This window comes from Drosophila mauritiana, chromosome X (assembly GCF_004382145.1).
Source record: "Drosophila mauritiana strain mau12 chromosome X, ASM438214v1, whole genome shotgun sequence".
Classification (NCBI taxonomy): Eukaryota; Metazoa; Arthropoda; class Insecta; order Diptera; family Drosophilidae; genus Drosophila; species Drosophila mauritiana.
In genome coordinates, this window is record NC_046672.1 from 19618204 (window position 1) to 19728527 (window position 110324).

The 110324-nt window shown below is 45.2% G+C and overlaps 7 protein-coding genes, 1 long non-coding RNA gene and 1 pseudogene across 14 annotated transcripts; 3 read left to right on the forward strand and 6 right to left on the reverse strand.

The window, feature by feature from the left end:
* The first annotated feature begins 12378 nt into the window (after window positions 1–12378).
* LOC117147218 (E3 ubiquitin ligase complex SCF subunit sconC-like) lies at window positions 12379–13012 on the forward strand. Its single transcript, XM_033314032.1, is given in 3 exon segments — window positions 12379–12616; window positions 12693–12835; window positions 12887–13012. Coding segments are annotated over 3 exon segments (507 nt in total).
* Window positions 13013–18400: 5388 nt separating this feature from the next.
* On the reverse strand, window positions 18401–19182 carry LOC117147309 (annotated as a pseudogene).
* A 6379-nt stretch (window positions 19183–25561) lies between these two features.
* On the reverse strand, window positions 25562–45928 carry LOC117148011 (abnormal cell migration protein 10). The gene is made up of 4 exons (XM_033315171.1): window positions 45488–45928; window positions 31040–32114; window positions 28675–30914; window positions 25562–28596 (listed from the first exon to the last, which is right to left on the reverse strand). Exons 1-3 carry the CDS (start codon window positions 45635–45637, stop codon window positions 28693–28695), a joined length of 3447 nt encoding a protein of 1148 aa, XP_033171062.1. The 5' UTR covers window positions 45638–45928; the 3' UTR covers window positions 25562–28596; window positions 28675–28692.
* A 916-nt stretch (window positions 45929–46844) lies between these two features.
* Window positions 46845–54039, forward strand: LOC117148010 (nuclear pore complex protein Nup205). Of its 2 annotated transcripts, XM_033315170.1 has the most exons (11): window positions 46845–46970; window positions 47055–47200; window positions 47276–47599; window positions 47668–47769; window positions 47883–48445; window positions 48510–49010; window positions 49080–50643; window positions 50719–52103; window positions 52181–53233; window positions 53304–53461; window positions 53560–54039. In XM_033315170.1, the coding sequence occupies exons 1-11, from the start codon at window positions 46964–46966 to the stop codon at window positions 53973–53975; spliced, it is 6219 nt and encodes a 2072-aa protein (XP_033171061.1). In that variant the 5' UTR covers window positions 46845–46963; the 3' UTR covers window positions 53976–54039. The 2 variants fall into 2 exon arrangements, with proteins under 2 accessions (XP_033171061.1, XP_033171060.1); XM_033315169.1 differs by having other exon boundaries at window positions 46845–47200.
* A 366-nt stretch (window positions 54040–54405) lies between these two features.
* Window positions 54406–60161, reverse strand: LOC117147498 (thyroid adenoma-associated protein homolog). Of its 3 annotated transcripts, XM_033314400.1 has the most exons (7): window positions 59980–60161; window positions 59718–59895; window positions 59361–59642; window positions 58459–59291; window positions 56147–58395; window positions 55918–56082; window positions 54406–55855 (listed from the first exon to the last, which is right to left on the reverse strand). In XM_033314400.1, the coding sequence occupies exons 1-7, from the start codon at window positions 60086–60088 to the stop codon at window positions 54452–54454; spliced, it is 5220 nt and encodes a 1739-aa protein (XP_033170291.1). In that variant the 5' UTR covers window positions 60089–60161; the 3' UTR covers window positions 54406–54451. The 3 variants fall into 3 exon arrangements, with proteins under 3 accessions (XP_033170291.1, XP_033170292.1, XP_033170293.1); XM_033314401.1 differs by lacking the exons at window positions 54406–55855; window positions 55918–56082; window positions 56147–58395 and having other exon boundaries at window positions 59204–59295; XM_033314402.1 differs by lacking the exons at window positions 54406–55855; window positions 55918–56082; window positions 56147–58395; window positions 58459–59291 and having other exon boundaries at window positions 59423–59642; window positions 59713–59895.
* Window positions 60162–60796: 635 nt separating this feature from the next.
* LOC117148653 (AF4/FMR2 family member 4) lies at window positions 60797–100982 on the forward strand. Of its 4 annotated transcripts, none has more exons than XM_033316161.1 (9): window positions 60797–60833; window positions 61443–61813; window positions 63020–66209; window positions 66429–67061; window positions 94815–95684; window positions 96035–98367; window positions 98429–98588; window positions 98657–98825; window positions 98886–100982. In XM_033316161.1, the coding sequence occupies exons 3-9, from the start codon at window positions 63029–63031 to the stop codon at window positions 99103–99105; spliced, it is 7566 nt and encodes a 2521-aa protein (XP_033172052.1). In that variant the 5' UTR covers window positions 60797–60833; window positions 61443–61813; window positions 63020–63028; the 3' UTR covers window positions 99106–100982. The 4 variants fall into 4 exon arrangements, with proteins under 4 accessions (XP_033172052.1, XP_033172051.1, XP_033172054.1 ...); XM_033316160.1 differs by having other exon boundaries at window positions 60814–60885; XM_033316163.1 differs by lacking the exons at window positions 60797–60833; window positions 61443–61813; window positions 63020–66209; window positions 66429–67061 and adding exons at window positions 81738–81813; window positions 93228–94162.
* On the reverse strand, window positions 76816–80953 carry LOC117148656. The gene is made up of 3 exons (XR_004459912.1): window positions 79031–80953; window positions 78012–78709; window positions 76816–77960 (listed from the first exon to the last, which is right to left on the reverse strand). It is a non-coding gene; the product is annotated as an uncharacterized LOC117148656 (long non-coding RNA).
* LOC117148655 (amnesiac neuropeptides) lies at window positions 81064–81897 on the reverse strand. The gene is given in 5 exon segments (XM_033316164.1): window positions 81064–81371; window positions 81374–81520; window positions 81522–81668; window positions 81671–81817; window positions 81820–81897. Coding segments are annotated over 5 exon segments (555 nt in total). The 3' UTR covers window positions 81064–81335.
* Window positions 100983–103672: 2690 nt separating the features above from the next.
* LOC117147405 lies at window positions 103673–104287 on the reverse strand. Its single transcript, XM_033314278.1, has 3 exons — window positions 103936–104287; window positions 103836–103863; window positions 103673–103780 (listed from the first exon to the last, which is right to left on the reverse strand). The coding sequence occupies exons 1-2, from the start codon at window positions 104189–104191 to the stop codon at window positions 103850–103852; spliced, it is 270 nt and encodes an 89-aa protein (XP_033170169.1). The 5' UTR covers window positions 104192–104287; the 3' UTR covers window positions 103673–103780; window positions 103836–103849.
* Between the last annotated feature and the right edge of the window lie 6037 nt (window positions 104288–110324).

Below are 110324 nucleotides of genomic sequence, written 5' to 3' on the forward strand. Positions count from 1 at the left end.
GAAAGGGGTAAATGGAAAGTGGCAGTTGGGCGGAGGAAGAAGTCCTTGTTGATCCTGAAGGAATATCGAAGACCAGGTACAGCAATGGTCACTCAAAATACAATCGAAAATAATCACAATGAATAAAATGCTATTTCCTACGGCGCGGAAATCGCAAAGGTTTGAAATTTACTCATAAAAGTGCCTAAAAATATGCAATACAAATGAGACAGTTTCAATATGACTTCAATATATTGTAAATTATTAATTTGATCACATTTTGAAGAAAGAACTTCTATGAAGAAAGAACTTGATTTATGTGTAAAAATATCAATCGATTTCGGATATTGTTGTTACCACGTTATAAATGGTTTCAATTGGAACATAACCTCAAAAAACTACTACTACTACTTTATTTTTTCTTTTGGAATGCTTAGTGCCAGGTTTGGTTTTACCATTTACTTGTTAATTGCGCTGTTATGTTACTATTACTGCATTGTATGGATTCATCGCTTCTAAATAAAAAAAAAAAAAAAATCCTACCGCCGAATACTACTGCTTTAAAAAATGGTGCTAAAAACTAAAAACTTGATCCGATTTAATCGAAAACTATTTCGCTTAAAGTCCGATGAAGGCATCAGGCGGCGCCAGTGGAAACCATCGAGGAATGTTGGCCTCTGTTGGTTGCCAAATCAGGCTCCTTTCCTTTTCCAGGACGAGTGGTGCACTGGACTTTGGATTGATAGAGATAGAACTCAGCTTGACCTCTATACGCCGGAGTGAGCTTCATTCATCAGCAGACCGGCAATATTCGGATGGTCAAAATGGAAATTTACCCTTAATCCTTGCTCGCGTCTGCTTTTTGCCCACTGCCGCCACCTCAGTTATCCACTTCCTACCCCGAACTGAAGCCAACTCCTTTGGACGCTTTCAGTGTCATTAGTTTTGAATAAGCCATAAATTAAAGATTAAAATATATGTCCGTGCGTACATACAAGCATATTCCAATGGATGTGTGTCCGTATATACGAGTATACTGTCCGTATAGTAGAGACCCACTCTTCTCACATGCCCCACCCCCCTTTTTTGGTAATGGCCATGGCCAGCCGAGCGGGGGAGGGGTTGCTAACTGAATGGAGGAGAAGTTAAAGTGAAAGGGAAACATAAGTCCAACAATGGCCCGAAGGCAACCCAACGACATTAGGAGGAGGAGGAGGAGGAGGAGGAGGAGGAGGAGGAGGAGGAGGAGGAGGAGGAGGAGGAGTGGGATGGGTAGTGTTTAGAGTTCAGCACAATGACGAAGGCGCTTTAAGCAGTACCGCCCACCCCACCCCCTCCACACACGTGGACCAACCCCAAAAAGCATTACAAATTTGCATATGTGTGCTCGTGTCCATGTGTGCGTGTGCCAAAAACTGCTGGCGTAGGTAAATTAGTTGCTCTATGAATGTGCTAATGTGTGTGTGCGTGCGAAGGTGGTGTTGGTGTGCACCGTTATCGAACACTTTCGTATGCCCCCGAAAATCTCCTAATACACTGGCAAATACAAGAATAATTATATATAAATATATCTAAAATAGAAACTATGCGAGTTTATTTAGGTCTAGGAATATATTATCAATTATCAATACTGGTTTTTATAGTTTATAGTTTTATTTTGTAGAGATACGTAATTTTCATTATTCAATCACTGCTCTTGGTGTTTTAAAGTGATTTTAGGACAGTGAAACCAGATACCCACATGTAAAGTTAAGTGATTTGGAAATATTTAAAACTTTTTTTGTCATCTTTATCTTATTAAATGAAGGAACTTTTCTCTCAGTGACTTCATCTGCAGTAGGAATGTTGCTTTAAAACTGTAAGTTTATGCGTGTGCCTGTGTGTGCTGAGTGGTTTGAGTGGGTGTGTGTGCCGAGGAGGGGTGAGGGGGAGGGAGCAGCTTGGGCAGTTGTTGGCCAAGCTCACAAGCACACACACACACACACTTACACTTGCGTAAGCAGCCTCACCTACACATAGGCAAGTTTAAATGTTCATCTGACGCATGCCCAACAAAGTATGCAACACAATTGGGCTAACTATGTTGCCTCCTGATTTATGAGGGGCGGAGGTGCCAGGGGGGGGGGGCAAAAAAGGGGTGGGGAAAAGGGTTGGATTTTGGGGAAATCATGTTGTTCTTTTCGGCTATGTGTGCATGCTGTGTATGTGTGTGTGTGGGTGACAAACAATGGCCGAGAGGAACATGAAGCAACCCTTACAACTCACAACTCACAACTTACAACTTACAACTTCTCCTGCCCCGAAAAAGGCGAAAACTACAAATGAATGCCCACCGAATGCCTCACAGTTGGAGCCAGTGTTGTCTAAGCCAAATATTTCGCTTTCCAGTTTTGATTATCAAAATAACTTAATTTATGTGGCCCAGCTATGCGTGTGTGCGTGTGTGTGTGTTTGTGTTTGCGAGTGTGAGTGAGCTTCTACTAAGTGGCAGCTCAAATGACGCAAATGTAGCATTGCTGCTGGTCCTTTTTGGGAAAAGGATGAAGGCATTAGGCAAACTTTTGGCCCAAAAATGTTCCGAGTTTGATTGTCATGGCCTCGTCCTGTTCCTCCTGGTCCCATGATTGCTCCTCGTTCGGCAATAACTGTTAAAATAAAATGCCCAACTTTTCCATTCACTAAACACTTGTCGCCGCCGATCGCTGGGAGTAGTTCCGAGCTTTACGATAGTTGGTGTCCCATTCCGCAAAATAGAATTACGTGCACAATTAGGAGGCAGGCGAATTATTTGTAATTGCTCCAAAGGGTTACGTTTGGTATCTCGAAGTTGGGCACTCGGCAATGGAACATATGTGTTAATAGATGCTTATCATGCTTATGAACATCTTTAGTGACGAATGCATCCTACAATGTTTTTCAATCTAATATGGAAATCTCACTGGTTGACCGCTTAATATGTAAATCAATTTGTATTAATATTTGATCAATGCGACAACTGCTATTCAATATTTTATACTTTGAATTAAGACTTTCGACATTATGTGCAAAATGGGATGGGATCATAGACACTGCAGCACGATTAATAATGCTCATTATCATTTAAGCGAGAAACTCGCAGTGGAAAGAGTTTATTACGAAGGGCAACGGTTATTGACTTGTTTTCTTGAGGCTTCCAGTCCATCAAGTGCCCGCTTTTCGGATCCTTTCCTTGGGCTAAGTACTTGAGCGCAAAGATTGAGAGTGAAAGGCCCACCAGGTCCAATTAAACATAATTGCCGACCTCCCACCTCTAGCCACCTTCCACCACCTCCCGCCGCCCAACTGCACCCCATTCCTCATCTCCGCCAAGAATACCGAGTAAAAAAAAGAGAGAAAAGTTTCCAAAGAATGGCACAAAGGCAAGAAAAAAGCGAATGAAATGATTGGACCCCCAGTGAAGGTCCAGTAAATAGAGTCTTGGATCCTTGGAACTCGGACACCCCTCTGCATCCCGGATCCCGGATTCCGGGAGTGTGGCAGTCGTGTGCTGGGAAGGGTGGAAGGGTTGGTCCAGCCGAACTGGGTAAATGAAAATTGGCATTTATATAAATTCGGAATGCAAAGTGAGACGCAAAAAAAGGGAAATTATAAGAGCGAAAGTTGGGAAAAAGGGTGGCAGGTCTGGAGGCGGTGGTGGTGGTGGTGCTGCTGGTGGTGGTGGTGGTGGGATAAACGCAGATTGAGAGGCCATTAAGATAATCAATCTCATTAATGGAAAGCCATTCCTTATGCATCAGCTCACAAATCCATCCTTGGGATTATAGAAGAACTAAATATTCGCAAGATCTCTCTGTTTTTTAAGGTTCGTCGGGCAAAACTGACCGGACCTCAATGTCTTCGTACTGTCACTTTATTTTCCTTCCCATTGCCCCTCCTCCTCCCCCCCCCAGCGCATTTTTTACTTTACTTTCACTTTCCTCCGACTTTCCTCTTTGACATACCCTTTCCCATGCTGTCAGTTCACTGGTACAATCGATGACTTAACGAATCCCACACTAGTTCATAATTTATTGGTATTCTGTGGGAATTTTTTTTTTTTTGATAATAGGAATAAAACCAAATTTCTTGAGATTTTATAACATTTACACAATTATTTGGTTTTTTTTTTTTAATTTTATTTTTTTTTAATTTTTTTCTTTTTTTTTTTTTTTTTATATTTTCCCAGTTCTTTGCTAGGGAAGTGTATTGCTATGTGGGTGTTCTCCGCTTCGCCCAGTCAGTCACCTTCTGGCCTTCCAAACACCTTCTTTGGTCCCACTGGTCCACCCCTTTACTTGCGCACTCCTTCCGTTGTCCGTTGTCCGTTCGCAAAAGCCCGGGCTTTCGCTTTTTATTTACTCGCCTTGGAGCGTGCACTTTATGTCCGAAGGAGGAAACTCTCCCTCTATTTCGGCCTCCTTTTTGTGATATTTTTTCCCTCAGCATATATTCGCAGTTTTTTCGGGCCTCGTGCCTCTTCTTATTTTGCAGCGCCTTCTTTTCAGTTTCGGTGCTTTTTTCGGGTGTTTAAATTAGAACTTTGTTCGTGCTCTGAATTTTTAAGTTATAAACTCAAGGGGGTATTGCTTGAGAAGCTCTCCCCTTTCGCAACCCCACCCCTCCTGTCCAGTCCTTTGACTTTCACTTTTCTCCCTCTTAACCATTTCTCTTGTTTGGCCAGCACAAAAAAGAAAAAAATTCTACGAAAATTCTCGACTAAAGGGGAAAATGAGTTTTTTCACTTAGGGGGCCAAAGAGGAGTGTGGAAAATGGGAAGAAAGGTGGGGGGGGGGGCCAATGGGGCGAAGATGCAGAGCCTAAGCAGCCGTTGCTACATTGGGTCCACTCTAAATGCTCCACTGTGGCCACCCAGAACAGCTGCTCCAGCGCCACCATCTCCCCCACTTCATCCTGGGGCGCAGATCCTTGGGGTTATTATCAAATTGAATAAAAATAAATGCGACTTCGTGTGAGTTTAAATTTGGCCATGTGTGGCGTGAAAGGGGCTTCTTGGCTAATGGGAGTGTTACGAAACTTGTTGCTACTGGCCAAAACGAGCGGAGAATCTGTCTGGGGATTGTGGCCGGAATTGGGCTAGGGATTGGTACTGGAATTGGAGTTGGGAGCAGGAATGGAGGCCAAGGAACCGCATGAGGTATCCCATCCATTCGGTACCTAAATTCCCCCTGCGCCATTGACCCCACCTGCAGTTTCTTTCAGTTTTTCAATAGAGTAGATCCTTGGGAAGGTTATGGTTATGATTTCTCAACGAGGAATCCAAGCAGTACATTTTAAATCAGAAATGAATGTTCGTGCGATCGGAATACATAACGATTTCGAGAAGATTTTTATACTATATAAGACATGGTAGTTCCTATTATGGAAATAGCTTGAGTGTAGATGCGTTTATTCTTTTCCATATCGTAATTAATAATAATCATTAAAATGTAGTTAGGAAATCTGTAATTGAATTCAGAATGCCAGATGGATTGTATCAGAGTACCAAATAAATAAGCAAATGGCGTTCAGCTGTCAGTGAAAAAACTTAAAAATTCAAATTTATAATTGACTGCTCATTTTCAGCATTAACTATTAGATATACGTGCTTCTAGGGGTTGAAGGGAAATCTTTCCCATGAAAGCGGGTAAAATACGGCGACAAATGTATTTTTGAAAAAAAAACTGAATTTAAATTAAAATTTGGGGTTGTTTTAATGGATTATGACTTTCAGAAAACCACAAAGTTTTGATTTGCTCACCTTCTCAGTGCGATAAAGGAAAAAAAAACAAATTACGCAGCTTCAAACCCTTTTACACTCAGTGAGAAAAGGAAAATATTGTTTTAGGGAATCGATCTCAGTTAACCTTCCGCCTTTTTATTTCGATATCCATTTTTTGAACTAGGAAACTTGCGTGGAACCCCAAGTTGACCTCGAATTGACCCAACTGACTGCGAATCGCCAAGTTTTGCCAACTATTTACACATCAAAGGCAAATTAAGCAAATGAAAGGCTTGTGCAATGCACCCATTTCTTCAGCTAACAATTCAAGTGAAAATCCGAGAGATAAACACACAGCAGTCCATGGAAAGTGAAAACGGGAAAACGGGAAAAACCGGACATTGGCAAAAGGGGTGGGCCACCCACAATATGCTCCATCCCCCAATGATGTGTCCATCCAATAAATATATGTACACGTACATATATAGAAGAAAAATGTAAAAAATTACATAAATGTAATTTCAGTCGGTGCGCGCCACATAGAACAACCCCCATCCAAAGTTTTCCAAAGGGCCGAGACCTGGTTATTAAAATTTCCTTTTAAAAATAAATGAAAACTAAATAGAAATGAGAGGAAGGGGGCAAAAGTGTGATTTTACCCCCATTTCGCTCTTTTCGATTTTTTATACCCCCGCCCCATATCCTTGGTCCTTTTTCATTCCCTCCTCGCGGCATAGATTTATCTCGTCCTTTAGCGAAACTTTTTAACCCTTTTGTTTAATTAAAAAACACAGAAAACGAACGGAAAAAAGCGCGTGTTGCGGGGGAACCTGCAAGAAGAAGACGAGAAATAGGAAGATGATGGGCAAGGACAAAGGACGAAGAAGGAAGGACGAAGGCCGCGATAGGACAGCTGGCGCTGGATTTTAAAATGCTTTTCAATACGAAAACCAAAAAAACAGAAAACGTACCCAAACGCACCGAAAAAAAGCAGCAGAAAAATGGAAAGCAAAGTACATAAATTTCGACAGCCGTTGTCCTGAAAAAAGGGTTAAAAAAGGGGGATGGGCAGCGGCGGCTGTTGTAAAAAAGCAAAGAAAAAGTAAAGTAATTATTTTGCATTTGCGTAGATAAATTAACGATGATGGCGCGATGCCCAAAGAACCGAAAAGGGGGCCAAAAACAAAAGGCTGAGATAGATGGTCAAAGGAGCTAGACGGGCCATCTGCATTGCGGCTAAAGAAGACAGAGGTTGGCCAAGGCAGTGACAATGCGGTGTGTCCGTGGGCAGGGGCTCGACCCACCCCCAGGCAACCCCCTCCCCCTTAAGCCCCTTCCATGGGCGTCACTAACCCCATCATTATGCCAATTCGGCTGTCAAAACTTTGTGCGTACTTTGCTGCTTCTTCGCGTCTCTTTTTCATCGTTTTTACCCTTTTTTGGTTTTTTGTTTCACTTTTTATTTTATTTTTTTTTTGCATTTGTCGCGCTTTATGGCCTTTAAGAATTTTTGGGTGGTGGGGGTTGGGCGCGCAGCCCCAAAGTGCGTCGGCTTGATTTTCGTTGCTGAGATTCCTGGCCGGGCATCATTTGAATATGCATGAGCGCAGGGTTCGTTGATGAATGCCACGTGCGTGGGCGGACAGCCAGTTTTGGTTGGACCACTGGCGTGGCTTATGGTTTCAAATGAGAACTCTATATTCACATAGAGAGGGAAAACCAGCTAGCTCCGTACTAAACACACACATGTGTGTAAGGCACCTTGACTAACTGTTGTATAGTTTTTACGGACGGACAGTCCAACGGACACACGGACGGACAAACGAAAAAAGCTTGATCAATTCGTTTAGTCATTTTGAATAGTAGTATTCCCCTTTACTTCACAAATACCCCGTATAAATAGAAGTAACGAAGTAAAGTCAAAACAAGATAGAATGCTATAGTCGAGTTTACCGACTATCAGATACCCGTTATTCAGCTAGTTTGAATGCGAACGCCAAGTTTCATCATTTTTCATTTATCGATAGATATAGTTGATATCGATAGATAGTTGAAAAACATTTCCAAAGTGTGGGTGTGACGGGTTCGGCTTTAGGGCGTTAGAGCGGGCGTGGCAAAAAGTTTTCTGGCAAATCGTTAGAAATTTACAGAACTGATAAAATTATGCAAAAATATCAAACGTGGTAAAAAATTTGTTGTTTGAGTAACGGGTATAAATACAAGTTAATAGTCAAGTTAAACGATTAATGTTCAGTGGATTACTTAAGTTTGTTGCTTTTGGTAAACTATTGCTACCTAAGTGTTAAATGACCACTTTACAACTAGACTACTACTTTAGAATGTAAACAGGACTCCAAACAACTAGGATGAATAATATTTGCTAAGTATCAAAGTTGTACTACGCTGATTGGAAACTCGGGGCCAAGGATAAGGTCCATGATAGATCATGGGGCCTCGGACTGATCACTGTTCAATTGCTCCTCAAAACTTGGCATAGATCCCCTCGTAATTGACGCCCCTGCTACCGATTTACCCCCAACCACCTTGTTCCTTACGCGCTTTTTCATCCTTACGCACGATTTTGGCTTTTTTCGCTTTTTTGCATGCACAAGAGGCGAGTGGAAAAAAACTCGGGCCAAATAAAAAGGGGTTGATAATGGTCACTAGCAAATTGGTAGTACACAGCCACCGGAGAACGGGAGGATCCCCGCCCACTCAGGTCACTCGGCTGTGGACCAACCAACCGTCGGCGAGGACAAAACAAAAAGTGGAAAAGTGGTTGATTTTTCTTTATTTATTTATTCTTTTTTCTATATGATTTTCTAATGTTGTTGCTGTTGTATTATTTGATTTGCCTCGCAATTTCAGTGCTAAGATTTTCGCTCTTCCTTAGGCAAGGATGAATATATATATATGCATATATATGTATGTACATAGGAGGTAAATAGCGCGAGCGAGTGGGACAGATTGATGGGGTCTGCTTCTAATGGTTTTTAAATTTGGTAATATTTCAATGCCATTTTCGGCTAACGCGCATCGCGAGAAATTCCGTCCAAAAACTGAGAGAAGGCCTCGAAACGCCAGAAGGTACAGTTGGCAACAAAGGGTAGAGCGAACCCCTTCCTTCTTCCTTCTTTTGCATTCGTCTCTAATTAGGCCGCGACGCCATCTGTTGGCCAGCGTTGGAAGCTAAGAGCTCCATTGATTTGCGTAGAAGAACGCGGAAAACTCTGAGCGAAAAAGTGAATGAAAAATTTAAAGGCCCCACATGAATTGGCATAACGTGCACACACATGCACACACATGCACAAATAAACCAAATAGAGGGACAGACAAGCGCTTCGCACTTGCGTTATTTTTGGCCAGCGGGCAAAGTGAAAGCGAGTGAAAGCGGGAAAAGGGGCAAGCGACGCGTCCAGACGCAAGTGAAAGTCAAATGGGGGTAGGAACGCACACACTCGCAGCCACACAGACACATGTGGCACGAGCTAAAGAACGTAATCGCTCGTAAGTCCTGGCGTCCAGTAAAAAATTCAAAAAAAAAAAAATAATGCGAATTGCGAAAACAGGAAACGAGAAAGCTCCTCGAGTCCTGTGTAAAAAATTCATGCGTGTGTGTGCGTTTGGCACGGTCGAACTCGCACACACACCCCCTTATTATCGCCCCACCACCGCCACGCACACAAGCACAGACACACACGTCCCCGTCAGTCACAAGTCATTGGATGTCCTTCGTCCTTCGTCCTTCGCAGTCGGCAGCTGCTGGCAATTCCCGGCCAATACAGCCAGACATCTACGCTTCAAATTTCAATATATTGAATAATACAGAGATCAAAGTTCTGGCCATGCACCAGTCGATTTTGAAGGACGAACGACGAAGGGCGGGGAAAAACTTGGAATACATTTGGGAAATTGAAAACATTTGCGGATGCCAGCGTTTTGAGCTCAAGCGATTTGATCGGACTTCAAAAACAGGCTAAAAATTGCTCCCCTGGGAATCCTGTGCTACCAGAGTCCTCCATCCTCTTCTAGTCCATGATAAGGTGAAGCTATTGGCTATCCAAAACTGGCACTCTTTCGGCCGAATTGCATCCACATTCAGTATTCATTCAGATTCAATACTAAAGCCAGCAAACCGAAATTCTTTATACAACAATTTGGCCTAAACGATAATCCATTAATACTGTACTGTACAAGATACTGTGTATTTTGGCTTGAATCTTAAACTTTTGAGATCTGAGCAGGTAATGTCAGCCTACGTCCTATCTCTTAAGCAGTTCAACTCCTGCTTGCTAAAGCAGTGTTTTCTACGTGGTTCTTTCCGGAACCATTATTTCAAAATTTTTGATTGAGCACTTATCCAACATTCATATAGGTTTTAAAATTCATTTTACGCTTTCAGATGACGTCGGATATGATAAATAAGATACTATTCGCGATTCTTAATAAGAAAGGTAATGCGAATCTACAGTTCTTGAAGTTAAGACTGCCAATTTCCAGTGTGTAAAAACTTTTTTTTTTTTTTTTTTTTTGGGATTTATGCTCTATTTATTAAGGTTTCAAAAGGAATCGTTCAGTAATTCCTCTGAACTTAGCCTAATGTGTGATAAAGATAAATGAGACCAAGTGGTATCTTAATTATAAAGTACAAAAGAAAGAAAAATCTAAATTATCAATTACTTAAAATGTAATATGTTATATTATCCTCCGGGTAAGGAGTTCGCTGGGGTGTACCCTCTTCAGTCTTCGGAGGGAGATGGGATCAGCTAGGATAGTTGCCAGTCGGTTCGGGTGGGCCATAAGCCTGTCGGCATAACGGCTGCTATGGAAATTAATCTGATCCCCAAGAAGGGTAACTTTCAGATCTCTTTCGATGACCATGTTCGTCACGTACCAGGGGAGCCCAGATGCGTGACGTGCAGCTCTCGACTGGACCACACGGAGCCTATTAAGCTGGGATTTGGCGGCAGTTCCCCACACCTGGATGGCATAACTCCACCTTGGAGCGATAATGGCTTTGATTAGAAGAGCCTTAGAGCTCATTTGAAGTTTGCTGGAGTGGAAGAGCCAGTCGAGCTTTTTTAGCTTCGCCAGTGACTTAGATTTGACCGACGTGATGTGGGCCCTCCAGGTCAGTCTCCGATCTAGATGAACTCCTAGGTAGCAATGCGATCTAGCATTGGTGATAGGGCTTCCATCGAAGGTCAGATCTGTGCAGGTTCCGGGTCGCAGGGAAAAAGTTACACAGGCTGACTTTGAGGAGTTAATGGCCACATTCCATTTGGCAGTCCATTTTTCGACTGCATGTAGCCATTCCTGGACTGCGTTGGAGGCAGTTTGCAGTGAAGGATAAGACGCCAGCATTGCAGTGTCATCGGCGTAAGTGGCCAGGAGTCGCTGAGCCGGGGGGACTTCGGCGTTGTTTGCGGGAGATGGCATGTCAGCAGTGTACAGGGTGTATAGGAAGGGCCCAAGAACACTTCCCTGAGGAACTCCTGCGTGAATCTCTTCCAGGCTGGATCGAGCAGCACGCACTGCAACGTCGAACGTCCGATAAGAGATGAACGATCTCAGGATGGCATAGTAGGGAGCAGGAAGGGGAGCTTTCATCTTGTATAGAAGGCCCTCATATAGAAGGCTTGCTTCACGTCTAGAAAGACGCCGACCGTGTAGAGTTCGTGCTCGAAGCCATGCGTCACCTGGTTTACCAGTCGATGTATTTGTTCAGGGCAGCCGTGGGACTTCCTGAAACCAAATTGGAGTGGAGGTATGTGGTTCACTACTTGCGGCAGTTCCATCAGGCGGGCTAAGAGTATTCTCTCAAAAACCTTAGAGAAAGTTGATAGCAGGCTGATTGGGCGATATGCATCGATCTGCGTTGGCGGTTCACGCTTCCATTGCCTTGGAAAGTGCCCTAGCCTTAGCATTAAAAATTTTTACTAAGGCTAGGACTCCTTTGCGTGGCAGAGACTTCGCAGCACGGTTGTCGACGCTATCGTAACCAGGGGTTTTCTTGATGTGCAGCGCCTTCAGCTGCATCATGACTTCCTGCGGTGTGGTATGCCCAATGGGGCGAGCCGGTACAGTCGGAGCGTCCAGAAAATTATTGATAGCTACGCGGTTTGAGTCGTCTGTTAGGTTGAAGGGCATGAAGGTGGAGGTCAGGTGCGAAGCATATGCCCTCGCTTTTTCATCGTCCGTCTTGAGCATACGTACTACGTATGTCAGCCTACGTGCCATCTTTTAAGCAGTTCAATTGCTGCGTGATAAAGCAGCGCCTCTGTTAAAGCAATCTTGCACAGGGTTCCGGAACTAGTATTGTGAACTTTTTGATTGAGCAACATTCATATGGATATTATAATTTATAAAATAGCCACAAAGGGCTACTACTCCGAATAAATAACACAAAGCACGCAATTCTCAATAAGAATGCTAAAGCGAATCTACAGTTCTAGATGTTAAGACTGCCAATTTCTAGTGTGTAAACACTTGACCACGGTGTTTTCGCAGTGGTCCCATCTGGTCACTCTATTCTCTATTCCTTTTCTTTGAACTTTCGAAGCGTCTAGGCGCCACGTGGTCTTTCATCATCCCATCATCTGACTCTTCTGTTTCTCTTTTTTAAAGTAGTTTGGCAAATTGAGAGGCAGCGCAAACTGGAAATGGATGCCCCTCCCACCATCAAACTTGAGTCCTCGGATGCGATGATCTTTCCGAGGGAAGTCCGAGTCGCCAAGCTCTTCGTAACCATTGAGAATATGTTGGAGTGCTTTGCCGTGGAGGAAGACGAGAATGCCGTCGTGTCTCTCCACTCGGTGAGCGGGCTCATCCTAGGCAAGATTCTGAGCTGGGCCGATCACCACTAAGACGATGAAGATCAGGAAACGGAGGGTGGAGGAGGTGAGCCCGGGAGACACGTTCCTTTATGACGACATCTTCTTGCTCGTCAATTTTAGGATCTTGCTCGAAATCATAGTGGCCGCCAAGCAACTGCAGATCAAGGGCCCAATGACACTCATCCACAAGTTTTTGACCAGTATGATTACGGGGAAGACTCCCGAGCAGGTCCGCCACTTCTTCAACATCCCGGAAGACGTCTCGCCATCCGTAGACGGGCAGGTGAGATGGAGGGATCTGTTTTTGTGGTTAAGAACATATTGTATTATGGAGATCCCTTACTGCTACCGCCTGGAGATCGTGGCCAAAGAATTTATGCATTTTGGCGAGCAGCAGCCGTGCGCCGATCCTTGGTCCACGAAGACCACGGATGACTGTGGCATGGAGACGGTGGACTAATACTAGCACTGTTGTGCAACTTCTAGTATTCGTGTGTTTGATTGCATCGTGTCCGTTGGCTTGCATTCAATTTAATGATTTCCTTTCTCGTCAGGTTGCATTTGGGATATGGTCGTTAAGGCTGTCGTCTGGAGAAAGTGGCCATCCATCTGGACGGATGACTGTGGCATGGAGACGGCGTTCGACATTCAAGGAATGCCAAGGATTGGGTAATCATAGCCCGCATTTGGATGCACCTGGAGGAATCACTTTGGGCAGAAGGACGATTATGGAGTGGACGAAAATCACTTTCAATAGCAGAAGACCTGCGGATATGGTCATTAACGACGAGGGATGACTGTGGCTTGTTCGTAGATGCCACTTTGCTAGCATCTGGATGCCTGGTCATTGTAACAGGACCAGGAGGATCCCACGTAGTGCACAGATTCGCAGCATTGGGCCTTGCTTTGTTATATCATATTTATTTATTCTCTTCTTTTTCAGGGATTTTTGACCATGTTCCATAGCTGCGGGGAAAGCGTGAAATGCATGGAGTGCTATTTCGACCATTTAATGGAGCAGCAGAAGGAGAAGGATCGGCATCGGGGAGACGGACTCCTTGCTATTGAGCAAAATGGCAAGAGCCATCAAGGGATCCGCGGACTAGCATTGATTAATATCACCATGTATTATGCCTCGCGTTGATCACAATCTCTTCTCTTACAGATCCATCAGCTGAGGTCCTAGTGGGTCCTAGCCTCCTCCATGGGCGCTACGTCAGGATCAGCGGGGGGATACATCGTCAAGAGGCCTATTCTTCTGGATTACATGTAAGTAAGTTGTTATTGGAGGAGGGTCTGTATGTGCCTTTCGTCAAGTGAATTACATTGAATTTACATGTAACAGCCAGAGTTCCTTCTTTATGGTTATATAATTATAAAGGGCTTTTCTTCTTTCCTCTTCTTGGTTCGCTTCCCTCATCTTCCCTCATCCTCAGATCACATTTTTGATCACATAAGTATTATGTTACATTACAATTTACAATTACAATTATTTGCAATATTAAGACATACTGTGATTAACAATGGAGGGCTTACAAAGATGTGCTATTTGTATTAAGAAAGAGTGTTTATAGCAAATGGATTATGTTGGCTTTTTGCAGAAATTTAAGCAGATGTTGGAGACTTTCAGGTGTGGGGGTTTTTAAGTTGTCTATAAGTTCGGAATTCGAGTTGCTGGATCTAAGTGATTGGAGGGCGATGCAATTGTCCAGGATGTGGGTCATTGTCATGTTGTCAATATGGCAGAAACGGCATTGGCCGGAAGAATCGGTGCTCATGGGTCAGTCTGGTGTGTCCTGGTCGTAGTTTTATAATTTTTGAGAGATCTCTTCGTGGTATATCACAGGTTTTTATAGTTCTCGGTATAATTAGATATATTGATATGATACGTTGGTGTTATCGATTGAGATGCAAGGGAGATGCACTTCTCATGTAATTGGTTTTGTCATTGATAATGATTGCTTTTAAGTATTTGTTTATATCAGTACGGTTGAAGTTTGGAATAGTTATCAAGGGGATACGTTGCCTTCGATGCCAATGTGACTGGGGACCCATAGAATTTTGACTTTAGGAGCATGTTTAATGAGCAAGTCGCGGATCGTTGAGACGAAGAAGGTTGTGTTGTTGATTGCTTCTATTGTGGAAAGGGAGTCGGAGCAGATGCAGCTTTTCCCTCTTCCTCTAGCGATATTATTATTGCATCCAAGATGGCGATGGCTTCTGCTGAGATTACTGAGGAGTATCATGGAAGCACTGCTCGTTTCAGTGTCTCGTCTTCTGTAGTCTGTAGATTGCAATGCAAGCCAACTATTTGCTTGTTTCAAGAACCGTCTGTTCTTAAGTTGGTTCTTGATTTTACAAATTGTTTATTGTAGGTGTCTATTAACTTTATGTCGAAGAACCAGGGATTTGTTTAGGGATTTATGTAGTTTTTTTAAGTGAGCTTTAAACTTGTAGTTTGTCTCATTGGATAAACCTAAGAACGTGATATCGTTCACAGTCTGGATATTTGTTGTTGGTGTTGAAACTTTGTTTTTTTCGGGCAGATGTTTGTACATATGGCTGCACTTTCTTTTTCTGACACCAATCACTTGTTTCGGGAAAAAGAGGTATCCAAGTTAATAGATATATATATATATATATATATATATATGGTAGTCGTCTGCATAAGCTGTTAGCTTGATTTCTTTATGTTTTTCTATTATGTCCGAAAGATTGTTGAATGCAATTAGAAAGGGAATTACTGAGAGAGGAGATCCTTGTGGAATGCCGTGATTTTCCTGTTGGCCATGCAATTTGAGACAATACGTGAGTTTTTTGATAATTGTGTGTAATCCCAACGTTTCATATAATCTATGATTTTAAAGAAATCAGGACCCCGGGCAGCTCTATATATTTAATCAATCAAAATTTGTCATATCTTCCGAGCTCTTGCCATTAGCATTTGCCCTGGAATCTGAACTGCTGCGGGAAAGTAAAGTACACAAAGGCAGGGCAAGCTCGTCTTCCTGTTCCTGCATATGCATATATCATTAAAATAGGCCCAGACATATATGTACATCTATGTATTGCGATTCCTTCCCCTTGGCAGCTCCATGTTCGCTACTCAAACTCCACATTTCACATATGACTTGATGGTCAAACCCCTTGGAAGAAGAAGCTTTTTGAGCGACTGCAGAGCAGAAATCGCCAGTAGGAAAATGATAAATTACATAAAAATCCAATTGTATGTATCTGTGTCTAAAAAATAAACGACCCAAAGCGCAGGGAAAAAAAACGAAGGGAAATTTTCCCCCGAATTTTCATTCGCAATGTTATGTAGTTGACAGACCAGATGCCCCCTTTTCGATTTTCTTTTTTTTTCTTTTTTTTAAGTAGGAAATTGTGTCCGAGCTGTCTCCTCTCTCGCTCTCGCTCTCGCCCTATCGCCGTCCTTCTTATCAAATGATTTTCTTCTGCAAACTTTCGCTGGCCGTCACAGGCGGACAAGGACAAGACAACCCTTTTAGTCCACCCCATCTGGATGCTGGTTTGGTGGGTGGTGTATCCAGCTTGAGCTTGATTTCTGGCCACGACCAGTGCACTCAGAAATAATGCTAGAGGCATAAAAATATATGCAAAAAATAATAAATATATTAATGGGACATCAATTAATCAATGCTACTAACATTTGCAATCTGTGAGCTACATTTTGCAAATCATGATTTAAGTTTCTCCAAATATTTGATGACCCGGCTCTGTGTTTTTTTTTCGCAGTGCATCAGTGTCGCCTCCGCTTGTCACTGCCAGGCTAAAGAATAAAAATAAATAAATAAAAACAAGAATTTCGACGTGATTTTGCATTTCTGGGCAGGACTTCAACCCAAATGTACCGCCCCGCTGTGGGAACTAAGTCACTGGGTCCACCTTAAAAGCGAAGAAGAAGAAGCGAAAAGAAAACTACACACACACACACACACATGCTGTTCGGCCATAAATTAAACATGCCGCCCGCAAAAGTATGCTATGGATTTGAACTCGGATTGCGAATGCGCTGAGGCGTGCGAATGCCAAAGTTACCAGAAAAAAGAGCTGGCGAAAACTTTCACTCCAGAGTCGGGGGGCATCCCTCATACTCTATTTTCCATTTTCCACTTTCCATTTGTTTGTCTGTGGTCGCAGCAGCAACAGCAGCAGCAGCAGCAGAACTTGGAAACTACTTTGGCCAAGACAAAGTGGCTCAGAAGCACGCATACGCATGACCAGAAGTTGGCCAAACTGGGATATGTACATAACTGGTCCACCCTCGGCTTGATTATAAATTTCAACTTAATTACTAAAACAGAATTTAATCCCTTCGAAGTGTGTCGCCGACTTGCCCATTATGTATGTAGGTACAAGCGTGGCCCGGCGAAATGGGGATGCGGTTGCGAACTACAAAGGACGCCCCACAACTTATGGCCAACCAAACTATCCAGTCGGCAACAACAATCGCCCGAGGCAATCGTGCGGCGTGCACAGTGGGGCAAAAGGCACAGCACTTGGCACCCATTTTGGAAAATGTGTTCACTGAAAAATAATATGTGCGCATTTCTCGTTTTGATTTCTGGCATTCATTCATGTCCTATTGTATAGATCAATAATTTATTATATCAATTGAATTAAAAACTATATAACATTCAATTGCCTGCAAATTACAGAGCACAAGTAAGTAAATTTTAATATGAATATTTTGATATTTCAATGCACATGTACTCGTAGCTTACAATTGAGAATCTCAAGTCGAGTGTGGCATATTTGGCTATATTTTTGTTATGTTTATGCAGGAAAACCAATGGCCACATATATACACATACATACATACGCCCACCTGACATTCTTGTATGTGTTTGCTTTCACCCCCTAAGCACACACACACACAAACATACGCACACTGGGCACACACATACAGGACTAAACCAATTTCCACAGAGCATTTTAAATTTCAAGCACACATGAAATGGACGAAGAAAGGCGAGTGGCAAGCCATACTCACTCACACACACACACACACACACACACGCGTGTGTGGGCAGCAACTTAACTTACAATAAAGGACATTGCCCAGCCTCCTGCCACCCACCAGCCACCACCCACTCACTCCTCCCACATCGCCAACCGCCTCCCTCCCCGCACTGTATGTAAAGTGCGTAAGTTGTGTCCAAGGGTTTGGAACACGAGGATTGGGACCCTGGGCGTGGGTTCGTTTGGGGGTTTTCTGCACTATTTTACATACGTAATGCGAACTTCATGGATCCAGGGCTCATAAGCGCCATCGGCCAAGGCTTTTGGAAATTAGCGTGGCTGCCAAATCAGGAACCGGCTTAAGGAGCACCAGGATTCCGGGGTTGGGCTGCTTGGAGTGGGTTGGCGTGGGTTGGCGTGGGGTGTGTGCTTGTATCCCCGGGCGACTTGGTGGCAATCAACTGGGAATAGAGCAGAGCACGCCTTTAGCCCAAGCGAACATGAAACGATTTAAAAGTTATGTGTTATGTGTTGTTGTTGCCAAAATAAACTGTAATCTGAATATGTTGATAGAAATAAACAATACTCGTAGCATGTTTCCTTCTCCAGGTGTCGCAACCGGATTTGGTCCGAAAGAGACTGTGCCTCACAGCTCCACGCCCCACTAGTCTTGCCCCGAATCATATTGGCCACCGTCTTGCAACAGAGATCCCTTTAGAGCTTAAATTGAATTCCATTTAAATTCCATTTATAATTGAAATATGTGTGTTCTTGAAAACTTCATAAGTACTGCTCAGCTCTCACTCTAATTTGATTAAAGGAAATAATTTTTGATACCAATTATCACCTGTTTTATTTATTGTAGTCCAACACAGGTTGGACTGCACAGGTAAAACAAAATGTACTTTTCACAACACTGGAATTCACATTTATTCAGGTAAACCAAAAAAGTTCTCAACAAAGTGGGGTTCCAGTGCAGAAAGTTTTCTCCTCTTCTTCTCCAGGTGTCCCAACTGGATTTGGTCCGAAAGAGACTGTGCCTCACAGCTCCACGCCCCACTGGGATGTCCTGCTCGGTAAGTCTCACTGGAGGTTGAAGATGTGGCGGATCTGCTCGGGAGTCTTGCCCCGAATCATATTGGCCACCGTCTTGCAACAGAGATCCACTAGGCCCTTGATCTCCAGATACTTGGCGGCCTGTATGATTTCGAACAAGGTTTGTAGATCGACGTCCATAAAGGAGGCGTCCCATGGGGAGATGACAGGTGGGCTTCCCGGGATCACCTCCACAGCCTCCGTTGCCTGGGCATCATCGTCCTTGTGGTGATCGGCCCAGATTAAAATCTTATTTAGGATGAACGCGTCCACATTGGGCAGCGGCACAATTGCATTCTCGTCGTTTTCCAAGGCAGAGACCACCAACATGGTCTTGATGGTTTCGGAGACCTTGGCGACTCGGAATTCCGCCGGAAAGATCACCCCATCCGAGGATTCAAGCTTGATGATGGAGGCATCCGAGGGCTCATGGTTAAGGTTGGAAGCATCCATTTTCGGTTTGCTTTGCCTTTCAATTTGCCAAACTGCTTTCAGAGAGATTTAGAAGTACAATATGAGATGATTGACAGAGCACGTGACAACTAGACGCTTCGAAAGTTCAAAGGAAAAGGAAAGAAATAGGGAACAGAGTGACCAGATGGGATCACTGCGGAAACACCGTGGTCAAGTGTTTACACACTAGAAATTGGCAGTCTTAACATCAAGAACTGTAGATTCGCTTTAGCATTCTTATTGAGAATTGCGTGCTTTGTGTTATTTATTCGGACTAGTAGCCCTTTGTAGCTATTTTATAAATTATAATATCCACATGAATGTTTGCTAAGTGCTCAATCAAAAAGTTCACAATACTAGTTCCGGAACCCTGTGCAAGATTGCTTTAACAGAGGCGCTGCTTTATCACGCAGCAATTGAACTGCTTAAAAGATGGCACGTAGGCTGACATACGTAGTACGTAGTACTCGATTTCAACTAAAGTTGAGGTAAAAGACATTATAGTCGTTTTGAAACAAACTTTCATTACGTGGGCGCGCCTGGAATCTGTTTGTTGAATCCCAACTAACTCTATTTGTTTTTTTTTATTTTTTTTATTGCCTTACAAACAGACGGACGGGCATAACCATAATGTTCCTTGAAGGTAATATAGCTTGGAGTAACTCGAACCGATTAGCGTGATAAAAGTTGGAAAACGTTCACTATATTTGATTTTACTTGTATCAAGTCTTAGCAACGGCTAATTACAGTGCTTGCCCAATGGCCGGTCCTAATAGTTCTGGGAGGTGAGAATATCCCTTTCTAATGGACATAAACCCACTTGGACTCCTCTACTCGCGTCCCGTCATAAACTTGCAGCCTGCGTTTTTGGCACAACTCATTTCCGGACGAGCCAGATAAGCCCGTGATTCGTGGTCTGTGGCGCGTGGGTTTCTCGGAAAAGCGGGACCGTTGCATGCCACCAGCTCACCACCCGGACACTTGGCAATGCCCCCGCCCAGGACAATCTGTCCACCTTATCATGGTAATAACTGTAAGCACGTAAGCCTGGCCGAAGGGGGTGATTTCGTATTTTTCTTTACATTTCTTTGCCCGCCTATTTTTTGTTTTTTTTTTCTATTCTTTTTTTTTCTGCCGACGCAATTTTTGGTAACCCTTTCGGGCACTTTCACCCACCTCCGCCGCAGCGCTTTTCTTTTAGAGATTTTCGCTCGTTTTTTATGTGTGTTCCTGTATTGTTGTTTGTATATTTTCTATATAATTTTGTGAGTTTGCTTGCCTTCGCTCCTTCATTCCTTGCTCCGCATCCGTTCTTATTTTTTTGTGCTGGTCAGCTTTTCTGCACGCTTGGCAAACATCGCAAAAAAAAAAAAAAAAAGAATAAGGAAAACAGAAAAGGGGGTAGGAAGGGTAGAAAGGCTTTTTAAGGTTCAGTTGGGCGGAGGCGGTGTTCAGAAAGCCATAGCCAATTGTCCAAGCGAATATTGTACGATTTGCGTGTACAGTGAACACTACGAGGTAAGGTATTTTAGTCATAGTGCGGATACATCTTTTTTTTTTATTTATTAAACGCAATTATTTAATTGGCCTTCTTGAGCAACTTAATCTAATTTCAATATCAATTTAAACGATTCTTAATATCTAAGTTATTTACAAAGATTATATGATTATGAGGATAATAACTGCTCTAAAAGTATTTCATTTCAAAAAGACTATTTTCCAATCTAAAATTTCACTATGGATTTGCCCACTAATTTTTGATTTGGCAAGCGTTTACTGTACCGCGTGTGTACAGTACTTTTCATATTTTTTGCACAACCTCCCCTCCCCATTTTCTCAATCCCTTCCCCTGCCTTTTTTCCTCCCACACCCACTGATTTTGTTACATTTTTGTTCACTTTCGTTTTTGTTGTGTTGCGTTTTTTTTCATATTTTTTTTTTTTTTTGTCGAAAGGATTCGTGCGAAACAAAAAGACTGCCCACCGCTGACCACCCACACAACTCCCCTCCCACACACACACACACACACAAACGTTTCTTCGGCCTGACACACGCCACGCACACTTGGGTGTCTTTATCACGGAGAAAGGGAGAAAGTCGTAGTGGGGTGGGGGTGGTGGAGAAAGCGCGCGAGAAAGGGACGCAGCGAGCTCAACCCTGAAGCAAGGACATTGACGATGTCCGTTCGGCCGTCCAGGATGGCTGGCTGTTTCTGCTCGTCTTTTTTTTAGCATTTTCCATTTTCTTTTAATTCAGCCTAGCCCCCACCCCCTTGCCCGCCCACTGCTTTTCTTTTGTTGCGATGAAGAAGGCGGAAAAGGGAAAATTGTAAATTGAGTTACGCATTCTGACAGTTTGCATTACGATCTCTAGTCAACCCCGTCGCTACACAGAGAACAATGAAATCCGAATCTCTGAGATACCTCAAGACAATCTTCTGGCCAAATATGGCAAGTTTCGCTCTCTTGGGAACTGGATTCTCAAAAAGTTCTATACATTCGAGTGCGTAAACTCTTTCCTATTCAATGTGCATTTGTTTAAATGTTTAAAACTATCCTTTTTTCCAGCACTTAAGTTTCCGATTAGTTTGGATGCATTTTCTTTTGTGTAGGACCTACCTACCCCTCCCTCCCCCATCCGCCCACCGGTCACACATTATGGACATGTGTGTGTGTGTGTGTGTGAGCTGGGCTATCTATCGATCTACTTTACTCTTCATTGGCATTATTCCAGCTTCGTCGTCGTCATCAATTGAATTCGTTTCATTTCGATTCGTTTGAATGAATTTCGCTTTGGACTTTTGCTGATGCTTCCAGCCATTCCGGAACATGTGTGTGTATGTGTGCATGGGTGCAAGTGTGTGTGTGTGTCCGTCCAGCAGGGTCCTTTTTGCTGACATGCTCGAAGGACTTCGCATATTTAAACATATTAAATATCAAAGGACAACCGCCTCGGCTCCCAATTCTGCTCACATTTCGCATGACCATCTTCTTTGGCAAACTGATGCCCGATGCCTCAGCCCAATTAAATTTGCATCATTTGTCATGGCAACGGCCGGTTAATGGCGTGCCAGGAGGTGGACAACTCGATGCCAGTGCCTTCCGTGGCCCAATCCAAGCCTAATCAATGCATGGGTCTAACCTTAGATAAGGCTCTTCTTTGGAGTCGGATTGGAAGTGGGAGGAGCCACTGCAAATCAATCATAAAAGGTAGCAATTAATAAATTAATAGAATTTTTAATAACATACTTATGTATCTCTTACAGTCATTCAAAATTATTGTATTGTTTCCAACGATCAAGTAAACGAATTGCTGATTAAACCAAAAATATCTACATATTTAATCGAAATACCCTTTAAATCGAGTAAAGTTTAGTCCTTTAGAGTGCCTATATATGTAGATAAGCTTTGGATTTATTTATAGTAGGTGCATTTTAATATTTCGAAAACTATTTCAAGTGAATTGCTTTCCATAAAAATCTGCAGGAACTTGGAGTTCCTCGAATGTGCCCCAAAACATAGGCAACACTTTTGCCCAAAATCATTTGCTTGGGGTTGCGTGCAACAACTCGGAATATCTAACTTTCGAACCCTTTTTTCGTGAATAAATGGTTTCCCCTATTTTTGTCAAAATTCAATTAAAATTGTTTAACTTAGACGAGGACGTAGAAAGTAAATACAACAATCTTACATTATACATATGTATATCAAATTGTATAGCAAAAAATAAAAAACGAAAGAGTTACAGCGGCGACGTCGACTGCGACGCGGCAGCGCTGCAGCAGCGGGCATTTCAAACAAAGGACAACATAACGAGATTAACACACACACACACACACACACACACATACACAAACAGAGAGCCACCCCGAAAAAAAAGTAAAAATGCGAAGCAAAATCAAATAAAAAACACAAAAAATAGGCGGAGAAGCGAGAGGCATGTGAGAAGAGAGCGAACGGGGAGAGGAATTGAGAAAAAATAAAACCCGCTTAAATTAAGCCCACCTACTGGCCACCATCAGAAGCCACCACCCAACTCGGAAGCACCCGAAACCCACCCAAAACACCCAAAAGCACCCACAAAAGGAAGCTGGAGCTGGAGCTGAATTTCCAGCTGGACAGCAAACGCACGAACGGGTTGAAGGGTTCGCCGCTCCGAGCATCGAACACGCTGATGAGGATGCGGGTGGGGGAGGAGCAGGAGGACCAGGAGCACCAGGACGACCAGAGCGACCAGGAGTACCAGGAGGCAGGGGTCAGGTCAGGAGGTGGTGCCGTTCCGCCCGCCGGCACTTGCCAATTTAAACAGGATCGAATGCCACGACTATCCGATACCCACTAGAATCACATATGTATGTATATAGTATATATACATATACATATACATACATATATGATATCGGGCTTAAAATATAACAAACAAAATATGTTGGGATTTCAAAACCAGCTTTATGGTTCAATAAAATGTCAGCCTCTATCTAAAAAATAAGTATTATTTTAAACATTTATATTTTGAAAATATTTACAAAATGTAGCGAACTTTGAATCAATTGTGCATAAGAACAACTAATATATATATTTTTTTAAAGCTAAAACACATTTTGTATCTGTTTTTCATTGGTATTTCTTCAAAAATATGAAACAGATCATTAAATAAATTAAATTGTACACCGTCTAAAGTTATTGCTGCATTATAAAAAGCTTTAATTGGAAGTATAGTTATCACGAAACTTATAGCTATTTTCCGTCTTTATTTTAAAATAAATGGGTGTATTTGAAACTCTTTGGTAAAACTTATAAGGTGTTTGCCCTCCAAAATGTATATATATACTATACATATCTTTATAGTAGCGCTCTGTTCCAATTTTTTCGGATCTGCAGGCTCTACGCTATTCCTTATTCCAGTTGCGTAACTTTGGCCGAATATAATAGATACCCTGTAATGTCCGTCTAACGGGCATAAACAGCGGTGGACAGCAGAGGAGGGGGGAGTGAGACAAGGAAGCGACTACGCAGCATAAATAAAATGCCTGCCAAGCAAAGGTCCGCAGACACACATACACTCCCACACACACACACGCATGGAGAGCAACCCTTTCTCTGCATCTTCGTCTTCTTCTTACTTTGGCTCGGCCAGTGGGCAGCCAGTGCGTGGCCCACATCCCCCCGAAAAAAGAAGAAGCTCGCAAAAAACGCCCAAAAACCCCCACAAAATGCGGCAAGGAAACTGAAAATTATGTCGACTGCGGCTGCTGCTGCTGCCTCTGCCGCGGCCGCCGTCGCTGCCGCAGGCAACGTCGACGTCGACGCCGGCGTTTTGGGGCAGCGCAGGCTCACATCCTTCGAAGCGGCGATCCTGGTCAGCTGCGTTGAGAGGGCATTAAAATGCGTAAATTTGCAAAGCTTCGCTCGTTCCCTGCGACTTAAAATTTGGGTGTGTGCTGCGAATGGGTACAGTGGAGCATGGATATGCACAACGGTATGATTTTGTTTATGCCTAATGAGCTTCATATTTGTATTACTCATAGTTCTAGCCATCAATCCTGAATTGAAAACCGATTTTTAAAGTGTTGCGCACTGTTTAAATTTAAAATGAAATTATATTATATGAAATATTATAATATACAGCTGTGTTCATAAAAATAGCAGTGCTTGGGACATGCGAGCTTAAGATAAAAATTCCTATGATTTACATTTTTAACGGTCACATTTTTTTTATAATATCATTAGGTATTTAATTTCAAACAATTCAACAAATGTTTCACATTTATTTCTTCAATAGTATCGAAAGTATAGATTTGTAATCTTATTAATTAATCAAGATAATAATCAGAAATTCTGGTGTGTAATAAAATAAGTGGAATAAGAAGTCGGTTCCAAAAAGGGACATGGAAAAATACCTTTATATTTCTTATTTTCCCTCGCACTGCTATTTTTATGAACACAGCTGTAAAGTCATCCTTATTCAAATTCACCTTGCTTAGTATTAAGTATAGTTTGAATATCTTGTCATTTTAAAGATTGTATCTAAAAGTTATGCAAAGTTGTTTTGAACATCATAATTCTTCCTCAATATCAAAAGTTTTATTTTTAATCATAATAACTATAGTATAGTATAGTAGATTTCACTTAATATATCGTTTATAATCGTTTATTAATTTATAGTTGAAAAAGGTTTTAGTAGATGTTGATATACGAATCACTTATTTTAAGATGGGCCTAATTCTGATGTTACTGTATAGTTTAGTTTTAATAATTAAAATTAATATTTAGCTCACTATCTTACCTCAAATTGTAAGTTAATTTTAAAAATCAATTGATTTATAATTAAGCCTCGGACCTTTATTTCTATTATTATGCAAAGCCTTCGGCTTTTAAATTTAAAAACATACCTCCCATTTGCAAACTAAACTTACCAGTGACCAAAATAAAATCCAATTGCATTGCATACACCCACCGACAAATAAATAGCATCTTAATTTAGTTCAAATTTTTCTTAGGCATTTCTCGCATTTATTTTTCATAGTTTTCGTAACACGTTTCATTCGCACAGTTTTTGTTGCTCGCTTTCGATTTAATTACGTTTTGAATGTTTCTATCAAAATTACAAAAAATTCCATTTGATGCGGAATATAAGGTATATATAGTAATATATATTTTCATATCAAATGTGTTTTATTTGTGGAAAAAAGTGGTATCAAATGGCAACATTGTTCACTATATAATAGCCCTGCAAAGAATTTCTGGTTTTACTTATTAGATTGAATTTTCCTTTGATTTCATTAGTTAGATGTCGTAGTTTTCCGCTGCTGTACTTGTAAATTTGTAGTTAATGCATATGAATGATTTCTGAATGTGTCGGCGATATAGTAATTAACTTACTTATTTAATCCACCTCCAGTGAGTAAGTAGTCTTTTTCATTTAGTTTTAGTTTGGGCTGCAATATACGAGTTTGCTTATTTGCTTATTTAGCATAATTAGGATTCTGTTCTGTGTTTGATTTCTGTTCTTTTAGTTGAACCGCGCTTTAATTCACTGCATTACTAAATTGTTTATACATTCAGTTCGAAACGTGTAAGCAAACAAAACGGAAACAACGGAAACAAATCAAGTGTAAAAGATGGCAAACAAAAATGATTTAAAATGCCTTCTGTAGCTAAAGCATGGAGTAAGTTTCTAGATTCAGGTTTCTAGATTTATCTTTTGCCGTTAATAACATACATTTGTGTATATGCGTGTCATTTTATATAAATTGATTTAGCTTTTAATGTACTTTCTTTTTATCGTGGACTTAATGACTAGGTTCTTTTTAGATTTCAATACACTCTTAGCAAAAAACGTTGCGGGTTTTCCGATCCCTTTTTTTTGTTTCGACACGACGACGGCGCCTATGGCACATCCTTGTGTTCCTACCATATATAATATATATATATATAGCGTATAGTTTCTAAAAAATATGTTCGTATAAATTCAAGCTTTAAAAAATTGGCATTTCCTTTATTTAAGTATGTTTACATCTAGATCTATATGCATAATACCCTTTAGTGTTGTATATGTAGGAAAGTAAAATGCAATTTCACCCTAATAACACCCAACTTAGATTCTTGTTTACGGAAACGAACGTTTCCACATATTCGCGCAGGGAGGGATCTATCTAGCTGTGACACGGGATGGGCAACAAAAGCAGGCTTATCTGGCGGATGCAGGGTATCTGGGGGACTGGAGTCCGAACACTTCTAGGATGGCTGGAGAGAGAAGGCGAAGTTGAAGTTTAGTCGATGGATTCCGATCACTACTTGATCGCAGCACACAAGCCGGTGTAAACGTAACAAAACCTCATATAGTACAGAATCATATATGCATTCGTGCAATTTATGCAGCAAGGACATTTCTAAGCTGATTTACTGGCGTGCCTGACACAAATGCACACATGCACGTACATATATGTTCCTATAGTTATGGATATACATATATGGCTGTTTCTGGCTGTACACAAACATACACACAAAACAAATGGCAAACAAGTTACTACACAAAAACAATTACAAAGTACAAATTACAATCAATACACAATCGATAAATGACATTCTATCGCTTGGGGATAGGTTTGCTAAACAAATCGGTTCGATTATTGCATCGATTATATAGAATCAAAAGCCATTTAGCTTAGCCGAAAGTTGTTAATAATGTATGCATATAAAAATTGAACCTATAGGAACGCTTCAAAAATTATATGCTGAAAAACAAAATTCGCAAACGAAATGTTGCCAAGTATATTAATTTATATATTATTACAATTACAGTTACTATATGAATACATATTTGATTTGTGTACAGAATTAGCTCCATTTTCTCCTATTGCCTTCAATATAAATAGTTTGATTTGCACATACAAATTGCATTCTATGGCCGATCTGTCTGCTTTTCCAAGCACAAAGAGAAATACAACTTTAACACTATTGAGGAACTTGACAAATCTTTTGAAACTAAGCATTTGGTTTCTTAAACTGAACAATCAGAGTGGCATTACAAATTTCGAAAATGAGAATAGTATCGCTTTAAACAGCAAATCATTTGGATAGATCAACATAGGTATATGACCTATGTGTGTATTTATGTATGTATATTAGGTGTTTATGCAGGGCTTCCCCTTTTTAGGTTAATATGCTTTATAAGGCATTTCCTTTTGCTAGCGCAGCGCATTTCATGCGCTCACAAAACGTTCACTCTACCGTTACAAAGATAATCGCAAAAAAAATAGATAATGTATAAAATCAATACTACGAGCAACTAAACAATTAAAAGAGTGCATGTATATATAAAAACATTGTACACTTATCTAGCGCTAATTTAGTGTTCTTTAAATAATGCACTATCGTTCCTAAAATGCATTTTTCCTTTTTACAAACTAAAATGTATCTTAAATATTTTTACTAATGCCAGAATTCCTATTTTGCATTTCGCATTTAATTCCGCAGGCGAGTACCGCAGAAGTTTTTTGATTTTCAAAATTAAAATATAGATGATGAATCAAACCAAGTCAAGAGTGCCAACAAAAATATGTTAGGGGAGATACTCGAAACTATTGACTCTGGTAAAGGTATTCTTAAAATTAAAGGTTTTTAAAAATATACAAGACGAGGTTTTCAATTTAGATATACAATTAAAAGCAAAAAGGTTCTTTGTGGACGCCTGCCATTGGAAATTTGAAAACTCTCTTGTTGACACTTTTGACGTGGTTTGACTCCGAACTGCGATCAAGTTCAACAGTTTGATTCTCCATGATGTGTAATACTTTTGTGAGAGAAGTGGGCGTGGCCATAGCATATTCTAGGAAAATATATATGTATGTTTTAATTAGTGGTTTTCCATCTCGCTCCGCTGTCGCCTGGACTTAAATAGGAATTTGTAAGATTCTTTTCTCTGCTTTCTTTCAGACGAGTGCATAACTGTGATCCTGTACGAAAATCCTTCCTTTGGAGAACGAGGATCTCGGTAAGCAAGCGGTTTCACCTGAAAATGAAAGAAATTAGTTCGCAAATCTCTGATAGTCAAGGTGATTGTGTGCATTCATTTCAGCGCGTGACTTACTCTTCTCCTGCGATGCCATTAAACCCGGTTGGTCAGGTGCGTCTTGTCGCTCCGCTTCGGAGGCGGCGGCGGCGGACGTTTTTTAGCTGCCACTGAATTACCAGGCGGAGGTGGGAGCGGAGGCGTGGTGGCTTCTCCACTCCCAGGCACTCCCGCCGCCGCCTGGGCGTGCACGTTCTCGTAGAGCGCATTGTGGGCATACTCGTAGTGCTTCCTCACCCAGTGGCTCACGTTGGCCGTCTCGCGGTAGTAGTGCGAGGAGTTGGCCCCAGAGTTGAGGTTGTGGGCGGCCAGAAGGTCCTCGTTGCTAAAGTCCCGGAAGCCCAGGACCTCATGCGGCGTCGTCGCTGGCTCCGCCTTGCACTTTTGAGCCACCTGCCATTTCTTGCGCATCACGCGCTGCAGATCCTTGAGAAAGTCGCGGGGCGGATTCGAGGCCGACTCCTGCAGGCGCTTGGGCGAGGTCACCTCGCTGCTGCTGCCGTTACTCAGGCTGGACAGGCGCGCCACATCAGCACGCGGCGGCAACATAGGCCCGGGCGCGTAGGTCTGGTAGGCCGATCCTGCACTGGAGCTGGAATGACAGCTGAGCGTGGTGCTGGGCGATCGCTGGGGCAGCACGGGTTCCGGTGAGCACATCTTGCGACGCAGCAGCACCGGAGAGTCTGCGAACGAGACCTTTTTCTGGGCGGGAGGCGGCGGCGGCAATGGCGGCCCAGGCAGCAGGGCTGGGCCCACGTAATCCGGCGGCGCCTTGTATGGTGGCGCGGCCTTGAGACCGCCCGCCGCCTGCTTCACTGCTGGCTTCATGGGCTTGGCCGGCACCGCCGGGGGCAACGATCCGTTGCTGTTGGGCATGATCATTGCAGTGCTCATTGGTGTGGGCGTAGACGGACTGGAGGGTTCTGCATAGTTCATTGCCAGCACATCCTCAGGCGGAGGCGGTGGTGGCAGTGAGGCCAGCGACAGCTGTGACCCGTACACATCCTGATCCTCCGACCCATCTAAAGCGGGCGGCGGAGGTGGCGGAGGCAGCGAGTCCAAAGACAGGGTAGACGAACACATCAGCGAGGCCGAATCGCCTGGCGGCGGTTTGGCGCATATGCTGGGTGTGGGCGTGGGCGTAGAGTTGCTGCTGGACGACGTCGACGAGGCGCTGCCCATTGGCTCCGTCTGCTTGACAACAGTGGCCACCGGCACGGCAATCGGGCGGCGCTTTAGCGTGCCGCTGCCGTTGCTCTCCTGCGACTTGCGACGACTATGGCGGCGCGTTAGAGTACCACTGCGCTCCGGGGAACTGGCATCGCCACCTGCGCTCTCACAGATGGTGATCTCGCCCACCTCCTTCAGCTGGCGTGTCATCGTGGTCAGCGGGAGATTGGGCTTCATCGAGGGCTTGCGCTTAATGGTGCCAGTGGTGAACTCGGAGTCGAAGGCGTTGTTGTCGTCCGAGAGGCAGCCACTGGAGCTGCTGCTGGAGGCGCGCGATGTGCGGCCGCTAGTCGAGTTGGACATGCTGCTGATGGCCGAGGAAACACTGCCGCACTGCGACGGAACCGCCGAGGAGATGCTCGAGATGGACTCGCTGCGCATGGAGGCCGCAAAGCTCGACTGCGAGACGGCATCGTCGCGGCTCAGGCAGAGATCCTCGAGCAGCGATTTGTGACTGTCCCACAGCTGCTTGCCGTACTTGCAGACGCGGATGGCCGTCAGCCAGCGGTCCAGCGTCGGCAGGTCTTCGGCGCACAGCATTTTGAGGGAGCGACACGACTTGCCCAGCGAAGAGTCCGCCACCGCCTTGAAGCCAAAGGTGTAGTCAGTCGGCGACTTCCACTTCTTGCGCCAGCCCAATCCAGTGTACACGTTGTGGCCGTGAAACAGATTCAGGCAGGCCAGGTCGCGCGTGTTCTTGGTCTTCTCCTTGGGGAAGTAGTAGAGGCCCGAGGAGCGCAACACGAAATGATATCGCTTCCAGCCCTTCTTTGGGTCCGCCTTCATGTAAAGCGGTCCGTCCATCTGGAGCTGGTTGTGCGAATCGAAGAACTCGTCGAGCAGCATCTGCCGCGTCTGCTCGTCATGCTGGCATCCGGGCGCCATCTGGGGTCCGGGTAAGTAGAGCTCCGGCCGCAGGAAAAGCGTCACCTTGTCCGGACGCTGTTGAAAGAGCACTCGGTTGCCGGCGTCTGAGTGCCACGTCATCAGGTTGTCCACCAGCAGCTCGTGGTCCTCAAAGAGGCGTTCTGTGGGAAGAGCGATCAGTTATTATTTAGTTTTCCTTCTAAAATTTACCCCAGGATCAAAGGGCACAATTCATTGGCTATTAGAACATGTAAAGCCTTCCTAAAAGCCAATTAAAAGCACTCACCCATCTGCAGATCGCCCAAGTGCTCGACCAACGCCCAGTTGGACTGCATTTGCACGTGGTTCTTGTCGGCCAAAAGTCGCGTTACATGACCACAGCCCATGCGCTCATCAACCAGCAGTGATTTGGAGGCACCGTCGGAGGTGAAGGCCTTGACAAACAGGCGACGGATGGGGGCGCTTTCCAGCTTATGCAGTGCCAACTGGATCTTGTCCGCCTTCGTGATGCTGTTGGCGCCACTCTGCTGGCCACCGTGCTGCCCATGGACGCCGTGGTGTAGTTTCTCCGCGCCGGCCAGCTGTTGTTTCTGCTGCTGCTGGTGCTGTTGGTGCTGTTGTTGCTGCTGCTGCTGCTGCAGGGATGTGTTCGAGGAGGCCGACGACTCGCTGGACAGCAGCGAAACGGTGTCGCTGAAAGCGGAATCATTGTCTGGCGATTCGGTGCGCGGCTCGCGGGGCGTGACAACACCCAGCGTTATTCCCATGGTCATGCCGCCCGGTGGCGGTGGCTGCACCATCATTCCGGCCGACCCGGGCCCGCCAATTCCCATTCCCAGTCCGTGTCCATTCTCCGAGATCCCCGACGACGAGCAGCTGCTTACGTCTGCTGAGATGGTGCTATTGGTGCGCGAATGGGAACGCGAGGATGCTGCCGACATGGAGACCATCGATGGAGCACTGCCCGGCAGCTGGGTCACTCCCGGTGGCGGTGCTATCTGAGCGCCCGCACTTGGAGCACACATGGCGGGCAGCATGGAGGCCTCGGTGTAGCTAATTTGCGCCTCCAGCAGACTCAGCTCGCCCAGGATCTGGTCCAGCTCCGACTCCTGCGAATCCTCCAGGTTGGCCATCGAGATGCGGTATGTGTGAGAGAGCTGCTTGGCCTCCGGCGTCAGGGGACGATCGCTGTGCCTGCGCAGCTTGACGCCAGCGCCAGCACCGGCGCCGATCACAGGGCAATCTCCACCAGCCACGAAGCCAGCGGCGGTCGTCGTCGTCGTCGTCGCACCACCAGCCGCTGCTCCTGCTACTCCTGCGCCGCTGGCAGCGCCGCCGACCAAGATGCCCCTTAGGTTGATCTGAAAAGGAGAAGCAGACAGTATTAGCATTATGGTTACAAGTTATAAAAGTGTAAGAAACATGCCATTCCAATCTAGTGTCTAATGTTCCTTAAAAAAAATATGCATGTTTTAAGTGACCATAATTTATTGGAGTCTTCGTGGCTCGAATTTAAAATGCGGCAGTTGATAATTACGAGCATAGTTGGGGAACTTTGGCTTTATAGCTGGACCCAGAAATGCCCAAGTATTATCAGCTGGGCGCCCCATCTTGTTTGCATTGTGGCAGCTTGTGTGAAACGTGCCCCAATGGAACGTCCGCTGACGAACGACGATTTTCCGATTAGAGATTGGCGATTGTCGGTAGTCAGAAGTCTGAAGTCTGAAGCTGTAGTCGCTTGCCAATGCAGCTGGCTGACCCAACCTCTTTCCACTTCTGTCGCCGCCCTCTGTCGCTCCAAACACGTTACACATTTTACTTTGGACGACAACGACTTCCCGCCGCCAACAGCAATCGCACCTGGAGAAAAAACTGATACTGAACACACCAGCAATTCCACGATTTTGAATAATCAGTTTCGAACTGATTCCAGCGCAACGAAGCGCTCATGAATAAAACGGTATTTGTATCGCTAAGATATTTCCACACTCGTGGAAAACGTGGAAAAAGAACAAATCCTTTTTCCCTTTTTCTGCTCGAACTACATCTTGTATCCACAAGATACACTCATATGCAATAGTTTACTCAAAGAGTTTAAAGAAAGGCTATAACCTTTAAAAGCATTAATCTTTTGTCGCATTAAATCTTAAAAGTTGTCTGCTTTAAGATAATATCTAATAAGCTAAGCAAATCCAAATCATTATATACATATCTAGCTACTATTTTCTTTTTGCTGTGCATTTTGCTAATACTGCTGACGCTCGGCAATCAAAAGCAAAGCCGCCTTTCCTCCGTCCAAGTCCAGTACTTTTGGCGTTTCTCCAGCAGCAGTCGTGGCCATTTGGCGATATAGTCTAGTATTAGTTGCCACTGCTCCTGATGTTTCCCATGAATCCGAATCCGCACTGTCGATATATGTACATAATGCAGTTGAAGCTGCCCGGCGACTGGCGAGTGTTAAGTAATTTACCAGGGCATAAGTCACGTATTAACGGAGGAGTGGGGCTTGTTAACAGCTGGGGGCAAAGGCAAAAACAATCACAATGACTGGCAGTTGGCCAAGAGAAATGGTAGTGAGGGGAGGGGGGGTTAAGGGAAAGGGAAAGACGGAAGACGAACGAGGTGGAACGTCTTGTGGTTTAGACAGATTTGAATGAAACCACCAAGTCTATATTTACGACCGAGTTTATAAAGAGCGACAAATAGTAGTATATATAATATAGTATTTACTGACTTGACCGTATGATACAAGAACTTATAATCACGCTTGCCAGATGGACTGGGTCACTCACGCTCTCTTGTATGGCACTGATTTATTACCCTAGAACCTGGTGCTTGTGCTCATTTGAATGTTCGGTCAAGACTTTCAAGTCTTCCACGTTCCGACACATCCCATCCGATCCACTCAATCCGATCGCCATCCGGAGCAACTGGGCATGATATGTACATATGTGACATCGCTGACAACCGCCGACGTCTTACTGGTCATTTCGGTTACTTTCTGCCGATGGAGTTGCCGCCTTTGCTTTATGGCCTTTTCAACGCTCCACTGAATGAGTCATTGCGTGGCTCGAAAAGGTTTTCTTGTTTTTGTTTATGTTTCTGTTTTAGTTTCTTTCTTTTTTTCTTTTTGGGTAATTGGCACTTTAGTCAAGTGAACTCCACCCGGGGACCCGTGATGATCTGCCATCAGTGTCAGCTGCTCAACGCACCGAGAAGGGCAGCGGCTGCTGATGATGACACGGAATGGATGTGGATGTGGAGATATGGATATGGATACGGGGAAGGTTAAAACGAGGTTAGAGAGTTCCAGTTCCAGTTCGAGTTCCATTCAACAATGCACATGTCGCCCCGCTTGGTTAGCGTTGATTTATGGACATAAGTGTCTGTCTGTCTGTATGTATGTACATACATATGTACATAAATGCACATGGAAAACGGAATGCACAAAGTGAGATGAGGAGGCGGCTTCTAATAACCCCTACGCCTGCCCTTTTCCCTCAAAAACCAGCAATCGGTTGTCCACAAAGTTCAATGACAGCCACAACAACAGAATCCCATCGACATGACCGTCGGGAAGGGGTGAGTGGTGCGGGGGGAGGAGCGGCATGGATGGACACGGGGGTCAGAAGTGGAGGCACAGACCCCACACAGAATCCCCATCTACCGGCCATTTGTTGCTGTTAGTTTACGACTCTTGTTTGCATATTTGCATAGGTCGCTTCACCACTGCACTCCCAATACACACAGAAAAAAAGCGCGTCACTTCAAGAATCGTTCTATTGATCGATTTTGTTGTCTAGTTTGTTAGATTGAGAGCAAGATATTCGCAAGCTCCATGTGTATGGCGTTTATTAATGAACAAGGTCGTTTATTAGCCTAGATTTTAATTGCTATCTATCCAGGGATCAGAACCGGTTTTAATCCAATTCACGCTTAAAACCCATTGGGAATTATAGCGCCAAGAAGCGGAGGCTGATGCATGCATAATAGAATCACAACGATATGTATTCCAATAGTGTAGCAAATGAACTGCAGCCGCAATAGTCACGAAATGGAATTAAAACCCCAACAACTAGGCGTTTCTATGCCCTGTACCCTTATAACTCGTTATATAAACCTTATAAACTAAACTAAGACTTAATATTTTCAACTATTTTTCCGTGCACTGTCTTCTGTTTGGTGGACCACCATCAGTTTACGCAGACAAGTGTCAACAATTCCAACTCAAGACCAAATAGAAAAGTAGAAGGCGTCAGCATGTTGATTGTGAATTGAAACTTTACCAAACGAAAGTGGCTAACAGATTCTGCTCAATCCGATGGAGTATTACCAACTAATAAGCTGGGCGTTTTGCAATTTCCTGTTGCACCCAAAACACTTAATTATACACTGCTGCTATTGGCCATAAGTTAAGTTATTCACGTAAGTTTGCTTTCGATTCGTAACAACTTATGCGGCATTTTGGCACAAAAACGTGCATTAATCGAAAAAACCATATAATTTGTATCATATAATTAAGTACTGACTCTCAAATGGAACTCGATCCACATAAACATTGTTTCCTATTAAGAAATTCGACACATGACAACGACGCTTGTTTTGTTTTGCTGAACACTTGAGCTTCCCCGTCTTTCTTATTTCTTCTTATTTCATTAGCAATAAAATCGCCTCGTTATTGAGAAAACGTCTGTGTTTAAAGGTGTTTTAAATTACAATCGTTGGAGGAGTCTGAAATGGAATAAACCATTTTTTCCGTGGAACGCTGCGTTTCAGTCGCAGTCGATCTGGAAATAAGTAAATAAAGTAAGATTTTCAGCTGCAGTTCAATGTTCTTGGCGGATCGGTTGGCTGTTGTTCACCTTGGGCACACAGCCCGGCCCGTCCGACTTCCATGATAAACCAATTATAACCCAGCGGATCCGATAATTGTATAAACAGACAGACAGACTGACTGACAGACTGGGTTTCAAGTCCGATTCGAGGATGGGGGGGTTCGGTCTTAAGCCCCAAGAGCTGGAGGTGCTGCGCGCTGCTCTTTTGATGGACCTACCTCACCCAAAGTGCCCCATCCAACTCCATCTAACAAGTGGTTGCTTACCACTCATGACCTACTCAACCAACCAAAGTCGCATGTTGGGTGCTCATTCCGTTCCCGCGGGAGCTAGCTGCAAAGTAATTACTTCTACACTACAATAATATCGCCAGTAATTAACTAAAAGCGAGAGTCCACTCGCTCACAACTCCCTGCTAACAACCAACACCCCTCCTCCCACTTACGTCATTGGAGCTGCCCCAAAATGGCACAGAATGGTAGAAGGGAGCGGCGAAGGGCTGTGGGTGAAAACAGCAGATGGGCAGGGAGCTCGGTGGTGGAGCTCGGCCAAACGCATTATGAATATTCTCATGTTTGTGGACATTTACAGCAACTTCCGCAGTCGATTAATAAAAACAACAAACAAGCGTTGCCAAAAAAGAAAACCAAAAAATAACCAAGACACAAGAGTGGACAAAAAGCAACACTGGCGGGCAAACAGAAAATAAATTAATACATTAAATTTAACTTTTAATGGGCCCCATTCCCATTCACACACACACAGCCAAAAAGCCGGCTAGTCATGGAGCCACGGCCTTATAGAGCAGGCGTTTCGCTCCTTTGGCGAAATTGTCGCTCGTAAAACGCGGAGACCGCGTACAATATATAATATATATACATATGTATATATGGCATGCAGAATTTATAATGTCACAGCTCGAATTTGGCCATCATCAACACCGTAACCATCATCGCCATCGTCAAGAAGCAACAGAGTTGTGTTTAAACTCGATTGTTGAGTTTATGTGGAGTTCAGTTGACTTTACAACACTTAACTTTGCGCCGTTTCGTTTCGTTTCGGTTTGACTTTGGGTTTGGTTCGTTAAGCAGCCTAATTGGAGGACCCCCCTCCATCGTACACGGAGAGAAAAGAACAGGAAACATGACTTGTACCTGTACAGCCAAATAATCAGCTATTTCAGTGCGACATTGTCCAAAATCATTAGCAACAATTGACAATTGCCTTTGCAAAAAACGATGACATGGCGAATCGATGCCGAATTTCTGTCTCTGTACGCTGAAGTTCAAGGCGATGCAACGGAGTAAACCAACGAGTGAAGTAACCATGAAAGACAATTGCCGAGAAACGGAAATGCTGCCCATAACTGATTTTTGACATATTATTTGACCAACTGACAGAATTGCCGTGCAAGTAATCGCCATTTTTGAGACATTCATAAGCACTTGTGACACAGACAGCTGAACAATCTTCACATTTATGCGGACAACAAACGTTCCCCATTTCATAGTTCCCCTTTTCAAGGAACCAAACTCAAAACTCTGAAACTCGTCAGGAAGCGGAAGGAGAAAGCATGCTCGCTAAACAAGCGCACGCGATCCGATCCTTGGGAAACATCTGATGCCACTCGAGGCAGCGGTTCGAAATTCCCGGCGGGGAATGAAGACCACGGACAGCAAGTCGCAGAAATCTGCGCTGTTGACCGTTCTCCGCTCCTTTTTCTTAACTTCGTTTCTTGTTGCTGTTGTGTGGCGCGTGCAAAAGGAGCGGCAAGTGACGCGTGTCCTTAAATGCAGCTGCCGCCGCCTGTACAATATAATCAACAATAAATCGGATCCGAGGTTTCGCCCCTTTTTTTTCGGGGCAACTGCTGCTACGCATTCAGGCCCATATCCATACCCATACCCATCGCGATGCCCATATTGCCAGGGGAACCTCTACAACAATGGCCACAAACGGAGTTGCACCTGCCACTGAGCTCAAAAACACACAATGCAAAGTGGCAAACGGAGAGCGGAGCGAGCAGGCCCAAAAAAAAATGCTGATGACGTTCGTCCGCTTATTTAAGCATGTTTTTTGTTTTGTTCCCATCTTGCCTGTTTCTTCAACCCCTGAGTCGTCGTCAACTGAGCCGCACACACTACACCCCGCACTACGTTGATTATGAGATCAAGATAGTATCCGTCTCAGACGTCGCAGTCCCGTGGAACAGATGCGTTTTCGAGTACATCCTCCAGTGACGGTGGTTGGCTATCCCATTTGCGCATATTCATGGCGTGTCGCAAAGTACACTTGAAAAAAAGTGGTGGTCAAGAAGGATATAAGCAAAAAAAAAAGTTGTAGATAGATGTAGATATATATCGATATAGATATTTCATTGCTTTGTATGTTTTCTTCACATTTGACCACGCGAATTCTTCAGCAAACCATTTGTATCCTACTTTGGATGTTCAATTGTAGTAATTGATGTTATTGGATATACATATGTACATTCAAGATGGACGCATATTATTTTTCAAGTGCGCCGAGAACAAGAGCAATGCTTGAAACTTGAGCTGCTCCCCCGTCCTCTTTTCCTGCCACTCCGGGTGCGATCGAATCGGTTTCCCTTCGTCCAGGAGCAGGCACTCAGTACCGCTGCCCTCCACTGCCAGTGCTACCATATGCACATCAACATCAATCACTTGTTGATACTGCAAAGTGCAGTGTAGTAAAGCGTGGACTGGGGATTCGGGTTCGTAGGTCTCGCATTCGTTATAATTTTCTTCTGTGGGCTGAATTGTAAATCAACAGAATGTATGATTACAGGGTTTTATGGTCGATTTACCCAGCCTTTCTTAATTCGGACAAATTTTTTATTGCGGCCCAATCAATTGCGAGGGGATTGGGGGTGGCTGCCGTCGCCCGGGGGAATATAGACGGTGATAAGCGCATAACTTTCAATAAATCATTGGCCCAAATGGGCGCGCTTCTATTCCAATTTCGATTCCAATTTTAATTCCGATCAATGTGCATTATTATATCGTAGAAACTAATTCGGCAAATTGGAAGCTAAATGCAAAGCCCACGCAGAACTTTTTCGTTTCTTCAAACGGAATCAATTAGGAACGGAATGCGGAATTCAAAATGTGCTAAAGACCATCTATAAATTATACAGTCCATCTAGTCTATATCTAGATCTTGCATATATAAACACAACGCACGTGTGTGTGTGTGTTGTGTGAGATGTTTAAGTGTGTGTGCGAGTCCGCTTTAAATTGCTGAAATGTTTATTGCGGACTTTAGACGAAGTCAATTAGCGAAAACATTGAGCCTGGGAATGGGAATTGGAATAGGAATAGAAATGGGATTGCGAATGCGAATGGAAATGGATACGGGAATGGGAATGGGAGTCGCATTTGAATTGGGAGCAAGCCAACTGATTTACAGTGTGACCGAAGGCCCATTTAACGCAGAGTTCAGTGTGCTAAATAATCCCATGCATGCAACTGCACTCGGGTGTCTCTTTCTCTCTTCTTTCTGTCTCTCTTCGCCTGTGTGGCGAAATACAATCTATTAGCCAAATTGGCCCACTGCACGCCCACTTGGTGGCGCACAGAGACCCCCACCATACGATCCCATTTGCCGCCGCAGTTGCCTCCTGATCTAAACCGATCTGCTCCGACGACGCTAACCAAATCCGAACCCGAATCGGAATCGGAATAGGAATCCAAATGCGAGTACGAATCCGCATCGATAGACGACGAACGCCAGCTCGCGTTTAAATATAATTTACAAACTGTAACAGACGCCCACTGCGGATGGCGGAAGATGAGTGGGGAATAAAGCAAGGCATGTGGAGAGGCGAAAACGGAGGGGAGCCCGCCCCATCCGAGGCCAAAACCAAAACCACAACTAAAAATACGATATACGAGAAAATGTCCGCTTATTTTGAAATGAAGACGAGACCCATCGACCCCGAGACCCAACAGCAGCATCTGGAGAAGCGGAAGGGGGGATGAAATCAATAGAGGAGGGAAAACCAGATGGGGAAACTCCTTTCTAATTGGGCATATGCAGTAGATAATACTGTGAGAATAACATAAATATGTGGAATTTTGAACTTTTGAAGTTCTGGAAGACCAATCAATAATAATTATGTTAAATCCAAAAATTAAACATGAAGGGTTTACAGATTAGCGTATTGAAGTACTCATTATTGCTCAATAAACGATTACATTACATTGCACTACTAGCTGGCCTAGACCCAGAACATAATCTTAGGACATTAACCATTGCTTGTCCACTGCAACACAGAACTGTTGTTTCCAAAATGGCAACATCTATACACTTCAGTGAGTTAGTTTCTTACTGATAGCATACTGGATTACCACTATCAGAGGCTTGAAGTCTATAAGGTTTAGCAGTGACTATTATCAAAACCCAAAAGAATTATCGCATTGGCCACCCATGACCGAGTGCCTCGAGGTGCCTCAAGATGGCGAAATCCCGACGGTCACACAATATTATGTGGGTGAAGGAAAAGAACCACCAAATGGCACCAAAAAGTAAGAGGGCATACATTTACAAATTTACGATTTCGCAATGAATGTGGCGACACAAAAAGCGCCGTCTATAATTACATCATTATCTAGAACTTCCGCAAGGTAATTGATTATGGAAATGGCACTTTAGTCGAAATACCGCTTATTGCATTTAACTATATTTGGTTTTAATATTTTCTTTTAATATAAACACTCGCCCACAAGTGACACCTTTCTTTCGTTTAATTTAATGCGACTGCCATTTTCAACTGCCGTGCTTCACTAAGCGATGGTGTCCATCATGGAAACTGCTTTCAGGGAAAACGCATGTGAGAGTGTGCGGTACATTATTTTTCCCCATTCTTGGTTCCTAAACGGAAACAAGCGATAATAAAATTTTTACAGCGACAGCAACAACAAATGAACAGTTGCCGCATAAAAATTCAGACGATGTCGCACCCGGCAAAGCATGTACGTAAAAGCAAAAGCAAAAGCAAAAGCAGAAAGGGAAAAGCGGCAAGCAGAAGCAAAAGCAAAAGCAAGAACCGAAGCACAAGCAAAGCAAATCAGAGGCAGCTGGGCGTGTTACAAGAGAATCGTAAAATCAGAACACCCAAAATAAGTGTCGTACCTCCGAACATGAGGTGATCACAAACTTTATGGTACTTTCCTATAAAGAGGCTTTCTAATGGGTACATATGTATGCATGCATACCTTTAAAATGGCATATCTTGTTTGAAAATTTTCCAGTTCGCGCAGTTTTTACAGGTAGTAAATGGGGGGAAAACCATGACTGGATATGAACAACTTAATGAAAATTAATAGAAAAATTAATAGAAACAAAAGTAACGGAAAATAATAAATGGTCCATGTATTCCCTTCTCTCTGACCTTCTAAAAATCTGCTCTTTAAACCGAACAATGCACAAGAAATCCTATAGTTTGTCAATATCTCGCTGCAAAGCCATTCAGAATTTTTAAATATTTTGTTAGATGAAAATCCCATTTCACGGCTGCGATTGCGTTGCCCATGGATTTACGAAACAAACATGTGTGTAGGTGGCTGGGGGCCCGAACAGAAGACCAGAACCATCAAATAGGGCCACCAATGCAATCGCAACAGAATCGCCTCAGTACATTTCCATTGCGCATCACTCGCTCACTCAAGTGGACCATTACCAAAGTAAGCACTGTGTAATGCAGTACGCTTCCCGAAATCAATCAGGTCAAGATTTCTGCCACATCGAATCCCCTTGAAATGTATATTGTATGCAATTGCTGTAATCTAACTACCATGCAGCTAGTTCCACTCACATTTCCCTAGCTGTTTTGGTACCGGCGATCCTACAGTCTAGATAGGATATGCTGATACTTTATGGGCTGTTTTTTATTTAGGTACCTATGTACTTGGGGTATTCGAATGCCCAACACCCCCAACTCTATACAGCGATAAATGAAAGAGGCCCAAGTCAAAATACGTATGCATGTGTGTGTTGTACATGTGTAATTAATGGGCCTGCTATGATCGGAAAACTGGTCCAGTGTCTTTTTCTCGCTTGGAATCTATAAAATCAATCACTGAATTTCCACGAATTGCCGCGTGAGTCACTCTTCTCCAAATGCAGCTCTCTTTTTGGTCCCAATCTCTCGTCAAATCGACGAGAGATCTGCAATTACAATCCGTTTGTTGTGTGCGTGCCAGTGGCGTATGCAGTGAATTGTAAGGGGGGCTTCTAATTTACTCTTTACATTGTTTGTTTTTCATTTGTATTTATGTAAATTTAGAGTTTTACGACTCTTAGAAACACAATAAAGCCAAAAGTTTAGTAGTTTGAAACCAGAAGGGGGGTGGGGGGTTGGGTCAGGAATAAACGCCCCCTCTGCGTAAGACACTGTTTTCAACGTGTAATGGCGATGGTGTAAAAGGGGTAAACGGGCTAACAGCGGCAAATGCGTGAGTGTGTGTAATGTAATTAAAAAGAGTTGAGCAAATATTTGACGAACGTGCAGAAGCAATTTGGCGAAGGCGGAGTAAGGAGTGGGCGAGAACAGAGAGTAGAGTGGCCAAGGAGTCGACAATGCGGGTGACTCTCTGCGGGGTGGCGTTGGCGGGGGAGGATGCGATGGAAATGTGGGAGGAAGCGGAATGACGCACATATGACTGAGCCAAAAACCGGCGAAAATCACAAGGGAGAGCCGTGGTGGCCAGACCAGGGTTGCCACCCACGCCTGCGTTGCAAGTTCGGTTTTGGGGGGCGCAACAAATGGAAGGGCACAGTAAACAATGGCTAAATGAACTCAAGGTGGTGGAATTACAAGGGGGGAATTTGATGATTGCCCCAGATCATTGCATTTTCTAACTGCAAATTGAGTTTTGGAATGCAAAATTTACAAGTGTCCGTCAAGTGCGTTTGCAAATATTAAACAAAAATTGTGAACTACTTTTCTCGCTAATATTTGATTTTCCACTTGTTTGGAACCAACACACTTTACTGTACAAACACTGTTCATCTGCACTTCGCTGTTGAGCTTTTCAAATAGATATGCACATGTGTCGCCGTGAAATGAGGTTATCGGTGGTTAGGAAATGATAAAGTATACTGATTCTATTGTCAATCGTTCTGGTTTTGCTTTAGGTCGTAGGATTCTTTTTCGTTGCACCCTTCTTCCCCGACCCCTTTACCAAACCCCCCATCCATCACTTTAGCCCCTTTTGGAAATTAATAAAGGGCACTCTTAATTATTGTTTCATTTACCCCGCGCAATGCTGCTTCCTCTTCCTGCGATGTTTGTGTATGTAAAAGCGGCAATCACAACACAATGGACCAGGCACTTTAAAGGAACTTAATAAGCGCAGCGCACAAGAGAAAAAAGAGAAAAAACAAAAGAAGGCGACGTATTTGGACCGAAACGGAACGCAAAGTCAACAAAAATAAAATAAAAATAAAATTGAATAATTGTGCACTTCGAATTCCGCGCGCGCTCTTTTACTTCCAATCACTCTCGCACTCGCATCCGCCGTTGATTTTGCTGTTCGTTTTCTGTTCGCCTTTCGTTGCGTAGCGCTTCGTTTCGTTTCGTGCCGTTCCGTTACGTTACGTTCGTGTCGCTCCGCTCTGCGATGTCACGTCTCCTGCGCGCGTCGGTCGAAACCCAAATGCGACAAGCTGAGAAACTCACAAGCGCAGCAACTCGAACTCAAACACAACAGGAGCGAGCGAGCGAGAGCGCCGACGGCGCTGCCAACCGGACTGCAGATGCAAGCGAGTTGGCAGCTCCGGACGTCGGATGCAAGTGCGTACACGGTTAGAAATCGGGGATAGCAACGAAACTAGTGCTGCCCGTGCTATTACAAATAATTCTTAAGAATTATAATTGTCTTGAAAATAAACGGGGTAGATTAAAGGGACAAGGTATGCAGGCATATATGTATGATGTTTGATGACGTTCCCTTTCACATGCGATGTTTGGCTCCATTATAATTAGTTAAGATTTTGATTTAGGATTAGTTAGGATTTTTTGTAGATGGTGTAAAAACCACCAGCTTTCATTTAGTAGTGGCTTAAATCAATCTTCTTTTTTTTTTGTGTGGCCAAACATTAAGAATATACGTATCTGAATGAGTTACATTTTTAAAAGAAATGAAGAATAAAAAAATATTTTTACATTTTATGTTGTTAACGCAGTTGAAAGTATATTTCCTAAAATATACATCCAATCCAATGGTCTTATAAACTGTCTTGTATGCACGGAAACCACAGATAGCTTAAATTTAAAGAAAAACTACTTAAATTTATATAATAACTTCATAATGACTTAATCAAAAAAAGAATTTACATGTTTTTTTTTCTAAATTGTTTCACTTATATTGGGGTCTGTTAACTAGAATGGAGTGAAAAAAGTTGTCAACTATTTTTGAAACATTTCCTATGAGTTTTGTATAAACTCACTGTTTGAAACAATGCAAAATCGCCAACTGACAGATTGTCCTGCTGTCAAGCAAACTGCTTACTCAACCTTTTATGCTGAGGTGTAATATTTGCTTTTGGGAAATGAAAAATGTGCGTGCTGGCCAAGCAGAAATGGTCAAATGGGCAGCGCAGTTTTTCAGAATTTGCTGACCTCTGGGCGCAATTAGGCAAATTTGACACGCACCGGGAGGACAATTCTCATGTCCTCGTCCTTGAGCTGCACGCAGTCACGTCCTGGCATCCTGACAGTTCACTCTAAACTATATGTATATATATATATATACATATGTATGTATTTATTTACGTACATACAAAATGTTTGTGTGCAGTGAACAAAACCGTGACTGACAACAAACAGGGCTGACTTGCAAAGATATAAAGTATATATATACATACATATAAAACTGGAGGATCATAGATATTTATTATTTAATTTGGGAAGGGAATCTAAGAGAATTTCAATTGTTAAACCATTTTAAGCCTTTATTAACTTTTGTTCAAAGTGACCATTGTAAAGGTTTATTTTCTTTGTACCAAATGTATCTCTTATATATGTACATATACTTCAACTTAAAACACAAGCAATGTTCAAATATTGTTTAAATATATATATAGTTCATGTTTTTATTGGATCTGATTATTATCTCTTCCAAATGGAGCTTTTGTTTCAACTGTTTGTTACCATTCTGATCCAGAAACTAATCGACCTTCCTTGTTGGGGTTGTGCCACAAACTGCTGGGGAGTGAAGTGACTTAGGGGAGCGGGGCGATGCCCGCTGTTGCGGCAAAACAAAGGGGCAGCAACAACTTCGCGTTTGTTGTTGTTGCTGCTGTTGTTGCCGCATGGTATCGCACATCGCCGTTGCCTTTCGTGGGGAATCGGGTTTTCCTCCGCCGCCCGCGCATAAACAAATCGAGAACCTCAGAGGCGAACAACGAAAAACAGAACCACAACGATCGGGAACTCTTTCCAGTGTTTATGCACGGTGAAAGTAATGGGGCAAGAACGGAGAAAGAGGCGCAAGAGAGAGCGAAAAAGTTAGTACACCAATTAATGGGTCGGCATTCGGTTGGACTTGAAAGCATTGAGGAGCAGTTGCTGTGGTCGTTTTTGCCCCAGCAGCTGGTCCAAAGATTAATCATTCCGCTCTCTGCGTTTGCTTTTATTAATTCTCCTTTTGCCCCATCGACTGGGGGGAGTGGTAAAGTTTTAAGTTCCTATATTATCCTATAATTTGAAGAAGCTGCACTTTAAAAGTATAGTTCAGTTTCTTCCTATGTACTCTGCCCTATGACTTCTTTTTTTTTTGTGTGTGGGAGCGAATTATGAAGTACAGAGGAAATGGGCGAGCAACACAAACACACGCACACACACATACATTTGGAGAAACTTGGGAGATACTTACATTTGTTATTGTTGCTGCTTCCTCGAGGCTGTGCTGTTGTTGTTGCCGCTGCTGCTGGTGGTGTTGTTGTTGTAGCTGTTGCTGGAGTAAGTGCAGTTGTTGCTGTTGTAGTTGTTGTTGCTGATGTGCCGCAATACCACCACAATCCATAGTAATTACGGGTGCGAGGGGGCGGGGTTAAGTGTGTGTGGGAGTGGAGTCGTCAATTGGGAGCGCACTCTCTATCTCTCTCTCTCTCTCTTCAAATCTCGCTCTCTGTATTGGTGCTCCTTCGCGCGATCGCTTACTGCAGCGGAATGAAAAGCGAAACAGACATAATTGAAGAAATGCGATAGCGATCCGTCTTGAATTTCAACGATTCGCCGTAAGGGAGCGCAGTTAACCGCTATTTCAGTCGCTGTTCGTGTCTCGTTCCTTTTTTTTATATTTTTATTTATTTTCAGCTAACTCTGCAGTTTGCCTTTGTCCATATTTTCGGTGGAAAAACCACTTCCTTGCTCTCTCGCTCTGGCTCCCTTGCTCTTCTATACCGCTCTCTCTCGCTCGCCAGGCGTTGCGTGGGCGAACGTAGGGGAGAGAGCAAACGAAACGAAAAGAGAGAGGCGAACGCAGTTTGGAGTTTTATGCACTGGAGTTGTGAGTATGTGCGTGTGTGTGTGTGTGTGCCCGTGTGACAGCTACCCCCACACACTTGAACTGCCTCTCTTCCTCTCTGTCGCTCTCGCACACCCAGTACCAAGTACTCTGAACTCCAACTCCAGTTACAAATTCAATTCCAATTCGAATGATTCCCAATGAAATTTGAATTTTCCTTCCGATTGCAGTGGCTTTGGCAGTTAGAATCCCTTTTGGCATTTATTGCAGCCGCCCTGCGCCGATTGCATTTGCATTTGCACTTCTACATCCACTTCCACATCCACTTGCATCGACAGCCAGAACCAGCATCCCACTATGGTGCAGTTCAGCCTGCCCGCGGCCATCGGTGATTCACTCACAATGCGAACAGGACACCACTTGGTGGGCAGTGCGTTCGCTGGCCAAACAGAGTGGCGGAGAACAGAAAAAAAAAACGCGAATCGGAACAAAACAAACGGATGCTACTATCGGGTAACTACGAAAAGTCCGTGCGTAGATTTTCACGAAAACGCCCCGCCCGCGCCGCACTGAAGTTGTGTTAGTTAGTGGTGCGCCAACGCACCGATGCAGCGCCTCGATTATCGTTCGATAAGCATCGATTTTCCGATTGACTTGGTTCGAGTCAACCGTTTAGCCAGCGCAGCAACCGCAGTTAGCGGGCACAGGCACCGTAGCGGCATGAGCGTGGTGAGTTCGTGCGGTGGTGAACATCTGTGCAATCTCCAGTATTGGCAACACCCAGCCCTGGCAACCGGCGCCTTCTCGCAAGCGAAGCAAACTTGCCGCGTTTTATAGTGAATAGCTGCGAATTAGCAAGAACTGCAAGCGCAACCAAGTGAAATGGACGGTGAGTGCCGGGACAGCGGGCACATGATGATGTGCGTGGGTCGCCAAACCACTAATGCCACTAATGCCACCCATGCGTCCACAGGTATAACCGAGGACATGTGGACGCCGTACAAGCATCTGTACAGTGTTTTTCAGGCGACGGTGTCCAATGACAGTGGCTTCACCGCGGACCTGGAGCAGTGCCTCAAGAAGTACAAGCCCAACTTCACCAACTTGCTGCGCAATCCGGTGGGTACAGCCAAACTAGTGCTTGCAGATCGTAGACTTAACTAATCATTGGTAATCATGTGGAAATGGCGGCAGGCGAGGAGCGAGAAGAGCCGCAATCTACTGAGGAATGCCCTGAACGAGGGCGTCCCGATCCAGGGGCAATCGCGGAAGCTAATGATATCACAGGACCTGGCTGACGAGGCGGTCATTCTCTCCGACATGTTCGACCTGGACGAGGTGTTCGCCGTGGAGCTGCTGTGCACCGCACAGCGCCAGCAGAAGCATCATCCCGGCCTGTCCAGAGGCCTTGTCGCTGTGCTGCTCTACTACGACGGACGAAAGGCCATCAGCTGCACCCTTCGCGACATGTTCCAGGTGGTTAGCGGCGTCTCCTGGAACACCGAGCTGCCCAAGGAGGTGAGTTTCGAGATCAGTGCGGCTGAAGGAGGGGGTTTCACTGACCCTGATTATTTCCACGCACGCAGATCACCGGACTGGTCACCAACTACGCCGAGAGCCTTGTCGACGGCTCCAACATACTGGGACGCCTGCTGGAGCTGCTCGATGAGATGGATGTTGACAAAGAGGTGGGTTTGTATGAGGGCCTTCGCAATCAATTCTTTCTGCTGAGAAGCATTCGCCCTTTGATTGCATATCTTTCTTCCCAAGTACTTATTCATTTGTTGTCCAACGTTCGCAGTTCGCTATGCTGACCACAAACCGCGCGTTCGGCTCCAAGAAGCACCAGAACCAGGTGCTGGGCCTGTACGAGGACATTCAACAGGCATTGGCAATGGCCCTGTTCCATTGGTCGGCGCAGCGCGGCCTGCCGCGCCACATTGCCATTCGGCTGCTGCGCCAGTTGGCCAACCGGAGGAACCACGACGCGGGCGGCATCATGGACGACGTGACCCTGATCATGCTGATGGCTCTGCTGTATTCGTACGATACCTCCATTCTGCTGGTCGCCGAGGACATCAATGAGCACACAAACCGCCTTCCGATCTTCAGCGATCACAAGTTCGCCGAGTGCTTCCTGGAGGAGCTGTACGCGCAGGGCATCTGGCAAGCACCGCGCCTCAATGCCATCATTGCCTACAGCTTCGGACTCACGCTGGCCAGCCTGCGGCATGCGCCTGCTCAGCTCCAGGCCACCACCATCTCCACCATCAATCGCGATGAGGTGCTCATCGATGAGGCACTGGGAGCGCAGGTATTCGTCTTCTTGCACAGCTTGCTGCTCGAAAAGGACATGGTCTATAGGTGAGTACTGCCTGCTCGAGTGCCAATTGCCGATTGGCAAGCTAATCATGATTTGTGCTGGCAGCACGGAGTTCTTCTACCGCCGCGTCCATCTGCTCATCACGGACTTCATCGACTTCATGAACTCCAAGGTGACGGAGCTGCGCGGCCGGGCAGACGAGGCGTCACACACGATCATCAGCTTCCTGAACGAGGGTCTGGAGCCGCCGCCCAACTTGGACTCCAACTTCGAGCTGCTCATGCTGTGCGTGGCCAAGATGCACGGCGATCCGCGCGTCACCATCAGGCTGTGCGACGAGTACTGGGGCCCCGGCGAACCCACCAACTGCACGGCATACAAGAACACCTCGCGCTCGGTGTCCCTGTTCAAGTTCATTAGCTTGGCCAGCGAGCTGCTGCCACAGACGCTGTTCAAGTCCTACCTCAAGATGATATCCGGACTCACACGCACCGATTTCTCGGCCCGCTGCGCCTTCAACATGCTTAGGGTGCACCAGATGGCCACCGGCGGCCAGTATGCGGTTAGCTGGGATCACTTCTTCACGACCCTGGGCAACTACTACACGTAAGTGTGGCTCAATCTGGCATTGAAGATCTCTGGAGAACTCTAGTGCGATCATGCTTCTATTTCTAGTTCGATGCGCAACGACTTCAACACCAACATCGTCATGAGCGGCGAGACCTTCTACCGCACCCGATCGACGCCAAAGGCCATTTCGCAGCGAGAGGCGGAGCACCTGGTGGCCGTAATGGGCATCATACAGGCGGTGGCGGAGCACGACGAGGTCTCGCGCATCATGATCTGCGAGCATCCCAATTGGCAGGTGCCGCAGGTGCTCCTGGGCCTGGTAGCGTGCGCCACGCCGCTGCTGCTCAAGGCTGAGATTCTGCACACGCTGGCTGCCCTGGCCAAATCGAAGGAGACGGCGCGCGTCATCTGGTTCCACCTGGAGGCCTCGCAGATCATACCCACTGTGCCAGTGCATAGAAGCTATGGCGGCCAGTGTAGTTTGTTGCAGGAGATGGAACAAATCGAGAGCCGTTCGGAGCAGTACAACCTGACGCGCGGCATCCTCCAGCTGCTCTACACACTGATGACCACCAACCTGCCGAAGGGCTTTAGCGGGGGGCAGCGGACACCGGCCTACGAAGGCTATCTCAAGTCCATGATCAATTCGGTGCTGCTCAAGTTTTACAATCGCGCGTACAAGGAGCCCTCCGAGAAGTGGCAGGTTGGCGCCCAGTGCCTGAAACTGCTCTACTACCTACTGGCCACCTACCGGCCGTGCGCAATGGACTTTCTGGAGAAGCCCGACGAACCTCCCTATCCGGGCTTCCACGTCATGTTGCAGCTGCAGCTGAAGTCCGAAATGTTGCAGCTGCTGCTGTCCATTGTGGAGGATGTGCGTGAGCGGCTGGACGACTACAACCGCTTCCAGGGCAAGGAGCTACTCGAGGAGTGCTCCCTGTACGCACTGCTGATCCTGGAAGCCGCGCTGGCGAAGCAGAACGCCTTCTTTGAGGCCCACTCGGCGGCCAACTGCCCCATTTTGCTGATGGGCCTGAATCGCATGCTCCTGGATCTGAATCCACGCAGCCGCAAGCCCGATCACGTGCTGAACATCATCAAGTATGTGACCTATAACAGCTGGCTGCCGCGCCACGCCCTGGCCGCCATCAAGATTCTGGCTTCGGTCACCCAGCTGCCGAATGTCTCCACCCAGATCCTCAGCATGTACGGCCAGGGCAGCAATGAGAAGCTCGAGATCCGTCAGGGTTTCGTCGAGTGCCTGGAAATGGAGGTGTGTGCGGGCAGGCACGACGACGAGTTGTTGGACCAACTGGCCCTCAACAATCACGTTCCCTATCTGGGCTTCAGCGACGAGCTTGATGACAATGAGCGAGAGGTGAGCGGGGAACGCGAATGCACAACTTTGGAATCGCCATCGCCACTGGAGCTGCAGGCGGGGGAGGGCGTGCTGGAGAGCAAACCGGCCAGCATCGAGCTGCAACTGAAAGAGGCCATTATCAAGCTGTTCGAGATGAATCTTAGCCAGCAGTTGCCCAACTTTGTGTACTTCCTGCTCGGCGTGGACGTGCTGCGCGAATTCATGGCCAGCGGGCGGCAGCACCTGGGCATCGAGATGCAAAGCTCGTGCGTGAACTCCGTAGTGCTGTTGCTGGAAAAGTACCTGGATGTGAGTGCAACGCCTCTTTGGCCATTTTTTTAACTAACTAACTCTTGCCGATCAAATCGATCTCTGATATTGCAGCAACAGCGTCACGGCGATAAGTACTGCGAGCACACGGCGAGAATCGTGGAGCGCATTTACCATCTGTTCCATGGACTATGCGCCAATCGCCGCACCACGGAGACGATACTGCGCTACTTCCGGCTGACGTGCAGCGACTTCCTGATGCGTCACCTTCGCTCGCTGCCCTTTCGTCAGCATCGCGAGGATCACGTGCTGCACGCCATGGGCCACCTGCTCAACTGCGTCTCCATCGATGTCAAACTGGCGGCCAAACATGGCCAGATGACGCGCTTCAACCAGATGTGCGACATTCTGCTAATGGGAAACGGCATGGAGCGCTCATCCCATGGCATGTCGATGGAGTTGGGCCACAGCCTGATTTCACAGACGTCGTCATCGTTCCTCGCCATGGATGCCCTACCGCCCGGTGGATCGATAAGTGGCGTGGGATCTGGGGCTGGTTCGGCGCCTCTCGGAGCTCCAAGTACTGGGGTCAAATCCCTGCAGCCATCGCTGCTGCAGGAGACGTCGCAGGGACTGCACGTCATCCGAATGCTAGATATCCTCGTCCTGGAGGAGGGCGTGTTGCGCCAGCCGCAGCTGGAGTTCTTCGACTCGCATCTGATCACCCAACTGCTGCGCGACTGCGAGGCATCCGCCGAAGCTGGCGCCAATTCCAGGGCCAACTTGATCAACGTGCGCAAACTGTACTACACTCTCACAGACGAGCTGAACATGGTGCAGAGCATCATTGCCAGCGGCCAGCGGAAGGCCATCTCCACGGAAATCATGGTGCTGCTCAACCACGCCGTCAACTTAAATCGCGTGCGGACGCAGCGCTGCGCCACGCTGGCCTTCATGTCAGCGTGGGGTCAACTGGTGCAGGTGCTCTTCAGCAACATGCCCGAGGGCGTGCTTCCGGCGACGCAGCGTCGCCAGCACATCATCGACATCGTCGAGAAGGTCCTCATCAAGGTGGAGCCCATACAGCCCATCATCGAGATTTCCGTAAAGGTGAGCGAGACGGTGCTGCTGCTGCTTGCCAATCTGCGCTTCTGCTGCTACCAGGCCGAGGACCAGAGCCCCGAGGATCTGGCCGCCGAGGAGTCGCTCACCAATGGCAACGGCATCGGCATCGGCAACGATTCGCAGGTCTCCAAATTGGGTCTGGGCCAGAGGACAATCGGCCAGTGTGCGGATGGCGGCAGCGGGGGTCGACGGGATATCGGTTCCGGTGGCAACAGCTGCAATCTGCGCTTCATCCTCAAGAACCTCGTCCAGTGGATCATGATCAGCGAGGTGAAGTCGCAGCAGCTGCGCATCAATCTGTACAGTGCCCTGCTGAATTGCCTGCGGATTGCGAAGCGACTGCGCACCGACGAGCAACTGGAGTACCAGGAGACGTAAGTGTATCCTCTTCAACCGATCCCCCAAAGCAGCAGCAGCAGGCAGTTGTAGCGTCCGTTCTATTTCATTGCAGGTTGATTTCGCGCCAGGAGAGCGCACGCACGAACAGCACGGAGCAGCGGCGCAGCGACCGTCTGCGGCTGAAGGTCATGGCGGCGGAAGTGATTGGCGCGTTCGGCGAGAAGCTGATCGACACCATCTGCCACGACGCGGTGACCGGCCACGATGTGTGCCGCATGCTGGCGCTGGCCTGCCTGGACATGATCTCCGAGCTGCAGGCGGTGAGCACGCTGTGCGACTTTGTGGCGTCGCGGGGCTACCTCAAGCACATACTGGAAAGCCTGGACCAGTCCAGTCCGGCGCTGTGCGCGGTTCTGCAGCCCGTGCCGGAAAACCTGAGGCCGCTCTACGTCTACGAGTCGCGCCTGGCCTTCCTCACGCGCATGGCAAACAGCAATGTGGGAGCCCGGCTCCTCCTCGCCGAGCAGGCGCTGGGCGTGCTGTCGAATATGAAGGTCTACGACCTGCAGCCCGACGTGAAGTCCAGCGAGCTGAATCGTAACGAGCCGCAGAACTTCCTCCCGTCCATCGATGAGCGCTTCCGGTCGATCCTCCTGCCGGCACTGAGCTTCTGCGATGCCATTATCAACTCGCTGGGCCCGCGCAACAACTCCGCCGCCCTGCAGGTGCTCAACTTCATGTTCGCGCACATCGACATGGTCGAGGCCATGTTGCGCTCGGCCACGCCGTATATGGACCTCGGCCACTTGGAGCAGGTGGCGGTCATCAGCAGTCTGTTTGCCCGCGCCTCCAAGCACGACTTGACCGTGCTGGAGGACAGCGTGAAGCTGGAGCTGCGTAATCGCCTGGGCCGCGTGCAGCAGCTGATGATCGTGGTGTTCGGACGCTTCTGCGTAAGCGAGCCCACCATTCGGCGCATGCTGCAGCAGGATCAGGATCAGCAGACCAACCCCACTGAGGACGCGAAGAGGCTACGTGTCAAGTATTTCCTGGACATAGCAGCCAACGTGTCGCTCTACTGCCGCAACGTGGTCACCCGCCACTCGAATGAGAGCATGACCTCCAAATACTTGCTGACCACCGTGATCAATGATGTGACGCTGCTGTAAGTCATCGCCCAGCATTCTTAATTGTATAGCCATCGATTAATATCATCGACTTAATCCTCCTTGAAGCACTGGCAAAATAGCCAGCAAAAAGCTGACGGCCATCTTGCACACCATCCTCAACCAGCTGAAGGGCTCCATCGGCCACTACCTCTCGCAGAAGTCGATCGCCGACAATCTCCTCCAGCAACGCGCCTCCCTGCCCAACATCAGCTTTGGGCCCAACGGTAAGTTCTCCTTGCTTTTATCATCTTAGCATTTTGCATTGATGCATTCGATGTTTGGCTGATCCTTTTGGGGTTGTATCCATTTGGACCGACCACAGGTAAACAAAGCTACATCGAACTGAGCCAGCGGTACAACGAGAAGCACAGCGAACTGAGGCAGTCCGTCTTCATAGCCGAGCAGAACCTGTATCTGCTGTGGATCCATCTGGACTTCTATATGCGCAACACCATCGACTACGCCAACGAAAACAGGAACACCATCAACGAGAGCCATATGGACGACGACGGCAACGACGTGTCCGTGCTGAACGCCTCGCAGGATGAGATCCTGCAGCTCAAGCAGCTGCTCATCTCCACATTCAACGAGACCTTCTGCACGCAGCTAATCACCGCCAGCGAGGAATCCTCGATCAAGTGCAAGGGCTTCAATGCCTCGCTCCTCCGCCGCATTAAGTCGCTCGTCCAGTTCGCCCCCATCACTGGCAACGACGTCACTTCCAGCTTCGATTCGTAGGCGCCGACCGAGCGATATGTTTAGTTTTATATTTCAATAAAAGGTGTTAATTTTCTTAAGCGAATGGCTGTTGTTTCTAGTGCACACGCAGCGGTGTTTGTCTGTCTCCCTCTAATTCAGCACTCACTACACAATATAGCAATAGAATGCAATTATCAGATACCCATTAACGCAGACACAGGGACTTTGTATCAGTGCGCATGGAGAGATCTTAGGTAAACCCCCAATACAACATGAATTGCCAGTCTACACATCCACATAACTGCAAAACTGAAAATGATCGACAATCAGATACCCATTACACAGGCAAATAACGGACTCAGGAAAGTGTGCGTGTGTGTGTCCAACACTACTTCACAAAATTGGTCAAAATACAACAATAGAAAATGATCGACTATCAAATACCCTATACAAAAGTAAAACATTTGGCTGATTTAAAAACTTTTGTACATGCATATGTATTAAATGCGCGATCGTCACTTATTTGATACCCCGTTTAGTGTTGGTGTTCTTGCACGTGGATGTGCACGTCCACGAGCGTCCCATAGCTCGGTCAAAACGTGGTTCCTCTCGCAGTAATGGTTGTTCTCCTGCTTGTCGAACAGCTCCATTGCATCGGCGGAAGTGAAGGGCTCAGCGATGATGTCAACCAGGCGCTGTACCATGTTGAAGTCATCGAGGTTCAGCTCACAGATCATGGTGTCCAAGAAGTCTGGGGTCAAGGCACTGGGCAGGATGAGTGGCGCCCTGGCAGCCTGCTCTTGCTCCTGTTCAGCCGCACTCCTCCTCCGCAGTCCAGCGCCGCACACCAGATGGACAGCCCGATGACGCACCCACTCCGCGTCGTCGTGCAGCAGGAGCAGCACCAGTCCAGTAAAGCGTCCGACCAACTCTATGTCCACGTCTGCGGTACCCGCACCCAGTTGATCCCGCAGGTGATTGCGAGCCAGCAAATCGCACAGCTCGGCAGCCTGATGGCGAAGGTAGACCGGTTGGCCAGGATGCACAAGTCGCTGCGCGTAGTGCAGTACGGGCAGCCAGTGCTTTCGCTCCAGGATCTTGCTTTCGCCGATCAGTCTTCGCAGGCCGAGCAGCAAGCCCGCCTCCTGCTGGATGGAGTGCTCCTCTGAGCAGCGCTGGACTAGCTGATTCAGTTCCAGTCCCGGATCCCGGAGCAGGGGTTGCAAGGCGGCCAGACGACCGGCCAGCTGAAGGCTCCAGCAGCTATTCTTTGAGCTTTTGGTCATGTGCAGAACGCTCGAGCGAACAGCCGGCGATTCATACAGTTCCTGGCCCACCTCCTCCCGCTGCTCCCGACTAAGGGTCTCGAAATATCGGCGAATGTCGCGTGAAAATTCAAAGTGCTCGATATCCTGCTCGCTGACCAGCGAATGCTGCTCGCTCAGGGATCTCTGTAGAAGAATGTACAGCCACAGCTCCACCTTCAGCTCGTCCAGAGCCCAGATGGGTTCGGCCAGATCCTCGACGATGTGCAGCACTATTCCCTGGGAAATGCCGCGTAGCCGGTGCAGATGGAGGCCAAAGATCTGATGGAAGCGGTTGGAGATACCCAGCTGCTGGCAACGGCTTTGGACCTCCCTATGATCCAGCAGATAAACGGCGCCAATCTGCTCCAGCAGCTGGAAGTCCAGCAAGCCGGGCTCCACGGCATCCTCCATGGCAGCCACCATCACCTCCACCAGCGCACTGAATGCACACGCGTCGTGCTGGAGGAGCGGAGCTGCCAGTTCGGCGAGGGTGTGTAGCTGCATTCTGGTCAACGAAGGACGCGTCCAGCGAACCAAGCGGTGCAGATGCAGCAGCAGAAGCAACTGGCCGTGCAGGACATTGGTGTTCAGCTTGGTCGCTGCCTCGGGGTTCTGAGGGAAGAGGAGCTGAAGCTCTTGAGAGGATTCCGAGTAATAGCAGGATGCGAACTCACCTTTAGGCGTAGCTGCAGTGCCTTAAGCTCCACGATGATGCGCCTGATCTCCGCCTGCGCTTGTTCCTGGGTGACAAAGTTGGCCACCACCAGGGCAGCCATTTCACGTGTCATCAGATCGTGGGAGTGGCAGATCCTAATCAGGAAGGGCACAAACTCGCTAAGCTGTGGGAAATTAATAAATCATATTCGAAACAGAAAAAAAGAAGGTAGTGCCCGATCCACCTACATTTAAGGTTGACTCCGCGCCCTCCAGCGAGGACGGATACAGCCGGCTGAGCATCAGCAGCATGGCCTCCAGCTGGACCGCCTGCCGCCGCTTCCCGCTCGCGTTCTCGCTGCCCCTGCCGCCGGTGTCCATCTGCTCCGACTCGCGCTGCAGGGCGGCGTGGAAGTAGTCGAAGAGCTGCGGATAGCGCGTGAAGAAGATGCGGCCCGTCATGCGGTTGCGCACGTGCAGCTCACCGGTCTCCAGGCGGGCGCGCTCCACGCCAAAGACGCGAACGACGAGGGCGGCGAGCAGCAGAGTGGCGCTATTGCGCTCCGCCCACTCCTCCGCGAGCAGCAGTCCGTCGAGGGCGCACTGGATGCCGCGGGCCATGAACTCGGTGACCAGCTCGGCCAGTTCGCTGCTGCGGAAGAGGGCGCGCATGATGTTGAGGGCGTGGCTGCGGGCGGTGATACCGGCGGCTCCAGCTGTCCGGCGCTCACACACCTCGAGCAGGCGGTGCATGCAGCGATAGAGGGTGGCATGGGTGCCCAGCTTGAGCTCCGTGCAGACCAGCGCCTGCAGCATGAAGGGCATGCCCGCACTGCGGCGCGTGGCGCACAGGCGGGCACCCTTGCCAGCCCACTCCTCCTGCCCGCTGACCATCGCCATGGCCTCGTCGACCCACTGGCCGGGCAGCTGGTTGAGACGCACCGACTCGCTGTGCCAGAAGCGGCGGCACAGCATCGTGAATCCCACGTAGGCCTGCTCGAAGGCGCCGCGGTGCTTCGTCTCGGCCAGCAGTTGCAGGAAGTGCTCCCCGATGGCCTCCAGCTGAGCACGGCTGAGCAGGAAGTCGCCCTGGCGGCGCTGCTGCTGCTCCTCCTCCTCCTCCAGCGGCGCGCGCTGGACAAGCTCGCCCAGGATGAGGCACACCTCCTTGCTGCTCCGCCAAGCGCACAGCAGTATCATCTGGGGCGTTGTGCGCACCTGCAGCAGTTCCGCGCGGCTCAACTGACGGTCGAGCACGTTGGTCAGCGGCTGATCCGTCTCCTGGTCGCAGGTTTCGGGCAGGTGGCCTTCGGGGGAAGCGCTGCTGACCACAGGCAGCACCACGCTGCTGACTGCCAGGCACATGGTCACCAGCTCGTCTATGTACTGCCTCCACCCAGGCTCTTTCGCCAGTTCCCTGAGTTTGAGTTGCTGCAGCAGATGCCGGCTGGCAAAAAGCAGGCCATACAAAGGGTTCAGCTTGGCCGCCTCGCCAAGATCAAGCTGGGCGAGGCGCAGGCCCTCCCTCAGGTGCTGCAGGCACCACTGCAATGCCCTGAAGGTGAGCGGCTCGTGGATTGTGCCACCGTGCGCTGGGGTGGGCAGCTCGCTTTGCACTTGACTGGCTTTGCAATAGACCTGCAGCTGGAAGGCTCCGGTGGCGGAGTCCGATGGCCTGAGCGAGAGCAGCAGCTCGATCATCTCATCCGGCTTGAAGAGGGAGTGGGATTGAAACCGCTCCAGCAGCTGAGCGGCCAGCACTTTGTTGTGCTCGTAGCTGTCGCCCAAGCAGGCCATCAGCGCCTCTGTGGGCAGCTCTATTCCCAACTCGCTGAACGATATGCCCACCATCTCGCTTAACTCCACGCAATCGCGCAGTAAGCGCAGCGATAGCCAGCGTCGTCCGTAGTTCGCCGAAGGAAACAGATTCTGCGCGAGAGCGCGCATGAGCCGTATTAGGAACTGGAGCACCTCCTGCGACGCCGGCGTGCGGCTCTTCCGGTACTCGACCAGGCCGAAGTGGACCCTCTTGAGCGCCTTCTGCAGCAGTCCGTAGCCTAGCTGCCGCAGGTGGGCGCTGGGATTGTTGGCATTGTGCCGCACATAAAGTTCAATGGCGCCCATTTGGTCTGCATTTAAAAGTTCGCTGGGACGCGGCGTCTCCACCAAGAAGCGCAGCGCCAGTAGGCGCGTGTGGTCGTCCAGTCCGATGAGGGCCTGCTCTACCTCATCTTTCATGCCGCGCAACAGGTTCTGCCGCCTGGCGCTGAGTTGCCTCACGCCCAGAATTGCCGCCAGCTTGCAGCTAAGCGGTAGCCGGGCGTCCGGCAGCAGCACTTGCGCCAGTCTCGTTGGCTCCAGCTGTACGGCCTGTGCGATCAGCTCCTCAATGACCTGGCGGCGCTTCTCCGACACGCGGATCGCCGCCAAAAGCTGACCGAACCACCGACTCTGCCACTCGGCGAAGGGCTCCGTCTTGTGGGCCGATACCATCATGGCTAACAGTGGAACAAAAGGAATAAGTAAAGGATGCAAAGCTGCATCGAATGAAAGATACTTGCCTTTGAACAGGGCATCCACACAATCCTCACAGCCCAGATGGCGCGGGAATATGGCTCCGAACAGCGAAGGGCAGTTCTCGATGGACTTGCTGACTCCGGCCACCGCAACCAGCTGCTCCAGTGCCATGCAACTGGCGTTAAGGTATGCAGCACGATCTTCAAACTGACGGTAGACGACTTGGAAGAGCTCCTCCTGGCCGGCGGCCTGGGCGTGCTGCAGCACCTGGTGCAGCAGGGCGCTGCTCATGTGGCGCACGGAGTCCGTGTCACTGGAGATGTTCTGCAGGGCGAACACCTGCAGCTGCGCCAAGATCCGTTGGTATAGCAACTTCTGGTCGTCAGGAAGATGGGCGTGCATCTCGCCCAGCGACTTGGAGTAAATGAAAAGGTGCTTGGAGAGGAAGACAAGCAGATTGGTCACGGTGCTCTTCTGCTCGCTGACGGCCACGATCGTCTTCAGAATGGCCAGTGCTGGTGCAGCGTTTTCCGCATAATCGACGGGCCGCAGGACGAGCAGGGCGGCCATCTGTACGGGAACGTCCTGCTCTGCCTTTGGCCTCGAGCAGTCTTCGACGTACGCCTTGAAAGTTCCGGAAAAGCGAGCCAGGTGTCCGATCAGCAGGCCGGCAATGGAGCGTACATCCCAGGGAGTGTCCTCGTGGCGAGCCACCTTTTGGGCCACCGCATTCGCCGTGCCCGGAAACCGCTGATCCTCGAACAGGCGCAACCGGTCGCTCCACTCGGCCAGCAGACTAACCAGAAACCGCAGCGCATTTTGCAAGTACAGGTAGAGCTCGTTGCGACGCGTTGGCGAGAGTTCCAGCGTAGGGTCACTGTCTTAAAGCAAGGTAATCGTGGAGTCAGCATTGTGCGCAGCTATCAAATACATTAGATGGACGCACCAAATGTCCGCCCAGTAGCGCTCCAGGGCGTTGGTCAGCAGCGGCGCAAAGCGATGCACCTGTTTGCCCAGGGCCTCCCGTCCAAAGGGAAAGTTCTGCAGGCAGGCGTTGGCGGACACGAAGACATCGTTGGTGCGCTCGTGGCTGACAGGCGGCGTGATCACCGCGAGACTGCTGGCCATTTCGCCGAGCGACTGCTGCAGAGCCTCCAGCAGGTGCTCCTTCGAGTGCCTGCGATGTGGCGTCGCTTTCTGTTTGGCCAGCGCATTGTCCGAGAAGAGTCTAAATGGGATTGATCATCGGCTATAGGACATCGAGTTGGATCGTGTGGCTTGAGTCGCCGTGGGCTCACCGTACTTGGTCAGCTGGTTGCGCACGGCGTGCTTCAGGGGACTGGCCAGCAGGAGATCCGCCAGGAAGCGGGCTACATCTCCATGATCTTGCTCCTGCTCCCCGTAGAAGACATCCTTGACCACCTGCACCTGCTCCGCACTGCTCTTGGCCGCCGCGAACTGGAGCACAAAGTCATGTGGCGCTGGAAAATGGAAAAGCGATTGGAGCCTCAGCATGCATGCTCATACATAGCTTACTGGTGGTCACTAAGTGACCCACAACCGACCGGCAATCCACGTGTTGGGCAGTGGCACAAGGGCGTCGCGCAGCTCGGCAAACCTCTTGGGGTGGGCACACAACTTCAGGGCGGCCACGCGCAGGTTCAGATCGTTCATGGTTCTGTCAGGATTGCGGATAAATAGTAAATAACAGGTGGTTTAAATCAGCCACATTGGTGTTGTCACTAGAGCTGTGAGCAATTCGATTTCAAAATCGATCTAATCGATACTTTTAGATGGGCGAAGAAATCGATAACATTACCAGGAAGTCGATGCTATGTTACCTTTAAGCTAAATTTTATCTTTATAAGGTGACAAATCTAATATTATTGAAATATTTCTCAATTAAAATAATCACATTTGTACTTGTACCACTAAGTACCAATGGATTATAAATAATTAATGAAAACATATTTTTTTTTTTTATTGATCTTACAAAATATATTTACATTTAATTTTTTGAGATAACAACAATTCTAAGCTTAACGGCTTCCTTTTGATTTTTAAGCTGATTGATTGATTTCAAGCCATCTATTTCGACTTAATCGATCTTTTTTAGAATCGAAAGGAATCGATTCCCAAACGGTAATATCGTTTACGGCTTTAGCTTCCACCTTTCTCCACTTTGTGGAACTACGTTCCACATCTGTGATGCCAAGCACTCGCGCTTAGCAAGTACTTGCTCCTTTGCTAACCAAGTGCGCCCATAAGTTCTGTGCTGCCACCTTTCTTCTATCGGAGTTACGCGCCACGACCAGAGTTGCCATCCGCTCACCTTGCCTATTACACGCACCACCAACACAACTTGAAACGCTTCTATCGATAGTATCGCATGAGAATAGATCATAGTTCCACCTCTAATGTGCGTTGGGTTATTTATTTTTTTCCTGTGATTTGTTTATTGAGTGAGCCATGTACGATGCGACTTTTATGTGCGAATAGCATGTAGTTCGGCCCACGGTGCCATCCGATTCAGATGGAAAACACAATTGGTTTCCAATTGGAAAAGTTTGCATCATGTTTTCGTATGCCAAACGCTCGACGTGTGTGTGTGCGTGCGTGTGTATTTGTGGGGTGTAAGGTGCATTTGTGTGTGTGCGTGAAAGGGGGAGGATTCGTAAAAGTGTTTTTCCTCGTTTTCCCGTAACTTAAAACTTATCTTAAAACAAGCATGTAACATAACTTGCGAAAGCCCGAAAAGCATCTATGAAAATTCGGAGAAATCCACCTGGCTTGGCCCTTTTTGCCTGTGTGAGTGTGTTTTGTGTTGGAGCCCCAGAGTGAGAGAGAGCGAGTGAGAGCGAGCGAGCGAGCGAGAGAGAGGCTTTTTTTGTTGATACACCGTGAGTGTATGTGCATGTGTGTGTGCGCCTCTCGATTTGTGACGAAATGTGTATAAAATGTTTATGTTTATGTTTTTCCCCACCCCCTCCCGCCACCCACTCACACACGCACACTTCTATGCAAATAGGCGCCGCACAAGTTTGAAGTGAAACGCGATCGGCACAAACAATAAATCCCACCACAAAGTGGAGCAGCAACCGCAAATAAGCAAAAACATAAATAAAAGTGCGCCCGCCCGAAAGTAGGAGAACAACAAACCGCATAGGAAGCATCGCGAAACGCCATTAAAGGTCGGCAGATGGGCGGCCCACGGATTTACGTGCCCTCCGCTGGCCATTCTCCTCGTGCTTGCTGCCGTTGTTGTTGTTGCGGCTCCCAAAGCAGTTGCAGTTGTTGTAGTTGTTGTTGCAGTTGCAGTAGCTGCAGCGGACCAGCGGCCACAGCGCAGTGAGAGCGAGCGGGACGGCAAGCGAGCGCCACTGGAGGTGCGAGCGAGAGGTGAGTGACTTTGGCTTTCTAACGGTGGCATCCCCCCCTAAAACGGAACAATAAGAGCGACCGAAAAGGAAAAAGGAAGAGGAAGTGGGAGGAAGACTGGGCGAAGTGGGTGGGAATACAGTGATCACTCGCTTGTAATGCGTGATTTTCTAAATACAGATCTTTTAAAATGTTTTCATAGCTACGAGTTTTTTAAATAATCCCGGAATTCTGGAACAAATGAAAAATGTTTAACTTTCCTTTTATCCGTTACGCACTTTTCAATGAATATTTGTAGTATGTAAAGCAAACTTTAAGAAATAGCAAACATTTAAATTTAAAAATGCCTTTTAATGAGTTTATCTTCCTGTAAAACAAAACAGTTGTTAAATTTTAAATAAATACTTTTTGTAGTTCCACACTTATTACTTCTTCAAAAATATTGATTAATAAACGAATTTTACAACATTTTGTACTAACCCATTAATTACAATATGATATGCATAGTTATTTTTGTAATTGTTATTGAATTATATCATTATTTGGTAATTATCTTAAAATTGCATTTTGGACAATAGTTCTAAATTTAAACATACATTTTCTTAACATAAATTAATTAATGCTTCATTGGAGATATTTCGTTACACTTCTTATTCTTTTTGAAATAAAAATGTCACATTTCGTCGGATTTAAACCGATTAAATTGTCTAACTCGCATAATTGCGTATCGAAAGCTTTTCAAACATCTTAAATGCATACATGTATGTACATCAAAGTTTGAAGGTTAGTAAAGGTCAAAGCAAAACTGTTCTGCATTCCAGTTAACATATAAAGCAGTTTCAAACCTTTCTAGTCCAGCCGATTATCTTCAAGTCGAGTAAATAAATCCAAATCTCGATAAAAAACAATTAATTCTTTCATTCGAAAATAAGAACAGCAGCTACTCTATGTACTCCATATTCCAACTGACAGTTTCGAGTTGAGATGCATTCTCCTGCACTCCGCCTCCATTTTCATTTCGTAGCTGGCGTTCCCATTGTTTGTCACGTGCGGCCACTTGAGCTGAATTAGAAGGAACCGAACTGAATGTACCACGGAGCAGGAAGGGGAGCACAAACGAAAGTGAATGTGTAGGAGGCAGGTCCTTGTTTCCTGGTCTCTTCTCGAAATATGTACTTCATTCATTAACCCCCCCCCCCCCGTTTACCGCTCCTCTTTCCCGCACAGCCCCACGAAATGGTCTCGAAGAAGCGCTCCAATGCCGCCGAGCGTGTTCAGCGTTCGACGGCGACTGCGGCAGCGGCGGCAGCAGCAGCTGCCGCAGCAGCGACAGCGTCCTCGACGCAGGGCAAGAAGCGGCCCGGGAAGCAGACGAAGGCCTCCGGCGGCGGCGACGAGGCGGATGACAAGAAGTCTGCCAGCAAGACAGATTCGGCGGCCAAGAAGCCGGCCAAGGATCCCACGGGATCATCGGGCGCGTCCACAGCCGCCACCGAGGGTGGTGCTGGAAATGGAGGCGGAAAACCCACGACCTCCACCTCCACATCATCCACATCCTCGACAACCGCCGCATCCGCGTCCGCATCTGCATCCGCTTCCAACAGCCTAAAATTGTCGCCGGAGGAACGACACGAGGATGGCAAGGCGCGGGCCATAAACAAGATGCTTAAGAGCCTGGATATCAAGATCCACGGCTTCGACAACCTGCTGCCCAGCGGCGAAGAGCGGCTCAACGACGGCGTGCTGAAGTCCTCCATTTCGGAGAATGTCAAGACCAAGTCGCGCGCAGCGGCGGTCAAGGTGATTTCCAGCCTGAATCCCGGCAAGATGCCGCCTGTAAAGCGAGTGCGCCCCTCACCGGAGCCAGTTAGAGAAAAAGTTGCGGAGAAGCCGGCAGAAAAGGTCCTCGAGAAGGACAAACCGAAGGCGGAGCAGCAGATCACGCCGCCTCCAGCTCCAGAGGACTCTCCTGCCTCAAAGGTGCCCAAGAAGACGGTGCAGCAGGCCAAGAAGGCCAAGGTGGAGCCATCATCAGCACAGGCGACAGTTGCAACGACAACTTCCGCAGCTACGTCAGCACCCAGCTCCGCCACTTCCAAGCATACATCGACAAAGAATCCTGGGAAGAAATCAGCCCATTCAGAGCAGCTGCCGAAAAAGGAGCTATCCAAGCTGGCCAAAATGGGCAAACCTAAAAGGGAAGCCAACTTGGTGAAGAGCACTGCCCGTTTGCCCGACTCTAATACGGAATCTGTGCAAATGGACCTGGAGGAGATTGTCAGTACGCCCACGGTGACGCCGACGCCTTCGGCCACGCCTACGGCGACACCGACGCCCACAGCCACGCCCACGCTTACGCCAACGCCCACGGCCACACGGACAAGAACTCCCACGCCGACGCCCACGCCCACGCCCACACCCACACCCACATCGACTCCCTCATCCACTGCCATTGCGGCGGGGCAACCCGGTCCACCGCCGCCACCACCAGGGGGCGCACCCAAACAGCGACCGAAGGTGAAGTACACGAAGACATCGGCGGGATCGAAGGGACGCATGCAACAGGCGGTGAACCAGAAGGCACCGGCTGCCTCATGGAGCGGGGCCAAGGACATATACGACTTCAAGTCGGGATCGGAGGACGAGGAGCCGATCAAGATGGTGCTGCCGTCGCTCAAGGAGCTGCGCGAGTTCTCAGACGAGGATAACAAGCCACTGAAGCTGTTCGAGCGGCAGGCTGAGAAAACAAAGGTTCAGGTGGATGAGGAGGAGCAGCCACTGGTCAACAAGGAGGAGAAGCCACCGTCCGAGAAGGAGGCGAAGGTAAAGTCCAAGGAGAAGGAGAAGGAAAAGGAAAAAGACGTAGATCCTTTAAGCAACGCACAGCAGTCCGAACCAGCAGCCAAGCACACCACCAGTACTAGCACCACCACAACCACCTCCACCACGTCGGTTAAAAAGCAAGCCAAGCGGAAGATAGCCACTCCAATGCCCTCCAGTGCGGGGCGCAAGAAGAAGCCGGTGGGCAAGGGAAAGGCCGCCGCAGCGAAGGAGCCTCCTCCCAGCGGCAGCTCCGGAGAGAGCAGCTCCTCCGAGGACGAGCGAAAGCTGAGTGCATACAGTGGGCCCAAGCGACACCGGATGGCGTCGCTCAACGCGCTGGCCAAGGTGCAGTGCCTGTACGAGAACGAATCCCGGACGGCCCATGAGCTGGGCCTGTCCAAGGCGACGCAGCAGCCGCCGCGCATCCGCACGCTGGACGGGAGTGACGACGACAACCACAAGGACTCGCCGCGTCACGGGGACACGGACAGGGACAAGGGATCCGTGAGTCCGCCGCACACATCGGCTGCACCTCCAGCCGCGCCGATTGCTCCGCCCAAGGAGGCGGAGCCACGTAGGGAACTGCGCTACGTGCCCGGAGGCAGGGGAGTGGGCAAGCACTGGGAGTTCGACAGCGACAGCGAGACCGAGGAACTGCAGCTCCAACAGACCTTGCCCCCAGTCAAGAAGAAGAAGCTGCCCAAGAAGGCGCCGCCCAAGAAGGCCGCGCCCAGCGAAACGGAAGCCAAGCGGAAGAAGAAGTCGGTCCAGGTCGAGGAGAGCGACGAAGAGGAAGCCAAGGAGAAGGAAAAGGAGAAGGAGAAGCCGAAGCCACCCAAGCAGCTGCCCAAGAAGCGCAAGACGGCCTTCACCGAGGAGCTGATCGGCGACTACAAGGGCATCCTGGCCAGAAAGCGCATGGCCAGCCTGAATGCCAGCGCCATTGTGGCGGCCACCTACGAGGTGGAGCGTCACTTGGACAAGAATTTGGCCAGCGATTGCAGCAGTTTCGAGAGCTACGACGAGCTGGACACCATGCCAGCCACGACCAGCAAGGTGACATCTGCGGCAGCTATCAAAACCGAGGTGATCCACATCAAAAAGGAGCCCAAAGAGTCCAAGGAATCGCTGCGCGAGCGGGAACGCGAAAGGGAGAGCGAGCGCAGGCGGGAGCGGGATAACGAGCTGAAGGACTCCACCGTCGGCAAGATGTCCAGCCACTCGATCATCGAGGAGAGCAACGACTCCAAGTACTCGAAGGAGACGAAGGAAACCAACACGGACACCACCATTACCACCACTGGCTACCGCGACTCGGCGGCCAGCACCAAGGACGCCAAGGATTGCAGCCGGCCCACCTCCTCGTCGGTCGTCATTGTCCAGGACACGGACGTCACCATCACCGGCGTCTACGTCAACGCCAGCAACGGCGCCGCCCAGGAGGCCTACTGCAAGATGCAGTACCGCGTCCAGTCGAGCGTCACCGAGGAGCGCGTCCTGCGCCCCGGCTCCGTGGAGCCGCCCAAGTCATACACGCCGCTCAGCGCCCTCTCCAGCATGCTGCCGCCGGGAGCCAGCTCCGGACTCAGCGAAGGTAAGTCCAACAAACGTGGAATACTCTAAGTAATCTTTCGAGCAAGTAATCTTCAATTCCAAGTAGAAAACATTATCAATCTTTGTGCTTTCAAAACTCTGATAGTTATCATAAATGTAAATTTATTACTTCACATATTTCAATCAATTGCATGTCCTTAGATTTCCTTTCTCTATCTGTACCCACTCCTAATGCCCCATATTCCCTGTGCTCCATCAGCCCACAGTTCGCCGCCGCTGCCTGTCCATGCAGCGCCGACGGGACCGCATGTCCTCCTGCCCGGCGAGCACCTCAGCGCCGGCATGTACCACGCCCCCGATCTCGGCCTGCACACGGAGCACGCCCTGCCGGATCACCACGGGCCGCCGCCGCCCTCGTACGCAGCTGCTGCTGCAGCTGCCGCTGCCGCCGCCGCCTACCACGCCCACCAGCTGGCGCCGGGTGGCGGCGGAGTGCTGCACATGCACCACCAGCACCAGTATGCCGCGCACGCGGCCCACGCACATCACTACCAGCAGGCGGCCGAGTACCACGGCGGACCACCCCCGCCACCGCATCATTACGGCGGTCCGCCGCCCCAGGGCCACTACGGACCGCCGCCGGGTGCACCTGTTCCCGTGCCAGTGGCCGTGCCCAATACGGTGACCGTGCCGCCCGAGCGCTGCGACGTGGGCTCTCCACCGCCATCCTACCGCGCCAGCGCCTATCCGCCGCCGTCTAGCGTCGGCATGCCGCCGCCCACTTTGGGGGGCGGGTCGAGCGCCTTCTGCGCCCCCAGTCCGCTCCACCATCACCAGCATCAGCACCAGCAGCCGGGCCCAGGAGTTGGGCCTCCGCATCACGATCCCAGTGGTAAGTGGTTTTCTAATGTTATACATTATTATGCTATATATTACTAAGTAAACTGAATCCTTGGGCTGTTTGTTTGAGTAAAAGAAACCAAAAAGGAAGGTTTTCAAACAAAAGTTTTTGGAGATAAGCGACATCTGTTGGTCATTTTTGAAACCTATGCACGTACCCCTCATTTCTTACTCTCGAGTCATTTAGCAATAATTTGTGTATAAATAATTCGATTTAAAATATTTTTGCTATAAATAAATGTTATAGTCGAGTTCGCCGACTATCAGATACCCGTTACTCAGCTAGTGTGAATGCGAAATTTCATCATTTTTCTGTGATATCGATTGATATTGAGCAATGAAATAAAAAAATTAACAATTTTTCATAAGTGTGGGCGTGACCTGTTTGACGGTTCAAAATCTATTTACCTGAAATCAGTGGCTCCTATCAATAATGCAAATTCAGTTTAATTAAATTTATAGTTTGGATTAAGTACATATACGCATCCGCATCGATATGAAACTTTTTGCTGATAGTTTTTAATTATTTCCCCAACTTTGTAGTCGAAAAATCGATGAGACTGCGTTGCCCAACTCAATTTGTTATAGCCAAGAAGCTTCCAGAATTGTCATTGATTTCAAATCAAGCTGAACAATAGGGGAAAAATCTAGTTCTTACCGGCAAAAGTTAGCAGCACACAATATTCGGAGGCTTTTTTTGCCGGAGGAAGTTTCGTTGGGGTTGCGAAAGCAGTCTGGGCTGAAATTAGTTATTAAATAGGCGCACAGATGAGTGCGGATTGGCGATGTCCTTTGGCTTCCTTCCGCAAATCCTCTGCTTTATATCCTTCGCGCATCTTTCATCTTCTGATGTATTGCTTGCACAGGGGAAAAAAGGTGAGATATGCAATGTTCAAGATGTTTATTTTGTGGCTTTTCAACTTGGTGTTACAGTCATACCAATTCTTCGATTTATAAAATCTTTATTTTTGATTATAATAAAAATAAAGATTAATAAAAACTATAAATAGTTAATAATAAATAATAATAAAAAAAATAATAAAAAAAAGTATCTTGTTGATCTATGAATTTCTGGACGTGGTTCATCTTTTTGTCCAGCGAATGTCAGAGGCCCATCAATAATGCCCTCATATTTTTCTCTGCATACACTTAGGCGCGCGCCCAAAAGACCTCTCTTCCCTATGTTTGTGTGTGTTTGTTTGTGTGTGTGTGTGCCTGTGTTAGTGCTGGCCGCAGTCGGAAACTGTAAGCAGGCAAGCAGCAAACGGAAACGAAATGCAAGCAAAAAGCAAGCCAGCCTGCAGGCAGCGACTGAGAGGAGCCAGCCAACCTCCATTGATGTCATTTACCTTTCGACTAGCACAGACACAGATGCGCCGCACACATAGGCGGGGCGGAATGCATATTACAAAAGTTGCGCTTAAACGCCTAAAAGCGAGCAGCATATTTTTTACTTCGCGTTTCTCTCACGCGAGATGAAAAAGGGTTGCTATAGGGCGTGCTCTCCGGCTGTTCGCCTTTCGGCGCCAAAAACCTCGCTTATCGATTTTAACTAATATGATCGGAAAGCAATCGCTTGTTGTCACTATGCAGCTATTTACTACATATACTATAGCCACTAGGATCCGATGTAAATTGAGATTTAGCCCTCTTGTACATACATACATATATTACCCTGATGGAGAAATTCGAGCAAATTTTAAATTGCAAATGGGGTTACCAATCATGTGGAGAAGATTGATTCGTTTCGCACTCACTCACTCGCTCGCAGGATCGCTCAATGCCAACTCATTTATTCCGCCCCATTGATTCGCGCCCAAGGCGGACTCCTCCATCCGAACTCATTAATTATCCACTGTGCACGGCGTCGCTGTCGTCGCCTTTGTCGGGTGCATCCTTTAAGTAGGCTACCCGCCCAGTTGGCAGTAGTGGGTCGGAAAGTCAGGAGGTTGGGGCTTTCATTCAGATTCACATTCACATTCACATCCCCATTCACATCTCCATTACCGCTCCCATCTCCGTCGACCCTTTACCCGCCCACCACCGCCTCATCGCCGCCCGCCATTCGTGTCCGCGTGAGTGTTTGTACTTTGCGCTGTGCTGACAGTTAGCACATGTTCTATTTGACGTTCGTTCATCCGTGCGGACAAGCACACACACGCAACGCAGTGCACGCTAGGGTGGACCCGAATTGACGCAACACAATTGTGTTTGTAGGCCATAAAGCGGTAGAGATAATACAACATAGCATTTCACGTAACATAGCAATTCATTTAAATGAACTGTTAAAAAGCTCAACTTTAAAGGTAGCAAAAGACAATGCAACACTTGTGATTATGTTTAAAAATTGAATCTACTTAATAGTATAGCATCGTTTATGACCTAAAGCTATCTCCATCGACCAAGGTTCACCCTAAAGTGCACTGTACACACACAATGACACTGCATCTGTATGTACGCCAAGGAGAGAAAAAGAGAGTGCGGCTGAATGAGAGAGACTTAAAATCAACTCAAGCTGCCAGAACCGAACTAGACTGAACTCAACTGAACTGAACTGAACACCCGCCTTTCTTCGGCTGCTGCGTCTCTGTTACCAACGCGGCGATAACAAGCCAGCGAGAGAGCTAGAAAGGATTTGGCGTTTGCCTTTTTGGCCGCGTTTCGTCCGCTTTGTGCCGGCTCTTCTTTGGCTCCTCGGACGGTTCTCCTTGCTTCTCCTTGTGCCTTTTTATTCCGCCACCCGGACGGAATGGACCGCACCGGACAGCCGCCGCCTGTTCCGCCGTGTTTCTCGAATTTTTAGTTCGCATTTAGACGTCGACGGCAACGGAGACTGAGAAACTGAGAAGCCGAGAAACTGAGAAACTGAGAAAGTGCGAGACTGAGCAACGGAGAGACTGAGACTGCGACGGCGATGCCTCAGAAATACTCGAATTCGTGGGTAACGCAGGAAAAATGAAATGAAGATGCTGTCACAGGCAAACGTTGCGTATACGTAACGTGGACTGCGCGTGTTTCGCGATTATGCGTGTTCCTGTTGGCCGAAACAACAACAAATCAGAACAACAACGACGACGGCAATGATGGTGCAGATAATGACGTGGCTAACGATGATGCTTGCGCTGATGTTCGTACGTCATCAGCATGATGCAGCGGCCACATTGCGTATACGTAACGTGCGCCACACGCGTTCGCGATTGTGTTAATAAATAAATGCGGCACTTGTGGAACAACCAACGAACGTATTAAGAATAATGACAACAAGCGGGTATTGTTTCGATTGTTATTAAACAAATGCCCCGCGTGCGTAGAAGAACAACACATATATACATACGTATGTGTGCAAATGGGAAACGTATTTTTTTCCTAATTTTTTTTTGAGTGTGTGTCAATTATGTGCAAGAATGCAATGGCAATTTCAACACAAGTGTAAATCGCGCCCCACCCCGAAAAAAAGTGCAAAAAAAGAACGAAAATTTGCATTCGCGTGCCGGCTACTGGCGACTGCCACGCCAACTGCGACTGCGAGCGGTTAAATTGCCGCTGACCACAAATCTAATAAGCCTCGCATTCTTCCCCCAGTTAATTTTAATTGCAACTGATTTATGAACAACAAAATCATTTTTTAGTCCTCTCTCTCTCTGGCTTTTGCGTCTGCAATATTTTGTTTTGCCTCTGCTCTCTCCTTCGTCGAGTGTGTGGTTTTTCCCTTTTTATACCCATCCCCAAACATATATATTTATATACATTATATATATACATACATATATACTGTAGTCGTTGTCGGACAGCGAGAAAAAGCTAAAAAACCTAAAGCCCAAGCATCTGAAAAGTACTCTTAGTCCACTGGTGCAGGCGACAAAACGGTCACCCGATGAAATACTATTAATTTAAGTTGTTGTTTTCCTAAAACTGTTTCTTATTTTTATTGTCTATAAACGGTACAATAAAGAGGAATATTTAACACTCTCTTTTTATTTTCTTCTTCATCTTCATTAAGTCTTTTTCTATGAAAAAAATGTTTGATTCTTTTTTAAGGCTTTAAACCATAAACCCAGAAAGATGTTGTCCTTGTTTCTAGGATTGGATGCTTTATATATAATCTATACATATATACTTCTTTAAAAAAATACACCTATGTTTAATTCTTGCATTGCGGTTTTTTTTGGATGCGACTGTTGTAAGTGCACAGATGATTTCTATGAAAATCGCGATAGTGTGCCACTTTTGTCGCCTGGCTGCATCGGTTGTGCTGCAATTGTCTCGCCTTTGGCTGCTGCTTCGCTCTTGTTGCTTTTAAGTTTGTTGTTGCTGCTGCTGCTGTCGCCGCGCTGCAAGTCGCGCCTTGTCTTCGCTCTCGCGCTCTCTTTTGCGCTCTCGTTGGTCCAGTTTTCTCTCTTTCGCTCTCCGTCCTGTTCTTGAGCAATTCGTTTTGCCCAACTGAAAGGGGGAAAAGCTAACGGCAAAATCGCATCGCTGCTGCTGTCGTCATCGTTTTTGCTAATTTCTTATAAGAATTTTCCTGAGCAATTTTCCCGCTGCCGCTGCGCTGCGCTGTCTCGCTTCTTTTTATTGAAAGTCGTTGGCAGCCAGTTGAGATGGTTTTTACTGTTGTTGGTATCGTTGTCTGCTTTGCCTGCAACTTTGGCAGCTTCATCTTCTGCTTGCCTCTTCTTTTGGTTCGGTTCTTGTTGCTTCTGTGTTCGTCGTCATCGTTTAACGGTGCTCCTAAGTCGCCGTTTCACTGTGCACTGAGCGAAATTTGCATTTTTCCATAATTGTGCTTTACCTATGTCAGCAAATACCCCAATAAACTCAAATTTTGGTTTTTGTACATTGTACATATAACAACTACAATTTGTACACAATGAACACAAATATCTTAATCTTATAAATATAATTCTTATAAATATTCAGGAAATTACTTGAGTGTTTACTCTTTGCCCAAAAAATAGTTAACTAAAGTTAAGGAAATGCTAAGAGTAATTAAATTTATTTCTGTTCTATATATTTTAAGATCAGTAGACCCACAAATAAATAAAACAAATCAAAGATATTTACAGAATATTTGGTATTTTTTGTTAAGACAACTCCATGCGTACATCGTTTGTAAGCGTTCGTAAAAAAAGTTTTAGCCAATATATTTTTCAAATTTAATTTATAATTATGATAAATTTCGAAGTCCTAGTTGTTTTTTAAAAGTCATCCCTTTTCTAAGATATAATATTCATTCCACTTATGTAAGTACATATATAGTACATAATTAATCGGTACTTAATTTTTTATGAACAACTACATCATCCTGAAAAGAATTGTGAGCTTCTGTTATACCTTGGTGGCCTCCTCTTTCTCCCACTGTCCTTTCTGGCTTTCTCGTTGCCCAGCTTTTTCGCTCAGCTTTTGTTGGTCACTTCTATTGAGGTTGTTATCAGCTATCAAGCAGTAATGAGCAGAGTCTGTGGGTGGCGGTGGGTGGGCGAGGGAAAAGGACAAGGCTATGCTATGGTAAGTCGAAGTGGGTGAGCAAGAGAAGGGGACCCCAATGTGGAAAATGTAAACAGATTCATTCAGAGGCAAACTGCCGCTGACACATTGCAGTCGCCAGTGCAGGCCCCTCGAATAGCCCCTCCCTAGTCCCCCTTGGCCCGCCACTCCGCCACTTTGCTGCCATGAATTTAGGCCACAAAAATGCCATCGTTGGCAATGTCCAAAAAGGCAACACAGAAAAAAAAGAAAAAAATAACGCAAAGTGAACGAGCACAAAAAATAAGAGCCCCCCAAACACATGGAGAGCAACAGAAACAGAAGAGAGGAAACGTGCAAGAGAAGCGCAGAAAGGCAGCGGATAAGGAATGCGAATGGGAATGCATGTTGGGGATCCCCCTGCCACACACTTCACACACGCACACACACACACACACACACACACCATTCACCTGCGGGCCATCGGAAACAGACGCGGCCAATGCTCGAAAAATAAATTCGAAAATTTGCGTTGAAAATAACTCAAAGTGACACATTTACAGTTGCACTCGAGAAAATAGGATTTTCAGTTTTTGGAGCTTAATTGAAAAAGCGTTAACTGAACTTTTGCCAGAATAATTAAAAAATATGTTACTTCAAATACATATATGCACAGTATATTTAAAAAACTCTTTTAATGTTTTTACTTAAAACAACAATTTAATGAATTAGTTAGATGTTTAACTATTTGTCTAGCGATTAATCAGTAATTTATTATTAGGTATATTGATCATGTGTTACCATCATTGTGACCGAGTCTGTTATCATAAGACATCCACTGCAAGAACGTATAGCACTTATTCGAGGAGAGTCCAAAGTGGAACTGATAAGAAAGGCAGGTGTCTTTTCGAATTCCTAGAACTGCATTTGGTAAACGAATTGTATAATCCCCGCAACTCGAATTTTGTCCAAACGCATATGTATCTGTATGCATCTGTATGGATCTTTGCATAACTCCAGCAATGGCAGATGTTTAGGTAATCCTGATAGTTGCTCGATTTTAATGGATTGTCGTTTTGTGGCGAAACAAACTGGCCGCAGGGGGCGTTACTCATTAAGTTCTGTGAGTCAACAGCACGAGGTTCGCCAATAAGGTGCGCTGGTGAAATGGATGATTTGTCATCGAACCACCCGACTCCAGGTGGCCATTGGGCGTTGGATGTGAGTGTGGCTGCATAACTAATCACTGCGGACTATTCCACTTAGGCGATGAATGCACGCAGAGGCATGCACCGATGGAGATCGAATCGAATTGAATTGAATTGCATCGCAGTTCGCCACGACTAACCGCAGCAATCAGATGGCATTCAATATCCCGTACAAGGCCAAGCAACGAAATCGAATTTGCATCCCTGCACCAGCGCCAAACAAGACCAACCACCACCCACAAGCACCCATCATCCACCCACTTCCGTTTGCCACAGGATTCAGTCATCGATGTGTCAGATGCTGTGGAACATGGATGATAATATTGGCCTCGCTTGGCTGGGCGAACCGCTCGGCTGGGTGGCAACCGAACTGGTGACCTTTGAACCAACGCCACCCACTGCAACGGACGAAAGTAGGCCCACCCACAATTAGTACCCATTGGTGATTGGGGTGGTTTGGGCAGGGCTTTGTGGTTGCGACACCAACGCACATTTCAATTTTCTGACCGGTGTTTGCCTCTGAACTGTTGCTTTCCCTTTCCCTTTCTCTTACCCCTTCAGCAAACATTTCCAAACACCCAACACCCCCACCTGTTTGATTCTGTGTGCCAGGGATTTAAGCCTTTCAAGGCTGTTGTCCTGAAATGTTTGGAGATGTAGCGCAGCCTCAAAGAGGTTGCTTAAATTATGAGTGGCGCTCTTGTAGAAAAAATTGCACCGGTGACGCAATTTTGCTTGTTAAATTGTGGCAATTTCATTCGTCATCATGCAGTAAGCACGTTAAATACACTTTTCAGCATTCATTTTATGCACAGTTCATCAGTACTTAATGTTGAGTTCCGAATAAATGCAATGCGAAAATAATGCAGTTTAGATTGTTCGAACCATAAAAGAACATATGTTCTTCAATTCAAAGACAGTAAGGTTACTCTAAGAATCCTTTATTCTTGCAGAATTATATTGTAATGCAAGTCTTCTGAGCTGGTCTAAACTTTAAATAGGTTTTGTTTAATCATTAATGCCATTAATGTTAAGAAACATTCTTCAAAATCCACTTTCTAATAGTTAATTATCCAATGTAAAGCAAGATAATCGAATATTTTGCTCATAATTCCATTTGCTTTGATAGCAAGAGTAGTATGTGGTTAAATTCTGAAGTTTCTGCAGCCTTGGCCACATTAGCAGGCCATTTGCGAGTGTTGCCAACATAATTGTTCCTGTTTCCCTTGATTAGCATCGGCACATCACGCAAATCAGCTCTTTGGCCGGGGAGTTTGGCGGAGAACGCACACAAGTGTAAAGTACCAGTGCGCAACAAGAACAAAGCGGAAAAGGAAATTAGGAAATGGAAAAGGGGGAAAATTCGCCCGAAGCTCTGTCAGCAAAAGCAGCAGCAGCAGCAGAGGCAGCAGCAGAAATTCCAAATCTGATTTGACACGCAAAGCCACAAAGTGAACAAAATCAACAATAGCATTAATAGCAGCCAAACAAAACGATGGAAAACGGGGGGCGTGGCTGTGGGAGGCAGGAAAATGCTGCTGGCCACAAAAATGATTGGCGTGCAAAAGCGTTTAGCGGCAGTCAGATTATACTTGCGTTTATGCTAATGCTTTTATGCTGCTCTGATGACGAATCAATGTCATCAAGGGTGCGCAAAAGAGAGTGGCAGTGGTGGGGTGGACAATTGTAATGGTCGGCTGAAAAAATAGAAAACGCGACCAGTGCTCGGAAACTCGCGATGGCAAGCGAGGCAGGTGCGTTGACAATAACCATTCTGCGAAAATCTTGCCAGCTATCCCTGGTATTTATACAAGTATTTTGCGCTTAAGAAAGTAGAAGGTCAGTGCCTCCAACCTGCAGAGGAAAAGTTTTTAATTCTAATTAAATTGTTCCCAGAGCCAAAGTTAACTTAAGCAAGCCAAAGTTTTAAATACCCTCGCACCTATAGGAAAATGAATTTGTTATCCAACTGAAATGGCAATCCTAAGAGAAATAATAAATTGAAGTTTCTTTTATGCTTTTGAAAGTATATCAAATCCGGTCAAGAGTGCTGCAACAGCAGCGATGACAGTATCGATATTATCGGTGACTGCGATAGCTTCCGTACTTTCGACATTTTTCAATTGGTTGCACAACACAGTTTGTGTAATGAATATCGTTAAGTTAAATAGATCTTTCATTTAAAGTATATTCGTTTTCAATTATTTCGTAGCATAATCTCTTTCGATATTATAGACAGATTTTGCATCACAGTGCATTCAAACAAGATTAATAAATTTCCCGTTTTGAGGTGCATCCTTGTTAGTACCTCTATCAATATAATCGATATGTGCACCTTAAGTAATCGAAAAAAATCGATGGTTTTGCTTTGCATGCATATTGAGTTTTGCTTCTATGGATTCCTATTAGCTAACTGGACTATTTTCGCGAGTGGAATCAACTGTAAATGCCACCCCCAGCAATTTTCAATTTTAGCCTCTTACAAAGGCTGCATATTGCCAACATTGTCGTCGGCGGATTCGCCGTCGTGGCCATTGTTTTGTTAACCGAATTGCCCTTGAGCGCTCGCTGGCTTATGGATTTGGCTGGTTGGCCAAAAGGGTTGCCAGAAATTGTGCTCTTACTCTTCCCCTGCCCGTGCCCTTTCCTGCTCCACCGCCCCCGCCGCCCAAAAAGGAGCCTTGACATTTTTCAAAACACATAGTTCACTGGATGGCCTTCTTGGTTTATTTTTTTTTTATTTTCAGCAGTCACCCCCCTTTTCTTTGTTCGCGTCCTTGTCGCTTATTTGCGTTTCCTTTGCCAGCAAAAGCCGTTAAATGCGCTTTTGCACTCGCAAATCCCCTCCGCGACGCCTCTGTTTATTCATTACGGCGTTCATTGTCTTGTTCTGCGCCAAAGTTGATTTGCAAGCGGACGCAGAAGGTCAAGGAGCAGGAGCAACACATGTGGATGTCACATGGAGCGGCTGGGCGAGAAAGTGGGCGGTGTTGAATAGTCGCTTTGAATAGCTTGTGTATGGCAAGCTAAACGCTGAACTTGAGCATATATATTTCAATGCTTGAAAATGCCTGGTGAAATCGAAATCTTTTGTAGTTGGTTTATCGATATAAATTATAATTATAATTATAATTTTATTACTCAGATTTATTCATTGCTCAGAATTTCACAACTTAGCCCGTTGGTCCGTTCGTCCGTTCGTCCGTTTGTCCGTTCGTCCGTCTGTCCGTTCGTCCGTTTGTCCGTCCGTTTGAAGACTAATCTCAAAGTTTTAAAACTTACGCAACTAGAGAAAGACCGTAATTGCAGGCAGTAAGTTAGACGAACCATTTCCGATCGGACAACTCTACTATTTCAACTATTATACTAATAGCAAGTGCCAGAAACGTATTAAGATTTCAAATTTTGAGTTTTCTTAAATTAAAATTAATTTAAAATGTACATATGTACATATTATATCACTCGGCTGCCGTGGAAATGGTAATTGTAGGCTTCCGTTTAATCGACAGGGTATTTGCGCAGCAGGCCAACTTGTGGCCATTATTGCTGCCGTCGTTAGGGTAATTATCGTCACTATCATGGACACAATCATCGTAATGGCTGTGCAACACCCAGTTAGTGTCCTCCTGCGCTCCTGGTTCCCGACGTGACCAAGTCTCGGCCGAAAGGACCCATGGTGCCAGACTATTTCCATCGCACAGCACAGCCCCACGGGCTGTAGGCGTCGATAATTGTTCTATTAGGCAAATGAGTGGGGAACAGGTAGCAGCCACTCGCTGGATGTTGCCACCGCTCTCATTCTGGACTGGAAGTGCTGGCTAGTTGGTTTGGTAATGGTAATGTTGTTGTTATGACGGCCACGCCCCCTGCGGGCCGCCTCGTCCTGCTCGTCCTTCGATTTTCGCATTCATTTGTGTCAAGGTTGTCGAGTGGTCAACTCAACTGGTCAGCAGCAGAAGCAGCAGAAGCAGCTAGCAGCTGCCTCTCATCGGGCGAGAAACCCTTCGGCAAACATACATATATGTATGTACATATGATTGTCTGATGCTGATGAGTTGTAGTGTGGTAATGATAACGCCTTTTATGATGCTTATGGTATGCTGCTGCTGATGATGATGGTGGTGGTGGTGATGATGAAAACGCTGGTGGCAGGCTCAACTTAAACATGCAAATTATGGTTTTGGTCAGCAAGTGGGGATATACGATACCCAGTGGCTGTTCTAGGAAGTCGTTATTGAATGGGGCTCATCTATATTTACTTAACTACTCACCATGCTATTGAATCATGACCTAATGTGGCTAGTTTGGTAGTGTTAGCATTTAGTATGTATATTAGAGAAGGTGTCCGTTTTGGCTTAGAATGTGAGCACTTCCGTCCGTTTGGCCGCAAGAGCTTAGCTGAAGTCATAAAAAGAAAATTCCACAGTCAAACATCCATTGCATCTCGTTGATATGCACATACGTGCTCGGGGTTATTAGGTTATATATGTATTTCCGACATCGATGGACGATGGACGATGGACTAATGGATGGGAGCTGTCGGCGGGCTGCATTATCACCGCTTCTCCAGCGCTGCGTTCCATTCGCAACCTCAAGAACCCCGGAATGGAAATGGAAATCCCTCGATCGCCGGTCGCTTTCGGTCTCATTTGCATGGTTGGGCGATTCGAGGTACGAGGTTTTCAAAGTTTTCAAGTTTCTTTAGCTGGACGCCTTCTTTTTTCGTTCCTGTGTGGACGGGGGCTTCTCGCCGGTTCGTTCCGTTCTCACGTCCGTCGTGGTTGCCCCATCATCTGCTGCTCTTTTTCCATCGTTTTCCTCGACGGCTCAACTGCTCAACTGCCGCCTGCTGCTGCTTCTTCTCGCCGCTCATTATAATTTTCCATCGATGTGCGGGTAAGCGTGACCGTTTTGACTTCATTATTCCCCCGCCGCAGTTTACTTCCCACCTCGACACTCGGAAAAAATGCTGCAATATAGAATAGTTAATGCCTCCGTCGGAACCATTTAAAAAATTTATAAACCGCCGAATTCAGCATTTTCGAGAAATTTACTTTAAGCTGCAGTAGTTAGCCATATTAGCAATATTATCCATTGCATACATTCCCAAAGGATTGGATTCGAAATAAATAAATGTTTTTGTTAGATAATATTTGTAAATAAATACTATTGAATTTATACAAAACAAATGCAAGCGCACAGTTAATTATCATCACTACTCAGTGTTAATTGAGAAGTCACGTTGAAAATTTCTTAATTAAGATATGACAAATGGTTTCCTAGAACTTACACACATATTTCTCCAGTGTACGATCGCCGCGCTCTATCTTATCGCTCAGTGCTGTTGGCCGTCATGTGTGTCCGTTTCCATTTCCGTTCCGAAAGTTCGACGCGTCCGGCTCTTCGGAGTGCCAAAAAAAATCTCGCGCTCCGCAAAAGTCGAAAGGTATCCCACTTAGCCACTCTCAATTACCAGGCTCTTTCGGCTGGAGAAAGAGCCAAATTATCGCCGGAGAAAGAGCGGCGGGTGAAAGTAGGAAGGGGGGCGTCAAACAAGTTTGCCAACAATGGATGGTCAAGAGCTCGATGGGTTTGGCGCATCAACAAACACAAATGCATTGGGAAATAAAGAAAATTAGACATTGCCATCCCTTTCACTCCATCGCTGGCCATTTCTACGGCGCCGTTTTAGCCTCTCTCTATGCTCCATTCTTCGAAACAGAGCCCAGCTCTCTTTTTCTTCCCAAAAAACTTTCTCCGATGCGTCCGGCTTGGATTGCCTGCCCTTAATGGACCAAATCTACACGAATCTACAGATCATTTTGTCTATATTGGAAAGGATTATACATATGTATGACACGATTCCTTAAATTACCCTCTATACCAAACGCAGTATGGTTCAAAAGAGAAGAGAACTGCATTGAAAAACAAAGTGCATATCTTTGAACTTGACCTTGCTTTTTGAATACTAAGCCGGCGGCTTTTAAGGTTTCTGTAAAGATCTCGGCTTTTCAACGAATCGAGATGAAAAATGCATATAAATGTATAAATGTATGTAAATACTGTGCAATATATTCCATTCTATGATGAAATACGATTAAATTTAAAGCGGGTCCCGCTGTGATTTATTCATTCGCATGACTCACTGCGGTCACTTTAAAATCCAGAACTCACAAAAACGAATACCGCAGCGCTCACACAAATGTATTCATTAACGGGACATTTGGGCACGCGCTGAATTCGATCCCATCCGCACCCACCCACTTCCTTCTGCCCGTACTTTCGTACTTTCGTATAGTTTTCGGTTTGGCATTTCTACGGACTCTCGTCTATCTTATCAGCTGCGTTTGTATGTAAGTGTTTGTGCAAAAACAACGGCAAACAGATTTCTTTATAAGCAACAGAGAACGATATGGGCGAGATGCCCGACTTAAAGATACCCTGTTTGTCGAACACGTGGATGTACTTTAAAACAACTATTTTCGATAGATTGTTCAGATATACGAAATATGTGATATTAATGGATTTTGAATGTATATATAATCCTTACATGTATATACCCTTATTATTTACTGTTTAAAATATCAATCTCTCTGCCTTGTATAATTTGCAACTATCTTATGTTCTGAGGTTCGAGTGATTATTCGAGTATGAACCACTTTTATCCTTATCAACTAGAGAAAATAGAAAGCAAACCAAAACAAAACCAAACCAAAACGAAAATCAACCGAAGCGAGGCAATACAAAGTGCCCACAAAGTACGTTGAGACTATAATGAGCTGAATTCACGATTCTTATCAGCAGCAAATCAGTTTATTTATAATCATTATAATGCCTTAAGCACGATAGTTCTTTAAAATACTTACTTGGACTTGGAAAATAAAATTGGGAGCAGTAGAATCTCTAACTTTACATAGCAGTCAGAGTGCGAAGCAATTTTGCATTGGTTTTTGATTGAATAACATTGATTTTCTGTTCTATTGCCTTGAAATCTTTATCTTCGCCTTGTTGACGAATCGCACTCGATTTCAATTTATTTCGATCGAAAGAGCTCTCGACGCTGGCGATGATGTGGATGTGAATGTGAATCTGGGATGCTGATGGCTCCCTTGCCAATGTTTTGGTCACTCCGCCCAATATCACGCCTTAAATCCCCAAACATTTGCTTTTCCAAACCCAAAAAGTTCAACCGGTATTTGTGCATAGTTCTTTGACTAAAGTACACCTACTAATACATTATACACACATTAAAAGATCAAAGCAAGCTAGAATATTTGCATTGTTTATGCTTATATAATGAAGGATAGATATCCTATTATTTGGCATGAAAATTTGTATATTTTAATGTGTTTTCCCATTCGCAGCGCAGTTTAAAAGCTATTAACTGAGAATTGTGGTTTCACTATTCTCTCATCAAAGTGCATCGATTTCTGAGCAAAATTATATTAGTTTATTTGTTTATAGTAAAACACTGAATTGTAAAACTAAGCTGATTGACTCGAGTTTAGAGTTCGCAAAAAATGCAGATTATACGGCGTATGTGCAAGCCGGAAAACTTGGCTTCTGGATTGTTCTAGTGTTTTGGCTTTTCTTTCCTATCTCATCTCTCCCAAAAGAGAGGGAGAGAGCGAGTTCTTGAGTTCTCGCGAGAGAACTTCGGGTGGCCTCGTGGCGCTGACCACCGACCAATCAGAGAGCAGCTTGGCCACTTCGCGAGCACCTTCGTTTCGCTGTCGTTGCATAATGGCCAAGAGGCGACAAGTGTTGGCCCAAACCGAGTCCCGAGCAGCAGCGAAACGCTGGCCCACAGGGAAAACAAGGGAAAAGCACGAAAAATTCGGGCGCGGAATGTAAGAGCGCTTACAGCAGAGCACGGCAGCGCACAGCGACCGCGACTGAGCGCCACTGCAGTGGTAGTGGTGGCGGTAGTGGAGCGGCGCTGCGTCGTTCGGCACTCTTCGGCTCTCTCTCTTCGGCTGGCGCTCAGCTGTTCGAATTGGCGGCAGAGCGCCAGTGCTGCGCTACCTTTCGAACCGCTTACAACGCGTCGCCGCAACGCGGACGCTCTAAAAAGTAAAGAAAAAAGAAGAGGAAAAACAGTAATACGCAGTGCAACGCCACAGCAGCCGGATAAAAACAACAACAAAAACTGCGCATGTAAAGCTGTGTTTATATTACTTGTTTTTTTTTTTTACTGTGTCTCGCTGTTTTTGCTTTCGTCGCAGACAACAAAAGTGGCAAAGTTTTCGCCACGGCATTGCTCATACGCCCCGTCTCTTGCAAATTCGCTCACACTCACACGCGCGCCAATACCAGCGCACATTCACACACACACAAGTGTACGCGCGCGTTTTTCAGTGTGTTTCGTTTCGTTTTTTTTTCTGTTTCTGTTGGTGACATGCAAAAAGCAACAAAAATAATAATAAATACATATAACGAAAGCGATTAGTTCGGCGTTTTCTCGCAAAAGTGGGCAGCAAAATGCTTCAGCCCAGGTGGAAATCAAAACAAAAACAAACCGAAAAATAAATAAATCATTTATTATTTAAACATCGCAAAGTAAGCTTCTCCTCGCACACACACACACACTCGCGCGCTCATAGACTGGCTCACACACACTGGCACACACATCTCACTCACACGCAGATGGAGCAACAAGTTTGCGTACCACAAAATTTCCATTCGGCAATTTTTTGCGTTTCTGTTTGTTTTTATTTTCACTTTTTTGTTTTTTAGACTGATAGTTGTTGACAACAAGCCAGCTTTATCTTGTTGTTATTTTACTCGACAATAATGTAGATGTACACACAGTTTGTCGAGTTTTTAATGCAATTGTTTGGGTCTAGAACATTTATACATTTTTATTGTATTTCCAACACCTTGGTAAACAATAAAAATGACGCTCGTGAACCTAAAGAAATTCATAGAGTATTTTTGATTTGGAACTGTATTCAAATTTTAATTAAAATGAAAACATGTCACCTCTCCTATGTTTTGGTTATCCCATGAACTTCATTTCAAATCGAATTGAAATGCGTTTTTCCACTGCGGTTTTTCAAATGCAATTGGGGCTTTGAAAATTGTTAATCAGAAACCACAGACCAACTTCATATGCAATAATATGCAATGGAACAATATTGACAAGTGACTTAAAATAGATTCCGAAAAATACCATTTTGTTTTCAACAGTTTTCCTCCTTAGATCATAGTTTCTATAAATAACTCTCTTAGCAAAGGAGTGCATGAATCAGATATATCAGATATGATAAGATATAATTGGCTAATCTTGAATGAATTCATTGCAAGTAAGATCACTAAGAGATCCTATAGATTATTCCTACACACAAGATGTCCTTATGTCTTTTGCTTTCGAGTTTCAAGTTTCACAATGATATGTATCATCTATTTACTTGATCAGCGATCAAATCTGTTTTCCATTTGCGCAGCGGTTCCGTTTGATGTACTCTATACATATCCGTTATCCTTTCATGACTGCCAATGTGTGTGCGTGATTAAATCCGCACCATGTCGACGCTCGGAACATTTGGTATATGTGCATATATCTGCTTAGATCCCTGCTCACATTGTTCGCGGTCCTTGTCTTCGTATTCTTCTGTTGACGCTAAGTACAACGCCAAAGTATCGTCCTTCTGTCGAGGACGCTGTTGTTGTTGTTGCTGCAGCACACACCTTTGCACTTTAATTCCTGGCGTCTTGTTTAGCATCTGCGCCGGGTGTTATTTAAAAATAAAAGAGGAAGAACGAGCCAGGATGAATGGTAGGGATGGGATGGTGTGGCATGGTATGGAATGGTGGGGGGAAGGACTCGAGAGAGCGGCTATATGTGCGGCGGCAGCAGCAGCGGTTTTAATGTCAATAAGACGCGGCGGCTGTTGCCAGTCGCTCACACCATCGCTCGCCCCCTCTCGCTCGCACACGCATACACGGCCACACGGCGTGTGTGTGTGTGTGTGTGTGCACGCGGTCAGGACGTGCACACACACTTGCGAAGCAACAGTGCCGTCCCATATCCTTCGGCTTGTTTATCCTTGTTTTCTCTCAATTTCATGCTCTAAACTCTCTCTCTCTCTCTCTCTCTCTCTCTCTCTGTCACACTGAAAGAAAAGAAGCAGCTTTGTGAATTTGTAGTCCTTAGTCATTTTGATCTAAAGCAGATGTCACTGCCTAATATTTTTATATGGATCCTGTTCACTTTTCATCTGGATTCTTTAAAAAGGGAGCTATAGTTATGCTTGCTGAAAGGTATTTTCTCCAGTGTACACACTTGGCCACCAATCGTCTCTGGCTCATTATTGTTATTACGTATACGGTAGTAAGGGTAGGGAAAGGCGTAACTATACGACTAAGGGGTTTTCGTATGCGATTTCCGATTCATCCGGATGATGATGAAACGACACTCCTGTTTCGCAGTGTTAATATTAATGGGTTAATAAAAAACGTCTCTTAGAAGATGAGTATCTTACCGGGAAATAACTAAACTAGTAGCCATCTATTAAAGCACATAAAAACCTTAATGAGCACTAAAGTGACCGTTGGCTATTTGACAATTTGCCTGCCTGAATGACCAAATCTGCCGCCGTTGGTTGTATTGTTTTTCCGAGTCCGAAAAGCTTGCAATCGTGGCTTTTGCGCACTTAGGATGTGCGCACCCCTTCCGAAGACTTCCACACGCACGCGGACGCACATCAGCTGGTTAATAACAATACACACACACACACCGATGTGTGGAACTTGTTCTGCCTGCCACGCAAATCGAAACGGCCTTGAACGGCATTTGATAGTTGCTTTCGTCGTCGGTTTTGGCAATGCCCTAGACCTGCATGCCATGCCATGCCATCTATGGGAACCCAATCCATAGCACATATCATTACGTACATATATCGTAGGCAGCCGCTCGTGCAGCTGTTGTCAAAATAAGGGTTCGCACTGGACTATACCATATTTCAATTAGTCGCTCAGAAAAGGGGTATATTGTCTTTGGGAAAACGCGTGCAACAGGTAAAGGGGTGTGTTTGTGGCATTATAAAACACGAGTTTCTGATCAGTAGCAACAGCTCTGTAGTATATATGAAATACATATATGTATTATGTATGCTTGGTGCATATGGCAGTACAGTATACAACTGATGTACATGTACATACGTACATACGTACATAGAAAGGATGTTAAAACTGAAAGGATCCTAAACCGTTCGATTGGACTTTTCTGCATATTAGACAATATGATCTATACATTTATGTACATATATTGGCTAATAATTAAAAGGAGAGAGCACTACGTTTAACTGGAACACAGGTGCACAACATACGAACAGACGTTCATACATACATATGTACATACATATTTGTGCCATGGATTTTGTCCAAAATTTGCATTTTGCAGCCGCACAACAACAGTTGGAAGCGATTCAAGTCAAGTCCGAGTCAAGTCGAGCCGAGTGGAATTGATTCGATTGGCAACTCATAAATAAACATGAGCTGGGGAGATCGTTAAGCGAACATGCTTGCTGCACCGCCCCTCTCCGCACCACCCCCTCCCCCCGGAGAGATTCCCATACCCCTAAAACCCATACAATCCATACAAACCATAAAGAATCGACATAACTGTGGCAATATTGTAAATGCAATTAACTGTAGTTCTCTGCCGCCGCTGCGCAATTGAATGTCGGACATTGGATAATCGAGGGGTTTGGGGGAATGGGGACCACCATATAGGGGCAGTTGGCACGCGTCCACTCTATATAGCTATAACACACGGCAAAGATACAAATACGGCAGATATATCTATTCGGATCTTACTGTTGGGATTTTGCGTTTCCAGACGAAAGCATTGTCTTCGCAATCGAAAATCACCAAAAGACTCAAATAAAGTATAAAGATACTATCATATAAGGTATAATTCTAGATCAGAATAACTAGCCATATCAAGCTAGATACTATACAATCTAGCAATTCCAAACGCTTGAACCATTGACCATTATTTTCTTACGTTGGATAAATTTGTTTTCTTAACAAATGACTTCATACCATCGTGTCTTACTATGTGACGGGAAGTTTGGTTTTAAATGTGCGGAATAGATTAGATATCATATCCCTTATCTATTTCGGTTGAATTATTGTAATAAGTTCTCTGTTGACTTACTCGGAATTTCACTTAAGATGAGAACTTTACGTTCACAATCGATTGAATTGAATGATCATCATGGATGAAATGTGATTAGCGGGCCCATAAAAGCGTTTCTTTCTGAAGAAACTACGCAAACTCGAACCATTTGCTTTGCTTAGAATGTATTAAACAAATAACTGACTGTGCGCAACGCGGCTAGGAGATCAAAACGAGTTTTTAGGTTAGTTACACATTCAGAAATTGACTTTGTGGGCTTTGAGGGAGTGTATAAATGAGTTCCGTTTGTTTTATATTTTTTATATGTATCTTTTTTTTTACATTGCGGATCACTTTGATTAATTTATTCTATGGAAATTTCTTTCGATCATTTTTGCGATTAGTCTTCGCATTCTTCTCCCTCGTCTTCTGGTCTTCTGGTCTTCTGGTAGCGCCTACTCGCCTTCTACAACCGCCCACACTAACTAGGTATTTCCCCCCGATTTTCGTCTGGCTTTCGTTATCGTCACTCCACGGAGCAGTTGTGCTTTATATGCGGCTCCGGCTGGTTGTGTGACCTTCGCATAGCAAAGCGTCGCCATCGTCATCGTCATCGTCGCGTCAGTCGACAACGGAACAGCTTCACTTATTATAAAAGTATTATTACTACTATTTCTGGCTGGCTATCCGAGTAGCGACGCTTTATCGCATAGTTCCAATGTGTATGCTAATTCGTCGCCCATCGTCCACCGACCGTCGCCCCGATTCTTCCGGAACTCGGTGTCCAAACATCGAAATCCGGAGCCGCCTTCAAGTTATGTGTTGTTACTTCTTCGACTGCCAGCACTGGCGGCACAAAGAATAATGAACTCACTCGAACCGAACTCCAAAACCGGAAGGCACCGAAACAATTTTGCCATGTGCCTATTATATGGTATTATTTCTTTTTGTGCTTTGCTCATTTGTATTTGTGCCGAAATCTCGACAGAAAGCTAGAAAATAAACAAGGAGCGTTTTTCTGAGCCTATTATAAGTTTCATCCATCTGTTTTTGTGACAAAAGCATCCCAGGTTTTTGGCAATTTAACGCCAATATATGAATATTGTACGATAAGCAACACACTTCTGTTAACTATTAGTTCGCAAGAAACTATTCTTTTATCGTCAATAATAAAATTCTTTTGCGTATATTTCCGCTGTTTCTTATCAGTGCGCGAATTTGTTTTCACAGAATTTTGAAATCAGAGCTTTTAAATTTCTCAAACAGTTGTTACTTTTCCTTTGATGGAGAAACATCACTTAGGGTTATTTAGTTTTTAGACTTAAAGTTTTTAAATTTAACAACAAGTACAAGAGGAAGGCATTTAAGTTTGTATGTATGGATTCCCAATCGGTTTGTTTGGGTGTTTTTATGTGTTTTTTTATTCTCAAATTGACACTTTACATGAAAATAACAACAGTAACAATACAACAAAACAAAAATATATATATTTAAACATTTCTTACAAAGTTAAAACTGTAGATTAGTTCGAATAGCCTGTTCTAAAACAATTTTAATTTCAATAGTATTAGTTTGGTGGAGAGTGCGAATTAGTAGTGCTTCCGAGGGTTATTTCTCAACACTGGCATTTGAAAACTCGAGAAGATCTCGAATTGTGGAGATCTCATTATGTCCGGATTGTGTGGCAGAAACATTTCCAATTCGGTTTCGATCCACTAAAAATTTGCAAATCAGATTTCATTCGTCGTATGTGTGTGTGTGTCTGACTGCCTGTATGTAAACACATATGTATAAATGGTTGTATATATATGTATGTACATATGTCCGGGCGTTATGCAAAAATGCTAATTTAAATGTGTTAATTTGATTGGCAGAGGTCCGACAACTGACGACTCGATTTTTCGCTCGACTCTGCATGTTTTTGAGCAGTTTTTTACTTGCTCTAGTGGGCTTTTCTATTATTTTGATCTTTTTTTCTGGTTTCTGTTTAGTTTTCAAAAGTTAATCGTAAAAACTAGGCAAGCGAGCTAATGAATAAATATATAAAATCATAAAACAAAAAGCAGCAACGCAACAACAACGACACTTTAAACGAGATAATAAAACACGCACACAAAAGTGGCGATAAAAACGCGAGCTCTTTACTTCCAGCTGGCAGTGGCTAATATTTTTATTATTATTTCTTAGTTTTCGCATACACATTTGCCATAAATGGCATGGAAACAAAGTTAAACTAACCGAAAACTGTAGGCAAACAAATAAATAAGAAATCGAAACGCGGCCGCGTTTTCAAAAACGATCCCAAAAATGAGAGTAATGTTTAGGCGAGAAGACAGTCGTGTGAGTATTTTTGACCTCAATGGTCCTCTTCGTCTTCTCCGTTTCTGTGTGTTATTGGTTGTTCCATTGCCGTTGTTCCATTTGTTGTCGTTGTCGTTAATCAAATATATACATACACTCTTGCTGTTGTTACTCACTTCCCATTACCAGGACATCCCAAATAATACCACATTTCATTGCCACAATTGCACTCACACATTTCGTTGCCATGACTACATATTCAGAAAATAAGTTATAATTAACGCCTAACCATCATCTCGTGGATACAATTCTTATCAAAGATTCTTTCCAAGGTGGATTTCTTAGAAGTGTGCTTCAATTTGATCGTGATTTCGTTTTTTCACATGCAAATAAAGAACAAGGCTCGACTATCAGATATCCATTACTCAGAAAAAGGCGCTGTTTCCGAGAAAAGCCACAAGGGCTCCACCTAGCGGCTATTCTACAAGTCGTACTCATAACTTTTTATAGAATTCCATGATTTCAAATGGACATGACTCAATTGACTAGCGATGCTGGTTATGAATATATATATATATCATAGATAGATATAATTCACATAGAAGTGAACCCAAGTTGATCCTGGCTTGGAATATCTTGCATGAAAGTGTGGCCAGTGTGTGTGGTTTAATTGATATTTCCCTAGCCCATAATTTAAATTCGCAAACGAGTTTAACGAATGAATGAACACGCCCCATTGGACTCGGTTCGTTTGGTTCGAGGGTTCCGCAGGATTAGGGATACCAGAGGTAGGGATATGGGCATAATGGATAGGATGTCAATGCCGGGTGTTTTCGATGCACCTTCGGCCACTGGGCTCGTTCTGCATATCGATGCTGCTGGTGCGGTGGCAAGCGAACAGCTGACTCCTGCCTCTTATTGCTGCCCTTGCCTCACCTGGCTGGCTGTCTGGCTGTCTGTCTGTCTGTCTGTCCGTCTGTGGTTTGTGGCAGGTGCCAAAACAAAACCGCAAAATATTGTTTCTTTCTGCTGGCGTTCCTCTTGGCCAGTGTGTTTCTTACCTGTTGGCCAGCAGTTGAGCGCAATTTAATTGAATTTTATTTCGGTTTTTCGAGCGGCATTAGGGTAACGCCCCTTGCCGCCTGTTGTTCCTTATTTTCCCCATCTCTTCCCATCTTCTTTTCCTCCTTTTGTTGTCCGACCGTGTGTTTCCTTATCGCTGGGCAGCAATTTCAATATTTTTTCGCCGGTGCCTTCATCTTCATCCTTCTCACCTGCCGTCGTTTCGCCGCCGCTTTCAGCTGTTAATTCAAAGTAAATTATGTATTTAGCATAATTACAATATTTGACTTTTACTCTTGACTGCACGCCAAGCAAACGGGAAGTCCAGAAGAAACTGGGCCCCCTGGTCTGGTTCTTCAGTCTTCGTCTTCGTCTTCAGCTGCTGCCAGCTCTTCCTCCTGTGTACACAGATACAGTTACAGATACAGATACAGATACAGATACAGATACAGATATATGTATGTATATTTGTCTTTTTATAAATTGTTTGTCTGCTGGCCAGCCTGTGTCACTGTTGCCTGTTTTCGACGCTTTTCCCTTAGCTTTTTACTCGTTATCCCGACTTATCGCACCCGGTGGAAAAAAAGAAAAGCAATGAAGAGAAAGGTAAAAAACAGAACAGAAATAAGAGAGCGAGGGGGGGGGGGAATATTTAACTTACTGTGTGTGCATTCTTCATGATTAATGTTTAACTTTCGGACTTGAGGTCTTAATCGATTTTTATCGTTGTCCACCTTTAGTGCATCCTGGCATTGCCACATGTGGGTTAGCTACGCCCCAATCGATTAATGAATAGGGTGGCCCCTATTTACACAAACGGTAGTGATTTATTTTTAAAGAATTCACTTAGATTGCTAATTAGTTCAAACGCAATCACCGAATAAATTTGCAATTGAATTTAGAAATGGTATGGTAACTATTGCAATTAGTTAATGTTCTTCTTTCACCAGCGCTACGTTTGTCCAGTGAATCATTTTGTTGATTCATGTCGTCATCTTCTATTTCATCATCATCTTGTATTTTATCATAGTTATAGAAGCATTAAAAAACTGTACCTTACTTTCGAACCGCGATGCATTATGCTTTCGATTGTGTGAAACATGAAAATGCATCTTTTTGATACCCAGAAAAAGATTAAAAAATCGCTTGGTGCGGGAGAAAGTTGCACGTTTTTCAAGTTCTGGTTCAGGATAATATGTTGTTTTCGAGCACTCAAATCCGATCGGCAGGTGGTGTTGCGGAATGCATTTCCTTTGGGGCGTGGCACATGTTGCGTGCGCCTAATTACGCGTAATTATTCACTTAGTGTGTTATGCCAACAGCAGAGAGAGGAGGGGAACAAAATTAAAAAGCAACAGCCATAAAGATGACGTTCGTGGGCCCTTAATTGCAAGCGTTTTCCGCTAATTGCACGAGCCGCGGTCAAAACGAAAGCCCAGGAGGGGCGGTGGAAAATCCATGCAGGGCCGGGTGTTGATTTTCGGATGGGGAGTTGTAAAAACTGGTGTCTTACACGTGTTTGCCGCCCAAAGTTTTGCCTCCATCGCGTTTTCTTGTAATTCTCACGTGGCTTGTAAGCGCGGCGATTAGCGTTGACTAAGTGACGCAACCGCGTGGAAAGATAAAGAAGCGAGAAAAATATATATATATTTATAGCTATTTTTTTATAATATTATATATAACTTAAACTGTGTCACCTGTTTACTCCGCAATTTAACAGAATGCGCTGTTTTTAAGCACATAAATCGGTCGATTAAAGTATACTATTTAATCCGCAATCGAGTTGTTCTTCGTCATGTGCGATAACCATTCTCTTTTGACCCGCATTGTGGAGCATTGAATCCAAGGCCTTCGCTAAGCTCCGTTGATCCAGAAGAATCTGAAATCGATGCCAGCGAAAGGCTTTCATTTCGCTTATCGGCTTTCTACTGCTTCCTCGTGGCGTCTTTTAATTGAAAATGTGTGAAAAGTAGCTCCTGTTACCAAAAAAATTTCAGTTTTCCGAGGAGCTAGAATCTTCGAGTGCTATTCGTTCGCATTGCATTGAAAGTCACTCGCATTTCGCGCTATTAATGTCGTCTTTGCATTGGAGGCACACTTAACTCGATTAAATTTGCCATCTGAAAGGGGTTATGGAAAAGCGGCAAACAAAATTGTTTTTATTGGTCGTGTTTTACTTAACTGCCTTTTAATGCAGCCACCCATTCGGCCACCTTTTCCATTATCCCGGCATGAAAAACACAAGCGAGGCACGAATATACATACATACAGCTATTGAAGGCTGATTATATATTTAATAATAATAATTTAAATAAACCAATAATATTTACACAGACAAACTGTATATCAAAATGTACAGCTTAACATTAATTTGAATTGTACTCTAGGTATAGTCACACATTAAATTGTGAATTGTTAAATTATATCATTACTCGAGGTTCTAATCAGCTGTCAATAGCTGTATATCACCGTATCCCTTTGTCGTTCCTCTGGCTGTGTATGCGTGTGTGTGTGTGTAGGTCAAGTGCAGGCGTTGACAAATTGTCGTCGGTGTTTGCGTGCTGTCTTGCACAATCCTGTTTGCATTTGACAGGCGATGGCATAAAATAACAATAATGATGACAGCACCTGGCCTGCACTCGAGCGCCATCTATCCCATTTCCATTTGCCTGCTCTCTGCACAGTCTGCCCCCCTTTGAACGGACAGCGAAGAGCAGAACCACTCATCCCTTTCCCGTCAACGTGTTCTGAAGGCCAGTGTTGACACTATTTCAGATCGGAAAATTGCTTATGGCTTCGTTTGAATATTTAAAGTATATCTTCAATTTTTATTAAGGCAAAAATACATAGGTATCGACAAAGACAACTTGTTTCATTCTAAGTTCTACCTCTTACTAGTCTCTTTTTGCCGAATATCGTATTAAAAGTATTAAGATCCCCTTAAAGTGCCCATATAAAGATTAATGTCTCTTATGCCGCAGTTTTATCATTAAACCGAATGTTATCTATTTACACATATAAAAGGAATATTTCTATATACTTCTGTATGTTCATATGTTGTCAATTGAACCTGTTAGATACAAGAGTTTAAGACTCGTCTTCTCAAATGTTTTCGTATTTCAAAACAAATAAGGCTCCTTTCAAAAGAACGACACAACTGGCTATAAACTAGCTAGCTTCTCAGCACAACTTATTGTGCGTGACGTCAGCGTTCTACGTGCTGCGTGCTACGTGCCGAAGTCCCTGTCTCTCTTTCTCGCTCTGCCTGCGTCTCTGCCGGCGTCGATTTTCACACGCTTCAACTTCGGAGGCTATTGTTATTGTTTTTACTGCTCTCGGGCATTCGGTTTCGTTCGTCACTGGTCGTTTGGCTTTCTGGCTTTCTCGAACAGAAGGTGCGAGAAATTGCGTTAGGAACTTGGGAGTCGGAGGATCCGCAGAGCGGGTATCTGCTATCATTAGTTGCATTTTTATTTGGTAACGAAACACACGCGCTATTTAAACTTTGGCCTTTGCGACCTGATCTACCTCCATGCTTGTACCTTATATCTTTTTCCCAACACAGTTTTAGAACCCCTGTTTACCAAATTTTGTAAAACAAATTTTAACGTAACACTTCTTAATACAAAAATAATAAAAAAATCGCGGCGGATATAATGTTCAAAATAAAATAAAAACAAATCTTGAAAAGTGAAACGGACAACAAAGTTATGCAGTTCAAATAAAAAAATTCAAAATAAGTAATGAATAAATTCGAAAAATGTTGCCAACAGAAATTGTAAAGCACGCGTTTAAAATGAGCTTTCACAGCTGTCCGGAAATGGCAATTGCCGCGTTTACCAACACTGCGTATCACTGATCATAACTAACGAACTGCGATCAAAAAACAGTTGATTCGAGAAACAAACTCAAAGTGATGAAAGTGCGCCAGTGAATGCAGTAAAAAGTGTTTGTGTTCGAATGCTCAATAGCTTTTCTTGATTTACCTTTGTGATTGCAGCCCGTCAAATGAAGAATTCGAGTAGAATAAAATAACTGAAGGGAAAAAACCGAAGTAATAAAGGGAAAACGCCTTGGAAAAGCGGGCGCCTTGGACAAACTGTAACTGAACCAAGCGAGGGAAATGTTTAAAACAAGAGTTGCCTTAACAATAGAACTTCCTTGTTGACTTACATATACATATATACAAAAACATATACAGTGTACATACATACAAGAATATTATATACAAAAGGAACAACTAAGAAAGAAGAAGCAAAACCACAAAGCAAATATCACGGAAACCAGGAGCACATAAGTCAGAAATATATATATTTTTTATACGAGTGACGAAAAGAGGAACCACTTGGAATCGCAATTCGAAAATGCGCCTAAAAGAGACCACAAAAAAGTCGGCGCCATCAGCAACAACATCCGCTCACAGTCATAAAACCGTACCGCCCTCCGGCGGTTTGCTGAGTACGCTCCACATCTCGCCGTCACTGCATCAGTTGCCGCTCTCCGTGCAGCTGCAGCACCAGTTGCACCACCAGCAGCAACAGCAGCAGCAGGCGCTGCAGCACCCCTTGCCACATCAGCTGCAGCACTTGCAGCAACAGCAGCACCAGCAACACCAGCAACGCTGCTCCAGCGTGGGCAGCACCAGCAGCAGCGGCACCTGTGAAACCGACCGCTCCTACCAGTCCGCCGGCTCCTGCTCATCGGCGCTTTCGCCCGCCGGCGGCATCGGTGGCATTGGCGGCATTATGCCCGGCCTGGCCGGGGCGACGGGCGACGCACTGGGTCCAGCTGGAGCTGCAGCGGGATCGCCGGCCGACGAGGCCTCCGCCGCCGCTGCACTGGCGGCCAACATCGCCGAGTCTTTCACGTTCCTGCAGCAGCATGCGGCGCATCATTTTCGCGACATTTTGTATGCGGCCCACATGCTGGGAAGAGGTAAAGGAGTCACCACCACCACCGCCGCCACTGGTGGGCGGGAAAAGGCGGGGAAGATGCAGCATGTACACGTATCTTTTAGGGGGGTTTCGTTGCACGACCTGCTGCTGTGGGCAGCAGCAAACTGGAGCCGCTCAACTGGTTTCGCTAGCTTTTTTTTACAATTTTTTCGGCCAGGCCAACTTTCACTTTATGCATTGTTGCCGCACTTCACTTCACATTGGCTCGAATTGCACTTGCCGCCCCGCTCAAAAAAAAAACCCACTTTGTGGAGATCCTGAATGGCAAAAATTTTACAATCCTAGTTGTAGTCCTAATCCAAGTTGAAGTGCAATCGAAAAAAGGATCTGTCCGAAGCCGACGTGGTTCCGCCTTATCCATGATGTTCTAAGCACCTTATGAACTCACCTCTGCTGGGAGATTCCTAGTGGGTTAAACAGGAATCTAGCTATACAAATTAGCTAATGTTCTTGATTGGTATAGTCCCCAGCAACAGTTTTGTTCAGAAAATAAATCAATTACCAAAAGCATGGAATGTTTTAAAACCCAAACCATCATCTAATCAGTTCGCAAATAATGATAGTGTAAATTCTGATGAAAAAATAATTAAACCACTTGACTAATGACGTACTATCCTTTACTTCCATTGCAGGTTACTATCAGCCGGCTGGACCGCTGATCTCGCCGCATGTGATCGCCGCACCCCCGCCGCCTGCGCAAGTGAAGAAGCTGCAGGAGGAGGACGGTCCCGTTCCAGCCGCCGGTTCGCCCACGCAGCTGCAACAGCAACAGGCGGCCGCAGAAGCCGCCGCCGCCGCCGATCAGGCGGCAGCCCAATCCCAGTCACAGTCGCAGGGCCAAACGCACGGACACGCCCATAGCCACGCCCACAATCCGCAACAGGCGCAGCATCCGCCGCAGCCACAGCCGTATCCGGCCGGCGCCGTGGCGGCCGCAGCAGCGGCAGCCGCCGCCCACCAGGGTGTGCCCTACTCCCGCTCGATGCACGCGGCCCAGATGCACTACTCTACCGGCTATCCGCCCAATTACTACGCGCCATATCCGGGCGAGGTCATGTGCTACTCGCCGCCCACCTACCCGCCCTACTTCTCGAGCAAGGTCTATCAGCCGTCGCATCCCGCCCATCCCGCCGCTCATCCGCAGGGTCCGCCGCCGCCGGGCGCCTATCGCCGTTACCCCTACTATCAGCACGCGGGTCCGCCGCCGCCGCACGAGCTCTACGAACAGCAGCCGCCCCCGCCGCCCGTCTCATCCGGATCGGTGTCCGGGCCGGCGCAGCAGCAACCGCCCACCAGCAGCTCAGCATCTGTAGGCGCAGCCGGAGCAGGAACAGCGGGAGCACCAACCGGCAGCCAGTTGGTTCCGGCCCATCAGCAACAGCACCAGCAGCAGCACTTGGAGCACTATCCGGGACCGCCCAGCTACTACGCCGGATACAGTCCCGGCGGAGGAGCATCCGCCGGTCAGTGCTACACGCGCGGACTGCAAGGACCGTATATGGGTAAGGAAAAGTATGGTCCAGTCCCGGATGCATGACAGCCACTGCGAAGAGTTGCCAACAAAGCTAGCCAAGATTCGATGGGTCTGTAGCGAAGCAAATTGTAGTGCAGGCTATCAAACATAAATTCGATACGGGCTTATCCTGAAACACAAAAGAGAATGATTTAATATTTAAATACTAGTAGAGGTAGGGAATAAGTGAAGGTCTAGTTTTCAATACCCAAACCAACAACCTTTTTGTTACCTTTAAAATGAAGATTAGATTCGGATACTATCAAAGACTTATAGTTGGCAACACTTCTTAGTATGTGCGCACACGTTTTAACATCGAACCACTTTTGTTCTTCGCAGAATATCCACCGCAGTGTCCCTGCCCAATGCCTCAATCGTGTCCAAAAAACGTCCATACTGGGCCTCATATTGGTAGCAACATCATCAGCAACATCGATCAGAGCAGCAGCTGCAGCAGCAGTATGTTGCTGAGTGCCACGAGCAACAGCAACATCAGCAGCGGCAGCAGCAGCAGCAGCAGCAGCACCTTGCCTGCCTGCAGCAGCGCTACGACAACAACCACAGCGTCAGCATTGACTACCAGTAGAGGCCCAGTGAAAAATGTGACCCCCAACAACAGCAACAGTAGCAGCCACATCAGCAACAGTTGCAGCACCAACAGCAGCAGGAGCAGCAACAACAGCAGTAACAGCAGCTGTCAGACGATTGAGACGACCTCACGGGCAACAGCAGCAACCAACACGACAAGCACGACGGCGACAACCGCCACAACAGGCACCCAGTGCCAGATGCTGGTGAAGACGGAGCTGAAGGGCGAGAATCCTCAGGTTACCAAGATGCAGTACGAGGCACACGTGATGCCGCCGCCCACGCCGCCGGAGAGCTACTGTGCCAGTGACGAGAAGCTGCTCGATGACCAGGAGCAGGAGGCCGAGCTGGAGCTCCGTCTGCGTCTGGGATTGGGCCTGGAGAAGAGTCACGGTGGGCAGCAGCACATCGAGGCGTACGATCTCACCTGTAGCACCCCGCCCCCAGTCACCGTGCCCCAGGCGGCAGCAGTGCCGCGCAAGGCGAGGATTGGCAAGAGCATGGCCAGGGAAATGGTCTATGCTGCCCAGCAGCAGCTGCTTCCGGAGAAGCAGTTGAAGCAGCCAAAGGAGGCGGCTGCGAAACAAGAAGCGGAACCAGAGATGCCTTTCGTACTTAAAGCGGAAATCAAAGCAGAGACCAAAATCAAAATCGAGCACGACGGCGAGGCGCAGGCCAGCACACATATCAGCGAACTGCCGGACCTGAAGCCCACCATCAAAACGGAGCCAGAGCAGGAGCTGGAGCTAGAGCTAGAAGCGGCGTCAGTACCTTCTGTGGCCAAAACGGAACCGCAACCAGAAGGAGTGGAGATCGAGCGGGAACAACAGGAACCGCCGGTTGACGAGGAGAAACAGCCTACGCCAGGCGGCAGCAAGCAACGCTTCAACCTGCTGGCCTCGTCCAGCGGCAACAAAAAGACGAAAACAAACAACAGCTACAAGAGCCTGATCAAGCAGGCGGAGCCCAAGAATTACCTGTGCCCCGGTCGCAGGTTCATCCGTCGACACGGACGTGCCCCGGCCAAATATGTCAAACGGCGTCAGATGATTCTGACGCAGCGGCAGCAGCAGCGAATGCGTCTGCAACGTCGCGAGCAGCAGCAGCAACGTCGCCAGCAACGCGAAGCGGCTGCAGAAGTAGTTGCAGCAGCAGTTGTCACTCCATCTATCCCCACGGAGCAAGGATCAGAAGTTTCCATCGTTAAAGATCAAGCAGCCAACAGCTCGGCCACGCCCAGTGCCTCGCCGAAAAGAGCACGCCCCCGGAAACAGGAGATTGCTGCTCTGCATCTGCTCGAAGGCTTGGACACGACGCTGAGTCGTGGTTACTTCAGTGACCCGGAACTGAATCACAGTAGTCGCAAGCAGGCGCCGACAGCTGTGGGTGGGCTGTATGCCGCGTCCTCGCCGCTAACTCCGGCGACCGATCACAGGGGCAAACAGCCCACAGCCGAGAAGCGTTCCAAGTCAGAGACCAAGAAGCCACCGTCGGGAGAAAGTTCCGAGTCAGGTCTGCCGTGCAAGAAGCCGCGCAAACAGCCTGCTGGCAAGGCGAAGGGTAAGGGCAAGAAGGCAACGGGAGCAGCAGCGACCACAATTGCGTCCACAGCTGAAACTCAGACGGAGGCCGTAAATGCCATCACTGCATCCAACCAGGAGACGAACAACAATGAGTATCAGACGGCAGATCTGCAGGCTCAAAAGTTCCGTGAGTCTCCGGCCGTCACTGATGCAACAGCAGTGGGAACAGGAACATCCACATCAGCCTCCCAGCAGCAGAACCAGCAACATTCCGACGAGCAACACCAGTTCCTGGTGCCTAGTCATCCAGCGACGGGCAGCGCCACCGCTGCCCTAGCAGCCACTCCTCCGCTCAGCCGTCAAGGTCAGGCGACGCACACAAAGCGGACCAGATCGCGCTGCAAGTTCGGAAACCGAAAGCGCCAAAGACACCGACCTGGCGGCGTGAGCTACGAGCTGGATGTGACCCAGCCGCCGGCCACCAAGGCCAATGTGGTGCCCAAGTGGAACAATGGATGGATGTGGGCCGGCAAGGCGTTCCAGGGTGCTGTCTTTCTCAATGTAAGCGTTTAATTGTCATATATTGGGAAGCTCTTGACTTCAAGTTTCTTGTATTTCGTAGAGCGATGATCCGCTGGTGCTGCGCACCTGCTACCCGGCCATGCGGCACGTGGAGGGCGACATTATCCGCATCAGGGACTGTGTGCTGCTCAAGGCCAACGAGGACAATGAGCTGCCATATGTGGCCAAAGTGGCGCACCTCTGGCAGAATCCCGAGGACGGTGGGTGCCCAAAGATGAATTGCTTGACCATGAAATGAAATGTAAACTAAATTCGCTTAATTCTTCAGGCGAGATGATGATGTCGCTGCTGTGGTACTACCGACCCGAGCATACCGATCAGGGACGGCAGCGCAACGATTGTCCGGACGAGGTCTATGCCTCCCGCCATCGCGATCACAACTCGGTGGCATGCGTCGAGGACAAGTGCTACGTGCTCACCTTCAGCGAATACTGCAGGTTAGTGGAAGCCGTGGAAAACTGTCGAGTGTGTTCGAGTGACCATTCTAATTGCCACAGGTATCGACGCCGCCTACGTGCCGCCGAGGAGGATGTGGAAGACGTAAGCATTGTGCCGCGTCGGCCAAGCAGTGCCACCGCTCCCGGGTTTCCAGTGCGAACGGTGCCGGAACACACCAATCCGGAGCTGGTGATGTTCTGCCGCCGAGCCTACGAGTTCCGGACGCGACGTCTGCTCAAGCTGCCCCATAAGAACGGGCTCGTGTGCAGCTCCAGCTAGCGCAAGGCATGAGCCATTGCGATCGAGCTCCCGTCAACCCAGGCAACGGATGAACCGCGGAGTGTAGAAACATTAGCTTAAATTCAGATTGCAGTGGCAATTGGAGGAGGAGGGAGCGTAAGGGAACGATATGCTGCGGAGTGGAGATGGAGGAAGCCCTGGCAGAGGGATGGACAAGGAACTCATAGAGAGAAAGTTACATTGTTTTGACCAGTCTACAGTATTGTTAAAGATATTTTTTGTCTTTGTTGTTAAGAGATATCTGCAAGGAAGGGCCCGGGCTGTGCATCTGCATTCGTTGTTCCTAACCAAATTTCGATTGCTCTTGTCGCGCCCGTCGTTCGATGTTTCCTGACCCAAACACATGCGGACACGGACACGGACACGTACACTACCTCTGTCGGGGCAGGATAAGGGGCACACAGCCACACCCGGGACCCCAAGTACACCCAGGACACACGCAGACATACACACAAGCACGCACACAAACATACACCAGACCAAAATGTAGGCGAAGGCTTTTCACTTAGACGTGAGAATTTTGAGAGATGGGAAAGAGAAGAGGGAGAATGTTGGGAGACAACTGCTAGGCGAAAGCATTAAATACTTTACATTGTATTACATAATTTATTTATTCTGACTACACACCCCACCCCCCGCCAAGCCTCACACACACGCGGATATTTTTGTTATTAAGTTGTATGTATTTATTATCATTAATATTGAGTTAGTCAGCATTCTGTGTACAGTTTTCCGCTCGCTTTTGCTCTAATCGCTCAAGGAATTGGTTTAACCTACTACCGAAAACCATATCCATTAGCTAAGACCCTTTCGATGGCCAAAAAGATATTTGGTGTGCCACAGAAATCTCTGCAAACCGACTTGCTGCGATTTTAATTGTCTTTTCCCAAAACTAAATCCATTTGCTCTGTAGAGATCTCTGCGGCTCCCCGAATAAGAACAAGTTTTCTACTTGTTTTTTTTTTAACTAAAAAGTGTTCGGATAGTCGTTGAAATAGTTTTTTTTTTGGTATAACCGATTTTTAAATCGCCAAATCAAGTCTACCGACTTTAAATTGTAATGATTATCGCGCATGCCTGAAAAGAACTTGGAATATTCCGATTATTATTTTAGGAATAGCTGAATTAACCATAATTTTATATACTTCACCTACAGTTTCCACTTTTTCCATTTATGAGACATCCTTTTCTGTCGTTTAGTCCATAAATTCAGATGCATGAGAAAGACCAGGCTTAACCCATTGATGGTCAGGCAAAAACATAGCGCACAGACAAAACCAATCTAACTATAATTGAACTCTGACATAATTGAGATTTCTGGCTCCAGAGGCGGAAAACTGGATGATGGCTTGACATCGATTTTTGCTAGGCGCTGTTGGTATATTTTTTTAGTTGTTGTTAGTTTTTGTAAGCGATGGAACACACATTTTGTACTCTTGATTTGACGTTTATCTTTTGTGTTCGCCTTAGTTTGGAAATTTGATTTCAGAGACATGAGTAAACTATATTATTCAGCTGCAAACAGTTAACGAGAATTTTTAGGGAAAATAACAACATAAACAACAACAAGTCACATTATTATATTATATATGCATAAATATATCTACGTAGTTCTATATAAACAAATATCCTTATCCATAAAACATTTTTTTGTAATCCTAATTTAATTTAGCAGTAGCGTTTTTAGTTGCTAAGTTGATATTGCAAATAGTTTGTTTTATACCAAATACACAAAAAACATTAAGCGATTCTAAGAAACCTATTTATGCACACCCAAACACACACACACATCTATGCACAAGTGTATAGTTCTATAAATGTTATATATAAATTACATGTATTATTTTTTAAACCAACCACTGTTTTCCTCATTTTCTATTTTTTAACGTGACTTGAGGACGGGCAGAGCTATTTTCGGAGCCTACTTGCGGGCGCAAGTGGGATACTCTCTCCAGATCTGCCAGCCTCGTGGGCGGTTAGCTGCAGTAGGCTAGTAGGCGTGGCAATGTGTAGAGCTATGGATAAGGCAACGCAGGACATGAAGCGAATGCGAAGATGTTGGATTAGATGCTTGGAATAGAATGTGCAAAAGCAAAGATAGAAATCGTATATAAATACACTCATATATAGGGAGCATAGCCAGACAAACACACATATGATACAAGTATACAACCACAGGAACTCACACACACCCAGACACACGCACACACACGCACGCACACGTACACCCAAGGAGCGTACGATCCATTAATACATACATATGTATACCTAGTGAAGCAGGACGACGAATGAATTCAATTAGTGAAAAACCAAGAAACAACCACAAATTGTAGCCTAAATTACCAAAACAAACAAACAAACAAACAATATATTTGTATGCCATATATATAATATATATATACACACAATACATATACATACACATATACAAAAACAAATATATATATATATAGATATCTATATATACTGGAGCCTTGTTCCTGCTGGGCCAATGCAAGGACACATATATATTTCTATAGGCAAATTGAAGGAACCACAGGAAGCACCCACAACCGAAAGCAATTCAATCCAGTTTGTATTATATATGTATCCCAGCTGAGTACAGTCGGGCCACACTAACAGGAACACACGAACGAACATACACACCATTGCCTCTGAAAACTCGAAAACACGTTAAACGATGAACAAGGAACGATGAACGATGAACGAACACGTTTTTCCGCTGGTTTCTGTCGGACTATCGATCAAAAACTGTGGATCCCCATCCCCCATTGTATTTTGTAGAGAAATATAGTAACGTTTATAAACAAATGACACCATTTCATTCCAGTCTTGTCAATGTCCTTCGGCATGATAATTTCCATATAGTTGTTAGTTACATGTACGTCTGTAAGCCTACGGTCTGAAATTCTCTTCGATGTTTGCTTTAAGAAATACATTTGAATAACATTGTAACGTAAAACTGAAAATCCACAACACCACGAGCGCAAAATTAACATTAACCGGAGCAAGAACAAAATAAATAATAAAAAACCAGAATGAACAACAACAGAACAAGATCAATAAAACAAATCCAATATAATTATTGTTTATTACTAGACTAATAAATGTATTTTTTGGCAGATTACAAACAGTGTTGTCAATTCATTTGCGCGAATTTCCTCGATTTCCCCTGGCAGGTTTTCATCATCGCAGCAGCAAAACCACTGCTATTATTATTGCTACTACCTAGTGGTACTACCTTCGATCCAGACCGAATCGAGTTCACACGATGCCGCAATAAAAACAGATAAGTGCCATTGGATGATTGCATTTTCCGGACTAGATGATACCCTCTAAACTTGCTCATTTACCTCTATATGTACATTTCTTAGATAGCCAAAGATTTTGTTAAACATGTTTTATATATTTTATTATATTTGTACAAAAGATCGGCGTACTTAAAAATTTAATAATCGTTCTACATTATCCCTCGTACGGACAAACGAGCGGACAGACAAGCGGACACACGAACGGACAGACAAACGGACGTATATGGCTAATCGAAATATTATATTATATTATTATTATTATTATTATTATTATTATTATTAATATTATTATTATTATTATTATTATTATTATTATTATTATTATTATTATTATTATTTTTATTATTCTTATTATTATATTACTATTGTTATTTTCTGCCTGTCCTTAACTGATTAAAATACTCCTTTTATTTTTATTAATAATTAAAGTAATATATTTTTGGTATTCATTTTTTGAGATCCTAAATGTTATACCAACTTCTGGGAGAACACAGTAGTTCAGATGACAATTAAACATAATTTCAGTTGCGTTTTCGCTGACTTGAGTGCCGTATAGGGTATTTCCCGCTTCGATAAGTCGCTGAGGGCATGAGTATGATAATCATCACCTGCACGTAAGTACATAAGTCTGAGAACTGAAATCAAAAGTGATCACAGGAGTGACATTGATGTGAACTACGCAAACGCTGAAATACGAAATATTTTGGTCGGGCAATTAGGTTAATAGCCGGTTAAATTGTTACCTCAGACATAACTACATACATATGTACATGGAAGAAAGTCAGATATACTTATGTGCTAATTAGTGCCGCCATATGCATACCTCAATTATCTCGTACTTATAGATGCAAACATGTGTGTTCTAGGTGTAGTTTGCCCATGAGGTCATAAGCCCTGCGACTCACATATTCTGGCCCAAAAGCTTTAACAACAGGTGTCAGCCCATATTCCACTCCATATTTGTTTGTCGTCTTTGTTTTCGTTTGGGTTCTTTTCGCTTTTCTGCCTTCCGAAGGGGCGGCTAATTACATGGGCGTTGCCCGCTTGAATATATCAATTGGGTGGGCGTGTCCCAAGAAGATGACGCAGCCGATCTGCTAATTCAACTTGTTTATCGTTAGTCACTTAAACTGAGCAGCTGCGTTGGAAGCAATAATTTAACAAATTCACGATCTTACGTGCAAACTTTAATTTGATGATGTACATACGTATAAATGCTGAATAAAACAACGAAATGAATTTACATTTAATTATTCTTTTATTTATCGCTCCACTTGAAGTGTTTGAATTTAGTTGTACAAATATTTGAATACATCCGAATTTTTCGAGCTTTTCAGCTTATTCTGGAAAATAAAGAGGGTCTTACTATGTGGAAGAAATGCCTTTCATATATCTTACCTCTAAATCCGAAGTCAATCTGAATCTTCTGTAAGTAATATGTAAAACATTGTAATGTAAATGTAATGTAAATAATACCAGTGATGCGAAGATTACTTACCATTGCCACTGTGACTGTCACTTGCTGTTATCTCATCCCTTGCATGTTTAATATAATAGTTGCCGTCATGTTCGTGGATCATACATCGAACGATGAGCTTATTAAGAGCGTCTTCAATTTTTCTGTCCAATCCCCTGAATTTGATTCTCGTGGCTGTGCTCACCGCGCTCAGGATGACCGACTTGGGGGCAGAGCCACCCACGGCGTCTATGCACTGGATCACCAGTTGGCTAATGTCTGATTTTCTAAGCGACATTTGAAAATCAAATTTTCTCCGTTTACAAAAAAATTTGGCTTTTGCGTTGATGAAATATAATTTCGATTGTGACGTTCAATGGAGTTCTCTAAGCCTTCTGGGCGTACCAAAATCAAATCAACTAATTCATTCTGACAACAAACCACCTTGCAGTAGAAAGCATTTTATGAAGAATTTCTTTTAAATCACTATTACACAAATAGTTTAAAACTTTTTCTCCAACAAAGTTAGTTTGTTTTCAAATAAAATCTGACGCCTTTTTACAATAAAATATTATTTACACTGATAAAATAAAAAAATTAAAAAAAGGATTGCTTGATTGCAAATATAACTATTTATATGTAGGGATGTGTAAGGCATCGCACGACATGAAGCGAATTTACAGCCTAAATTACCAAAATAAACAAACACACAATATATTTGTATGCCATATATAGTACATTTATTTTATTTATTTAACAAAATTAGATCTAGTTTACAATACTAAGCCTAACAAATTTAATGAGTATTAGCTACGGGGACCTTCGACTCGACGAGAATTAAGGGTTATTACTTTATATAATAAAGTGAGCTTTATGGACAAATTTGAGATATTTTCACAAGATTAAACAATTTGAATGACTATGTGTACGAAATAATAGAAAATAAGAATATTAATTGAGTGCAATCGACTGCAGGCGTCGAGAACCTGGTCGTCCTCGTAAAGTTTGCTGTATGTGTGGATTGTGTGGATTGTGTGGATTGTGTTGATGTGTGGATTGTGTGTGCCCGAGGCGGATGAAGATCGCGCATTTCCGTTTATATGTACGTACGTTCGGTGGCGGCTTGAACATAATGCAATTTGCCCATTCGGAGAGTTTCTTTTATTTGAAGGAATAGCTGAATTCGACTCTGGATATCCTTGCAGTTAAACGGAGTGAAAAGGATTGATGGTGTAAGTCTCATCTCTTGGTCGTTTCCATGGATTCCTTGATGACTGGGAACCCAGTCTCATTGTTATTCCAGTTGCGTATAGCGGAAAGAACTGATTTACCAGCGTTTCTGGCGGCGAATTGGCATGCGAAATCTTCAGATGTCCATATGGAGTATTTATGACGGGAGCCTACCTCCTGGAATTATTTTACGGTTGCAGTCAACGACCGTCGAGTCGGTGACTTTAGAACCATCGCTGTAAATCCAGTTATTCTCACCAAGATCTTCTTGTGCACTCAAAAAACGTTTTTGGTATTCTAAGCGGCATCCTTTATCCTTTTTAGCAGCGTTGTAGATTTGAAGGTTTATGTTGGGCTGTTTGGAACCCCAATGTGCTGGCGATTTGAAGAACCTCCTGGGCTTTGGCAGCTGGAGGTCAAGTTGCTTGATGTAGGTGGTGCAACGTCTTACAGTGGATATGCATTTAAAATTCCGCTTTGGTTTGAAAATGACTCCGAAGTCTTTGGTTAGCAGGCAAACAGTTGGAGTAACAGCTCATCAATGTAGTTTCTTCTACGCGTGATTGGATACTTGGTAGACCGGATTCTGCCAATGTCCACGCTACTGGAGATGTGTGACATGGGGCTTGTAGCTGTTTTAAGTGCGATTTAAGTGCACACCAACCGGAGATTTTGTTTATCTATGAGAGTCTTAATATGTATGCCAGAATATTTACATGATATAAATTGAAAAATGCTAAATCTAGTTTCCAGTTGTTTTCTTAGAATCTTATCTTCTTTCTTAGAAGACAGTGCTGTTTGAAAAGTATTTTTAAGTCGAATCCCCAGGATTTTAAAAAAGTTTACATCTTTTATTATGCGGCTGTTAAAGTCAATGTTGGAAAGGTTACAATGTTGTTACCGACAAATATGTAAAATAGTTGGCATTTTTCAATGGAAAGAGTTAATTTCCAGTTAATTTGTTGCAATATTTCTAAAAATTTTACTCTGACTGTATTAAATTTTTTAATTTTTTTAAAAAATATGCCGTCGTCTGCGTACAGTGTGATGTAATGCAACAAATTTGGCCATTAAAACTGTAAATCATAGGAATTTTTTATCTTAAACTCGCAGGTCGCAAGCACTGCTATTTTTATGAACACAGCTGTAAATATCTGTATGCCGAGTTACAATGTTACTTTTTTCTTCAATTGCTATCATAAATAAAACCACAGAAAATGGCGAACCTTGCGGAATTCTATTGTCTAAAATGTGGGAATTCGATGTTACATTGTTTATTTGAACCCTGAAGGACCGATTGGTCATGAAGGCTTTAATTAGGTCAAAACGCCTTGGACCTCGACGCGAAGTGTTGGATACTATTATGATGAGTGTTGGATAGCATTTCAAATGCTATGATTTATTTTGAAAGCAACTTGATTATGGAAAATTAGGTTGTGGCGTTTAATGAATCAGAAAAGTCGTTTTGCTATTATTTTTTCTTGGGTTTTTCCTAGACGGGATAACATGGAAATTGGTAGCTATTAATATCGGAAGGAGTTTTGTTTGGTTTTGAGATAAGGATAATGGTAACCGATCTCCATGTATGTGGGTATTTTCCAGTGTTTAGCATTTGATTAAAGATATCCAAAAGTTTAGTTTTTTAGGTGGAGAGATAGGTTTTTGAGCATAGGGTATGATACTATGCTACTGACTTTTCTATTTCAAGCATTGTGAATTTAGAAGCAAATGGTGAAAGTGAATCGATGAGATTGGGCTCTGAAAGATTTAGATTTCTTTTCGTATATACCCTGTTGAAAAATGTTGTTCGGAATGAGTATTCAGACCAAGATAAGGCAAGCTCTATGGCTAAATTAATTGATCCAGTTAGAGTACCTGAGTTGGATTTGATATATTTAAACGAAGTGGGAGTGATGCCGGCTATGCGTTTTATATCGGACCAGACTTTTTTTGTGGAGGACACTAGGGAGATTTTGGACGTTAATTTTTCAGGGGAGTTACGCTTGACCGAAAGTACAGCTTTTTTGAAGAGGGCGTCGCGAAGATTGGAGATGGATACGATGTCTTTGATGATATACTTAAGGGCCCTATGGACGGCAAAGCAGTTATACTCGGATATGGTTTTCGGTTAGTTTTTTGATTTTGTGTTTCATGGAGGTCTGGGAAATTAACTGGTAACTTCTGTCTTTTTTGGGGCTAACGCAGAGGCTGGCAAAGCGATTATCCCCTAAATTGGGTGTCCCGAGGGCCACGGTTAACGAATTTATTGAGAGTTCAAGAAATTTCTAAAGAAAAGCTTCTGGCCGAGGTTGAGTGGATTAGGATTTAGAATTGGAAGATCAATCTGATTCGAGACAAGATCGAGAACGCTTACCAATTAAGGATATGCAAAAAAAGAGTGTCTTGTAATAGTTTATTTGAAAAAGTTTATCACCAAAAAAAAAAAAATGTTATTAAAATAAAATATATATTTTTTCTAAATTAAACAGTAACAAGTTTAATTTGGGGCCGTGGGTTCTTATACTTCAAAAGTTCTATTCAAAATATTAAGGATAATAAGTTAAATATAAAAAGGAACTCGCCCCGCCAACAAGTCATATTTTTAGTGGAAAAATCAAAACATCCACATTAATCCAACGACATCTAACTACTGTGACAGTGATCGGGAAAAACTTAATTGGAAATTAATTAATGCAATAATCCAATTAAGAATTTAATATTTAAAAAGGTGGACTGAACACTTAAAACAAATTACAAGAGCACAATAATAATATAAATCGGACTCAACAACAAACACAATTAAAACGAAACCAAAAACTATAAACAAAAATATTCCAAAAATAAAAAAATCAACACCATGAACGAAGGAAGAGCTGAGGGCAATTACCCGTCGAAGCTAAATACAAAAAATTGAATAAAAACCCAAATAGATAATAAACGCGACAACTAAACGGAAAGAAGACTCAAACGGAAGTATCTTGAGCAGAACATAATATTAAGTCTTTAAAAGAAACTAATAAAAAAATAGGAAGATACAGGAAAATATAACGTTTGAAATTAAACATTACAAAATCAATTTTAACAATTAATTAAAGAAAACAATCTGGAAAATTTAATAAATAGTTTTAAGGATGTAAAGTTAACAATGGCAACCGGATTTTTAGCACCAACCTTTTCTGCGGGCGGGATATCCAGCACAACCAATCTGACAATGGAATTAGTTAATTAATAATTTAATTAATAAATGTACAATTGGCTAAAGTGACCAGAAAAATTGAAGGGATAGATAGTCAGTTAAACGCTAGCAGAAAAGAAGTGGAAGATTATAAATAAAATAAAATCCAAACAATTGACCGAACTATAAAATGCGAAACTACCCTATAGGTAGTTAAATCTTTACTAATGTGAAATAACAACAATATTTCAACGCTCTAACAATTCTACGTAATAAAATCATGGGAGCAGCACATGATGCTCTAACTAACCATGGTACAGTTTTTAACTTTCAAGCAATTATTTCTAGATTGGATTTTATTTATAACGATAAAAGACCAATCCATATTCTCGATTCAGAATTAGGAATCCTTAGACAGGGACGCTTAAGCATTACAGAATTCTACAACGAAGTAAACAATAAAATGACATTACTCATAAACAAAACTATAATTAAATATGGAAAAGACAGCGAAATAGCCGAGGAAACGAATTAAACAATTAGAAGCAACGCTCTTAGAATTTTTATTTCTGGATTAAACGGTTCAGTTTCAGAAACACTATGTACCTAAACTTGCCAAATGCTCTGGCAAATTGTCAGGAATTAGAGTCTAAAAACCTTCGAGCCCAATTGGCAAATAGGTATTATGGATTTAGGAATGCAAATAAAAATCAGGGAAACAAACTAAGATATAATCCAGTAGATTCCAGACAGAATAATAATACATCAAATAGAATGAATAATAATTGAATTAATAATTGTAATAATAATCAGAATAATAATTGACCGCCAAACGGGAACCTTGGACAAAATAATAATTGTTATTCAAATAGCAATTCTAAGGTACAATCCCCACCAGAACCAATGCAGGTAGATATTTCCATAAGGTACCAAAATCGTCCGAATAATAATTACTATCGCCAGAGTAACAATTATTTAAGGGGGGGTATAATAATAACAGACAGAATTATAATAATTTTTAGTTAAAAAGGGAAGAAACTGGGACCCTAAGTCAACCAGCCACATCTAGCTATGACAAAAAGGGAATTTATGAAAATAAAAAAGAATTGCCAACTTACAAGAGAGTATCTACAGTTAATTGATACTCAATTATAAAATATTACCATATATTGACAATACTTAAAACAAAATATCTATTTTATGAAATAGAAGGTTTAGAATCCGACTTATTAATTGGGTGCTATTAAGGAAAATTTGAGCTAAAATAGTTGGAAAAAAGGGTATCATGGACTATAATAGAGAAATAATAGAGAAAAGCTCGAATATTATGGCAATGAGGAAAAAACGATTTGTGCTTAATTGGGGGAAAAAATGCTCTGCCATTAAAAGAATATATTATAAAAAATTGATTTGATGAAAAAGTATTTAAGAAGTATTCTAAAATAAATATGCCACTTCCTTTTCGAACAGATATTCGGGGTGAAATAAATACTGACGGTGATAGAGCAATTTATATCAAAAAATATCCTTATGCTATGTGAGTTTCAGATTTCGTTAATAATGAAATCGATAGAATGCTAAAGGAACAAATTATAAGACCAAGTAGAAGCCCCTATAATTCACAAGTCTTAGTAGTACCCAAAAAGAGACAAAACGAAGATGGAATTCTAAAACATCGACTAGTTATTGACTATAAAAAATTAATCAAAACACACAATACCGGACAGATACCCGATACAAGACCCGTCTGTAATATTATCAAACTTAGGAAAGTCAAAATATTTGTCAACAATTGATTTGAAATCAGGATTTCACCAAATCTTAATGAAAGAGTCAGATATTAAAAAAACAGCTTTTTCTATTAACAATGGGAAGAAAAACGCACTAAGAATATTTCAAAGAGCAATGGATGATATATTAAGAGAAACTTGTCATGTTTATTTGGATGATATAATAATCTTTTTAAATATAACTGAACAACGTTATACCAATCTAATTCAAATAATTAATATTTTACAACAAGCAA

What these genes read in the sequence shown, in the direction of transcription:
- LOC117148011 (XM_033315171.1), bottom strand. Translation starts at nt 45,637, where the DNA reads ATGGATTGTGGTGGTATTGCGGCACATCAGCAACAACAACTACAACAG. An exon ending in AAGCAGCAACAATAACAAAT is followed by an intron (nt 32,115 to 45,487) that starts GTAAGTATCTCC and finishes TCTCCTTTTCAG; the next exon opens with ATCAACCTAAGGGGCATCTT. An exon ending in CTTGGGCGATCTGCAGATGG is followed by an intron (nt 30,915 to 31,039) that starts GTGAGTGCTTTT and finishes CTCTTCCCACAG; the next exon opens with AACGCCTCTTTGAGGACCAC.
- LOC117148010 (XM_033315169.1), top strand. Translation starts at nt 46,964, where the DNA reads ATGGACGGTGAGTGCCGGGACAGCGGGCACATGATGATGTGCGTGGGT. An exon ending in TGCTGGAAAAGTACCTGGAT is followed by an intron (nt 50,644 to 50,718) that starts GTGAGTGCAACG and finishes CTGATATTGCAG; the next exon opens with CAACAGCGTCACGGCGATAA. An exon ending in CAACTGGAGTACCAGGAGAC is followed by an intron (nt 52,104 to 52,180) that starts GTAAGTGTATCC and finishes ATTTCATTGCAG; the next exon opens with GTTGATTTCGCGCCAGGAGA.
- LOC117147498 (XM_033314400.1), bottom strand. Translation starts at nt 60,088, where the DNA reads ATGAACGATCTGAACCTGCGCGTGGCCGCCCTGAAGTTGTGTGCCCAC. An exon ending in GTGCGCAACCAGCTGACCAA is followed by an intron (nt 59,643 to 59,717) that starts GTACGGTGAGCC and finishes AATCCCATTTAG; the next exon opens with ACTCTTCTCGGACAATGCGC. An exon ending in CACTGCAGCTACGCCTAAAG is followed by an intron (nt 55,856 to 55,917) that starts GTGAGTTCGCAT and finishes CTCTTCCCTCAG; the next exon opens with AACCCCGAGGCAGCGACCAA.
- LOC117148653 (XM_033316161.1), top strand. Translation starts at nt 63,029, where the DNA reads ATGGTCTCGAAGAAGCGCTCCAATGCCGCCGAGCGTGTTCAGCGTTCG. An exon ending in TCCGCATCACGATCCCAGTG is followed by an intron (nt 67,062 to 94,814) that starts GTAAGTGGTTTT and finishes CTTCCATTGCAG; the next exon opens with GTTACTATCAGCCGGCTGGA. An exon ending in ACTGCAAGGACCGTATATGG is followed by an intron (nt 95,685 to 96,034) that starts GTAAGGAAAAGT and finishes TGTTCTTCGCAG; the next exon opens with AATATCCACCGCAGTGTCCC.
- LOC117147405 (XM_033314278.1), bottom strand. Translation starts at nt 104,191, where the DNA reads ATGTCGCTTAGAAAATCAGACATTAGCCAACTGGTGATCCAGTGCATA.